We start from the raw sequence: 144,179 nt of genomic DNA, 5'->3' as shown, positions 1-144,179 counted from the left end.
GTCGAGGGACTGAAACAGTACAGGGTGATCCCACAGAGGCAGAACCACAGGAATAAACTCCATGATCTCATCCTCTCACCCTCTGATCACCTGTAGAATCTCCCCTTGGTTTAAATCAATAGGAAACCAGCAGAGTTTAAGGGAGCCTATTGATGTATTTCAACAAAGTCAGCCTACTGGGACAAAGAACAGAATAGGGAATAATGGGGAATGGATTTGAAGGAACAAACAAAAGATATCTAGCAAACTATTTTAACATAAAAATAAAATTTTAACCACCTCGGGTGACATGACAAGAAACAGGAAACCATAAGGATATAGAATAAAAGGTAGACAAAAATAAGCATAGGCTGATTCTTTTAACACTTCTTACCACTTGAAACTTGATAGCCTACTTTTTAAAGCCAAATGTTATGCAGTGTATAAACTAAATTAAAAGACAAAGAGAAGATGAAATTTAAAAAAAAAAACTTGTTGAGCATTGAAAAGAGAATTGATTGCACATATTTCTCCATTTGGAAAAGCAAGTCTTGTTACAGACATACGCATGTATGTCTAAATAAATATTTTGAAATGTTTAATGTATTTTTTTAAAAATCTCAAACTACATTTTATATATGAAAAGGGATGTGATATAGAAGAAAAGATTTCCTGATACTGGGAGAAAGCTTTTTTTAATTAAAAAAAAAAAAAAGAATCCAAGTGTATTAATTAGTATGTTTGGAAATTTTTTTAGGGACTTTCTCATGTGAAGTGCACTTTCCATTCTGTTCCTAATGCATTCTTAAAGTTGAAAGAACTAGTCATGTTATACAAATGGCATCAGTGTTCACCCTCTTTTTTTTTAAAAAAAAATGTTTTGTACCATTTTACTTTAGTTAAATAAATTCTACTGTTATTAATAACACACTCTTAAAAATGCTATTTTATTTTAGGATGTTTTGTGTTTTTGACTTGTTATCATGATTTGAAATGCAGCTGGTTGCCCTTCATAAACAATGTTTAGATAGTAGTACCAATGTTAACATATCTAAGTGAGACCGATAGCCCAGATGCACACACAGGAACGTAAGGATTTATAAAGGCTTTCTTCAAAAAAAAAAAAAAGAATCATAAAGTGGAAAATGGGTTTCCAGATAACTGAGAGTCAATGGGCTTTCTGTTTACTTAATGTAGGCGGGATAGAGAAAAATGAAAGAAAGCCTCTAGAGGCATTGTTGGATTCCATAAAGCCATTGAAACTTGCAGATTTACACAAGGGATTTTTCAGGTTAAGTGTTTGGAAAGTAGATTTCTCAGCATGTTCTGGTATGATAAGGGTTTTAAGGCAGATGGATATAATGTGAATATAATTAAACCCTTTTCAGATAATAGTATAATAATGCTATGTCCTCTAAGGATAGGCAGAACTGCTGCTCTGAGTACATTTCATCCATTTGTACCTACGTGTTCTATTCTATTCCAGGGGTTCATTAGGAATAATTTCCATGCATACAGTTCCCAAGACTTCATTTTATTGTTCTAATGTCACCAGCACCTTAAATAAAGATCCACATTGTTGAATTTAAGAGGACACATAGGCAAAGAAAGGGAAGGAACTGAAGCAAAATAAATGAAAGAGGAGTTCTCAGGCAATATTTTTATATACACATTTTTGTTATAATTTAAAAATTATTTTTAAAGTATTAGTGTCTTTGAAGTCTTATAGGACACTAGAAAAAAACTGGAACTTTAAATATTAATGGAACCAAAAAAGCCAAATTTGCTTTGGTTCAGAATGATTTTTACTGTAGTGGTATTTATTATGTGTATTAATACTCTTCTTGCTTTCTTTTATCTGGCTTGCCATTTTTTTTCTGCCAGAAAAAGAAATTTAGCCAATTTTCTTATCTCTATGTTTCAAATACTCTAAATATTGAATAGTTGTCTTTATTTTCTTTGAAAAAAATTCATAATCTCTATCAAACAAATTTGTGCATATTTTCATCTTCTTTAATTAAAAACATCAACAGAGCAAAAGGTAACATTCTTCAAATTGATTTAAAATTGAAATTTTAAGCAATTTATTCTAATCTGAAATAGAGCTCATATACTGGCTGACAAAACAAAAAAACTTATAATTCTTTCACTGGCTATGATGAGATCAAGAATAAAACAGAGAGAAGTCCCTTCAGGGAAAAAGAAAGATTTTACTACTTACATTATAAAAGTATAAACCATAACTTATATTTGTATATACTTTCTATATGGAGTATGTAAGCCCAGATAAAAATAACAATATTAGTACAGCTGGGAAACTACTATTCACACAATTCATCCATAAATTCCTAACAAACACTTTGCATATAACAAGAGCTCAATATATATTTGATAAATAAATAAATGGAAAGCAAAACAGATAATCTAAATATTTTATAGATAAAAAAGGAACAAAGGAATAAAGAGGAAAAAAAGCCTAATCTAGAAATTATCACTTAAGAAATAAGCAGAAGTACTTATGATTTCATGGATTATATATCAATTGAATTACGAGTCATTGGCTTTTTTTTTTTTTTTTTTTTCATTTTAAGACATGGGATCAAGTAGCCTGTTAGATTTTTGTTGTTGTTGCTTTAATTTATGAAAAGAAAAAGTGCAAACCACTGGATATATATCTGGTATAATAGAAAAATAAACTACCTGAAGGATAAGAAATCTTGGTTCCACCTTATCTCTTGAACCATAAATAAACTACATGTTATAACTGAAACTCACTGTCCTCACTAGAAAATTAAAGATTTGACTATACAATTACTCACATTTCCTTCTAGAGCTAATATGTGATGATTCTCAGTGCAAACAAAAACATATATTTCTCTACAGGCACATAGAGTCTCAGAAAGAGCTATAGAATGCTCATCATTATTTGTAGTGACAGATTTACAGATCCAAAGTGTAATTAAACAGACCTAATCCGCACACTGGAAGAATGAGACCTAAGCATGGTCAGTTCTTGTGGGGCACAGATACATATACAATCTCTTTGAAATCTTTTATTGAAGTCTTCCAGTTCTCTAAGTTAAGGCCATCGAATTATTACATGTAAATAATCAATTTTTATGCAGATCAGCATATAGAATTGGAATAAATAATGATAGGTGCCTACCTCTCTCATCTTCTGAAAGTATTCTTTTGTTTGTTTTATAATAAAAAATACATTTTAGGCCGGGCGCGGTGGCTCATGCCTGTAGGCCCAGCACTTTGGGAGGCCGAGACGGGTGGATCACGAGGTCAGGAGATCGAGACCATGGTGAAATCCCGTCTCTACTAAAAGTGCAGAAAAATTAGCCGGGCGTGGTGGCAGGGGCCTGTGGTCCCAGCTACTCGGGAGGCTGAGGCAGGAGAATGGCGTGAACCTGGGAGGCAGAGCTTGCAGTGAGCCGAGACTGCACCAATGCACTCCAGCCTGGGCAACAGAGTGAGACTCCGTCTCAAAAAAATAAATAAATAAAATACCTTTTAAAATGCTTAAAATATTACAAAATTAGAGGTTCAATAACCAGAAACTTTAAGAAGTGTTTTAAAAACAGAAAACAGTGTGATTACAGTAGCAGAAGATCATCTAAAATACACATTAAAGTAAATTTTTATAAAAAAGCAGGAGTGATTTTGTGAGTGCTTAGTAGTCAAAGACAAAGATACAGAACATTGTTTCAGAAACTAAATTTAGAGCTGTCAGTCTTGGAGGCCTTTTTCCCCTTATTTCTCCCTCTTAAATCCATTTGTGCACAGCACTAGGTGTTGTTTTCAGACTGAGGCTTTCAGTGGAAGATGGGATGGAGGGAAAGGGGGCGGGTCCTTTAGTCCTTGATGGTGGTAACATATGAGGGAATGAACTTCCCCAATGTCTAGAAAACAATGTTGGCAAACTTCTATTAGGTTCACCCTGATCTCCCAAATTATGGGAGAATGCATGGTAAACACAAATATTATTTCAAACATTTGAAGAAAATCAACACAATAAATGAGAGACATAAAAAGACAAGAATCAGAATGTTATGTGTCTGAGGTATCACCTACTATAACACAAAAAAATTTCGAAAAAATTATAATGCCCGTACTAAAGAGATAAAAGAAAATAGTGCATTCATGAAACAAAGAAGAAGAAACAAATGCAAACATAAAAAGTCACAATTGATGTAAATGTTATAGATTTCTGTATTTTAAAATTACTGTTTAATAAATGAAAACAGATTCCAAACATTCCAAAACCCCTGGGATGTAACTAGAGCAGTGTTAAGAGGAATGTTTACAGTGATATGTACCTAAATCAAAAAATTAGAAAGATCTCAATTTATTTTTTTATTTTATTTTTTTAAATTATACTTTAAGTTCTAGGGTACATGTGCACAACTTGCCGGTTTATTACGTATGTATACATGTGCCATGTTAGTGTGCCACACCCATTAACTCATCATTTACATTAGGTCTATCTCCTGACGCTATGCCGCCCCACTCCTCCCACCCCATGACAGGCCCAGGTGTGTGATGTTATCTGACATTATACCTAGAGGAAATAGAAAAACAAGAAAAGACTAACTTCAAAGTTAGCAGAAGAAAATAAATAGCTAAAACTAGGGTGGAACTGAATAAATTGAGACCCCCAAATTCATGAAAAGTATCAATAAACCAAAATCCAGTTATTTGAAAAGATAAACAGGATCGATAGACAACTAGCTAGATTAACAAGAAAAAAAGAGAGAAGATACAAGTAAGCACAATCAGAAACAACAAAGGTGATGTTACAACCAACCCCACAGAAATACAAAAGACCTTCAAAGAGTTTTATGAACACCTCTATGCACACAAACTAAAAAATCAGAGGAAATGGATAAAATCCTGGAAACATACAGCCTCTCAATATTAAATCAGGAAAAAAGTTGAAGCCCTGAATAAACTAATAAATAGTTCTAAAATTGAATCAGTAATTAAAAAATAAAACAAAACAAAAAAACTGCCAACCAAAAAAAGTCCGAAACTAAGTGGATCCACAGGAGAATTCTACCATATATACAAAGAACTGGTACCAATTCCACTGAAACTCTTCTAAAATATTGAGGAGGAGAAATTCCTCTCCAGCTCTTTTTACAAAGCCAGACTCGCCTGGATACTAAAACCTAATAAGGATACAATGAAAAAAGAAAACTACAGGACAACATCCCTGATCAACATAGATACAAAATTCCTCAACAAAATACTAACAAATTGAATTCAACAGCACATCAAAAAGTTAATTCACCATGATCAAGGAGGCTTCGTTCCTACAATGTAAGGTTGGTTCAACATAAGTAAATTAATAAATGTTATTCACCACCTAAACAGAATTAAAAAGTAAAACAATGTGATCATCTCAATAGATGCAGAAAAAGTTTTTAATAAAATCCAATATCCCTTCATGACAAAAACCCTCAACAAACTAAGCATTAAAGTAACACACTTCAAAATAATAAGAGCCATTCATGACAAACCCACAGCCAACATCATACTGAATAGGCAATAGCTGGGAGCATTCCCCTTAAAAGCAGGAACAAGACAAGTATGCCCACTCTCACCACTCCTATTCAACATAGTACTGGTAGTCCTGGCCAGAGAAATCAGGCAAGAGAAAGAAATAAAAACCATCTGAGTAGGAAAAGAAAAAGTCAAATTATCTGTAGATGATATGATACTATATCTAGAAAACCCTAAAGATTCTGCCAAAAGAGTTCTAGAATTTATTAATGACTTTAGTAAAGTTTCAGGGTACAAAATCAATGTACACAAATCAGTAGCATTTCTACACCTCAATAACATTCAATCTTTGAGAGCCAAATAAAAAATGCAATCCCATTTATAATATCCTTAGCCACACACAAATAACTAGGAATACATCCAACCAAGAAAGTGAAGGATCTCTACAAGGAGAACTGTAAATCACTACTGAAGGTAATCAGGTAGCACAAACAAATGGGAGAACATTCCATACTCATCCATCGGAATAATCAGTGTCTTTAAAATGTCTAAACTGCCCAAAGTGTTCTATAGATTTGATGTTATTCTTACTAAACTACCATTATCATTTTTCACACAATTAAAAATAACTATTTTAAAATACATATGGAATCAAAAAAGAGCCTAAACAGCCAAAGCAATTCTAAGCAAAAAATACAAAGCTGAAAGTATCACATTATCTGACTTCAAACTATACTGTAAGGCTACAGGAACCAAAACAGCATGGTACGGGTACAAAAACAGAAACAGACACATAGAGCAATAGAACAGAAAAGAGAACCTGGAAATAAAACTGCACACCTACTGCCATCTGATCTCCAACAAAGAAGACAAAAATAAGCAGTGGGAAAGACTGCCTATTCAATACGTTGTGCTGGGATAACTGGGTCATCATATGCAGAAGAATGAAACTGAACCCCTACTTTTCACCTTATATAAAAATTAACTAAATACAAACTAAAGATTTAAATGTAAGACCTCAAATTATCAGAATCCTAGGAGAAAACCTAGGCAACAGCATTCTGTATGTTGGCCTTGGGAAATAATTTATTACAAAGTCCTCAAAAGCAATTGCAATAAAAACACAAATTGACAAATGGGATCAAATTAACCTGAAGAGCTTCTGTACAGCAAAAGGAAAATCTACAGAGTAAACAGACAATCTACAAAATGGGAGAATACATTTGCAAACTCTGTATCTGACAAAGATCTAATATCCAATATCTGTAAGGAACTTAAACAATTTAACAAGCAAATAAAAAAATAACCCCATTACAAAATAAGCAAAAGACATGAACAGGCACTTCTCAAAAGAAGACATACAAATGGCCACTAAAGATATGAAAAAAGTGCTTAACATCACTTATTTACGGACAAATGTAAACCATGGTGAAATACTATTTCATGGTAGTCAGAATTAAAAAGTCAAAAACCAACAGATGCTGGTGAGGCTACAGAACAAAATGAATCGTTACACTGTTGGTGGGAATGTAAATTAGTTCAGCTGCTGTGGAGAGTGGCTTGGAAGTTTCTCAAATAACTTAAAACAAAACTATCATCTGACCCAACAATCTCATTATTTGGTATATAGCCAGAGGAAAATAAATCATTCTACCAAAAAGACACATTCTCTTTTATGTTCATTGCAGCAATCTTCACAATAGCAAAGACAGGGAATCAAACTCGATGTCACTATCAACATGGATGGGGTAAAGAAAAATATGGTATATATACACTACAGAATACTATTTAGCCATACAAAGAATGAAATCATGTCTTTTGTAGCAACATGGATACAGCTGGAAGTCTTTATCCTAAGTGAATTAATCCAGGAACAGAAAACCAAATACTGCATGTTTTCATTTATAAGTGGTAACTAAGCATTGGCTATACATGAATAAAACATGGGAGCAATAGACACTGTGGACTACTAGAGGGGAGAAAGGGAGGAGGGCAAGGGCTGAAAAGCTACCTATTGGGTTTTATACTCATTAACTTGGTGACTGGAACATCATACCTCAAACCTTAAAGTCACCAAATATACCCACATAACAAACCTGAACATGGACCCCATGAATCTAAGATAAACGTTGAAATTATTTTTAAAAATATATTTCTGTATACTTGTGTTGATAGCTGTACATAAAACAACATGCTAAAACGATGTGCTTAAAATCAAGAGTTAAAATAGTGGGGATGAGGAGTTCTAGCAAAAAGTACATAGGTATAGCAATTTTTATTATCAAATATTAGATATTTTAACCCAAAAGTTATTAATAGGACAAGGTCGGGCATGGTGACTCATGCCTGTAATCTCAGCACTTTGGGAGGCTGAGGCAGGCAGATCATAAGGTAAGGAAGTCGAGACCATCCTGGCTAACATGGTGAAACCCCGTCTCCACTAAAAAAATACAAAAAATTACTTGGGTGTGGTGGTGGGCACCTGTAGTCTCAGCTACTCAAGAGGCTGAGGTGGGAGAATCGCTTGAACCTGGGAGGCGGAGGTTGCAGTAAGCCGAGATTGTGCCACTTCACTCCAGCCTGGGCAACACAGCAATATTCCCTCTCAAAAAAAAAAAAGAAAAAAAAAAGAAAAAGAAAAAAAGTTTTATTTCATTTTAGCAAGGATAAAAGTACACAAACATACCTATCATTCCTAAATCTTTGTGGGTGTGCCATAGGAAATATCAATTATATGCAGAAAAATGCTGATAGAACTTCAAAGAATAATTGGATATTTCATAATCACAAAGAGAGAGCTGAATGCCTTTTCCAATAGAAGTCCAAAATAAAAACAGACAAAATATAAGAGTTAAATGTCATAATTAATACACATGAGTTCTATAGCTAATAGCTAGGAAACAATTTTTTCAAAAACACATGACACCTTTGAAATCTTGTACAGTAACTTTGGGCCAAAAGAAAAATCAATAAATTAGAAAGTAATTTTACAGGCTGCATTCTCCAATGGCAACTTCGTATGTTTAGGAAAATTAACAGGAGCAGAGCCATTGTACTTCTCAATGTTAAAACTTCATGCAAGAAGATAATGCATAATATTTTTAAAATTATGAGGGGAAAAAAACCTTCACACCTCAGTATTTATATTCTTCATTTGAGTGTGAAGGTAAAGTATGTAAAATTTTCAACCATGCAAGATCTCAGGAGAACTTTTACAACAAGTTAGGAAATAATTTTCAGGATTTAGAGCTGACAAAGAGTTCCTAGATGTGACTCTAAAAGCATGACTTCATAGACAGGGAAAACTGATAAACTGGGCTTCTTCAAAATGGAAAACTCTTGCTCTGTGAACGTCCATATGAAAATGAAGAAAAAGCAGATTACAAACTGGAAGAGGTTATTTCCAAGCCATATATCTAACAAAGGACTAGTGTTTAGAAAAGATAAATAATTCTCAAAACTCAACAATAAAAATTCAATCAATTGAATTAAAAAATGAGCAAAAAAACATGAACAGATATATTACTGAAGATGATTTCAGATGGCAAATAGCACATGGAAACATCTTCAACCTCATTAGCCCTCACGGATATGCAAAGAAAGACCATAAGATATTACTACAAACTTATCAGGATGATGAAAATAAAATAATACAGTGACAGTACCAAATACTGGTAAGAATTTGTAGAGAGTAGATTAATCACATATTGCTAGTGATAATGAAAAGAGTTAAAGCCACTCTGAAAAACAGTTTGTTAATTTGTTATTAAACTAAACAGGCAATGACCACATGACCTAGCAATGCAATTTTAGACATCTATCCCCCAAAATAACACCTTTGGGGAAGTTGATAATTACAGAGGTTAGAATAACCGTAGAAAGTACAGGTTTTGGAGGGTTGCACATTGGAGATTTGCTTTAAGTTAAATTTGACAACTCTATTTTATATCCCAGTGAAGACGTTATGTCAGCAGTTGGATAGATAAGCATAGAGTGCAAGGCAGTGATCTAGGCTGGAGCATACATTTGGAAATCTCGGACTTCCAAATTACTTTAAAACTATGATACTCAAAGCTATCATTAAAACACTGACTATAGTTTTAAAGTTTTCCGGGGAATAAGTCATAGGATATTTCAATGTTATGAAGTTGGGGAGATAACACTGAAACAACAAAGTAAATTAAGGCAGAGTGACCAGTAGAAAGGCAGAAAAAACAAAATGTATGTTGTCTTCCATAATTGTGATCATCCTTTATGTTTCTACATAAACTATTCATCATCTAGTGAATGACATAGTAAATTTTGTGTGAAATCAACTTTGTATTTTAAAACAAGTACAACTTGATAATGAAGTATTGCTTTTTTATACATTATTAAATGTTTAGGATTGTTAAATCAATGTTTGTAATACTTGCCTTATATCAAACCAACCTTTGTTTCTAAGTTTTAGTATGCCATTAAAAAAATTCTGTGATTGCTTTCCCAAAATTTGTCAGCCGATGGATAATACTGTTAGCAAACACGTTAAAAAGATAGAATTTAGTTAAAACTGGAGTATAGGTAAGGGACAAAAAATAAACTATGGAAGAGAAAAGTGAACTCAGAAATAGATCCATGTATGTATGACAAGTTGGTGTGTGATAGAAGTATACCATAAACCTATAAATATAAATGAATCACTCAGTCCATAATATGGGGAAAACCAGTTTACTATAAGAAACAAAATAAACCTGACTTCCTACCTTCTCCAAATACAGATGACTAAAAATGCAACCAAGAAAGGCTCTATATGGAATAATTTTTAAAAAGGTATGTAAAAGAGCATTTTTGTGACTTCTTCAAGGAAATGAGGGAATGGTTCTTATATAAACATCTAAATATAGAACATAAAACTTTAAAGTGTAGACTTCAACAAAATTAAACTTGGGATATTTTAGGTTCCAAAGGACACCAACTAAAAACCTAACAAGTGGCAGATTAAAGACACATTCGTAACATATAAGACTTATAAAGAATATTACCTAGGCTACATGAGAAAGTGCTCCTTACCTTCAAATAAAGCGCTGAAAACCCAATTGAAAAGATCATAAAGACTTTAAAAGGTTCTATAAAAGAAATCCACATGGCAAATGAATAAATGAATAGATGTGCATTTAAAACAATAAACTATGTCTTCCATCCATCATAAGGCAAAAGTTTCAAATGTCAGATTAAAAGTCTTAACAAGGATGTGGGAGAATGAGTATTGAGAATTGTCACTGCAGTGTGAACTCTCTTGGCTTTCTGGAGAGAAATTTGATAGTGCATAGTAAAAATAATTATGTGTATATAGTGTGACACAGCAATTCTGCACCTGCAGATGTATCTCCAAGAAGCTTCCACAAGGGGATATGTACAATGCTATTCACCACAATGTGTTCGTGAAAGCACAATACTTGAGGCAGCCGGGTGGTTAATGGGCAAATAAAATGTGGTGGTGGCTTAACCTTGCATACTATGCAGCCATTAGTAGCAGTCAGCTAGGTGTACGTAAAATAACAATGATAGATCTTAAAATACAGTGCTTATAAAGTATAGATATCTTCTGTAATAAAGTATTTTGATAAAGAATCCACATATTAAAGCAACAATAATGATTTTTTTCAGCGACAGTTACAAATTCAAAGATCTACGAAAATACGTTTATTTTGGAGGGGAGAGACTGTAGGTGGAAGCAAAATGGGAGTGATGAAGGGGGATAATGGAAAAACTAATAGTGAAGTCAAATGAAAGAAGAAAGAGACATTAAATGGATCGATGTACAATGGACCAAGAAGCTTGACTAACTCAAATCTTTGAATCTTCTCTCCAAAATGAAGTAATAATAAACCTTAAATAAATGGTATATAATTTTTCACCTCTCGGAATGGCAAAAGTTAAGAGGAGTGGATGGTATGTGGAACTTAAGACAGTGTGAGGAAATTACTGTTGAAACGGGAAAGTTTCCTGTCTTCCTTGCAGGGTGGGTGACGGGGGTGTGGCTCACTTCTTCAGTGCCCTGCTGCTCAGACCTCTAGGGTGAGCATGCAGACAGGCAGGCCGTGGGGCTCCGACCCCAGGGCAGTGTCTAGGTTCGAGTGTTTACAGCTCCTGAAGCCCCAGTGGGCCTGTGTTACAGGGTGCTCCTTTCGTTTAGCCATCTGCAGGTGACTTGTGTTAATCAGCTCAGTTAGACCCTCTGCCTTATTCATAAGGAGACAGGGCTTTCTCTATCCTGGGGTTCTTGCTTTAGTGTACCAGAAAAATCGGATCACACGTGGGCTCGGAGAATGAGTGCAAGGTTTTTTTTTTTTTTTTTTTTAAATTTATTTATTATTATTATACTTTAAGTTGTAGGGTATATGTGCATAACGTGCAGGTTTGTTACATATGTATACTTGTGCCATGTTGCTGTGCTGCACCCATCAACTCGTCATTTACATCAGGTATAACTCCCAGAGCAATCCCTCCCCCCTCCCCCCTCCCCATGATAGGCCCCGGTGTGTGATGTTCCCCTTCCTGAGTTCGAGTGATCTCATTGTTCAGTTCCCACCTATGAGTGAGAACATGCGGTGTTTGGTTTTCTGTTCTTGTGATAGTTTGCTAAGAATGATGGATTCCAGCTGCATCCAAGTCCCTACAAAGGACTCAAACTCATCCTTTTTTATGGCTGCATAGTATTCCATGGTGTATATGTGCCACATTTTCTTAATCCAGTCTGTCACTGATGGACATTTGGGTTGATTCCAAGTCTTTGCTATTGTGAATAGTGCTGCAATAAACATACGTGTGCATGTGTCTTTATAGCAGCATAATTTATAATCCTTTGGGTATATACCCAGTAATGGGATGGCTGGGTCATATGGTACATCTAGTTCTAGATCCTTGAGGAATCGCCATACTGTTTTCCATAATGGTTGAACTAGTTTACAATCCCACCAACAGTGTAAAAGTGTTCCTATTTCTCCACATCCTCTCCAGCACCTGTTGTTTCCTGACTTTTTAATGATTGCCATTCTAACTGGTGTGAGATGGTATCTCATTGTGGTTTTGATTTGCATTTCTCTGATGGCCAGTGATGATGAGCATTTTTTCATGTGTCTGTTGGCTGTATGAATGTCTTCTTTTGAGAAATGTCTGTTCATATCCTTTGCCCACTTTTTGATGGGGTTGTTTGTTTTTTTCTTGTAAATTTGTTTGAGTTCTTTGTAGGTTCTGGATATTAGCCCTTTGTCAGATGAGTAGATTGCAAAAATGTTCTCCCATTCTGTAGGTTGCCTGTTCACTCTGATGGTAGTTTCTTTTGCTGTGCAGAAGGAGTGCAAGGTTTTATTGAGAGGCGGAAGCTCTCGGGAGATGGATGGGGAGCCACAAGGGGGATGGAGTAGGAAGGTGGTTTTCCCCTGGAGTTGGGCTGCTCGATGGTGGGGTTCTCCTCCAGCTGCCCAGGCCAGGTTCCCGTCCGCCCCGTCCGCACGTTGTTCCTCCATAGATGATCCGCTGGTGTCTGCTGGTGTGTTCGTCTGCCAGTGTGCTCTTCTAGACGTCCGGTCACTTGTGTGCTCCTCCTCTGGTGTGTTCCTCTCAATGCCCAGCTGCTTGTGTCTCTCCCCACTAGGGTCTCGGGGTTTTTACAGGCACAGGATCATGGTATGGTGGGCCCGGGTGGTCTTGAAAAATGCAGCATTTGGGCATGTAAACAGAAATGCCTGTCTTCACCTTGGTCCGTGGGCACTTGCCTGGAGGCGGACCCCTAGCCAGGGACCTGCCCTTCTCTACCCAGCAGTTCCCTGACTCCTCCCGTATCACTTTCTTCCAGTGGTGGTTGGAATATATATTAATGCACCTTTTTTTGAAGAGTGAGCTTTCATTGTCTTGAAATATTTCCAACATGTTTAGGTGAATTGTTTTTAACCACAGCAAAAACTGCATAATGAACCATTCAGCTTCTCTGGATACCTATCCATAACACAGGCAATGGACAAGGGTATTTACTGCAGCTTGTTCACAAAGGATAAAATTAGATATAATCATATATTCACTAATCAGTATGTTAAAAATATTGGGGTACATGTACGGTATATAATACTGTGTAGCAATGAAAAGAAGGAAGTTGATCCACAAGTGATGCTATGGATAGATAATTAACATATTGTTAATTACAAAAGAAACCAATCACCCAAATATGCATGACACCAATTATGTTAAAACAAGTAATTTAATACAAAACTCTTTTTATGCATACATATGTAAATGCATAGCAGCAGTATAAATATTCATCAACCTGAAATCAGTAGCTATCTGTAAAAGGTCAAATAAGACTTCATAAATTTCCAGTGTGTCTTATTGCATCTTGCATGCATGTATTTGTGTATATTTGTATGCAACTTTAAAAATAAATATTATCTACCTTCTACAGATAATACCAAATATCATGTCGTAAATCTTGTTCTGCATGTTCCTCTTAAGAGATTCTTCAATTAAATAAGCTTAAAGGTTAATTCAACATAATTCTTTCTCTTAGAAATTTAAAAATACATAACATATTGCAGTCTGAGAAATGCGAAGCAGTCAAACAATATTTCGAGCTTTTATCTAGTCAGTGTTGCCTGAACTAACATTCTTTTCTCCCCTAAGGAACACATAGTGACTTTTTTGTAGACAATAATGTATTGTAAGAAAAACAAAAACAAAAACAAAAACACATGAGTTTGAAAACACTGTGAAAGGAAGAGAAGAAAATAAATGAGGAAAGGCAAAGGAAAAAAGAAAAAAAAGCCTAATTCTTAAAATGTCACTATGATTCAGTATAAAACTTTCATCTGAGCTTCCTGCCCACTGAGAGAAGGAAAACTGTTACATTAAATACTTCTCCTTTTTTGTGAAGGGAGGAAATGAGTTCTAGTTAAATAAAGTTTTCCTTTGCACTAAATTCTGAAAGAAATATCAAATTTGGTGAATTATGTGGATGTCATTGAGTCATATGGTTGAGAATATCATGAACATTGTGATATGTATTCAGATTTCAATGTACCATATATTACAATTTAGCAAAAAATGTTTTATTTATATAAGAATGACTGATGATTTTTTTTAACTTTCAATGATAAAACTATCAGTAAATGAAACCTAAAATACCTAGATAAATAAATAAACATCATGCTTCTTATCTATACACTGTAATACGTAAGCATGATTCAACATCCATTCATTCATTAATCCAAAGGAAACATTTTTCATCAGGCAATTTGTATCAGGTACTGTTTTAAGAAAAGTTAGAGGTTTTAAGAAGACTTTTGATCTGTAAAATTTGAGTTGCTCAGAGTCTACAGACATCTCTCACGGTACGTACTAGGTTGTCAGAAACAAGCCAGAAATATCAGGAGTCCCCAAAGAGACTAAAATAGCCTTAGTCACCCAAAATTAGTAAATTATAAAAGTTTGTATTTTAAAGATGTTATGAAGCACATGGTGTAATAACTTAAAAGATAAAATTATCTTATTTTTGAAGACCAAAAACAGAGGAGAGAAATTATATTTAAGGCTCAAATAATAATTTTTATTGCAAAAAAATTCTTTCTGATATCCTTCCCTTCTAAAATGTAGAATTTGGCAGTCATCTGGCTTATTGATCATAATAATACTTATATGAATGTACATTACTATTACATGTTTTCTATGGACCAGACACTGTATGTGGACGTTCACTTCCCTCTGAGCAAGGTTAATACCTTTTACTTCTACTTTATAGTGAAGGAAAATGATACTCAGAGAGATTAGGCAATGTTACCAAGTCACAGAAACAATAGAAGGGTGTCAAACAGACTCCAGATCTCAGACATTTACTACAACCTTTGCACTGAAGTTGATCTTTCCAAATAATCGTTAAACAATATCACAACAATACCATGACACTATTAATAGAAATAGCATTCGCAAAGTCAATATTGTACAAAGCACTGTCAGCTCATTTCCATTTGTGATCAGTGAGGTAATATGTGATGAGACTGAGTGATGGGGAAAAGATACAGAGGATGTCTTTGCTCTTGAAATCTTGACAATACCCAAATACGGCTTTTGCCCTTTCTGGAGTCTTGTAGCTCAACTGTCTAATGGCTTGGAGGGAATGAAGTCTTGTTCTTGTCCCCTCTACCTGCCTGCTTTATTTTCTCTCATTTGTTCCAGACAGTAAGGTACCTTGTAAGGTCACGGTCAATTTCTGCTCTAATTTTAGATCTTGGAGGTCACAGTATCTCAAATGTGGTATTTACTATTTGTCTGTAACTGTTAATTTTCCCGTAGACTCCTGGGGATTGACTATGTCCTGTCATCTGGCATTGCCCTAGGAAATAATAAACTATGTTTCCGCCTAACCACTACAGCAACAGGAAAATATTTGTTGGCTCCTTCTTTTGAAAGTAACTAAAGAAATGTAAATGAGAATTGAAAACACCACCACCTTAGGCTATAAAAATTGCATAGGTTTATATATACATATATATGTATTTTTGTTTTTTTCTGGTGAACAGTTGTTAACCACAGAAACTAAACCACACAAATGACATATATCTTAAGTGTTTTATTTTCAAATATCCATCTGGTTCAGTTGTTTTACGTAATTATTTTCCCCCTTGTGGCTTTTGCTCTGTAACAATGCATGGATAATTGCATCCATGAAGACTCCTGCAGTGCTATAATAACTATACAAACTAAAATATGGTTTTTCAATGGAATAAAGTAATCCTAAGGATTACATAAGAACTCTATAATCAATATAGTACAATCGTTGAATGAGGTACAGAAGTGAGAAAAAAATTCTTGTTAAAAACGAAACACATGAAAGACCTCTTTGTTCTTCCTATGGTAAACAGACTTTCTACAATTAGATAGAGGTAAAATATTTTACCAGGAATAAGAATATTTCCAAATTCTCTAGGCTATTTTCTGATAACTTGATATTTTATGCACAGAACAATGTTTGGCAAATGGTTGAAAGCCTAATCAATGGTTACATCTAATTGCATTTCTACATAGTAAATATGTAACTTAATGATTAGAAGTAAACAAAGCAAAACATTTACATTATATGTATTATTTATATTTTTCAAATATTTCTTAGTTTTTACACACAAGCACATTCTTTTTTTTTTTTTTTTTTTTTTTTTTTTTTTGAGACGGAGTCTCGCTCTGTCGCCCAGGCTGGAGTGCAGTGGCCGGATCTCAGCTCACTGCAAGCTCCGTCCCCCGGGTTCCCGCCATTCTCCTGCCTCAGCCTCCCGAGTAGCTGGGACTACAGGCGCCGCCACCTCGCCCGGCTAGTTTTTTGTATTTTTTAGTAGAGACGGGGTTTCACCGTGTTCGCCAGGATGGTCTCGATCTTCTGACCTGGTGATCCACCCGTCTCGGCCTCCCAAAGTGCTGGGATTACAGGCTTGAGCCACCGCGCCCGGCCCATTATTATTTTTTAAGAAGTGAAAGTAATTTTAAAAACCAAATGAATAAAATCAAAGTTTGCCCCATTATTTTCTGATTTCTAACTTCTAAAAAGAATTCATTCACTGGCTCCTGACTCCTTTTCTGACTAAATTAGGTCTTTCACACTCTAATCTCATAGATTCTTATCAAATTAATATCAACAAACAACATACTTTCTTATAGCGGATGGTTTATACACCTGCCCCGCTACTATGCAAACCTCATTCACACATGGAGCATGGTGTATTCATGATCATTTTCTTTTCCCTTTGCATGGCACTTTGCATGTAGTAAGTGTTAGAGAAAAACTATCATCAGAATAAAGCACATCATTAGCTTAGTAATGATACAGTGACATTAATAACATTGTGTTAACATTCAAGTCCATATTCCTTAACTTTGAAATAATTTGGATAACTTCATTATGTGAGAAACCAACAGGGGCCAGTCAATTACCTATGATTATATAGTCATGTAACTTGCACATAGAGATTTTCTAGTGTTGTAAGTCAGTTTTTCATGTTGAGACATCAAACTTCAAAGGAATGTTTAGGTTTCTTAAAATGACAGAAGCATTACTAAGCACTCTGTCAAACCTCAATTTTAAATGCCATTTATTTCAGTATTTCTCATAATCAACCTTTCTCAAATCCCAGTCAATGCACATTAAGCATTCTAATAGATTTCTCTGATAAAAATGTATCAGTGATTATGCTCCTCCCTCACTTGTAAGGCACCTTTTAAAGTGTTTTATCTTTTTTAGACCACTAAATGACTACTCATAGTAAGGCCACATTAAATAGTGTGCAATTCAATACAACTACATTTTCCCAACGGGCCAAAAAGGATTTTTCCATTAAAACTTTAAGTTATTGCGTGAGTAATATATTATCGTACATGAAAATAGAATCTCAAGAGAATCTTGGATTACGCAAATTCTCAGTCAACTCAATATAAATGTTGCAAAGAGGTTGTAAGTTAATGTGTGTGGCGACAAATATTGTTTGACCACCACTCATAAGCAGAAACAGGAAAAAGGAAAATGTACTGCATCTTCGTGAAATCTTGCAATTACATTGACCCATGTAACAACACCCTTCCTTTTTCTTTTAGATTCGAAGGATACAAAGTATAAAATGTGAAAATCTAAATTAATGAAGACCTCTTGTATAGATAAAGTACATTTTAATGTAAGCCTAAATTAAAATTAAGTTTGCAAGTCATGAAGTCCTAGAAGTTAACCATATGTCCATGAATGGTACAACTTACTGTAAAGATGTCAATTCTACAAATGTTTAGATATTAATGAAGATCAAACGGTACAAAAAGCTGGCAGGATTTTGGGGGTTTCTTAGTAAATTCAGTTATAATTTAAAGGAAATTATTTACCAATAGTTAAGATTATTTTTTTAAAAACAGAGCAAAGTGAGACTTGCCCCCTTCCCCAATACATTAGTGCATATATTAAGGTATCAATAAATAAAATGATAATATTTGTGTAAAGATAAATAGGCCAATGTAGCAAATTAGTGAGCGAATGGAAGATATATGTACATACATAATCTATGAAGGATTACTATCTGGTATAGAGAATACATTTCTATAAATAAACAAAAAAGTCAATTCATTTATTCAGTGAACAAATGTGGTTTACTTTGGTGCAGAATGTTTGAATGTGCTACAAAAATTAATTCATTTAATCTTCATAACAACACCATGAGGTGCAAAGTATCATTTTGTGTCTTTTTTTTTTTTTTAATCTTATTTTATCTTTTTAGAGACAATGTCTTGCTCTGTCACCCCGGCTGGAGTGAAGTGGCATGACCTTTGCTCACTGCAGCCTCAAGTTACTGAGCTTAAGTGGTCTCTGTCAAATCAAGAACCTGAGACACAGAGAATTAAGCAACTTGTCAAAAGTCCCACTGTTTGGTAAGTGGTGGATTTGAACCCAGACAGTAAGTCTCCTGTATTGATATAATACTCCTCAATAGGATAGGAAAACCAAGAGAAAACTGAGCAAAGGATCTAAAGAATAATTTATAGAATAAGGATAATAACAAAGGGGAGACATACCTATTGCTCTTCCAGTTATCCTGGCAATGAGATAGCTCCACAGAAAGGACTAAGGTCTTCAGTGATAAGGCCTCTGAGTCCCAAGCTCTACAAGTTGCTTAACTTCTGAGGTCCAGATATTTCTCTCATTGGCAGTGCTAACTCTGGCTTTGGAAAGTAAGACCTTCTAATTCTCACTCTGAGGCTTCTGCTTTCATCTGGCAGCTACCAAATGCATAACTTTAAACAAACTAGGCAAACACCACATGTACATGGATCACATTGCATCTGGCAGATATTCCTGACTCAACCAAGGGGACAAAAATGGGACCTGATTGCCATAGACATATTTGTGGGCTATGGAGCTGCTGTGTTCTTTCTGGAGTGGATAATGCGCATATAGCTATTGAAAATATCTTTCAGGCACTGAAATTTCCCAACCTAATAAAATTTATCAGTGGGATTCTGCTTATGCCTGCCACTGCCCTTGGCCTCTCAGCATGGCATTTGGTGGTTTAACTCACTCTCACTCATGGCGAGCAAATACCACTGAGCAATGAGACTACTCTTTCTCAAAGACTATCTGCAATCATTTCTCCTGCAACAATTTAACAGGGTTGTCTGTTTCACCTGTCCTTGGCTATGTGACTCTCAAAAGAAATGAACACTGCCCTACTCTGCAAGGACTTTCTGCTGGGTGAAACTCCTAGGCACCTGGGTGTCAGGCATGGGAAATAAAACAAGACAGTTCATTGGGTAATTCAGGACCCTTGTATTTCTATACCACAAGATAAGGAGTTTTATTTAACACAAATAGAACATAATATACCTACTGTTCTGCATATGTTTCTTTTCACTGAACACAGCTTGGAGATCTTCCATTTTAGTTCATAGAGTTCATAGATTTCCTTGATTTTTTTTTTTTTTTTTTAAGGCTACAGGGTATCACATTTTTACCTGAGGTCTAAGTACGCCAATGTTTCTGTATCTCAAAACTCACTCTTTCCCTCTATTCACACGAATCTTCACCAAGGTGAATAGATGGAGATTTACAATTCATGGAATGAGTACGACTGGATGGATACGATGTAAATGATTTTGGATCCTTTTGCTGCTAGGATAACACCATATCATTTCTTGGGGATTTTATGATTCGATTTCACTGGAAGCGAGGAATATTGCTATGATTATCATACTTTTTCTACAAATTTCTTTTCTATTGCAGTTGTTATTGTTCGTCAGAAGTCATCACTGGAGGCAGAAGCATTTCTGTGGGATTTCTATAGAGTTTATGCCTACAGGAGAATGACAAGAATACTAGTTATTTCCCAAAGCAACAATTTATGTATGAGCACTCCTGACCTTGAGATGCTGGGGAAGGGTGCTCAGAGGGTGCATACATTATCTTTCTTCTCTCTTACTACAGAAATGACCAGCCCAAAAGCTAGCTAAAGCTTTCCGAATTTGTGGCTGACAGTGATGTTTCAAATGTTGCCCACAATCTGCTCAAGATGTGGGAAACCTTATTAGATCCCATTCCCTTCCCTAGACAATTCCTAGTAATTCCTAGACAATTACATCTTGGTAACTGTCACAGCCTCTTTAGTCTGTTTGTGTTGGTCCTTCACATAGATGTTCTCTTCAACCACACAAATTATATCAAAGTTTCCTCATTTCCTTCAGGCTTAAAATGATATGCTTATTATGATATCTTCACTCTTGGGAAAGTCTGCAACTACTTCACATAGCAGTGCTTACTGCAAAAGTCATGATTCCAAGTCTCTCCACATCCTTGAGGTAACCAAATCTTGTCACCATCTTAAACAGCAGAAAATCTTTATGCCCAAGCAGAAGATAATCAGTACTAGCTGGATACATAATGTCACCGCAGAATAAACTGTTAGTACACACTTTTTGTCCCCTAGGACTTCTTTTTCTCTGAAGTAGGCAAACTCTCTCTTGCATCCACTTAGCTATAATACTATTTGCATTCTGGTGGAATTATATGATCCTTCATGATGACCCAAGAATCAGAGGTGAGGGACATTACCAGGATTTTTGCACTATCAGCAGCATTCTTAGGCTAATGCAGGATATGTGGGCCTTGGGCCTTCACCTAATGAAATTAAAAAATAAAATGACACTGAGTCATCCTTCAGTCTGATCCCAGGAGTTTGTGTGTGGGTGGCATGTGTGTGTTCTCAAGTTGGACTTTACACCAAATGGTTTAGATGATCCTAAAAATCCTTCTAATGAGATTTTATTAATTCTATAGTTTCTATACTTACATAATATCTTTTTTTCCCCCATTTTCTTTCTTTGTGAGATGGAGTATCGCTCTGTTGCCCAGGCTGGAGTATAGTGGTGCGATCTTGGCTCACTGCAATCTCTGCCTCCCAGGTTCAAGTGATTCTCCTGCCTCAGCCTCCTGTATAGCTGGGACTACATGTGTGTGCCACCACGTCCAGCTAGTTTTTTGTATTTTACAGGGTTTCACCATATTAGCCAGGGTGGTCTTGATTTCCTGACCTAGTGATCTGCCCACCTTGCCCTCCCAAAGTGCTGGGATTACAGGCTTGAGTCACTGCGCCCGGCCTACCATTTTCAAGAGAAACTAGAAGCTTCACTAAAGGTTCAATTAATTTCTACCTTTAATGGGAAGCCTTATGTTTAATCAGTTCTCCTAGGGACCAGTGTGTAACCAAGAAGATACTGAGCCACTTGCTGAATGAATGGACGGATGATTCAGGCAGTTCTCCATTTGGGTAGCCTATCAATGAACTGGCTTTGTACAAGGGTCTGCAAAGTCTCCAGCTTACACTGGCCCTGGGAACCAAATTCCTTTAGGCAACTCAGGAAAATCTCTGTCTATGCCTCTCATCAGCAAGGTCATACCAAAGAATTGGAAAGTCAAGATCTTTCGATTCCCAGTGTTACACGGTGGATCAGGTGCCCTGTGTCTCCTCCCAATTTTTCAGTGATCCTATAAAGAAGACTATTGGAGTACGGGGAGCATAAACTTGAACGTTTCCACATCAGGCCCAGTTATATTAGGCCAGTGGAATTGTGAGCACTCTAGAAACTGCATATAATCAGCTGCCATTCTTTCTGTAAGTTTTTACAATAAATTTGCTTTGTGCAGGTATTATATGTCTATTATCTCTCCTATGAGCCTTAACTATATAATAAATATAGAGGTGCTCAAGTTTACTAGTAATCACAACAAAAGCAATTGAAACAAAAAAGAAAAAAAAAGGAAAATAGTAAGACATGGCCAGGCTATGACCTGGCCAGACCTGAGGTAGTTCACAGGAAGTGTACATTTTTACTCCTACTCTTGAAATATATTTTGAGTTTTTGTTGGTATATAGCCAACAATACAGATGAAAATGTGAATGAGGATGATTTTCACAAGCATTGTCATGGTGGAAAAAAGTTGACACATAAATTAATGCCTGTCTCTAGGGGAATAGATAAATATTACGTGCTATAATAGTGAATGAATAAAATACATGAATGAAGCATATATGTGAAACATTGGTAAATTTCAAAAACATCAAAAATATGGTTAATGAAAAAAGAAGGAAAAAATCAAGTTTATCAAGCAATGCTGTTTAATTAAATTTAAAGGTACATATTTTAACCAACACTTTACAATAAAGGATGTGTGATTTTTTTCAAATACAAACAATGTACAATTTTATTAATAAGCAGAGAAAAGAAAATTAGAACCACACATGTATAATAACACATGCAACAGAAGAATCAAATAAGAAAAGACATAACACTAATTATTACCAAAGATATGGAACAACCACAGTTCTTGTTAATGATTCCTGGATTGTGAATTAGTATAATGATTTTAAAGAAATGTTTAACAGAACCTAGTAAGTTGAATATATGTATATCCCATGACTTAATAATTCATGGTCTAGGTATACACCCCAAATAAGGACATACATGTGTTCACCAAAAAAACACACGCAAGAATGTCCCTTGCAACTCATCATAAAAGTCCAAACCCAGAAACTACCCAGATGTTCACCAATAGTAGAATGACATGCTAAACATGGTCAGTGCCCTGACCATATACCATGGACCTTTCCATTGTACTGCATATCAGACTAATTTCCAGCTGCTAGCATCTGTATCTCATTGTGTGAGGTCTTTCTCTAGTGGTTGGATTTCACTTTACCACAGGCACAGCAGGCAGTAAGTGTCAGAGAATTAGTGCTCTCTGGGAGCAGACTTGAAACAAAGAGTATTGGCATTGTATGCATGAACACATCAACTTGTTTCTCCTTTGAGTTAACTATGAGGCAGGAGTTCTACATTACCTTCCAGCTAGCCCCTTCGGGATTAAGCTTTAGTTACCTGCAATGACAACTGGCTTGATAATGCCTCTCTTTCTGCTTTACTTCCTCACTTACTAGTCTCCTACTAAGATCCCTGTCCTTATAAATACAATTGTTTCTAAATAAGATACTTTCACAGGAGCAGTAGCAATTGTAGGAGCTGTGGAAGTGATTAGGTGTTTTAAAGTGCCTGTGATGCACTGATGGAAGAAACTAATAGCACCAAATCAGCCGACTATCAACTCAGGGCACAGTGTGAAAGCCAGAAGACCTTGATGGTGGTATGCAAAGGACCTGCCTATCATGCAACCAGAGTAGGCTGTGCTAAAATTGAGGGCCAGGACCAATGTTTGAGAATGCTAGAATCTCAAGGAAGGATGAACTGATCATCTTGGCAAGTCTCCTATGCTAAACTCAGGCCCCTGAGAAAGAGCGTGACACTGAGACCTGGCTGGGGAGCATGTAGTTCAATGTGCTGGAGAACTCAGCATCCCAAAAATATCTCTGACTCTTCTGAGCAGCAAAAATGACCCATTCTTCTTAACTGAAAAGGTTAACAATCTGTTCTTGGCTGTAAATGGTACAGAGACTGCCTCACAAAATGATCTGCTCTCCTCGAAATCTACATCCACCTCTTCTTACTGCTTTTGGGCCAACAAATAGGGTCAGCTGTCAGCATTTGGCCCAAATGGTTGTCCTTAACCCACTGTTGCCACATACTCTGGCTCAAGACATCATTACCTCTCAGCAGGATTATTACGAACACCTCCTAACTGGCTTCTTGTTATCATCCGTCACTTTTTACCATCTTTACTTAACACACACACCAGCCAGAGCTGTCAGCGTAAGACTATTTTCTTCTCAAAATAGTTCAGTGGTGTCTTACCTCAGAAAAACAAACAAACAAACAAACAAACTCAAAATTCTCAAAATCGAGAAAGTGCTCTTCCTTTGATGACCCCATCCCCATACTTCTCTGATTTCAATCTTATTTCTCTTTCCTTCCTCAATCCATTCTATCCACTATGGCTTTCTAGCTATTCTTCAAACAAGGCAAGCATGATCCCACTCTGAGACGTTTATAATAGTGTATCCTTTGCCCAAAGTGCAGTGCTTCAAGATATTCACATTGTTTGCCTCCTTTATCTCTTTCGACTCTTCTTTGAAATATCACCTTCTGGCCGGGTGCGGTGGCTCACGCCTGTAATCCCAACACTTTGGGAGGACTAGGCAGGTGGATCATGAGTTCAGGAGATCGAGACCATCCTGGCTAACACAGTGAAACCCATCTCTACTAAAAATACAAAAAATTAGCCGTGTGTGGTGGTGGGTGCCTGTAGTCCCAGCTACTCGGGAGGCTGAGGCAGGAGAATGGCATAAACCTGGAAGGCAGACCTGGCAGTGAGCCGAGATGGTGCCACTGCATTCCAGCCTGGGCGACAGAGTGAGACTCTGTCTCAAAAAAAAAAAAAAAAAAAAAAAATCACCTTCTTAGTGCATTTATCTCTGACCACCTTATTAAAATTGCAAATTCTCTCTCTCCTCTAGAACACGCTATAAAACTGCCTGCTTTATTTTTCTCCAAAGCCCTTGTCATCTTCTGCTATATAATCTATTTCATATATTTAATTTACCTTATATATTTATTCTGTGTCATATTTTTCTTTCTATAAGAAGGTAAGCTTTACATATGCAGCTATATCTGTTTTACTCCCTTATATATACTTGGCACTTAGAGCAATATCTGAGACACAGTAAGTGCTCAATTTGTAAGTGTTGAGTGAATTAATACACAAAAAATCAAAGAAAGGAGGAAAGAAAGAAAAAAGGGAAACAAATGGCAATAACAATAATTGTAGGACTAGGAGCTATACATTGCTGAAGGGCTACTAGCTGTTCTATAATTAAACACTTTGAATCCTGTAGGTAAATGATTTTATTTCATAATTTCATAGGAAACTAAACCTCTGGAAATTCAGTTATAACTTTAAGATCAAAGAGAAAGAGAATAACAAGATAATTTAAGCCACGCCTGTCTGACTTAAGTCTCAATGGTCTTTCTATATCTCACCATTCCTTTATGAACTAAATTCCAGGGGTAACACATTCTTTTTTAGTCATTTGCTATTTCAATCAAGAGATACATAGGCATATCTATAAACAATAAATGAATCCATTTGATTGTCATAATATATACTGGTTAAGAGCACAGATGCTGGTATTTGATTGCACAGGTACACATTCTGGCTTCAAGAAGTACAGGTTAAATCACATTGGCATTTTTGTCCATCTCTCTATGGCTCAGTTTTCACATCTGTAAAGGGGTAATAATAATATCTCCCTTGTCAGTTTTTTAGAAGAATGAAGTAAATTAGCACAAGTAAATAACACTTACAATATTGATAAGCACAAATACGATGCTCACTTACATGACATAGCATTTTAATGTTTTAAAGTGTTTTCACAATGTTTTCATTAATGGGTAGCAATTCCATGAGTTAGATAAGGTTAATATGTTATTTTTTGATTTGGTAGCTATTTATCGTTGAATTTTGGACATGTCTGGTCTATGTTTTAGGCCTATAAAGGTAAATAAAACAATTCATGTCCTCAAGAACATCCAGACAAGAAAAACATATATAGTGAAACAGATGCTTTGATAAAAGTAGCCTAAAGATATTGAGAAAACTGAAATGCACAGAGGTTAAAAAACCTCTCCAAATTGCCCAGATAATAAGCCTTATCACTCCATGTCCAATGTTCTCACCCAAAACATCAGGAAGAATGATTGATAAATTCATCTTGTGAGGTGGGAGGTATGGAGTCTGAGACTCCCATTTGCTTTGAGGAAAATGTTCAATTTCTCCTTGCATTGCAGTAAAGGACTAATGTCATTCCTTCTTCCTTCACCTAGTCTCCCGAATGATGAGCAAGATCTCATTATTGCTAAATCATAAATAATAATTCTGTTTGAAAAACCAGGGAAGTGTAAGTGGATGATATGGTCATGAATTCTTATCTGATTGGTTCACAGAAGATTATGGTGAAGTCAACATCTTACTAAACCGGGAATTATGAAACCTGAATAAGATCTTGGGCAGATAATTTCACCGCTCTGCCCACGTTAAATGTGAGCAGTTACTAATACTATTGTGATCTCTAGAATGACTGGGATGGGAATCTCATTATGAAAAAGAAAACCAAAATAAGGTACTGCATTATCTTAGGGACTGAGTTCATTTCTATGTTGATTTGTCGCTGTCTTTTCCATCACGTCCAGTTTTGTTTGTTTCTTAGGCTGTGGGCAGTGCCTATTGCACTGCTTTGTGCAGATTACAAATTCAAAAATATTTGTTCAATGAAAGAACTGTCATCCACACACACAAAAACATATTAGTAACTCGGTGTTTAGAAAGACATGTCTATACATCGTTAGCTCTCCCTAATCAGACATAGTCTCATCTTTTAGACTCAATTCAAAACACCTGCAAGTCCTTTAGCATGTTCTATTTCATTGCAAGGCGGCTTTCCCGGCAGAAAGACTGTGTTCTGTCACAGCTGCACCAATGAGTCTCCCTGCCTGAGAAGAGTGACAATAGTGATATTTTTCTGTATGAATGATAGACCTACTGGAGAGTCCGCAAATCAAAATGTCAATTTTCTTTTCTCATTCAGTTTCTTTTGTGTTGTGGGTTTGTATATAATTTCTTCTACAAAAATGCCTTTGGATAGAGAAAAAAAAAATCTTGTTTTTTCAAGTTTAAATATTGAAGCAGATCTGTGACAGATTTTGACACATTTTGGAATGACAGTTATTGCCTATAAAGTGTGGCAACAGCACGCAGAATTCTTTGGAAAGAATGATTTAAAAGTGCCAGTGATAACTAGAAAGAAGGCAGACTAGTAGGAAACTAAAAGTAAAGTGTGCTGCTAATAATTATATGAAACAGAAAAATATGGACTTCCAACTCAAGCAGAAAGGTTTCTGTTCAAAATATTTTTGAAGTATAATATTGTCATTCTTTTATAGTTTTGTCATGGTCTAAAGATTTTATAGTATTTCAAATTTTCATACAACTTTAAAAGAAATGTATTTTATACTCATATGTAATTAGTTGAAAACCAACGTTAAAGATCAGATTCATTCCTCTATTTCTGTTAAAATATTTCCAGTAATTACGTTTTTGAAATAGTTTTTTGTATTGTTTTTGTTTTCATTTGTTTGCTTGTTTTTGATTCAGCTGTTCAAAAAGAGTTTTGAAATAATATGTGGAACTTGAGGTAAAAAGTGTTTTTAAAAATCTCTACTCACAGAAACCTGAGAAAACATATGACAAATAATAAAAGCATGAATAAGAAAGGAAATCAGAACATGAATTAATAGCTATAAATCATAAGAACAAGACAAGTTCCAGTTAAAATAAATGAACTATGCTTAAGGTCAAGGTTACTGGACTCTAGAATATGGTAATACTTTGAGTGGCTTTTAGGGACAATCCAATATCCCCTTCTTTGAAATCTAAAATGGCATAAGAGTTACAATTCCTGGGCTGAGTTCTAACACAGGCCACCTTAGTTGTACACAGATTCTCTTCTGAAATTTTATTCATTATTTCCATACAAAACGTCTGAAATTCCTACAGTGTATGGTGCTATGCTAGCTGCTGCTAGGAGACAAAAAGAGAGAAAGAAAATAGCTGCACCCAATAAGCTTACCAAGTTGTGGCAGAGCTAATATGTGTATCAAATTAATTTTAAATAGGAGAGAAGAAAATACATCATAAGAGATAAAATAGACCTTCCAAGGGTCTAGAATAAAATATATAACAGTCAAGATGGAGGGAATGTAAAAATTCTTAGAGGGGAGGAAATATTTGAACTGGATCTTAAGTAACAGGAGATATTTGGTTATATGGAAGTAAAGAAAATAGTTGCAGAAATGGTATACACAGAAACAAGTATGTAATTTTATAAAAAGAATGTTTTGTAAGTAATTTAACTGGAGAAAAAGAAGATGTCCGGATTGCAAATGTAAATGAGAATGTGATTATGAATGCCAGGAAACCACACCTGATCCTTCCAGAAGTGCTGTGAATAGGTTTTAAAAATGTTCTGTAAAATGTAAAATGTCATACAAATTTATGTTACTGTTATCGGGCCTAAGTCTAAAAAATATGGAAAATGGGGTGGTATTGATAATTTTAATCTACAATTAACAGCTATTAATAAAAATATATTCTATGTGATTAAATAGGAAAAATATCAATATCATAGTGAAAATGAAATATGTGAGCCTGCAGAATCTGAGTCCTGCTTTGATAGTAAGTCCTTGAATTTTTTTTGTTTTTCAGATGGAGTCTTGCTCTGTCACCCAGCCTGGAGTGCAGTGGTGTTATCTCTGCTCACCGCAACCTCCGCCTCCTGGTTTAAAGCAGTTCTCTGCCTCAGCCTCCCGAGTAGCTGGGATTACAGGCAAGTGCCACCACACCCAGCTAATTTTTGTATTTTTAAATGTATCTTTCAATAGGGACAAAATGAATATGAAGAAACTAAATTCTAAAAATTTCAGATTTTTGTTTTTCTGTGAATAAAACAGTAATTATTTTAAAGTGGCTTTTCTGATAAACAGTATTTTTATTTAGTTGCACAGTATGTGAGTAAGCTTTCAATAAGTATTATAAGCAAAAAAGAACTTCATATAATATGCAATCATTTCTCTTTCTTATGTGATGAATGAAGGAAACATTAATAAAACATTACGGGCAATATCTCTCTTTCTATTCTATACTATAGGGAATATCTATCTTTGTATTCTATACTATAGGAGGTATCTGTATGCATTCTATACTGTAGGGAGTGTGTGTATATATTGTGTGTGTGTGTATAGATGGAGAGAGATGGGGTAATGCCTGGTTGGTGGAACAGAGTATATATATATGTGTGATATATGTGTGTATGTGTATGTGTGTGTGTGTATATATATATATATATATATAAAACGGAAAGTGATATACAGAAAATGAACGTGGGATACGAAAACAGCAGGCTTGGTTACAGCATGGCATTTGCCTAATTCGAACATAGATTGAACAGCTGACCACCTGTGATTGGTTGAAGCATAGTTGCTATGATTAGGTAACACTCAGCTAGTTGCTACACAAGCATACTCCTAAGTTAGGTTTTCAACTTATTTCCATGCCAATTTGGGTTATTATTTGTAAGAACTCAAGCATGGGACTATGGAGACTTTCTCAGGTCAAATGTTGTTTGATTTAACAATACAGGCACAACTTGTTTTATTGTGCCTTAGATAGCGTGTTGTTTATAAATGGAAGGTTTGTAGCAATACTGCAAGTAGCAAGTCTATTGGCACCATTTTTCCAACAGCTTGTGCTCACTTTGTGTCTCTGTGTCAGATTTTGGTAATTCTCACAATATTTCAAACTATTAAATTATTGTTCTACCTGTTATGGTGATCTGTGATTATGATCTTTAATATTACTATTGCAATTGCCTGGGGCTCAATGAACCAAGCCCATATAAGAACGCAAACTTAATTGATGAATATTATGTATGTTCTGACTGTTCAACCAACCAGGCATTACCCCATCTCTCTCCGTCTTTTCAGGCCTCCTTTTTCCCTAAGATACAACGATATTACAATTATAACAATTTATAATCCTACAATGGGCTCTCTGTGTTCAAAGTGAAGCAAAGAGTTGCATGTCTCTCACTTAAAATCAAAAGCTAGCAATCATTAAGGTTAATGAAGAAGGCATGCTGAAAGCCAAGACAGTGAGAAAGCCAGGCCTCTTGTGCCAAACTGTTAGCCAAACTGCAAATGCAAAGTAAAAGTTCTTGAAGGAATTAGAAGTGCTACTCCAGTAAATGCACAAATTATAAGAAAGCAAAATAGCCTTACTGCTGATATAGAGAAAGTTTTAGTGGTCTGGATAAAAGATCAAACCAGCCACACATTTTTTTCAGCCAAAGCCTAATTCAGAGCAATGCCTTAACTCTCTGTAATTCTATAAAGGCTGAAAGAGGTGAGGAAGCTGCAGAAAAAAATTCTCAAGACAGTGGAGGCTGGTTCATGAAGTTTAAGAAAATATGCTGTCTCCACAATATAAAAGTGCAAGGAGAAGAAGCTTGTACTAATGTAGAAGTTGCAGTAAGTTATTCAGATTATCTAGCTAAGATTATTGATGAAAATGGCTAAACAATGGATTTTGCAGACAGAACGGTCTTATAGTGGCAGTAGATGCCATGTAGAGCTTCCATAGTTAGAGAAGGGAAGTCAATGCCTGGCTTCAAAGCTTCAAAGGACCAAGTGATCCTCTTATTAGGGGCTAATGCAGCTGCTGTCTTTAAGTTAAAATCAATGCTCATTTACTATTCTGAAAATTCTAGGTTCCTTAAGAATTATATTAATTCTACTCTGCCTGTGTTGTATAAATGGGTCAACAAAGCCCAGAAAACAGTACAGGTCTTTACAACATATTTTTTTTTGAATATTTAAAACCTACTGTTGAGACCTACTGCTCAGAAAAAGAGATTCCTTTCAAAATATTACTGCTCACTGGCAAAATACCTGGTCACCCAAGAGCTCTCTGATGAACGCATACAAGAAGATTAAAGTTTTCATGCCTACTAACACAACATCCATTCTTTAACCCGGAATCATGGAGTAATTTAGATATTTAAGTCTTATTATTTAAGAAATAATATTTTGTAAGGCTAAAGCTATCATAGATAGCTCTTATTCCTCTGATGGATCTAGGCAAAGTAAATTTTAAACCATTGGAAATAATTTATGATTCTAGATGCCATTAAGAACACTCTTAATTTATGTGAGCTGAAAATATCAACATTAACAGGAGTTTACAAGAAGTTTATTTCAGCCCTAATTAATGCCTTTGAGGGGTTCAGACTTCAGTGGCAAAAGTAATGTCAGATGTGGTGAACATAGCAAGAGAACCAGAATCAGAAGTGGATCCTGAAGATGCAACTGAATTGCTATAATCTCATGATCAAACTTGAATGAATGAGGAGTTGCTTCTTATAGATGAGCAAAAAAAAGTGTATTTTTGTTTGTTTGTTTTTGTTTTTTGAGACGGATTAAGTTCCTGGAGAAGAGACCATGAACATTGTTGAAATGATTAAAAAAAAAATGTAGAATATTACTTAAACTTAATGGTAAAATAGTCTCAGGGATTGAGAGGATTGATTTCAATTTTGAAAGAAGTTCTACTGTGGATAAAATGCTACCAAACAGGATCTCACGCTACAGAGAAGCATTTCATGAAAGAAAGAGTCAACCAATGCCACAAGCTTCACTGCTGCATTGTTTTAAGAAACTGCCACCATCACCCCAACCTTCAGCAGCCACCATTCTGATCAGTCAGCAGCCATCAACATTGAGGCAAGACCCTCCATGAGCAAAATGATTATTACTTGCTGAAGCCTCAGATGATTATTAGCATTTTTTACAACAAATTATTTTTTAAATTACAGAATGTACATTGTTTTTAGGCTTTGTATATTTAATAAAATACACTTTGTACACTCAGTAAATTACAGTATTGTAAACATTACTTTTGTGTGCATTGGGAAACCAAAATATTTGTGTGACTTACTTAATCCGTGGTCTGGAACAGAACCTGCAAAATCTCTGAGGTATGCCTACATATAGATATAAATCTCTAAGACCTTAGGTTCACTTTACTGTGAAAAAATATTGTAGGTCATAAAGATTTATAAGTGAATAGACTTTAAGTAGCTAAATTCATGAGTACCAAAGTAATTTTATACAGTTGACCTTTGAACAACACAGGTTTGAACTGTACAATTCATTTATACACCATTATTTTCAAGAAACCTCTCCTGCCTCCCTTTCCACCTACTTCACCACTTCTGCCTCTGCCACCTCTGATATAGCAAAACCAACCCTTCCTTTTTCTGCTCCTCCTCATCCTATGCAATGTGAAGATAACAGATGAGGATAGAGACCTTTGCGATGATCCACTTCGCCTTAATAAATACTAAATATATTTTTTCTTATGATTTTTCTTAATAATATTTTTTCTCTAGCTTACTTTATTGTAAGAATACAATGTGTAATACATATAGCATACAAAAATATGTGAGAATTGACTGTTTATGTTATCAGTGAAGCTTCTTGTCAATAGTAGGCTACTACTAGTTAAGTTTTGGGGGAATCAAACGTTATACATGAATTTTTGACTGTGTGGGGGGTTGTAACCCCTAACCCAAGGGTTGATCAAAGGTCAACTGTGTATTCTATCTTTGAAACACTAAAGGGCAATATGAAATTCTCTGTACAAAAGAAGAAGCTAAAGAGTAGAAAGTCCAAGGATTCTTTTTATTTCGCCAGACATCTGATTAGAAAGAACAAGCAAACCTTATCTTCAGTGCATTAAAGGAAAGGTCATTGAGCAACTTTTCATTTTCCTCTTTGCATTTTCCTGTGGTACAAGTGTCAGTTCCAGGCAAGAGTCTATCACTTGTTCTTTTATTTTATTTTTCTCTTTCAAGATTGTTAGAAATCTAAAAATATCATTTTTTTCACTTGGTTATTTCTCAAAAAAGACATCCTTCTACCCTTTTACTCTTCTACCTTACTTTATATCCTGTGGACATATTTTTGCTATGTGATTTTTTAGTTATAGGTGTTCATTTGGAAAAGGGTTAATATCAATTCTTGACCCTGTGAAATAGGGGTGAGCTAAAAAGCAATGTGCCTTCATACGAGATACAGTAAAGTCAACTGAGGGAAACCAAAGAAATTCAATCGTGGGTACTTGCAAAAATCAGCTTGCAAACAACTCGTCACATTATAAATTATTTACACGTTTCGATTGCACTGTAATTGATTTACATAAAAATGTTATAAGCTGAGCAGAATCTTTGTCAATTCTCAGTACAATTTCAGAAAACATAGATATAACACAGTTTGTACAGCAACATATGGCTTAGAAAAAATGTTTTTAAAATAATACAATTTTTTAAAAAATAAAGAGAAAAAGGTGAAATTATCAGTATATTGGTACCTAGCAATTTCTCATTGTATTTATTAAATATACTATGAAACTGAAAAAGTGAGATGAGAAGTATGAAAGATAAAAATTATTAAGCAGCATTTCTCAAGCACTTCTGAGTTTGAGGTAAAATAATATTGCCAAAAAGGCCCAGACACCAGCCTAGAATTATAATTTAAGCCTATTTTTTTAGTGTACTCTTCTTATTTATTCTTGATGGAACTAAATATTAATTTCTATATTCTCCACTGTTTCCCCAACATATAATTATGCTTCTAAGCTTACCTCTGAAATTAATAACATTTGTAGATATAAAAGCAAATGCAAATATATACCCATTTTTATAACATGGTAAATGAGGCAGAATTATAAAAATGTAAATAATTAGTAACCAGTAGTATTTTGGAAGGATGTTTCAGTAAAAATTATCACAACACTCAATTTTCACTCAAGGGGTTTTTTTTGGTGGGCAATAGACTGAAGAAGGTATCTGGCAGAAGGAAAGGAATATCATTTTAGAATGTATATAAAGATCGTTGCTAATTCCCGGGCATAGTATAAAAATTCGAGTTCCAAGTGACAAAACTAAAAGAAACTGATTTTTAAAACAGTCAAATAAACTAGTGGCAGGCAGTGTAAAATTACATATGGAAGAAGTAGCAACCTCGAATCTATTGTTTTAGCTTGAAAGGGAAAAAAAGAATGGCAGGGGAAAGAAGGTCAGACCCGCACTTGGAGCGCCAACACCAGCCAGCGGGAGAACTGAAGGGCTACGCGCTCCTCCCAGGTCGAGGTAGAAGGGTTAGCTCTTTGTTCATTTGCCGAATACCACTTGTCTGAGTTCAGGCCTCCACCTATTTTGCTGGGAAGGGATGCTGTGGAATGTCAGCTCTCTGCTCTTCTCACTGAAAGCATGGGGCAGTTGGGTTCCCTTGGGGTTTGGCTGTAAGCGGCTGGGTATTTCCGAAATGATTTTCTGTTCGGTTAGGTCACTTCAGGGAACAAACTTAGTTTGAAATTTATTTTCTTGGCTTTGCCTATTGGAGGTTCTGGGTTGGAATCTTCTGCAGTACCGTGTCTGGGATACATGAGGGGCAATAAAGAAACCAAGGGACCCACTGTGTCATTCCTTGAGTACCAAGGTCCCTAGACGGTCTACATTCCCGGCTCCACCTTTCAGAGTCTTTCTGTGCTTGTTTGGTGTGTTATGTCCAGAGAGTTTCGGTTGGAACAGGAATAACCTAGGAGTGATGGGTTTACTCCATTTTGGCGGAAAATGGAAGTACAAATCATTCCTTCTTACGTTCATCGTACTTTAGGTGTTTCCTCTTCTTTTCAAAACTTCCTTTAGAAATGCAGATTTCCAAACTACCGTTTCATTTTCTGTGGAAATGAATTTTGAGTATGTGCCTGAGAATTACAGATATTAGACAAAGCACTATCTATAGTTTAGGACTCTTTTTTTCCCCCCCTCTACAGAGCTATTTTCAAGATTGTACTATAATGATTCAGAGAAAAAGGAATTTGACCAATGTTACATACCTTAATAGAGCCTAGATTTTCTTTTCTTTTTCTTTTTTTGAGAGAGTCTCATGTTGTCGCCCAGGCTGGAGTGCAGTGGTGCCATCTCAGCTCACTGCAACTTTCGCCTCCCGGGTTCAAGCGATTCTTGTGCCTTAGCCTCCCGAGTGCTGGGATTACAGATGCATATTTTTAGTAGAAACTGAGTTTCGCCATATTGTCCAGGCTGGTCTCAAACTCCTGGTCCAGGTGACCCACCCTCCTCTGCCTCCCAAAGTGCTGAGATTACAGACGTGAGCCACCGCGCCCTACCAAGCCCAGAGTTTAAACAACGCTTGTGGCCTGTGAGATTTCAAATCTATTTTTTTGTTTTTATTTTTAAAAATTTCTCCACTTCATTCTCTTTCTTGAAAGGAATTATTGCTTTGCCTTTCATTACTGCTAGGTTAAGAGTTCTTTAGTGAAGGAAGGATCAGTTTCAATCATCTTTTTACGTTTTGTGCTTAACACATACTCAGGATTTAATAGAGTTTGTGTCTTAAATAAGTGCTAATTTGATACCACTTTAAAAAGTTAAAAAAAAAAAAAAAAGAAAGTCAAAGTCTTAAAGAGATCAAAGAGTACTGGAAAGTAATAAAAGAGAAATCATTCTTTGTAAAAGGACTTTTTTTTTTCCATATAAAAAAGAAACAGAACTTAAAGGTTCTTATAAAGAGAATAAAAAAGAGATTTCAAATAAATGTAAAATAAGAGCAACTTAACCTGAGACTCGAACATGAAGGGGATTATTAAATCATCTTCTTTCAGCTTTATCTGCAGGGAGTCATCAGTTAAATATGCCAGATGAAGAGTTTGTGATGGAGAACACTTGCTGGATCAAAACCAAGAATGAAAGGTACACTTATGATTTATGACAGATGTTTATCGTGTGCTTTTCAATTTAAAGGAGGAAAAAAATCCTACACATGTCCAGATTGCCAAAAAGTTTTGTTTTTCACATAAACAAATATATCTAGAGATGAAGCAAGGTTCGACATCAGGAGACTTTTTAAAACACTTTTGTTCAATGAGAGAAAGATAAGGATACTTGAACTTCTTTTAAAAACTGTTTGCAGCTAATCTAGAAACAGTGTGAACATTTTTTTGACCTTTCCCAAAATAGCAGATGGAACAAAATACTAAAACATTCTTCAAACACCATTTTACCTAAAGATTATTTCATGAAAGAGATGGGAGAAAAATGATGATAAACATTAACTCTGAAAAAAAATGAATATTTGATATCTGCAGAGAGCAATTTTCCTTTAGAAAATTTAGGGATGAGCAGTAGGGAGAGAATATTACATACATGAGATAGCTGCAGAAGCTGATAGTGTTTTTTGATCTTCAGAATATATAATTTAGTGAAAATAAAGTTTCCCTAAAATTATTTTCATAAATTTTACATATATTTATGAAGTAAATATTTCCATATTTATTTTTATGTGTCTGTAGTGTATATAATCTATTTATTACAAATGTGTGTATTTGTATAGGGTAAGCATCTTTACTTTTATCTTATAAGCAGGGATCCTGGCTAGACAAAATATGGTATCTACTTAGGCTGACTGATATGGAAATTGGTAACACCCCTTTTTACAACTAATTAACTGAAACCTTTGATTTAGGTGGAGTCTGAAACAGTCAGGAGGAGGAGGAATTTATTCATCGATACAACAATGGCTCTTATAAGATACAATAATGGCTCTTAAAGACGAGAGCTGCAAATCAGACTGAGTATACATAGTTTGAAAGTCAGAATGGAATTAGGTTTTACCTATACCATGGTAGATACTTGAATCCAATAAAACTCAGCTCTTTGAGCTGCGAGTATGTGCATCAATTAACATAAGTTCTGCACATGTAACCCAGAACTTAAAGTGTAATAAATAAAAGGTACATTTGACTCTGTTTACTTCATTTTTACTGTAATTTATTTTCTACATTTTCTTCCATCCGTATAATGGTGGAGGAGGCTGAAAACTGCATTCAGAGTGTATGTTCACAGCATATTAATTTATTCATTTTGCCCGAACAAAGAGAACCCTAGTTATTGTACATCTGAAACTATCATTGTTTTTTAAAAAATTGTTAGGTACTAAATCATGGAAATTGTTAGAGCTGGAAGTGAATATAGAAACATTATTTGATTTTATTTGATATTTTTCAAATTTAACTTCTATTAAACAAATGAGCTACCTAATCAAGGTTTTCTGCCAGTGTAGTTGTATTTATGATTATTCTCAATGTTGTGATAACAATAGTTAAATATTCTGCTAAATTTTATGTACATAAAATAGTATTTTCGAAATTAGAAAAAGTATAATTAGAAAAATTTTTTCATTTTTAAAATTAAAATATATCTTGCTAGAAGGGTTATACAGGCACATTAGATTAACATTAATTTCTTTTTTTGGAAGTATAGTATAAATAAAATATATTTTAAAACCGAAATACTTATCAGATTTTGGAAATCTTTTGAATTTAAATTTCCACTAGTCATTTAGAGTAAAAGTTTCCGTGTCCTTGAAAAAGGTATCTATTTAATCTGCGGAGACTGAAACATTGCAAAGCTGTACTCCTTTTTAAACGTAGGTGTGCCTATGACAGCTTGCAGTGAAGGAAGCTATACCTATAGCAGATAATTCTATTAGGCAAAATGTTTTGGTAAACGCTGTGATTTGATGAAAGTTTCTTATGAAACTGATAAAGGATAACCAACAAAATAATTTTCATTCAAATTGTGTGCAAATGAACCATATTTAAATGAATAATTCATGCTTTCTAATTAATCATGCTCAAAAAGTCTATTCAGTACATACTGGTATTCTTTCAACATGCATGCTTATTAATGAAATGCAAGAGAGCAAATAAATAAAAATATTGTTGTATTGATGGTATGGAAATCTGTTGAATTAAAGAAAATCTAAAAAAGAGCAACTGTAATCTATTATTTCCGTGCTGCTCAGATCCATGCCAGGGATTTGTATGGTTAATGATCAGTCGATATTTTAAGTTTATATTTAAACCTAAACTGAGAGGTTTTTCTTTTTCTTTTTTTTTTTTTTTTAAGTTCCAGTACAATTAGAACTTTAGGCTAGCATGAAATTTGCCATTACATTACATGACAAAAGGATCTCGTTTCCTAAAAGTCTTGTACTCTAACATGAACATAGCATGTTCTGGGAGCAGAGTCAAATTTGAGGGATTTGGCATTAATATCTGAAGGTTACCCATTGTATACTTTAGGCATTTCAGTCATTCTCCTGAAGTGATGGCTTACAATTGTTCACCTTAAAGAAATGACACATAAATGTTTTACACTTAACACTGTCTATATAGGAGTTGTATTTCAATTGATTGGGTGAACTAAAATAAATTTGAGAAGAATGTTGAAAAGTGAAGAGTTGTTCTATCTCTAAAGTTCTTTCAAGCACTAAAATTCCAGAGTTCCGTGGTAATCCACCTAGGGAACAGAATCCAGGTTTCTGACATTTTAGCTGTACTTGTCATTATTCATGTCCTGTCAAAAATCTTAAAGCTCAGATAATCTGATAAATAACAGTGTTGGCAGAAATACAGTGTATTTTTTTACTCCTTTATTCACTGAGACCATTCTAGAATACACAATTGTTTGGCAATGCAAGTGACAAAAACCAGATATGGTGAGCGATCTATTGGTATGGATTAATTTTATCTAGGTTTCCTCCCTAAACTTGGCAGCTACTTTTGACATGTCTTAAGTTACTCCATCAAGAATAAAGAATAATTTGTGGCGCATTCAACCACTAAATTTTAATTGACTGTACATAACATTGGTTCTCATGTCTTTGTGGAATAAACCATGACATACAGATAGAAACGTCTGTGGTGGTGTTTTGGCTTATTTCACACAGGCAGTCCAAAAGAATTGTTTATCTGTTTCAAATTAGAAATTAGATAACCGATTTTAATCTTTTTAATAATATAGAGATTTAGTATTTTCAAAGATAAATAAATGAACAAGGAATTGAGTTTGATCCAACACAATGAGTTAAGCTAATAATAGAATTAAGCAAACCAATAATATATAGCTAGACAGTAATAAAGGGGGAGTGGTTTAGTGGCTGTAGGAGCTCATGAGAAAGTTACCCTCCAAAAACTGAAAAAAATGAGGAAACAAGAAGAGAAAAAATATAGCAACCACCAACAAAATTAACTGGTTCTTTTTTTTTTTTTTTTTGTATAAAAATGAGGGCTTAGTAATATGTGTGACTCAGGGGGAGATCAGTCTTGGTGGCATGTGACAATTTGACCAAATCAGACCTAGTAGGGAATTCTTGATCATCTCCAAATACGAGGGCATATAGAAAATATGCACTCCAAGATCTCATAGGTCCACTTAGAAAGGAGAATAAAACCCAACCTAAAGCTGTCTAAGATTTCACAATATCTATAATTTAGGCACCATTTTGGCATATGTTATATGTATATATAGTAATTTCTTTCTTACATTAAACCTACATTAAACCTATCAAGGTAATTTTGTGGTATGTCTGCTATATTTGAGAAATTCTATGGAATGCTTGAAAAATATGCATTCCCCAATGATACTTCATGTGGCTGAATGAAAATTTGCATAAGTAGGTATGCCACAAACACGACTTTGAGATTCAGAGGCTGATTGGGAGAAAAACAGCCATTCACTGTCTTATAGTTTAATGTCATAAGTCTTGAAAATTAAGGTCTTAATTTAGCCAACTTTTCAGCACTAGTTTCCACACCAAACATCTGCAAAACTAGTCTTGTAACCACTAAATTTTATGTGTATATATACTAAATTTATGTAAACACATCTATGTGTATAGAGACAATTTTTTTTCTCAGAATTTTGTTGTATTCCATGTCTCTGGAGGTTAGGACAAGTGTTTTTAAATGTCATTAATACAAATTTACCATATCCTAAAGATCAGACCCTAACCAGACCAAAAATCAGGTTAGTTCTCTATACCATCACTGCCAGGGAAGCTTGGAACAAGTCTGTCTTTGTTTTCAAGTGCATTCTATATTCACAGTAAGGTTTTCTCCAAAGGTTAACAAACCTGGGAGTGAACTCAGGCAAGCTCTGGTTGAACTAATTCTGAGTATTCAGCAATTTCTTCACAATAACAAGTTGGAACACGGAAAGGTAAGTTATGTGGTTACCTCCGTTAAAATTCCAGTTACTGATTGATTTCAAACCTGGAGACTTCAGTGGAAGATTTGCTCTATGTGTTTGGACAAATCTTCTCTAGGAAAGATATAATTTAAATCAAATCATTGCACATCATGATTGAAACCACTAGTCAGGAAGACTTGTAATCAATGCTATGTGAACAAAATGAATATGTGTAGCTTGATACAATTTCAATGTATTTTTCTCATAGTTCAGATGTAGATATTTTACATTAGAAGCTACAGACTTTGTAAAGCAGTGATTGTATTGTTTTGTGTTACATCTGTCATTACATTAGAAAATCATTTGGCAGGTTTAGACATGCTCACAATAAATGCAATCATCTCTTACTGCTCATGTCGTACCAACATAGTCACTTGCTTAATGATTACATTTTTACTTTTTATTTCCTCTAATAGATTCTAAGTAACAGAGGACAGTATGTCTTTGAATTATTCTTATTTTTATAAAGGTATTATATAAGAAACATTGGTTATTGAGACAAAATCTTTCTTATTTTCTTTGTATTACCAGGTATATAACTTGGTAGACAAAAATTGAAACAATTTTCACATCAGTGAATTTCAGATTTTTATTTTTTATTTTTCAATGAATGTCTGTTTCTCTCTACAACCATATATCTGAGAGCACAGAATTTAGCATCTTTGCTCAGTGTGTGTCTCCAGTGCCTACCACAGTGCTTAGCACATAGTAGCTGTTAGCTAAATATTTAATGAGTAAATTGAATGAATATATCCCCATATTTCCTTTATTCATAACTCTGTCAATAAAGAAATGTTATTAAGATGTCTCAATGTAGTTATAGAGCAGATTTGAGCATTTGATGGTTCTAGAATTGGTTAACATATATGCTAAGTTGTTATTAAAAAGAAGTCTGAAAATGGTGACTTAGTAAGATAAAGGTTTATTTGTTTTTCATGCAAATGTTCTGGGATGACAGGGTTTGCTATTCTTTCAATGTCATTCAGAGACTTAATCTTATGATAGCTGCAATTGATAAACTTTAAAAAGATCAAACATTAGACATTTAATCAATTGTTTCTTTAAATATATTTACCAGTGAATAAATTCTATACAGTATTGGCCTCTCAAAATTTTTATTTAACTTTTATTTCAAACTTTTAAAAAAGTGTTAAAAGCAACATCATTTAAATAAAAAAGCTTTAGCATAGGTTAGTCTTCAAAAATAGATGAACTATAAATAGTATACTTAATCTGTATATACACACATACATATAACTTGGTCTACAAAAAAATTTTTGAACAGTATGTTGACAGTGACCACCTCTGGGAATTGAATTTATTTAAGACTGTTATTTGAACATTATAGATTTCTGTAATGTATGAATTTTAAGAACTTTGGGTATGACTTTGAAAATCTGAAAAAATATATTTAAAGAAGATAAAATTTTGAAGCAATAGTCTTATTATGATAATGCATATTTTAAACATTTGTGGCAGAGCAAAGGAATTATGCCAAAAAACAAAAATCTCCAAAGGTTTTGCCTTTAAAAATCTACCTTCAAAAAGAAAATTTAAAAATTATGAAAATAGTAATGATTACTTTTCTGAAAATCAGGGTGTTATTAAAATTTTCAAAGATAGTAAAGTGAAATATGTTGTTAACTCTAAGTTTTTAAATCTCAAAGAATAGTGACCATAAATATGGAACCTGTTTTGAAACTACTATGAAAATAATGAAACATTAAATGAAACTATAGCCAAAAATGTGTCAATTTTTACAAACTTGACACAAAAAATGATCCCCAATTCAATCTGAAAAGAATTGTTCAAAGTTCAATTTCATCTATAAGAGAATCAGTATAATCAGTCTTGACTCTTTGTTTATTCAACATGGCCTTTACAATAATGTTCCATGAAATTCCAAATTAATGCATACTTATTTGACCCAACTAATCATTGCAGGAAGTACAAAAGATTGCTTTTCCTAAAGTTTCTCAGAAAATGTTCAAGTAAATATCATATATGGGAGAGGGAAGAAAGGAGTCTGGAAATAAATATATTGAACAAAAATTACTAATGATATTAACTGAACTTTAAGAATTCAATTGTATTAGAAAAGTATTTTCTACTTCAGTTGAAAAACACAATATGTTTTACTCATTTTGATTTAATCAATAAATATTTGCACTTTAGTTGAAGATTTACATTTTATATTTCAAATTTTACCTAATGACTTAAATCTTACTTTCAGGATTTCGTCTAGGTGAGATATATGACTTAGTATGCAAAAAGTTTTTGAGAAATTGCTGTAATGACAATAAAAATGTATATGCTCACTTCTGAATAATATAGCAAAGATTCTGTTATTATCTCATTTACAAAACATAAAACTAAATTCCTTCACAATGTTTCTTTTAATCCTCATGAACATATGAGAAAAATATCACCATTTTACAGATGAAGAAACCATTTCAAAGTCCTGTTGCTGGAATATAGTTGCAATTTGAACCTAAGCAGCAATCTGACTTGACAGTCTAATCACTAAACTACCACATTATAAAGCTGGTATATATCTGAGTTATTTGTAATATGCTAGCACCCTTTCTTCTTGGTCCCCCAAAATTTCAGTAATGATATGTCTGTAATATGGTTATTTGCCTAGTATAGATCCCAGAGTCTTCCATTATCACCTTCCTAATCATATCTACCTCTTTCCCCACTAAATGATTCAATCTCCTGAAACTTGTAATAATCATTTCTTCTGTTTCTTTTCAGTTTAATGGTCTAACTATGCATCCCTTTACTCTAACACGTTTCATCATTTATTTTTTTTGAGTCACTATGACCCCCCATTTATCCTTTTCTCTTCCTATTTTTATTTTATTTTGTCAGCTTTCTTTTTAGAATTGTGCAGGTTTCTTACGAAGGTATATTGTGTGATGCTGAGGTTTGGAGTATGAATGAATCCATCATCCAGGTAGTGAGCACAGTATCCAATAGGTAGTTTTTCAGCCCTTGCCCCACTCCCTCTCTCTTCTCTCTAGTAGTCTCCAGTTTCTATTGTTCCCATCTTTATGTCCACGTGTACTCAATGTTTAGCTCCCACTTGTAAGTAAATACATGTATGTTTTTCTTTCAGGTCTTCTCTTAATTCACTTTGGATAATGGCCTCCAACAGCATTCACTTTGCTGCAAAGGACATGATTTCATTCTTTATATTGCTGCCTAGTATCCCGTGGTGTATATGTACTAAATTTTCTTTATCCAGTCCACCATTGATGGGCACCTTGGTTGATTGCATGTCTTTGCTATTGTGAATAGTGCTGTGATTAACACATGGGTGCAAGTGCCCTTTTAGAAAGATTTATTTTCCTTTGGGTATATACCCAGAAATGGGATTCCTGGGTCAAATGGTAGTTCAGCTCTTATTCTTTGAGGAATCTCCAAGTTGCCCTCCTCAGTGGCTGGACTAACTTACATTCCCACCAACAGTGTGTAAGTGTCCTCTTTTCCTTACAATTACAGTCATATGTTGCTAAATGACAGTGATGTGTTCTGAAAAATGTGTTGTTAGGTGATTTCATCATTGTGTGGAGCATCATAAAGTTTACTTACACAAAACTAGATGGAATATCCTACTACACACCTAAGTATATAGTAGAGCCTTTTGCTCTTAGACTACAAACCTGTGCGGCATATCATTGCACTGAATATCGTAGGCAAAAATATCATTGTTTTATACATGTTTATTTTGCATTTAAACATGTCTCAACACAGAAAAAGTACAGTAAAACCACAACATTATAATCTTATGAGACCGCAGCTGTACATGCTACACATGACTGGAATATCATTCTTTGACGCATAATTTGTTGAAGAACACAGGCTATTTGACTTGCAGAGTTTTCCAAGTTTGGATTTTTATGGGTTCATATTTTTATTTCCTCTATATTTCCTGCAAATGGGAAGACTGGTCCAGATTTAAAGTCACTTGGATCTGAACATTTTATTTAGATGAAATAGATAATATTTAGATACAGTAGATAATGTTGATAATGTGCTCGTTCATCAGGAGCTATGTAATATCTGGTTGTCTCATTTGTTGTAATGTTAGTATCTATTCTTGTTTAATACCTAGATTTATACATTTAGCGTGAGTTCAAATATTGTGATATTTTAACTTTATCATTTCTTTTTAAATTATTAGATGGGATAATTTTAAAAAGAGATTTTATTTTCTTTCTGATATTTGATTACCCAGTGGTACAGTACATCTAATTAAGACAATATAAATGTTTTCCCTCACTTATGAGTTATCAAGAACAAATAATAAACTTGTTCACCTTAAAAGTGAATAGTCAGAGTGAAGAGGCCAAGATGGCTGATTAGCAGCAGCTGTGGGCGTGGCTGCCACGCAGAGGAATGAAAACAGCGAGAGAATTCTGCACCTTCAACTGAGGTATCCAGGTTCTCGAAGCGGGACTGACTAGGTGGATGGCTCGGCCCACGGAGAATGAGGAAAAGCAGAGTAGGGCAACAGCCTACCAGGAGCGGCAAGGAGCCAGGGGAGCCCCCAACCCCAGTCAAGGGGGGCAGTGAGTGAGTGTGAGACCCCGCCCAGGAAACCACGCTTTTATCACGGATCTTTGCAATCCACTGAGACTATGCCACCAAGGCCTTCAAAGCACAGAGCTCTGCAGTCTGGGCAGAGTGACAGCTTGCTCAGGCATGCAGGGAGACCGAGGAGTTTTGTACACTCTGGCCCTGGGAATTCCAGTAAGGTGGGAGAGCCGTCCATGCCTCCCCTGGGAAGGAAGCTGTACCCAGGGAGCCAAGCAGCATTGTTCTGTGGGCCCCATTCACACAGCACCTCACAAGCTAAGACGCACTGGATTGGAATACCAGCCTGCCAGATCATAGCCAGTCTGCTTCTTTAAGTGGGACCCCAGTACATCCCTCCTCACTGGATAGGGCCTCCGTGTGGGAATGTCAGCAACTCCAGCCAGGGTTTTATGGACAGACCTCTGATCTTTCCCTGGGATGGAGTCCCCCAGGGGCGGGGCAGCTGCCATCTATGTGGTTCAACTGACTTAGCCTTTCCAGCCTGCTGGCTCTGGAGAATCCAGGTGATATGGACAAAGTGGGTTACTCCCAACACAGCACACCTGCTCTGCCAAGGGGCTGCTAGAGTGTCTCTTTAAGTAGGTCCCTGATGCCATTCCTCCTGACTGGGTGAGACCTCAAAACAGGGGTCTCCACACACCTCCTATAGGAGCATTTGGGCCAGTATCAGGTTGGTTCCCCCTGGGAGGGAGATCCCAGAGGAAGGAGCAGCCTTCCCTGGTGATACTTCCAGATGCAGGAGGGACTGAGACAACAAGGGTCTGAAGTGGATCCCCAGCAAACCACAGCAGCCCTACAAAGAGTGGCCTGACTGTTAAAACAAACAGACAGAAAGCAACAACAACAACATCAACAAAAAAAGACCCCACAAAAACCCCATTCAAAGTTCAGCAACCTCAAAGATTGAAGGCTCACAAAGATGAGAAACAAAACAATGGGAAAATGCTGAAAACTCAAAAAACCAGGTCCCACTTCTCCTCCAAATCACTGTAACACCTCTCTGGCAAGGGCACAGGACTGGACTGAGACTGAGATTGCTGAATTGACAGAAGTAAACTTCAGAAGGTGGGTGTATTAATCTCTTCTCATGCTACTGATAAAGACATACCCAAGACTGGGTAATTTATAAAGGAAAGAGGTTTAACGGACTTATGGTTCAGCAAGGCTGAGGAGGCCTCACCTTCATGATAGAAGGCAAAGGAGAAGGAAAGGCATGTCTTACATGGTAGCATGCAAGAGGGCATGTGCAGAGGAACTCCCCTTTATAAAACCATCAGATCTCATGAGACTTACTCATTAGCACAAGAAAAGCATGGGAAAAATCCACGCCAATGATTCAATTACCTCCCCCTGGGTCCCTCCCACGACATGTGATGATTATTACAATTCAAGGTGAGATTTGGGCAAACCACATTAATGGGTAATAACAAACTTTGCTGAGCCAAAGGAGAATGTTCTAATAAAATGCAAAGAATCTAAGAATCATGATAAAGTAATACAGGAGTTGATAACCAGAATAGCCAGCTATTCTGTTCTTCTTAGAGAAGAACATAACTGACCTGATGCAGCTGAAAAACACAACATGAGCACTTCACAATGTGAACACAAGCATCAATAGCCGAATACACTAAATGGAGGAATGGATGTCAGAGCTTGGAGACTATCTTGCTGACATAGGACAGGCAGGCAAGTTAGAGAAAAAAGAATGAAAAGGAACAAAGAAAGCCTCCAGGAATTTTGGAATTATGTAAAAGGACCGACCTTGCAAATGACATGGGTAACTGAAACAAAAGGGGAAAATGAAACTGCGTTGGAAAATATACTTAAGGATATCATCCAGGAGAAACTTCTCCAACTAGCAAGACAGGCCAATATTCAAATTCATGAATAGAGAGAACCTCAGTAAGATACTCCACGAGGAGATCCACCGCAAGAAATATAATCATCAGATTCTCCAAGGTCAAAATGAAAGAAAAAATGTTAAGTGCAGTCAGAAAGGCCAGGTCACCTACAAAGAGAAATCCATCAGACTAACAGTAGACCTCTCAGTGGAAACTCTATGAGCAAGAAGAGATTGAGGGCCAATAGTCAACATTCTTAAAGAAAATAATTTCGAGCTCAGAATTTCATATTTGTCCAAACTAAGCTTTGTAAGTGAAGGAGAAATAAGATCCTTTTCTGTCAAGCAAATGCCAAGTGAATTTGTCATCACTAGGCCTTTCTTGCAAGAGCTCCTGAAGGAAGCATTAAATATGGAAAGGAAAAACTGTAACAAAAACACCCTGAAGTACACAGACCAGTGACACAATGAAGCAACCACATAAACAGTCTGCAAAATAACCAGCTAGCATCATGATGGCAGGATGAAATTCACATGTAACAATATTAGCCTTAAATGTAAGTGGGCTAAATTATCTAAGGAAAAGACGTAGAATGGGAAGCTGGATAAAGAGTCAAGACTCATTGGTGTGCTGTCTTTAAGAGACCCATCTCATGTGCAAAGATATACATAGGCTAAAAATAAAGGGATGGAGGAAAATTTACCAAGCAAATGGAAACAACAACAAAAAAATGGAATCATAATCTTACTTTCTGACAAAGCAGACTTTAACCCAACAAAAATCAAAAAAGGCAAAGAAGGGCATTACAAAATGGTAAAGAGTTCAACTTCAATTTGACAAGAGCTAAATATTGTAAATATATATGCACCCAATACAGGAGCACCCAGATTCACAAAGCAAGTTCTTAGAGACCTACAAAGAGACTTAGACTCCCACACAATAATCGTGGAGACTTTAGCACCCCACTGAGAATGTCAGACAGATTATTGAGACAGAAAATTAACAAAAATATTCAGGACCTGAACTCAGCTATGGGTCAAGTGGATCTGATTGATACCTACAGACCTCTTCACTCCAAAGCACAGAATATACATTCTTCTCATCACCACATAACATTTACTCTAAAATTGATCTCATAATTGGAAGCAAAACACTCCTCAGCAAATGCAAAAGAACTGAAATAATAGCAAGCAGTTTCTCAAACCACTATGCAATCAAATTTGAACTCAAGATTAAGAAACCCATGAAAAACCACACAACTACATGAAAATCTAACAACCAGTTCCTGAATGACTCCTGGGTAAATAATGAAATTAAGGCAGAACTCAAGAAGTTTGAAACTAACGAGAACAAAGAGACAATGTACCAGAATCACTAGGATGCAGCTGAAACAGAGGGAAGTTTACAGCATGAAATGCCTATATCAAAAAGCTAGAAATATCTCAAATCAGTTACCTAATATTACAACTAAAAGAACTAGAGAATTAACAGCAAGCAAACCCCTAAGCTAGCAGAAGACAAGAAATAAGCAAGATCAGAACAGAACTGAAGGAGATAGAGACACAAAATACCATTAAAAAATCAATGAATCCAGGAGCTGATTATTTTTTAAATTAATAAAATAGACTGCTAGCTATACTAATAAAGAAAAAAGAGAGAATAATCAAATAGACACAATCAGAAATGTTAAGGGGGATATCACTACTGACCACTGCTTCCAGCTTGTTCCCATTCAATATGATATTGGCTGTGGGTTTGTCATATAGGGCTTTTATTATTTTGAGGTATGTTCCTTTGGTACCTAGTTTATTGAGAGTTTTTAATATGAAAGGATGTTGAATTTTATTGCAGGCTTTTTCAGCACCTATTGAGATAACCATGTCATTTGTCTTTGGTTCTCTTTCTGTGATGAATTGCATTTATTTATTTGATTTGCTGGTATTTTATTGAAGATTTTTGCATTGATGCTCCCATTCTGTGGAATGCTGTTGATATCCATTATGTGGACAGAAATACAAGCAACAATCAGATAATACTATAAACACTTCTATGCACATAAACTAGAAAATCTAGAAGAAGTAGATAAATTCCTGTATATATACACATTCTCAGTTCTGAACTGAAAAGAAATTGAATCCTTGAATAGATCAATAACGAGTTCTGAAATGGAGGCAGTAATAAATAGCCTACCAACCAAAAAAAGCCCAGAACAAGATGGATTCATAGCTAATTATACCAGAGGTACAAAGAAGAGCTGGTACTATTTCTACTGAAACTATTCCAAAAAATTGAAGAGAAGTGACTCCTCCCTAACTCATTCTATGAGACAAGTATCATCCTGATATCAAAACCTGGCAGATACATAACAAAAAAAGAAACTTCAGGCCAATATTCCTGAGGAACACTGATGCAAAAATCCTCAATAAAATACTGGCAAACCAAATCCAGCAGCACAGTAAAAATCTTATCCACCATGATCAAGTTGGATTCATCCTGGGATGCAAGGGTGGTTCAACATATACAAATCAGTAAATGCAATTCATCACAAAAACAGAACCAGAGACAAAATCTACATGGTTATCACAATAGATGCAGAAAAAAGCCTTCAATAAAATTCAACATCCCTTCATTTAAAAAACTCTCAATAAACTCAAGGAACATACCTCAAAATAATAAGAACCATATATGACAAACCTACAACCAATATCATACTGAATGGGCAAAAGCTGGAAGCATTCCCTTTGATAAGTGGTAAAAGACAAGGATGCCCCCTCTCGCCAGTCCTATTCAGCATAGTATTGGAAGTTCTGGCCAGGGCAAACAGGCAAGAGAAAGAAATAAACCGTATTCAAATAGGAAGAGAGGAAGTCAAATTATCTTTGCAACTGACATGATCTTAACCTGATAAGCAACTTCAGCAAAGTCTCAGATTACAAAATCAATGTGCAAAAAGTGCTAGTATTCTTAAACACTAGCCACAGGCAAGCAGAGAGACAAATCATGAATGAAGTCCCATTCACAACAGCTACAAAGAGAATAAAATACCTAGGAATATGGCTAACAAGGGAAGTGAAGGACTTCTTCAAGGAGAGCTACAAACCACTGCTCAAGGAAATCAGAGAGGACACAAACAAATGGAAAAACATTCCATGCTCATGGATAGAATCAATATCATGAAAATAATCATACTGCTCAAAGTAATTTATAGATTCAATGTTATTCCCATTAAACTAACATTGTCATTCTTCACATAATTAGAAAAAATATTTAAAAATTCATATGGAACCAAAAAAGAGCCCAGATAGCCAAGGCAATCCTAAGCAAAAAGAACAAAACTGGAGGCATCACGCTACCCAACTTCAAACTGTACTCCAAGCCTACAGTAACCAAAACAGAATGCTACTGATACAGAAACAGACACATAGACCAATAGAACAGAATAAAGACCTCAGAAATAAGCCTGCACACCTAAAACCATCTGATCTTCAACAAACCTGACAAAAACAAGCAATAGGGAAATGATTCCCTATTTAATAAATGGTAATTGGAGAACTGGCTAGCCATATGCGGAAAATTGAAACTAGACCCCTTACAGCTTATACAAAAAATAACTCAAGATGGATTAAACATTTAAATGCAAAACCAAAAACTGTAAAAACCCTAGAAAACAATCTAGGCAGTGGCATTGATGTTATAGGCATGGGCAAAGACTTCATACTGAAAACACCAAAAGCAATTGCAATAAAAGCAAAATTTGACAAATAGGATCTAATTAAACTAAAGAGCTTCTGCACAGCAAAAGAAACTATCATCAGAGTGACCAGATAACCTACAGATGGGAAAAATTTTTGTGACCTACCCATCGGACAAAGGTCTAATATCCAGAGTCTACAAGGAACTTAAATTTGCACGCACACACACACGCACGCACACACACTCACAAGCACAATCCGATTAAAAAGTGGGCAAAGGACATGTCCGAACACTTCTCAAAAGAAGACATTCATGTGGCCAACAAACATGAAAAAAAGCTCAACAACACTAATCATTAGCGAAATAAAAAATCAAAGCCACAATGAGATACCATCCGATGGTAATCAGAATGGCAATTATTGAAAAGTCAAGAAGCAACAGATGCTAGCTAGGCTGTGGAGAAAAAGTAACACTTTTACGCTGCTGGTGAAAGTGTAAATTAGTTCAATCATTGTGGAAGACAGTATGGTAATTCCTTAAAGATCTAGAGGCAGAAACATGAATACCATGCAACCTAGCAATTCCATTACTGGGTATATACCCGAAGCCATATAATTTATTCCATTATAAAGATACATACGTGCATGTTCATTGCAGCACTATTCACAATAGCAAAGACATGGAATTAACTCAAATGCCCATCAATGATAGACTAATGAAGAAAATGTGGTACATACACATCACAGAATACTATGCAGTCATAAAAAGGAATGAGATCATGTCCTTTGCAGGTACATGAATGGACCTGAAAGTTCCTATCCTTAGAAAACTAATGCAGGAACACAAAACCAAACACTGCATGATCTTACTTAAAAGTGGGAGCCGAATGATGAGAACACACGGACACATGGGGAGGAACAACATACACTGGGGCCTCTCCGGTCGGGGGTGGCAGGAGAGTGTCAAGAATAATAGCTAATGGATGCTGGGCTTGATACCCATGTGATGTGTTGATCTGTGCAGCAAACCACCATGACACACATTTACCTATGTACCAAACCTCCACATCCTGCACATGTACCCCAGAATTTAATATAGAAGTTGGGTTAAAAAAGTGAATAGTTAGGCTTCTATTTTTCTACAGTATCATGATGAAGTTATGTAAACAAGGTTTTGATCTGTTCTGTATTTATATCTTTCTGGAGTGCTTTTATTTTCTGTAGGTTTGTTATTTTATATTATTTATTCTCTTTTTCGTCATTATACTTTTTATGGAGTTTGGGCCTTAGCCCTTTTCGATTGCTCATTGTTATATGAAATCAGTCTTTTCTGGATCTTTAAAAGAAGGCTAGCTCAGGGTAGGTTTTCTAATGTCATAGAACTTTATCTTCTGTGTGTGGTTTTTTTTTTTTTTTGTAGTTTTAAAGACTATAATTATTTATTTCTGAAATTCCCTAGCTCTGCTCCATCCCCTCAGTATCCTCTCAAAATCATCTGTCCTTTTCCTCTATATTCAATATCCTACTTATTTTAACTTTTATTCCCATTAATTTCTCTTCTATGTGGAGCTATGTCATGGAAGGAAATTCTTGCTAGTCTGTTTCAAAAGCTCATAGGTAATAGATCTAACCAGAACCCATGAACGCACCTGCTGGTGAATTGGTCAAAACTACTTTCATTTTAAAACTATCACTCTAAAATACACCCATGAGACTTTCTTGTTGGTCTTTGATACTCATATCAATCATTATTCCTTTGGTGATATGTATTATATTCATATACATAGTTGATTTATCTTTTGCATTAATTTTTAAGATATATGGTTTATTTCTTTTTCTCTGTATAAATAATCTTTTTCAAGGGTCTTAATTACTTTCCTCACAATGTATTATAAATATCAGCAAATCTTCTTTATTTTATATCTACATCTTAAAAAAAAAATCTCTGATTTCTTATTCCTTCACGGTTAATGTAACCTTCAAGAAGAAATTCCAAGTACATTCTGAGAAGCTGTTTGAACAGTCTTTATCATTTTAACACCCTAACTTTCAAAAGTGAACCTGAATAAATATTTGCTGAATAAATATCTGAAATGAACTTGCATCTACGTATTTATATCATACTAACAATTCACTTTAGTAAACTCCATCAATTGAAGATGACATTCTTCAAGTTGTAGAACGAATGACACAAACATATAACATTCAGTTTAAAATGGAATATTTCATAAAATATAATTATAAGAGTAATAAATTAACTCACTTTCTCTACAGTATATTCATAATGCACAAAGTAATAAGTCTCACAATTCATACTTTTAACATTGACAACTCTTGTCTGCTAAGATTCAATTATAGGTGGTCTGCTTTCACATAGAATCACATAGAATATAGAAAAAAAGAAAAAAAGACATTGCTACCACTCTAACAATACAAAATGAGGAAACTACAAAATCATAATTTTTTTTACAATAAACCCATCTGAAACAGGTTGCAAAGTAAACAAGTAGATTGAAATCTAAGGAAAGATAAATCTCTCCAAGAAGACATGAGAAATAAGCACTGACTTACCTTCGGTAAAGTTTAAAAGGAAGAGAACTTGGGTGCCACATACAAATTTAAGAAAAATACCGGTAAAATTTTTAGTGATGTGTTCAAGGATAAGTAGAAATGATTATGCTAGAGTATAGAAACTGAGAAAATTAAACACAGAAAGTTTTAAGTAACTCTTAAAAGTAATTGGGTGTCCAAAGGAAAAAATGGTAGCAATATGGGTTTATAGAATATGTAAAAGGAAAATGCATAAAAATAATATCACAAAAAAGAGAAAATAATTGTATATACACTTTAGAGTCAGAAAATAACTTACTTCCTTCATCCTATCCTGTCAATGATCTTTTTCTTTACTGACCAATGTAAGTTTTCAAGGAAGCTGTAATTCCTTAGCCTGGCATAGTGTAGGCTTGAGTATAGGAAGATATTTTTGCAATGCGTGGACTCTAGTTAAGACTTATCCACCTCTTCTTATCTTATTCTTTAATAAGTAACCAGAGGAAAATACTGTTGCTGCTTCATAGTGACACTTTTCAGGCCGTTCATCAAAGATTTGTTAGCTAGTGCTTCTAAAATTTTTCATTGATTGCATTTACATGAGTCATACTTTTCAATTATACAAGTTCATTAGCATTACATGACATTAGTATACTACGTTTGTTGTGACAGTCATATTAAAGTCCAATTATCACTAGTTATCATCACGGCAGTTTACTCATTCTCTAGATTTTCTAGCCTATTTCCATTGATATTAAAAGGCATTTCTCCAGGTTAAACTAGTATTTTTTATAACATGTCTTTTTACTCTACTTACTCATACATGTGATCTGGGCCAGAATAGCTTTGTTCCTCTTCTCCCTTAATAGAAAGTTCTCACTGAATTTCATATTCTAGCTTCAAACTTACCTCTTTATTCTGAGTTCTTAGTAAATTTTTTATTTTTGGCTCTGAAAACATTTATCTGTAAATATTTTAAGGTGGTTGGTTGTTGCTGCTGGGTGTTACCTCTTTGGATTGATTGTAAATATCCTGATGGATATTTACTGTGGAATGGGTTTTCCAGCTTTTTTACTTTTTCTGAAGTGTTTAGCATTTAACACACAATTGGTGTTCAATGAATCTTAACAGAGTCACTGATAAATTGATGTAAGCTTTCAGTCTTTAAGAAATCCGTGACTATATTTTAGAAAACATTTCTGTGGAACATCTATTCATCCATCATGCTTATTTTCCTCTTGGTATTGCAAACTGTAAATGTTTTTCTACCATTAGCATAAATACCTGCACAGGATCCTTCATGTGTTTCCTTTGCTACAGCTTTTTCCCATAACTGTCATTATGCTTACATGGTGCATTTTAATGCATAATGGAAAACCTGCGTGCATTGTGCACAGTGGCATAATAAGGGTGATAAGTTATGTTTCATGTAATGTCAGTTCCTATTCCTGAATTTACTCTGCTCTCAGCAGATGTGTTTCAAATTAACAGAGCATTAGTCCCTAATCAAGGAAGTATTTAGAAATATATTTTTAATTAAAATGAACCATTGGGAGGAATAAATAGTATTAGAATTTTTGTGTTAATTTGACATAATACATTACCCATATATCTCTGTGCATTAGTAAAGATTAGACTATTGGAATTTCTGTAAACTCAATATAAAAATTAAGGCAAATGGAAGAAGCAGATTTAATAGAACATTAGATATAAAAGCTTAAAATCACAGAAGTTATGATGGAAATCAAATCACAACACATACATTTGTAAAGAACTAAAGCAATTATATACTCAAGTCATCCTCTTCCTTATAAGCAGTGAACACTACAGGAGAGATGCATCTCCTGTTTTTAATTACAGAGAATGTGTGGTCACCCTTTGTTGTCTTCTTCGCTGTTAAGAAATGTTTCACATTTCAGCTACAGAGAAGAATAAAGCCAGTCTCCCTGTGGGTGTGTTAAAATACATTAATCCCACTTATGGAGCTACAAAAAATGCATTTTGCATCTTAGGTCTGCACTGTAAATGCCCAAGTTCTAACACCAAAGATTCTATAGTTTACTTTTATACATTAGCAAAAGTGTTGATAATATGAAAAACAAGCAAAACAAGATTCAGATCTGCCAGATCCCACCTGTGAAGAGACACAATCTTGCAGAATACGTGAATAGTAGAAATGTTATACGTTTTCAGTCATTGGAGCCTGAGGTCCTTTCATCTTATTAAAATTATAGCAAGAAAATATTGTTCAATATGAAAATATTATTGGGATCAAGCTTATTCTTTTGATGTGATCTTATCAAGAAACAAATCTATATAATATTTGTAACCCACATACTGTAGGGCATGGGTGATAACTTTCTTAGTAACTCTTTCAGGACATACGTAAGGTTACTTAGGGCATGACATAGTACTCAACAATTGAAAATGAACTTGTAAAAAGAAAGAGATTCCTTCCTCCAAAGTATAAACTTACACAGCATCCCATAGAGAGTCTTTGAATCAGATTCAGAACCAAAATGCAAAAAGGTGTGAAGATCTATTGTGCCAGAGAAATTACAGACTCATATGCTCTTCTTATAGTTACAAAGAATCAAAACTAGGACTAACAGGCAAAGGACAGGAACTATCAATAACAAGTTCTGAAGTCCCTGAAGCAAAAACAGGACATCGCTGGAAAAACAGTCAGAAGAGGATACAAATAAACTTGTTTAATGGCTGTGTGAGGAGGATGCAAAGATGATTGACAATATCTCTTATATATCATCTATAATTAATTGTATACAAAAAAAATATGCTATTTGCAATTCTCATTACAGAATTTGAGTTCTGGTAGGATTTACAAAGTTTTTATTGTGTTTATAAATAATTGAAATCCTAGCTACATTGTTGTATGCAAATATCTGGATGAGGTAGATATCGCAGTAAAATTTTTGGTTATGTGAGAATAAAGCTAGAAGAGCAGGACCTCGTTCCTAATTTGATTTAAAGACACATTTAATTTTCTGTCTGGTGTGATGGTTTTCCCCAAATGACCTCAATTAAGATGGTGGCTCACATTTAGAGAAGCTGAATAAACTTTTAGCAATGTCAATTGTTAGTTTTGGGTGCTTAACCAATTTTCTCTCTCCAAGCTTCACACGGCTCAGCCAGAAAATGTGAACAATAGTTACTCAACAAAAATTTTGTGAAGACTAACAAATTTTGTGAAGACTAACAAAATTTTAAAATTTTGTGAACATTTCTATATCTAGATCAATGCCTAGCACATATTAGCCACTCAAATAGTTGTATGAACCATTGTACATAATAGACTTGACACCGTTCCTAATGTTATTGTTCACAACTTTATAGTACGCTTTGTAATGTATATATAGAGATTTTTTTAAATAACTGAATGATCACTTTTCAGCCTCATATGAAAGCATGATCAATAGAAACAACTCTCTTAGCACTAGCCTGTAAAGCCATTGTGGTTTTATTACGAGGAGCAGATGCCTCAGGATCTCTATGCTCAGAAGTTACTATATTAATTTAGAAAGATGAAACAAATTATTCTGTACCACTGGATGCTTAAACAGGCAGTTATATGTGTGAATGCTTCCATTTACCAAATTTGGAGAAACAGCTGTTATTTATATGGAACTTGGAGTTTATTATGTATGTGACTCAAGTTCACCCTTAAAAACTAGAATGCAATCTTGTGATTTAGGATTTGCCTCTGCCTTCCTCTGAAAGTAAAAGCCCCCAGTCAGTACTGGTGAATTATTCCTAAAAAATCTGAAGGCCCAAAGCAGCAAGATAAACATACAAAAAGTGATATTTGCAAACCATCTCAAAATGACAAATAATTTGATATAGTATATAAACTTATCTTGAAAGTAGCCATTTCTCTGCTTTATTTGTACCCAAATTTACCACTGGATACTGGCAGAAAGCAAAACTGTGTTATACACTCCCCATCCCTTACCAAAGACTTCTGACATTAAGCTCTTGCTGAAATATGATTTGGGGTCACTTTACTGCTATAGATTAGAAGAATTAAGAGTGTTTTCATTGCCAGTAGCTTTTTTTACACAAGTAAAAAAAGGTAAAATAATCACGCAGATCATATGTCAATATGCCTTCCATATGTTGTATATACACAGTATAAATGCATGTAGAATATATATGTAGACTACTTAGAAATACACATACACAGTCTTATTTCAGTACCTTTCAGGTATAATAGGTGGCAGGCAGATTGAAAGCATTTTATTTATGGTGGGACATTGAGAAATGTTGAGCATCAATAAAATGGAAATCAAATTGCTATTAGAGTCAAATATTTAAGTATGAGCCTAACCATTGCAAGGAAATTAGAGGAAAAAATTTGAGAATTAAAAATATATTTTATTAACCAACTTTGAGTCCTCTACTTAATGGCAATATACCACAAATTCTACTAAAATAAATGCAGTAAGAAAAATGCTTCAAAACGTGTATGCATGGGAACTGGGTTCAATGTTGGGAACAAGTGCAAGTGATGACTTGATTCGGTTAAGGTGGCTATCAGTTTAGTTTCCTATCAAACCTGCAACAAGCTGTGCAGAGGGCAAACACAAGGTTAAGAACACAGTGAGCAGGATCACTCGTGCCTCCTTTGTTCATCCTGGGATGCACCAATAATTCCAGAGATTCAGCAGCATGCTTGTTGCAAGAAATCCATTAGGACTAAGGAACCCCAAACCAAAAGTTCAGCTCACTACAACAAAAGGAAATTCTTGCTGTTGCAAAGCTACACACAGCCACATGACATTTCTCATGTCAAACCTTGTCCCACTGCAGATTTCAGTGTAGGTGGCCTGGCAATAGCTTTTCACGAGGTAGGAGCAAGCATATGGTGTTTGGTATTTTCATAGATTACTCTCTCCTACAATTCCCTCCTCTACTTTGGAGAAATTGAATATTGTATGGTATGTTTTTAAATGATTTTTTACGTTAATATAAAATGTATGTTAATCACTATTAAGATAAGCTGCTACTGGAATATTCTCAACAAGATACCACTGACAGTAAAACAAATTCCAAAATATGTTCCTTAGGAGAATAGTCTCTCAAAATAATTACAGTGGTAGACATAAGAAAATGCAAAATATATGCTGCTAAAAGTCTCAGTTATGAAACTTAATCAAGGTTTCTCACTTCAGAAGATGTAAAAAGTTGAAAAGAATATTGCATCTATCATTACAACAACAGAGAGCTGAGGATACAGGACAGCCAAATAACCAGAAACCAATGAAACTACAGGCTTCCTCCAAGGAGAAAAGGTGCATGCATTTGCTTACCTGGAGCAGATTTTGCCAAACATCACACAAGCTGGGGGGAAAAAAGGCTAAAATTTTAACAAATTGTAAAAGCTTGATTGTGGGCTGGCATGAGAAGATAGGAGTTATACACAATCTATACAATCATTCAAATGATTTTCTCCATGGACATCACCAGGTCCTCATAAGAAACGTTTGGGCAAAACAAGAGTCCTGAGAAAACTTCCCTCATGGTATAGAAATATACCTCATGGGGACAGAAATAGTAGCTTTTGCCTGAAAGGCTCAAAGCCCTCCATGAATCCATTTTCCCTATCTTTCCTAAGGAACTTTAACATATTGGAGGAATGGCAGCAAACACTGTTATCACTGTGGCATTGCTATAAGCCCATTTGTAGCCAAGGAAAGAGAACAGAAAAAAAAAATTCTGTCTCAGGAGATGGGGAAGGTGGGGAGAGGTACAAATACATCCTTAGCCAAAACAATTAAAGCTCAAGAGAAGAAGTCATGAGAACTCTTTACTCCTGAAACCCAAACACAATGCCTGCTTAAGACCAAGGCCAAGAAAAATCAGAAGAGAATATCCACTGCCTATAAACCATCATTAGGCCAATAAGCACAAAAAGGTAAGTAACACTGTCTTCAAAGAAAGGGATGAGAGAGAGGAGGCACAGTGCAAAGTAATCCCAGCATTTGGGAGGCTAAGGCAAGAGAATCTCTTGGGCCCAGGAGTTTGAAACCAGCCTGGGCAACATGGCAAGACCCTGTTTCTACAAAAAAAATACAAAATTTAGCTTGGCATCGTGGCACGTGACTGTAGTCCCAGCTGCTTGGGAGGCTGAAGTGGGAGTATAGCATGAATCTGGGAGGTTGAGACCACAGTAAACCATCATTGCACCATTGCACTTCATTCTCGGTGACAGAGCAAGACTCTGTCTCAAAAAACCCATTCAAAAAACTAGAGAAATTTGAAATCTACATTGCAACAAGGAAAATGTAATAGTAACGCAACCCAAACACAGTTCTATACCTGACAATGTTAACACAAACTGCACAATAAAGGCCTAGCAGAAGAATATTCATGTCCACTTCCAGGCATAAAGTTCTTCATTTCAGTGCTTACTGTCCTACACAACAACATGGATGAATCTCAAGTGCTTTGTACTAAAAGAAGGTGAGATACCGTATGATTACATATACATGATGTTCTGGAAAATGTAAGACAACAGGGAAAGAAAACAGACCAATGATGGCAAGGGTCTGGAGATGGGAGAGAGATTAACTACAAAGGGACATGGATTAATCTTATTCTACATGTTGATTGTATTGTTGGCTTTACAACAGCATACATTCGTCAGAGTGTACAGAACTATACACCAAAAAGGGTGAATTTTAGTTTGAAAGTTGTACTCTGAGAAAACGAAAATAAATTAATTATAAAATACATCATAGACTTAAGAGATTTTTAAAAACAGAAATATTACAGTAAATGTATATGGCATTTTTAGATAGCTCTTAATTTCTAAATGTCAACATGTGGGGTACACATAGAAGCGAGGATATAATGAGACTATTTTCCTTTTGAAGAAACAAAAGCACATAAACATATAAAGACCCTGACTGTCCTAAATAAAGAAAAACTAGATTTTTTAAAATGTGTGTAATACATCTTAAAGGAATACTATTTTGTGGAATGTACTTTGAGATAATAGGACTTTACAAGGTCTAGACTTTGAAGAATCCATTACTATGTATGTATTGACTAAGAAGCATTTGTCAAGTAAGTTATTTTAGAGAAGTACAAAATTGTTACTGAAGAAAACAATATATCTCTTCATCCCCCAAAGGATAGTTGAGTTGAAATAAGTGGCAGTAGAAAGTTATTCTCTCAGTGTTAATGCTACCATAACTGTGTAAAATTAGCCCCCTAAAACTTGGAGCCACGTCTTTGGAAGCTGTACTAATGAAAGACCCAATTGGAAGTCACTGCATGATCAGTGCCAGGAAGGGCTAGCTATGTAAGTTTGGTAATACAAAGAAAAATAAAACTGTGAGAAACCTTTTCCAAAAAACAGGGAAATAAAATTGTCATTAAAAGTACTAAAGAGGCCGGGCGCGGTGGCTCAAGCCTGTAATCCCAGCACTTTGGGAGGCCGAGACGGGCGGATCACGAGGTCAGGAGATCGAGACCATCCTGGCTAACACGGTGAAACCCCGTCTCTACTAAAAATACAAAAAACTAGCCGGGTGAGGTGGCGGCGCCTGTAGTCCCAGCTACTCGGGAGGCTGAGGCAGGAGAATGGCGTAAACCCGGGAGGCGGAGCTTGCAGTGAGCTGAGATCCGGCCACTGCACTCCAGCCTGGGCGACAAAGCGAGACTCCGTCTCAAAAAAAAAAAAAAAAAAAAGTACTAAAGACAGAGGGTTCTGGGAAGATGGTAGAGTAGAAAACCCCAAGAATCTGTCTCTCCACCCAGACAACGATTGCACTGGTGGAATATGTCTGGCGTCAATATATTGGAATTCCAGAATTTGTTGAAGGCTTGAAAATTCTAGAAGGCTTGTGGATAATTTAAGCTTTAAACACAGTAGCAGCCACTCATTTCTCAGCCCCAGACTCGTGGCAGGCAACTGTGTATGTCTTCCTGGAGCAACCTGCACTCACTCAACACGCAGAGCCAAGGTGGTCAAAACAGGACCCTGTCTTCAAATATCAGAAATCTGTGCACTGATTGTTGATTGCTACTTCTGATCACAGAGATGCAGGCAAAGAGGTAGGCAGCCATTATGCTGCACCTCCTCTCAGAGGCACATATATATATAAACCCTCACATATGTGGTCAAATTATTTTTGACAAGGATGCCAATACCATTCAATAGGGAAGGGTCAGTCTTTTAAATATACGGTGCTGGGAAAATTTCAAAGAATGAAATTGGATTATATGCAAGTAACGACATTGGACTCTTACCTAACACATATACGAAAATTAACTCAAAGTGGATCAAAGACCTAAATGTACTACCTAAAATTATAAAACTCTTAGAAGAAAACATAGGGAAAATGCTTCGTGACACTGGATTTGGCAGTGCATTCTTGGGTGTAACAAAAAAGACATGAGCAACAGATGAAAAAATAGACAAATTAGACTTCATAAAAAAGTAAACAATAAGTGCATCAGAGGACTATCAACAGTGTAAAAGGCAACCCAGAGAATGGAAGAAAATACTTATGAATTATGTATTTGATAAGGGATTAGCATCTAGATACATAAAGAACTTCTAAAACTCAACCACCACCACTACAACAACAAAAAAAATTGGATGAATAACTTGAAAAAAATGGGCAAATAACTGGGATAGACATTTCTCCAAAGAAGATATCAAATAACCAATAAGCACATGAAAAAATGCTCAACATCACTAGTCATTTGAAAATGCAAATTAAAACTACAGTGAGAGACCATCCCATGCTCATTAGAACAGCTATAGTTAAACAACAACAACAGAAGAAAATAAAAAGTGTTGTCAAGATTAGGAGAGAGGAGCAGGTGGAGCAAGATGGCAGAAAGGAAAGCTCCACCAATTATCTCCCCCTCACCCTGAAAGGACACCAAGTCAGCAACTGTCTACACAAAAAAACACTGTCATAAAAAACAAAATTCAAGTGAACACTCATAGCACTTTGTTTATCTTCATACTGCTGAAAGAGGTTCTGAAGAGATAGAAAAAACAGTCCTGAATCACCACCACCACCACTCCCCAGCAGCCTTTGGCAGTGGTGATGTGGTGTGGAGACCATCTCTGGGTGCTTGAGGGAGGGAGAACACTGCAATTGTGAGGCATTAAACTCAGAGCTGTCTTGTTAAAGCACAAGGAAAACTGGCCGAAACTCAGCAGATGTTTGCCCACTGAAGGAGCATTTAAACCAGCCCTAGCCAGAGGGAAATCACCGATCCCAGGGGTCCAAACCTGAGTACCCACAAACCTCGACATAGAGGGCTACAGCACTCTGTGTCTCCAGGTAAACTTGAAAGGCAGTCTAGAACATAAGGACTGCAAACTGCCAACTGTTAGTGAGTCTTAGTGCTGAACTAGGCCTAGAGACACTGGACTGAGGGTGCAGTCAACATACTGAAACACCAGCTTGGGCAGCCAAGGGAGTGCTGGCATCACTCCTCCCTTAATCCCTGGCTATTCAGCTGTTGACTTCAAAAGAGACTCCAAAGAGACTCCTTCCTTCTGCTTGAAAAGAGGAGTGGGAAGAGTGGGGAGGACTTTGTCTTGCCTCTAGGATTCCAGCTCAGTCACAGTAGGATAGGACACTGGTCAGAGCTGTGAGGCCCCTGTTCCAGGCCCTAGCTCCCAGATTACATTTCTAGACACTCCGTGGGCCAGAGTGGAACCCACTGTCTTGAAGGAAGGATCCAGTTCTGGCAGAATTCATCAACTTAACTGAAGAGCCCTTTTGCACTGAATAACCAGCAGTGATACCCATGTACCACATCGAGGGCCTTGGGTGAGTCTCTGGGACTTGCTAGCTTCAGGTGAAACTCAGTACATTACCAACTGTGGTGGCTATGGGGCAAAACTCCTGCTGCTTGAGAAAAGTGGAGGGAAAAGTAAAGGGGAATTCGTCTTGGACCTTAGGTGCCAGCACAGTCACCAGGGACTAAAGCAACAAGTGGGCATTTAGGGAGCATCCCAAGCCCAGGAACTCTGTGGTTCCTGCAGACTCATAGAAGTCTGCAAGACCTTTATTGTTTTGGACAAGATCCAGTAAAAGTCTCTGGAGACAAGGCAGAGATTCTTTTTCTCTTCCTTTACTTTCTGCCAAACATATAGAGTCTCTCACTCTCTCTGTTCTGAGCCACCTGGCATGTCGGGACCTGCCCTGGGCCAGAGGGGAGTCCACTGCCTTAAAGATTGTGTCCCAGGCCCGGCAGCATTCATGACAAACTGACTTAAGAGACCATGAGCCTTAAGGGAACATCAGCAGTAGTCTGGCAGTACTCCTGGGGGCTTGGAGTCGCTGTTGGTACAGGGGAGGCTCCTCTGCTTTTGGAAAGGGGAGGGAAGAGTGGGAAGGACTACATCTTGTGGTTTGAGTGCCAGCTCAGCTGCAGTACAATAGAACACCAGGTAGACTTCTAAAGTTTGTGACTCTAGTACCTGACTCCCAGAAGGCACTTCTTGACCCATTTGGAGCCTGAAAGACCTCGCTTCACTGAAGGGAAGGATACAGGCCTGGCTTGTTTTGTAAACTACTGATTGTGGAGCCCTAGGACCTTGAGAGAACAGGGAGTGGCTATGGCAAGCCTTGGGCGAGATCTAGAACTGTGCAAGCCTCATATCTGACCCAGTGTAGTCATAGTGGTGTTGGCCACAGGGGTGCTTGTGTCACTACAGATTTAGGTGGCTCAGAACAGAGAGAGTGAGAAACTCTATATGCTTGGCTGAAAGTAAGGGAAGAGAACAAGAATTCGTGCCTCATCTCCAGAGAAGTCTACTGGATCTTGTCCAAAACAATAAAGGTAGTAACCTCCATGAGTCTGGAAGAACCACAGAGTTCCTGGGCTTGGGATGCTCCCTAAAGCAGGTAAAGCTTAGATTGCGATGCCTAAGTCTTTTCAAATATCTGACAAGCCTTCCCAAGAATGATGTCTACAAATAAGCCCAGACAGTGAATACTCCAATAAATATATAACTCCTCGATGCCTAGACGCTAAGGACATTTACTAGCATCAACATTATCCAGGAAAACACGGCCTCACCAAATGAACTAAATAAGGCCCCAGGGACCAATTACGGAGAAACAGAGGTATGTGACCTTTCAGACACAAAATTCAAAACAGCTATGTTGAAGAAACTCAAAGAAATTCGAGATAACACAGAGAAGGAATTCACAATTCTATCAGATAAATTTAACAAAGAGATTAAAATAATTTAAAATAATCAGGCAGAAATTCTGGGCTGCAAAATGCAATTGGCATACTGAAAAATCCATCAGAGTTCTTCGAGAGCAGAATTGATCAAGCAGAAGAAAGAATTAGTGAGTTTGAAGACAGACTATTTGAAAAGACACAATCAGAGGAGACATAAAAACAACAATAACAATGAAACATGATTATGGGATCTAGAAAATACCCTCAAAAGGGCAAATCTAAGAATCGTTGGCCTTAAAGAAGACATAGAGAAAAAGATAAGGGTAAAAACTTTATTCAAAGGGATATTAACAGAGAACTTCCGAAATCTAGGGAAACATGTTAATATCCAAGTACAAGAAGGTTATAGAACACCAAGTAGATTTAACCCAAATAAGACTACTTCAAGACATTTAATAATCAAATTACCAAAGGTCAAGTATGAGGAAGAAAAAGCAGCAAGAGAAAATAAAGAAATAACATAAAATGGAGCTCCAATATATCCGGCAGCAGACTTTTCAGTGGGAAACTTAAAACCCCGAGAGAGAGTGGCATGGCATATTTGAAGTGCTGAAGGAAAAAAAAATGTTTATCCTAGATTAGCATATTTGGTAAAAACATCCTTCAACCATGAAGGAGGAATAAAGACTTTGCCAAACAGAAGCTGAGGGATTTCATCAATACCAGAGCTGTACTACAAGAAATGTTAAAGGGAGTATTTCAATCAGAGAGAAAAGGATATTAATGAGCAATAAATAATCACCTGAAAGTACAAAGTTCACTGGTAATAGTAAGCACACAGAAAAACACAGAATATTACAACACTGCGGCAGTGGTTTGTAAACTACTTTTATCTTAAGTAGAAGGAATAAACAATGAACCAATCAAAAATAATAACTAGAATTACTTTTCAAGTTATGTCAGTACAATAAAATACAAAGAGAGTAAACACTCCAATCAAAAGACATAGAATGACTGAAAGGATAAAAATAAAACTGAACCTAATAATCTGTTGCCTGCAAGAAACACACTTCACCTATAAAGACACACATAGACTAACAATAAATGAATAGTAAAAGACATTTCATGCCAATGAAAACCATAAAAGAGCAGAAGCTGCCATACTTATATCAGACAAAATAGATTTCAAGACAAAAATTATAAGAAGAGATAAAGAAGGTCACTAACAAGAGGATATAATGATTGTAAATACATATGTACCTAACACTGGAGCACCCTGATATACAAAGGAAATATGATAAGAGCTAAAGAGAGAGATAAGCCCCAATATAATCATAGCTGGAGACTTCAACATCATACTTTCAGCATTGGACGCATCTTCCAGATAGAAAATCAACAAAGAAACAGTGGACTTGGTATGCTCTATATACTAAATTACCCCAATAAATATTTAGAAAACATTTTATCCAATAGCTGCAGAATATACATTATTTTTCTCAGCACATGAATCATTCTCAAAGATAGACCATATATTAGGTCATAAAACAAATCTTAAATTATTCAAAAAATTGAAATAATACAAAGCATCTTCTCTGACCACAATGGAATAAAACTAGAAATTAATAACAACAAAAACTTTGGAAACTATACAAATATAGAGAAATTAAACAATGTGCTCCTGAATGACTAGTGAGTCAATGAAAAAATTAAGAAGAAAATTGAAAAATGTATTGAAGCAAATTGTAATGGGAACACAACGTACCCATACCTATGGAATATAGCAAAAGCAGTACTGAGAGGGAAGTTTATAGCAATAAGTGCCTACACAAAAAAAGAGAAAAAAAAACTTCAAATGGACAATCTAATGATGCATTATAAAGAACTAGAAAAACAAGAGCAACCAAAAAATTTGTAGAAGAAAAAATAATAAAGATAAGAGCAAAAATAAATGAAATTGAAATGAAACAACAATACAAATGATCAATGAAACACAAGTTGGTTTTTAAAAAGTTAAACAAAATTGATAAACTTTTAGCCAGACTAAGAGAAAAATAGGTGATCCAAATAAATAAAATGAGAAGTGAAAAAGGAAACATTACAACTGATTCTGTAGAAATTCAAAGGGTTATTATTGGCTACTGTGAGCAATTATATGCTAATAAATTGGAAAATCTAGAAGAAATTGACAAATTCTAAGATATATACAACCTACCAGGATTGAAACATGAAGAAATCCAAAATCTGAACAGACCAATAACAAGTAACAAGATTGAAACCATGATTTAAAAAAAAAAAAAAAAAAAAAAAAAAAAAATCTCCCAGTTAAGAAAAGCCTGTGACCTGATGGCTTCATGGCTGAATCCTACCAAACATTTAAAGAAGAACGAATACAAACCCTATTAAAACTATTCCAAACATTAGAGGAGGAGGAAATACTTCCAAACTCAACCTATGAGTCCAGTATTACTGGTATTACCATGATACAAAGCCAAACCAAACACATCAAAAAAAGAAAACTATAAGCTTATATCTCTGATGAATATTGATGCAGAAATCATTAGCAAAATACTAGCAAACCAAATTCAACAACACATGAGAAAGAGCATTTATCATGACCAAGTGGGATTTATCCCTGGGATGCAAGGATGGTTCATCATATGCAAACCTATCAGTGTGAGACATTATATCAACAGAATGAAGCATAAAAAACATATGATCATTTTAGTTGATGCTGACAAAGCGTTTGGTAAAATACAACATCCCTTCATGATAAAAACCCAAAACTAGGTATAGAAGGAACATACCTCAAAATAATAAAAACCATATATGACAGAGACTCACAACTAGTATCATAATGTATGGGGGAAAGCTTAAGATCTTTTCTTTAAGATCTGGAACACACCAAGGATGTCCACTGTCACCACTGATATTCAACATAACACCAGCAGTCCAAGCTAGAGCAATCAGACTAGAGAAATAATAAATAAAGGGCATCCAAATTGGAAACGGAGGAAGTCAAACTATTCTTTTTATGTGCTATAATCTTATATTCGGAAAAACCTAAAGACTCCACAAGAAAACTAATAGAACTGATAAACAATTTCAGTAAAGTGTCAGGATACCAAATCAACATACAAAAAGCAGTAGCATTTCTATATGTCATAAACGAACAATGTGAAAAAGAAATTTAAAAATTCCATTTACAATGACCACACATAAAATAAAATACCTAGGAATTAACCAAAGTGAAAGATGTCTATAATAAAACTATAAAACACTGATGAAAGAAATTGAAAAGGACACCAAAAAATGGAAAACTATTCCATATTTGTGGGTTGTAAGAATCAATACAGTTAAAGTGTTCATGCTATCCAAATCAATCTACAGATTGAATGCAATCCCTATTGAAATATCAATGACATTCTTTACAGAAATAGAAAAAAAATCCTAAAATTTATGTGGAACCAGGGAAGACCCAGAGTAGTCAAAACTATCCTAAACAAAATGAATGAAACTGAAGAAATCACATTATCTGTCTTCAAATTATACTACAGAGCTTTAATAACTAATGCAGCTTGGTACCAGCATAAGAACAGACCCATAGACCAGTGGAACAGAATAGAGAACCCAGAACCAAGTCTAAACACCTACAATTTACTCACTTTCAACAAAGATGCCAATAACATACACTGGGGAAAAGACAGTCTCTTCAATAAACAGTATTGGAAAAACTGGATATCCATATGCAGAAGAATGAAGCTGGACCCCATCTCTTACCATATACAAAAATCAAAATAACATGGAATAAAGACTCAAATCTATGACCTCAAACATAAACTACTAAGCAGAGATTGAAAACATTGGAGAAACTCTCCAGGACATTTGTCAGGGCAAAGATTTTTTTATTGGTACCCCACAAGCACAGGCAACCAAAAAAAAGAAAGAAAGAAAGAAAAAGAAAAAAATGGACAAATGAGATCACATCAAGTTAAAAAGTTTCTGCACAGCATGGGATACCATCAGCAAAATGAAGAGATAACCCATAGAGTGGGAGAAAATATTTGCAAAATATCCACCTGAGAAGGGATTAATAACCAGAATATATAAGGAGCTCAAACAACTCAATAGGAAAAAATCTAATAATCTGATCAAAAGATGGGCAAAAGATGTGAATAGACAGTTCTCAAAAGAAGACATACAAATAGTAAACAGGCATATGAAAAGGTGCTCAACATCATTGATTATCAGAGAAATGCAGGTCAAACCTACAATGAGATGTAATCTCACTCCAGTTAAAATGGCTGTTTTTCAAAAGACAGGCAATAACAAATGCTGGTGAGGATGTGGAGAAAAGGAAACCCTCGTACACTGTTGGTAGAAATGTAAATTGGTAAAATCACTATGCAGAAGTTTGAAGATTTTTTAAAAACCTAAAAATTGAGCTACTATATGATCCAGCAGTTGCACTGCTGGGCATATACCCCTGAAAAAGGAATTCAATATATTAAAGAGATATCTGTACTCCTGTGTTTTTTGCAGCACTGTTTACAATAGGCAAGGTTTGGAGGCAACCTAAGTGTCCATCAACAGATGAATGGATAAAGTAAAACACGGTATACGCAAACAATGAAGTACTATTCAGCCATAAAAAGAATGAGATCCAGTCATTTGCAATAACATGGAGGGAACTGGAGATTATTAAGTAAAATAAGCCATGCACAGAAAGAGAAACATCGCATGTTCTCATTTACTTGTGGGATCTAAAGTCAAAACAATTGAACTCATGGACACAGAGGGTAGAAGGATGGTTACCGGGCTGGGTAGTAGGGGGCTGAGGGGAAGTGGGGAAGGTTAATGTGTTAAAAAAAAAATAGAAAGAATGAATAAGACCTACTATTTGATAGCACAGTAAGGAGACTATGGTCCATAATAAGTTAATTGTATGTTTTAAAACAACATAAAGAGTGTAATTGTGTTGTTTGTAACTCAGGATAAATGCTTGAGGGATGGATATTCCATTCTCCATGATGTGCCTATTTTACATTGGATGCCTGTATCAAAACATGTCTTGTATTCTATAAATATGTATACCTACTATGTGCCCTACTATATACCTACTATGTGAAAAGGATAAAAATAAAAAGAATTAGGGGAAATTGGAACCATTCTGTACTATTGGTGGGAATGTAAAATGATACAGCCACTGTGTAAAACAGTTCATCAGAACAGTATGGCAGTTCATCAAAAAATTAAAAATAGAATTTTCATATGATCCAGCATTTCCACTTTCTATTTCTACTATTCTCTTTAGATATATACTCAATAGAATAGAAACCAAAGCCTGGAAGAGGTATTTGTACATCCATGTTCATAGCAGCATGTATTCACAAAACTAAAATGTAGAAACAAACCAAGTTTCCATTCATGGATTAACAGACAAGCAAAATGTGGTATACACATACAATGAAATATTCAACTTTAAAAAGGAAGGAAATTCTAATATATGCTGCAACATGGATGAAACTTGAGGAAATTATGCTTAAATGAAATAAGGCAGTAACAAAAAGATGTATACTGTATAATTCCATTTATATGAGGTACTTAGAACAATCAAAATCATGGAGACAGAAAAAACAGTGGTTGCAGCATCTGGCGGGAGGGGGAAATAGAGAGTAATTGTTTAATGGGTATGGAGCTTCAGTTTGAGAAGATGAAAAGATGGATGATGGTCATGATTGCACAACATCAGACAGGTATTTAATACCACTGAACCAAACACTCAAGAATCATCAAAGTGGTAAATTTTATATGTATTTTGCAGCATTAAAAAAAAAAGAAAAAAAAGACTAAAATATATTTTTTTTCTTTGTTTCAGTCTCTCTCTAGATCTGTCATGGTATTTTTTTTTTTTCTTGCAATTTAATGCCTGCATCCTCTACCCCAGTGACACTCATCTGGTGAGTGCAAATGTTTGTAGTTGTCCTAGGGCTCTGTCTCCTGAACTCAGTGTTCTGAAGCAGGGGAATTAGGGGAGAGAATTCGTTCCTCTTTCTCGTGGCCTGCCACCCAAATCCACAGAGGTTGAGCAATCTCTTGCCTAGGTACTTGGTTAGGGTACAGATGAGAGGCAGCAGCCTAGAGAGCCATGGTACTGTCAGCCGAGCATGGGGATGGTCACCTCCATTCCCCGCTCTGAGACTGTAGGGAGAGAGAGAGGGGATACCTGTCCCCAACTTTGGCTGTAGTTTCTCTCATTGTTAAATATCCAGATTTCCTTGCTACACTCAAGTGGATTCTGGTTTACTTATGCTTTCCTGAGGCCCAAAAATCTATGTAAATGATTTTCATGTGCAGTCACATTTGAGAGTGAGATATTACACTTGTGAATTTGAGGACTAGAGGCTACTACAAAGGCAAATTTTGAATACGTGTGAGTTCTCATGTGATATTAAATTGGCATCATAGATGAGAGTTTTTTTCTGAGTGAGAACAGATTTTAGCTTAGATCAGTCTTTTAGAAAATGTAAAATTCTTCACGCTTTACTCCTTAGAAGAGACTGAAAATTGGAAGAAGGGGGCAAGAGATCAATTTAGGATTTGGCATCAGAGGAGTTCCTCAGAAATGAAGTCACATAAAGACTCCTTAGAAGCAAAGTCATCTTATAACAAGAGAGAAATATTAGCAAACATTTGCTCCACAACACAGAAGAAAATGGATCTGTTTACGTAAACTGTTTAAAAATAAATTTATATATTATTATATCTGTACAAAGCTGGATTATTTTTAACGCTAGCAAAGGAGAAAAACGTTAAATTTTTTACACAATTTTCTAATTGTCTCAGCATCATTATCTATAATTTCTTAAGTTGTTCAATAATTTAAAAAAGAAAATGTATGCAAAATATTTCAATGTTTTTAACAAAGAGAACAATTTTTTTAAGTTCTTAAGCTTATTTGAAGATAATTGTAATTGTGATCACCTCCTAAAATAGCACCAAGGAACCTGTAAACATAGAGGAGTTATACATATATATATAAATATATGTTAGATATGTTAGATAGATAAGTTTTTTATATATGTGTATATATATATGCAATCTCTACTCCAGTTCTTTTCCACAGCTCTCAAGGTCATCTGTAACAATAACAAAACATCTAAATAAAGGGCATCTAAAACAAGTAATATGATCCTGTTACTACCTTACTAGATTTTAGTGGTTGTCTAATGTCTTCAACAAAAAATGTCAATTTCTTAGCATGACATAGGGACTTTAAAATTTGGGTGCTTCATTTTTTTCTATCTCTTCTGCCATCCAGTCTTTATAGTTTCTAAATATCCAGGTTTTCTGGTTTTCAGAACTGCTTGCTTTCATGTAAGCTGGCTTCTGCCTTCACCTAAATAAATGCTTCTCTGTTCTTTGAGGCTATGTTTAAATATTGCATCTTTTTGTCTGTTTTAGATTTCACGAGATCTTCCTTCAACACACACACACACACACACACACACACAGAAAATGGGAGAGGGAAAAAGAGACAATCATAGCTGCAAGGTAAAAAGAAGCTAGAACAAGTGCCTGGAATATACCTTACAATCTTGGTTTTGCAACTATTTCATCTGTGACTACTAAAATGTTGCTTTATCCTCTGCCTTGGTTATTTAACTGATTAAGTAAGAAAGATGGACCAGATGATTTTAAAATTCCATTATATTTCTTACGGTCATCTCCTTCTATGGACTTAAGAGTGAGGAGGGAAATAAATGAAAGTGAAGACAACATGGAATAAAATAGCAGAACACAGTCTCAGACCTTTGCCTCTCTTAAGAGTCCAGAGATAGAGGAGAGATAATGTAAATGTATGTGCACAAGTAGAGGATATGTTGAAAAATGGAAAATTATTGCACAGGAATAAACCTTACTTCTCTCATTAAAAAAATGTTAATGCTTTAAAAAAAGAGAGCAAGAAATGGCAGCACATAATGAACAATCTTGAGAGTGAAAGGTAGTGGGAATAAAAAAATTGGACATGATTTGAACAGTTACAATTTATTTGTTTATTAAATATTTACTGAGCCTCTACCAAGTAGGGTTTTGTATCTTAGGAACAGGGACTAAAATAGTGAAGAAATATAAACAAGACAACCTTGAATTTTGCCCTTATAAAGTATCATTAAGATTGTCAAGATGTACTGTTGGTTTTACAGCATGAATTTCTGGAAGGCCCCAATTGGTTTAAAGTATAATTTGTTTCAACAAAGCTCAGCAGCTGGCTACTGGAGAGAAAGAGGCTGTTGGTGCCTCTTAAGGGTTTGGTGAGGAGACAGATCAGAGATGAGGAATCTTAGGGTGGTTGTGAATTTTATTTAAAATATGGTTCTAGTTAGTTGGGAAGACAAATGAAGGATGAATATTAGAATTCAGAGACCAGGTCAAGATGAGGATGAGAAGTGAATATTCTCTAATTATGATATTCAGTTACAAATGACTCAAATTTATGATTTTAAGCAAGCTAGCCATAACAGAAACACATAATGCACAAGGCAAGATGCCAACATTCAGAAAGCAATGATATTACAACTAAATGAAAATTATTAAATCCAGTTGTACACTTGATTACCCTTGAGTGGCTTCAATTGATTTGGGTAAGACTCACATACGAGGAAATGTGAGATTTTTTATCCTGCATTTTTGGCTCAGTTCATAGTCCTCACACAAACACGACAATGCAAGTCTGAGGAATTAGACAGCTTTGCATGAGATACTTTTTGAGTTGTTGTGGTTTGCTGAGAAAAAACGAAACAAAATAATTTGGGAATATAATAGAAATGGGGTAACTTAAAGAATATTGTAGATGAAGATGCATCTTCACACATTTAATCTCTTGAATATCGGTTGTTAAGTAATTTGATCTTTTACATGATTTTAAGAAAGATCTAGTGTAGCAGAATCCCAAGGATTTATCATTACATTTAAAATACATGAGTGGACAACTGTATATGAATTCATTATTGGATTTTATCCTGAGAGATAGATACCGTCATGTCACCTAAGACAATGATTCACTAAAAAAAAAGGAAAGAAAAAGAAAGGATAAAACACTTGATTAGATTTTGCTAAAGGAAATTATTTTAGTGAAACATGATTAAATATAACACAAAAAATCATACAGGCCATGCGCGGTGGCTCACGCCTGTAATCCCAGCACTTTGGGAGGCCGAGGCGGGGGGATCACAAGGTCAGGAGATCGAGACCACGGTGAAACCCCGTCTCTACTAAAAATACAAAAAAAATAGCCTAAAAATACAAAAAATTAGCCGGGCGTGGTGGCGGCGCCTGTGGTCCCAGCTACTCGGGAGGCTGAGGCAGGAGAATGGCGGGAACCCGGGAGGCGGAGCTTGCAGTGAGCCGAGATGGCGCCACTCACTCCAGCCTAGGGGACAGAGAGAGACTCCGTCTCAAAAAAAACAAAAAAACAAAACAAAAAAAACCAAAACATACAAATCCTATATTCTTTGCACTTCTTTAAATATCATCACTATATATTTCATCAATACTATATATTTGTTATTCTATAAATTCCTACTAAATGTAATTACCATATTTCTCATTTTCTTAAAACTGTTACTTGAGATCAAGTTGAAACATCAACCTGCTTGGTTAAAACTAGGCCAAGTGTTATTGTCAACAGAAAATAATTTGATGATTTCTCCTGAAATAATGACAAGCTTTCATGTATGCAGGGCAGCACTGTAGGTAGGCTATCCCATATGTGTATTCAACTAAATGGGAAAATAGAGACAATATCTAATTAGTCATGACAAGAGTGACGGATACACATGGCTTGGGATCCATGTCTGTGTTTCAAACAGTGGCTTTACCAGTGACTTGAATTGGGGACACAGACTCTTCAAATGGCAGTAAATCCTGTTGGAACACAAGTTGGGCTACTGAAAATTATGAAATTATTTTGGGTTGCATGCAATAAAATTTCTTGAAGATATTCTTCTAGCAAATTCATTTTTTATTCTTAAATCTATTAAAGGTAAAACTAAAATATAAAGGGAAATCTGTACCTGTTTTTACATACATTTTTTATTGATTAATACCTCTTTGTAGTTCAGTTGTTAAACATTTACACCGATGGTCTGATATTTAAGGAACTTTCATATACCTGAATGTGTTTTTTGTCACAGCCTGGAGATGACAAAGCATTGCTGTTATGCAGCTGCAGATTAATTCTTGGATGGATTTTTCTGCTTCACTACCTCTTTTGTAGGTGCCAAAAATAAGTGCTGATTGTGCCAAGTTGTGTCTTTATCACCTGTCAAAGATCTTGGTGCCCTGTCATATGGCATCTAAGGTAAGTATGCATTTACTCTTGCTTCTGCCTTTCTTGTTGCGCTGTATTCAGAAAGCTTTCCTTTCTTTCATTAGCCTTTGTCGTCTGTTGTATGAAATAAACCTGAAGTCTTCACATGGTGATATTTTCATTTTTTCTCATTTGCCTTTCACATGTGGTGACATTTTAAGACCACCTAAAATTTTGAGACTAAAAAATTAAGTCTACCTTATTTTCACGGCCACTTAGCCATCTTTTGCTTTCAAGTTCATCAAACCATAACTAAAGGAATAAATAGAGAAGAGAGAAAGCAAATTCTGGAAGAGCTCCGGAGAGTTTTCCGCCCAAATCTCTAAGAGACAATGCTGATCACTGCTGTGAATCACATTCTAGAGTATCCTGACTCAATGCAACTGGTAAATATTAAGTATATGCTTTTGTAGATTAAATCTTAGTTTCCGTTCCAACACTACTTAATCATTTGGATTGGCTTGTTTGGTAAAATAACTAAATAAATAAAACACAACTCTATATGCAAAGATAAACCCCTCAGGATCAGTTGTGGTTTTCTTTTTTAGGGACAGATTTGAAGATATTTTCTTTGCATTTATATTTGCAAATGGCATGAAAATATAGATACATTTTATAGTAAAATTTTAGAGAAATACATCAGCCTTTTGCAATTATTTTCTGTATCCACAGCACTAAAATATATGCTGTATGACACCTATGGCTTTCCAATATTCTGGAGTTTAAATACAAGAATTCTGAAGAATAAAAATCATGATTTTTGCAGTAAAGCTAAGTCATTTCGATTATACAATCTAAACAGGGATAAAAATAAATAGTATACTTACTGAGGTTTCTTCTACTTTTTCAGATCATTAACTTTTAATTATCCAAAATGTTCAGTCACTATAAAGGAATTAAAATATATTTTATGTCTGAGTAATCGGTAATATAAATGTACTGCATTAAAATTCAGTACATGAGATTAAATACATTCATTTTTCTCCATTAGGTCAGATTTCATTTTTCCTATTATTCATAAGGAAATAAAATATTGACATATTATTTTTGCTTCTATTTGTAAACATTTTAATTCGATATACTTTTTATGAAGAATAGATTTAAAATATTACAATCTAGTCTTCAGATTTCAAATATTACAATCTAGTCTTCATAAAAAAGTTTTTTGCAAAACTCATCTGTCACTGAGAAGGTAATTATGTATTAGGAGTGAAAAAGTAGAACTGATGCCAATGCTTACCTGATTTTGATGAATACACTTTGAAGGTTTGCTCTCCTTACTCTACGAAACACTGACAAAAATGGAAGACTTGCATAATGCCCTGTAGAGAAGACTGCCAGAGAATGTGCCCGGCCAAGAGATTTCACTTGGCATGTGCCAGTGACTGGGATATACACCCAGTGCTTTTGCTACATATATTGAAATTAGGATAATGAACTATGAACTACAGAAAGTACAGGCATATACTGATTTTAAAAAATCTATTCATAAATGTAGATGTATGCATGTATGCACATATCTGTGTATTTTGCAATTTTGTTGTATAAATATTGTATTTTTGTATATTTAGTAATAATCACAATTATTTTTTCTAATTGAGTCCCTTTCATCGTTTTGTGGTATGAAATGCAAACGAGAGAAGTGAGAAACAAATCCAAATCTGGATTCTGCTCTCTGGGAGATGTTTTCCAAAGGCTGGCTCCACTTATTGGGTGGTTCTTTTTATTCATCTCTGTCACCTTTGGTAACTGTAGATCTTTCTCCTTATTACCTTTGGGGGCAAAGGTTGTTTTTAAAGGGTTTGGACACTAAAATATTTTTTAGTCCAGGTTGTGGTTTCTTTGGAAATAAAACTTCCTCAAAACTTAGAAGACTTTTATTTCCTGCCTGCCAGTTTTATGTGTCAGTAACCACATCCAAAGTTTTCTAGACAAAATCCTTTTTTTTCTTTCTTTTTTTTTGGGGGGGGGACAGAGTCTTACTCTGTTGCCCAGGCTGAAGTGCAGTGGTGCGATCTCAGCTCACTACAACCTCCGCCACCTCCTGGACTGAAATGATTCTCCTGCCTCAGCCTCCCGAGTAGTAGAGACATAGTTTCACTATATTTGCCAGGCTGATTTCAAATTCCTGACTTGAAGTGATCTGCCGCCTAGGCCTCCCAAAGTGCTGGGATTACAGGTGTAAGCCACCAGGCCCAGCCTAGACATAATTCTTAAACATTCTTTCTTTCGTTCTCATCTTTCATTTCCTTCTCTCTTTTTCTTTCCTCCTTTCTCGCTTCCTTCATTTCTCCCCTTTTAATGGCAGACAATTTAAAGCTATTAGAAAATGTCTTCTTGATTGGGAAGGTCAAACCTGATAATCCGATCTTTGCTGTAAGACTCAGTACTTGGATCAGTTGGCAAATCTTACTGAGCCTTTGGCACTAAGGAAATGTTTTTCAGTTTTATCTACAGCTTGACCTCCAACCATCATCTTTTCCAAACTATAAACTCTTGACCTAACCATAAAAACCAGTAATAATTATCTGAGCTTGTCTTTCTCTTGTAATGCTTTGCTAGATGCAGCCAATAGTAACCAATATACATTCTGATTCTTTCCAGTCACTTCCTCTAAAATCACAGGTCCTTACTTGTCACATGATCTCACTTCTAATGTATCTCAGGCATCCATTTAAGTATTTTTCATGGTGGAGCAGGGGGCTCCAGTCATAAGGCCTACTATAGCTATGTCCTCACCACCATCTGACAACCAATAAATCAATGCTACACATTTAGGTATTCTCATACCAATTTGTGTTTTATGATAGTTAATGCTAGTTGGTAAAATGTCAGTTCCTATATTTCAGTGAATCAACGAAATGGAAGTTAATAGTCACGCATAGAGGGTTTGGTTGGTGGCAGCAAGGGGGCTAAGGGTTTTGTTTCTCATAGCTGTTTTGCTCAGGCTCCTCCCATCCCTCAGAGACTCCGTCTTTTACTCGATTCTGTGCATCTGGCTGACAGATGGGGAACTAAGTCAAGATAATACATGGGAAATTTTTATGGCCTAGGAGTGGGAATTACAAACATTTTTAAACTTTTGCCTGTTTCTGTTGGCTAAAATGCAGGCATATGGCTCTACCTCACTACCAGGAGCTTCCTATGTTTGGGGAAAAAGGAATGGATTGCAGGTACAGTTGGTAAGTCTGTCTCTTTCTTTCTCTCCTTCTCTCTCTCTCTCTGTCTCTGTCTCTGTCTGAGACAAGGTCTCCCTCTGACATCCCAGCTGGAGTACAGTGGCACAATGGTAGCTCACTGCAGCTTTGAACTTCCAGGCTCAAACAATACTCCTGCTTCAGCCCCCAGAGTAGCTGGGACCTCAGGTGCATTCTGCCATGCTTGGTTTATTTTTAAATGTTTTTGTAGAGATGGAGCCTTGCTTTCTTGCCCAGGTTGATCTCGAACTCCTGGCTTCATGCCTTCCTTCTGCCTCTACTTCCAAACTGCTGGAATTATAGGCGTGAGCCACTGCACCCTGCCTAAACTTTCTCTTAATTAGAACTCAGATTATTTGAATATTTCTCTCTTACAAGTCATAGATTTGTGATAAGTTGCTTTTCTTAAAAAGGCAAAGTGTTCCCTTGTCTATACTTTCAATGTTCTATCGTGACAATTTCTTAATCACATAAAACAGATATTGACAAAGTATGCCTCATGGGTTGGCTGGTTATCTTTATAAATAAAGTTTTATTGGAACACAGCATTTCTCATTTGTTTACACATTGTCTGTGGCTTCTATCACCCTACAAAGGCAGTGCTGATTAGTTCCAATAGAAACCTTACTTTTAAAAAAGCTTGTTGACTCCTGACTTATCAAATCTAAAATTAGCTTCGCATACATTTGCTTAAAACAGTGAAAGAAAAAAATGCTATTTTTTCCATACATGATCTTCTTATCGATCTCAAGCCAACCTCAATAATATTTTCTTTAAAGAAGTGAATGATTATTTGCCTTCTTTTTAACTCAACAGCATCATTTTCAATACCTGAGTATTGGAGAATTAAATGCTTCATGTAGGAAATAACATTTAATTAGAAAATCAATGTGATTTTTTCAAACTCCCAGACATGAAATTCCTTTCTATACCTTTTTCCACTTGATCAAGATGCAGTAAAACAGAGGAATAGTTTCAAAATATACATTGCCATATCTCCAAAGAGAAGTGATGCTGCATATTTGGACAATGATATATCTGGAATGTATATCATGGAATAGCCAGTGAATCAAGGGGTTGTATTATAGGAAGATTTAATAATGCCAAGTTGACATTGATTTTTCCTCAATCTCGGTATTATGATGTGTACATAGTATCCTCAATTTATAATCCTGAAAACTGACAGATCAATGTCACCACACAGGTAAGCTGTTATGTGAGAGCTGGGACCAAGACATCTGACATCATATCCATTAACAGTTTTCACTAGCTGCAGCTCTTTTCAGATTATCTAGCCCAAGGGTTTTTAGTTATTTTCCCAAATAGCCTCAACACTTCATGTTGTTGTTTTGCCCTTTGAGAAAATGAAAACTGCCTTAGCATTGAACTAAGTGTTTTCTATGGCGTATCTAATTTACTCCTCAACAATGTTTAACTTGTTCATTAGTATCATCATTATGCTGGTGAAAAAAGAACTCAAAGCAGCTAAGTAACTTGCCTAAACTTACACAGAAAATACAAGTTCTTAGATTTGTTATTTTGATGAGCTATAGTTTTGGTTTTTTGCGTTAATAAGTATTTTGCAGGAAACAAAGGAAGTGTGATGTATTAGATAGGTAGAGAGGAAGGAGACCCAGTAAATAGAGTGATTAGAGAAGCCTCTCTGAAAAGGTGATAGTGATGCTGGCACCAAAATGAATCAATCACGAGAAACTCTTTTTCTTTCACAATAGAAGTAATAGCAAGTGTAATGGTCTTAAAAAGAGGAATAAATGGTGTTTTAAATTTTATTTAGCAATATTCTAGTCATGATTCTTCTGTTAAACACATCTATTAAGTGCTTCATTTCATGTATTTTCTTTTGTGGTTCAAAATTACTAAACTACTCCCTTCTTAGATGTTAAATCACTGGTAAAATTTCTCAGCATTTCCTCTGTCTTTGTCATGCTTTCGAACATCTTAAAGTTATAGTAAAGTTTCTTTCTGATAACTTCAAAATCTTAATGACTAGTGGTTTCATTCTATTGTCTATTTTTCTCTCTAGGCTTTTGACCATCTGTTCCTATATCTTGTCATGCCTGGTGATTTTTAATTGAGTGGTAATCATGGTATGTAAAAAATCATAGCGACTGAATTTCATTACCTTGGTTCAGAGAAAACTTAGTATTCATTTGTTAGGCATGTGGCATATGGATAGATCACCTTGATTCAATTTTAAGACAGATTTTTTCTAAGCTAGTTTCAGGTTTTGGCAGGGACAGCCTACTTCTACTTGGTTTTTACAGATCTACAGGATAGATTTCCAGTGATCTCACCTAAAAGGCTAGTATTTTTCAGGTCTCTTCTTCCAAGTTGGACAGAAGGGTCCATTTCTTGTTACCCTAACACTATAAAATTGTTAAGAGCTCTGTTTAGTTCTTTAGCCTTCATCAACCCTTTTTTTCCTCCTAATTTCTTGTATTTAGTCCTTCATGCAAAGATTAGGAATCAGCAAAGAATTGAGGGGAAAGGCACAACAAATGTTTCTTCATTTTCCTGGGATTCCCTTTACTCCTAAATCAGCTGCTCAATTTCCTGTCGCCATATGTAACCCCGAACTTCTATATTTTTTCTTTGCAATTCTAATGAATCCCTCCAAATATCTATGATGCTGCTTTCTGTTCACTCTCCCTGTCCTGCCCTAGGAATTTGCAAATGTGCAAAGTTGGAAAAAAAAACAAAAAAACAAAAAAAAAAAACAGTGGAAAATGTAAGGTTTTCTTTAATGCATTTTTCTTCTCAAGATCTTCACTTCTCACATCCTGGCTTCTTTGTCTGCTCCAACATTCCCCCAAACTGCTGTTTCCTTGTTTGCTTTAATATTAACCAGCTTTACCAGTTTTTTGGCAGAAGTCTCTCTAACACAAGTTTATCATAGATGGAGGCGGAAGACAGGAAGGTGACTCTGGGTTTGAATTCCCTGTCTAGACTAATAAATATGTTTTCATAGGCATTTAAAAAATCTCTCCCTATAGGTTTTCTTGGCTATGACTGAAGATGACGAAGATAGTTTAAGAGATTATGATTATACACATTTATATACGCACATACACAGACACACACACAGACACAGAATCATGTACCACATAATGACATTTTAGTCAAGGACAGGCCACTTAGTGATGGCAGTCCCATAAAATTATAATGGAGCTGAAAAATTCCTATCAATTAGTGATGCTGTAGTCATCATAATGTAAATACAGTGCATTGCCTTGCCTATGTTTAAATATGTTTAGACAAATACTTAAAATAGTTTTATAATTGGCTACAGTATTTAGTAAAGTAACATACCATACAGGTTTGTAGCCTAGAAGCAATATTTAGATAGATAAATACTTACAATTGTTTTATAATTGCCTATAGTATTTAGTAATGTAACATGCTGTACAGGTTTGCAGTCTAGGAACTATAGGCTATATAGGCAGGTGGATCACCTGATGTCAGGAGTTCGAGACCAGCCTGACCACCGCAGTGAAACCCCAACTCTACAAAAACACAAAATTAGCTGGGCGTGGTGGCACATGCCTGTAATCCCAGTCACTTGGGAGTCTGAGGTAGGAGAATCCCTTGAACCCAGGAGGAGGAGGTTGCAGTGAGCTGAGATAGTGCCATTCCACTCCAGCCTGGGCAAAAAGAGCAAAACTCCATCTCAAATACACACACATACACACACACACCCAAAAAAGAACAACAACAACAACAACAACAAAAACAAAAAACAATATAGCCTAGGTATATAGTAGGCTATATTATCTACGTTAGTGTAACTACACTCTATAATGTTCTCATAATGATAAAATCACCTAATGATGCATTTCTCAGAACATACTCTGTGTGTGTGTGTGTGTGTGTGTGTGTGTGTGTATCCCCTAGCAGCACGCCTAGCATATAATAATCAAGTAGGAAATATTGGTTCTTCTGCCTTTTCTTGTTTTATTCAAAGGTCATATTTTTAACTGTTCATTGATCCATATTGATCAGATCAGTGAAATTTCCATTATATATGTAATAAGGTTTGGATGATAATAGAGAAGAAATAAATATGCAGAAAGTATAGCATGCTTGAATATAGTGCAAGAAATGCATTTTATCACGTATCAGCTCCCTTTCTAAATATTAAATTTTTCATAAATTTTTATTATGATGTGCTTAATATAATTTAACATTTAACAAAGCCAAATAAGTAAATTAGAGAATACATAGTAAAATGACCTATTTTACTTTAGTAAGATATTCAACACCTGGGAAAGAGAAATAATATGCACTGATTGCATGTGGATGTGCTCAAGTCTATATAAAATGGATGAAGTGATGTAAGCTAGATTTTGTGAAAATAGAAATATATTTTAAATCCATTTGTAGTGTTCCTTGCCAAGTATTAAAAAATATTGTAAATGCTTTTGTCATTCACATCAATATGAAGATATTTTTACACTCATTTCTTTAATGAATTCATCATTTTATTTACCATCCTATAAATCCTTTGCAAAGGTAGACATCTATCGTAATTGATACTCCTCTCTTTGTTTACCATTTTTCATTGCGAGTTTCCTTAATTAGTGCTGTGGATTCATTTTCATGGTGGGTGATTACTTATCACTCCACTTTTCCAGGGCTAGCAGGCCAGCAGATCAATGAGAAACTCATTGCCTTGAAAGAGATTAGGTAATAGATTTGTCAGAACCATTTGCTCCAGTCAAGAAATGTGTAAAATAAATAGATTGTTCTCAGAATTCCATTCAAAACTGGAACAATTTAATGATGATATTATTTATTTTCTTTGAAGAGAATGTGAACTAAATATAAATCCAGAAAATAACTTAAAAAGAAATTCAGGGAGTCATAAGCCACAGAGAAATGAAGCAGCTCAGAGAGAGGTCAAAAGTTCATTTTTCCCAATAGACAATAGGTATTAAGTAAAGTGATCATTGGGATTGATCAAATCAGACCAATCACCCTAGATGAGTTTCTCTTATGTCTCCACCCAACCTGGGGTTATTAGCATTGCTGAGAGTTCAGTTAGTTTAATCCAGGAGAAGGAGGCGGTCTGTTATACACACAAGAAGAGCAAATAAGCTCAATAGCAACAGTTTTGACAATTTTGTATTTCTTGAACCAATAAAATTCTAAAGCATTTTTGAGACCAGCACATTTTTCTTTGCCAAAGTAGGAAAATCATTTTTTTAAGAAAAGAAAAAAAGAACCACCAAAATAGTTATAATCATAATTTATGTCAGAAAAATAAGACTTTTTTTGAAATAAAAGAATGAAAAGTATAACTTAAAAGCATTACTTTAAGAAAAATAATAAAAGTGTTGAGAATTCTGCATATGCATGCATACACACACACACACACACAAACACACACATAGAGGTACATTATTTTCACTTAGTGCACCACTGAAACAAGAGCAGAGAATTGCCTTCATTTGAACATTAACTTAACTGTTAGAGAACCTTCCTTGTATGCTCCTCATAGTGCACGTGGTGCTCTCTTTTTATTATTTCATTTAACATTTTTTATCAACCATAAAAGTTTTTTATGTAATATCTTCCAGTTTCTTTACTGAACTCCTTCAAGTTATCACTCTAGTATAACAGTGTATTTTTTTTATTGTTTTGAGATTGAGTATTAATATGTAGCATTTTTTAAATTTGGAAGGTAGTCATGTGTTTGAGAATGGAGAGAAGATGATAAAGTAAGACCTCCTTTCATCTCTTAAGCCTATAAGGTTGTTTTCCAATCCATGGATGATCTGAATAGGCAGTTGGCCCTTTAACCAGTTTCTATGGTTGTATAATACAAGAAGTGCTAATTCAATGCTTACACAAAAAGTTGCTGTGTTTTAGACATGTATTTTGTATTCCAGGAAATTATTCAGCAGAATAACACCCAAATGAAAACATTTATTAGATAAAGCACTGAATTCTAAACCTGCTACAATCTGACAGTCACATAGCATCTATAAAGTGAGGATATGAATTTTTGTTGTTGGAGTATTTGGTGTGTTAAAATATTTGAATTAATGACCAACACTTTTGAATTGAGCCAACAAATATATTAAAAAATGCTCAGCATCACTAATGATCAGGGAAATGCAAATCAAAACTACAATTGTAATACCACCTTATTCCCACAGGAATGACCATAATCAAAAAATCAAAAAATAATAGATGTTGGTGTGTATGTGATGTAAAGGGAACCCTTCTACACTGCTGGTAGAAATGTAAACTAGTATAACACAGTGGAAAACAGTGCAAAAATGTCTTAAAGAACTAAAAGTAGAACTACAATTTGATCCAGCAATCTCCCTACTGGGTGTCTACCCAGAGGAAAAGAAGTCATTATACAAAAAGATGCTTATACACGTATTTTTATAGCAGCATAACTCGGAATTGCAAAATGTGGAACCAGCCCAAATGCCCATCAATCAACTAACGGATAAAGGAACTGTGAGATATATATATATATATATATATATACACACACACACACACGTGTGTGTGTGTGTGTATCTCACAGTTACATATATCATATATTTTGCATATATAATATATATGATGTAATATACTACTCAGCCATAAAGAGGAATGAATTAATGGCATTTGCAGCAATGCCAAATAAACGGGATTGGAGATTATTATTCTAAGTGAAGTAACTCGGAAATGGAAAACCAAACATCATATGTTCTCATTCATAACTGGAAGCTAAGCTATGAGGATGCAAAGGCATAAGAATGTTATAATGGTCTTTGAGGATTCAGGGGGAAAGGGTAGCAAAGGGGTGAGGGATGAAGAACTAAAAATTGGGTTCAGGGTATACTGCTCAGATGATGTGTGCACCGAAATCTCACAAATCATAAGTAAAGAAGTTACTCATGTAACCAAATACCACCTGTTCCCCAAAAACCTATGTGAATTAAAAAAATAACAACAACAACAAATTGATACTTTTATGTAAAATTCCGGATTCCAAATTTGTTTGCAAAATCCAAAGCGTTGGGCCACACTGGACCTCCAATACCCCATGGCAACAACTGGAGTAGTGGCAGCAGCTGACCCTGTGGTCAAAGCTTCAGTCTCTAGTCTCACAGCCCCCAGCAGCCTGATGGTTCCTTTCCACAGGCTTCATCCCTGAGCACCAGGGATTTGCCTGAGTGGGAAGGCATCCCGCTGTGTACATTTCCTGGGCCTGGTCTTGGCAGTATCTAGAGTTATGGCAAGTGAGTCCACTCCAGCAAGTAAGGTTTTCTTCTTTATGTTTCTGCTTCCCACTGAATCCCTATCACTCAGGATAGCTTGACTCAGAGCATGTAGTCAATATATGTGTCGTGAATGAGTAAATGGGGCAGGTAAGAGTGTGGGGCCTGGAAGCAAGATGAAATAGCTTCTCCCTCTCTTGTTCTGGAGCTCTCTGTTCTCAGTCCTTGCAGTTATGGTCCCTGTAGTCAGATTTTGCTCTCTTAGGCCTATCTCTCTTGCCCTCATCCCCATAAATGGACTCTAAGGAGTTCAAGAATCCTTCACTCTGGGCTAGGGAGGAAACCTGGGACAGGGCCAACATAGAGTTTGAGGCCTGCTAGTCCTGTCCTGTGGCCCTGTTTACCCCTCGTAGGCAGGACCCTGATCATTCCTGGAGCTGCAATCTACTGACAACAGGGAAATACCTACTTGTGCCAAATGGCTGAGCAAACTCAAGGCGATGGCAGGGAGCAGGTGGGAAGTGCCCAGTGGCAAGGGCTGAATGGGTGGTCAGCAAAGATGGGTGTTCCTTGGCCTCGGAGCTCCCTAGACAATTTGCTTAACCTCTCTGTGCCTCTGTTAATTCATCAATAAAATAGGAATAGGCTTAGTGAACTGATACATATCAAACAATGAACACGATTCTTGGCATACAGTAAATGTCCCACTGATGCTGGTAAATACTACAAGGGCTAAAGAAGATCAAAGCTGCCTGACACTGTGCACAGACTCCAAGGCCGACAGCGTCCCTATCCCCCTAGTTTATGAGGAGGTAGGCCTAGCCCTTCAGCCCCATGGCACCCTGAAGAAAAGGTCTTGTGGCTCTAGAGTTTGTTGACTCAGTAGGGAAAGGTGTGACAAGAGAACAGGTGTGGGCAGGAAACAGTCAGAGAGGAACCCCATCAGGATATCTGAAGCAGAAAGGACAGAGTTGGGACATGTGTCTCCTTCTGCCCAGGAGCAGGGCAGAATCTGCATAGAATATTAACAAAAACTGATTAAAAAACATTTTTAAAATTGTGACAATAAAGCTACATTTTCTGACATAGATAAGATCATGTCTGAAACCCAAAACAACCATATAAGTAAACACTTGGACTAAAGACAAAATGGTAGAGAAATATAGAGAGAAAGTATTTTCAAATATTCCAACTTGATTTTAAGAAGAATTTAAAAAAACTTATTCTAAAATTTATGTATAAGAACAAAGAGTCATAAGTAGCTTCATCGATTTCCAAAAATAAAAATTAAAAAGCCAAAATACTTGCTGGGCACGGTGGCTCACACCTGTAATTCCAGCACTTTGGGAGGCCAAGGCAGGCGGATCACAAGGTCAGGAGACGGAGACCATCCTGGCCAATATGGAGAAACCCCGCCTCTACTAAAATATAAAAAATTAGGTGGGCATGGTGGTACGTGCCTGTAGTCCCAGTTACTTGGGAGGCTGAGAAAGGGATATCGCTTGAACCTGGGAGGTGGAGGTTGCAGTGAGCTGAGATTGCACCACTGCACTCCAGCCTGGTGACAGAGCAAGACTCTGTTTAAAAAAAAAAAAAAAAAGCCAAAGAGTTATTATACATCTTATCAGATATTTATAAAACACACTATATGCATCATTTTAAAACAATGCAATACTGTTCTAGTGATAGATAAATGTACACATGAAGCAAAGTGAAGAGTTCAGAATTCGAGTGCTGTGTAAGTAGGAACACAGGGTGCAATTGCCTCTCATTTGGGAATAGATGTAGTGTTTTGCATGTGGCGTGGGGCAATACTAATACAGTGATTGGAACAAAAGAGAGCTAATTTCTTAAATAAAACAAGGTGATCTATGATGGATTAAGTAAAAATAAAGCTATCACTTTTTAAGAAGGGCATAGAGAATAATATTTGGGTGCATTTGTGTTAGAGAAACGTTTCTGTAACAATATCCAAGAACACAAACCATATTTAAAAACCACTGGATTTTGTGGCATCAAAAATAGTTCATTTTTGAATCACCAAATATCAACCTTTCATAAATATCACTGTAAAATACTTTTGTATGAATTGAGCACACTAGGTATTAATATCTATCATACTAAAAGAATTTGTAACATAGACGATGACAGAATTCAAAAACAGGAAACACATTAGAAAAATTGTTAAAGGTTTGACTAAGTAACATACAGAAGAAAAACTCTAAATGGATAATAGATATTTGGAGAAATTCTCATAAGTAAGGAAAACAATGCAATTGAGACAACAATGAGTGTGTGCTTTAAGTTCAAATTAGCAAAACTCTTATTGTTGGTGAAAATGTAGCAAAAAGTACTTGATTTTGATACCATTTAAATTAGAATGATCATTCTGGAGAAACCTGTAATCCTTGATGAGTTTAAAATTCATATAGACCAAACTTTGAAAATTCTACTCTTCATAAATTGTCATGGAGTACATAAAATAAGCTTTTTAAGGACATTTTTTGCAGTGTTGATTGTGGCATCAGGGATCTGAAGACAACTTAGGTAGCCATCACTGAAAATATGAATATGTAAACTGTAGTGGATCCATACCGTGGTATATATTATGGCAGTGTACATACAGCAACAGGGACACTCTTTATCTTCAAGGCCAATAGATGTGGTTAAGAGAATATAGTCTATAGCACAATAACATTTATTTAAATTTACAAATTTCTAACAGTGTTGTGTATTTTACAGACATACGTATAGATCATTGTGTTTCTTGTTTACTTTCAGATCCATTCTCCAGTCTTCACCTTTAGCCTGCATTTCTATGCTTCTCTTGCTAGCTAGTTTCTGATTAGGTGTGACTGATGAAAGATCTGGTTAGAGGTGGTGAGAAAGACAAAAGAATCAAAGTATTATGTCTCTCCTCTCCTCCCTTTACCTCTTCTCCCTCCCCTCCCCCACTACTTTCTCTTTCCCTCCACCTTCCTCCTCTTTCTCTCTTCTCCTCTCCTCTCCTCTCTTCTTTTTGTGGATTTTTTTTTTTTTAACAGTTGCCACATATTCTCCATTGTTTCAGGTTTTTACCAGACATGTGCTATTTCTGGGACTCTAACTCTTACAGAGCAGTTCCTGACATGGTTCTAGAACCTGCAAGGTTTCCCTGATGTTTGGTGAATATCACTCTTCTCCGGTGTCCTTCCGGCCCATTAGGTTTTTGTGATCTCTTGCTGTGTTCTTTCCTTGTTTCCTTCTGCTAATCTCTGGTTAGCTTCACCATCTTGTTTGTCTTCTTCACTTTTTTTTTTTAACTACTGGTTTAACAAACTGTATGTTTAATTTCTTACTTGAAATACTAGAGCTGTTTCTCTCTTGTGATTGGAATCTAACTGATATAGTGTCAGATATTGGCAGCATCCCAGGCAATAGACACTAAAATGGGATACTGAGATTGGGAAGCTGATCTGCTTAACCTTTAATACAGTGATAACTTCTTTGCAGATGGAAACTGAAATCATGGTAATCTGTGACAAGCAGAAGCATTATGAGCATAGGTGCTTGAGGTGAAACACTGGTGGAAAGCAAGTGTTTGGAAGGTTAAGTAATGGCTGCACATATTCATCACGGTAACTGTGAAGCCTACGCATATTCGTCATGGTAACTGTGATGCCTACAACAGACTGTAGCTGTTTCTGATTGTGATCAATGTTTATGAAAAAAAGGAGAAGTGTGGGGCTATGTTATCTTGCCTGCTCTCTGTCATAATACAGCATTCGGTGACTTTAATTATCAGCACATTCCATGGAATGTCACACAGGTCATTTATATTGATAATATACAGTTTGTTCCTGAGGAGCATCAACGAGCAAGCTCCCCAGGTGTCTTAAGAAGACACATAGCATCAGAGGTAAAGAGAAAAACACCACGAACTTCTAGCTCCCTGCCACTTAAAGTAACGTGTCTGAACGTCTAGGAAGCTGGGACATGTTGAGATACACTCTCCAGAATGATACATCACTTTCAATTTTGGAGGTAAAATATGACATACTTGGTGTGCTGATCCAAGGAATTTACTGAATAAGTGAAGTCTTCCTGCTGTTCCCTAACTCTGCTTGCTTTGGCATCTGTTGTTTGTTGGGTTTATCATTGATAAAGTAATTTCATTATATAAAATTTCCTCTGCTTGAAACACTAGAGGGACTTCTATTTTCTTGAATAGCCACTGATATCTATATAATACATATGCAAAGACATACTCCGTACAAATTATAGTGAGTTGTTTCATAGAGATAAAGACTACAGAGAGTATTAAGGTAGAAGAGGCAGCTATAAAACAATATAAAAATGGAACCTGGGGTTCACTATAATTGAAAGAATGGAATTAACTCTAATCATATTAAACAGAAAACAAATATACATGAAACTACGATTATGTGACCTATTAAAGTTAAAAATGTGTTCTTAGTGGCTAAATTAGGACTGAAATCCTCATCTCTTGACTTGAAAGCTGTTTTAATGATGCTTGCTCCCATTTCATACTTGTTTTCATGTTTTAATTCTTATTCTGCTATTGTTGAGCGCTTCTTTCAAAGGAAAAAAATAGAATATATTAAAATGCATACTGGAAAGCAAAGAATCTTGAGGGTGGAAGTTGTACACTTAAAGGAGGATAGTTATTATAAGAATTTCCATTAAAAACAAAGTGCTAGATTTTTCACCCAAAGCTCTGTGGTTCACTTTTCTGTCTTTGGGAATTTCACAAACAACTTATGAAGTTCTAGCCAAACCTTTGAGGTTTGTCTTTCCATAAGTGTATGGAACAAGCCAAGAGCTGTAAGTGTAGCCAAATGAAACAATGAAAACCACAAGACCTGCTGGCCTTGCTCCTCTTTCCTTTACTTGATTTTGAGTCCCTGGAGAAGAAACCACCTGAGTTTCATTTGTACATGGTTAGAGCTCTTGAGAACTAAGCCTCCTAGCTAATGGTTCTTGCTCAACTTGAAATAAAGGCATACCAGGATTGAATACTAAGGAAGTGGAAACATTTTGGTTCCTATTATTCCTGTTGTTCTATTTATTTATTGTCAAACAGGCCTCTGCAGACATGCACAGAGCCACAGCGAGCTTCTGTTTCCAGGAATTCTGGAGGGCACAGTGATACACACCTCTTAAGAAATGTAATATGCTGGGCCCCACTAACCAGAATAATAGACTGTATACTGCTTGAAAACAGAGTTAATGTATTTTATATTTCCTTTTTTATTCCCTGCTAAACCTCTAGTATATTATTCAGTAAAAGTTTATTTTTAACTCTCTGGCTCAATTTACCACCCTAGTCAGGGCTGTGTCATACACAATATTTGTCTTTCTTGTCTTTAGCATTCTAATATTTTAGTGCCCTTCTCCAGTCCCAACTCTGATTACACTGCAGTGCAAATTCAATTTAACTAAGACTTATTAAGCAATGTAATCTCTGGAGCCTGATTGCTGGAGTTACTTAACCTTTTGGCGCCTCAGTTTCATTATCTCCTTTATTCTTCATAGGATTGTTGTAAGGTTAAATGAGTGTATGCATATGAAATGCTTACAACAGTGCCTGGCACACCACAAGTGCTCAATAAATATTTGCGGCTAGTAGCAGTGGTAGGGCCCAGTATTAGGTACTGGAATATGAAGAAAATGGGAAGCTTTGAGTAGCCTTAAAAAACATGATAAACACTTTTAATTGACAACACTTGGTAATAGATCTGCCTTTCTCTTCAGGGTCATTTATGTTTGACATGAAAACTAAAATAAATAAGCTCTAAGGCTGACATTTCTTGCATTCAGTAGAAGAGAATTCTTGGAGAGCTGGACACATTTATTCACTAACCTATGCAATTATTCATTGACTTATTCAGTAATTATGAAGTTACCTACTGTTTCTGTGCATGCTGGGTAGGGTAATTCTAGATGCTGTAACAGACAAATTTCTAAATGTTAGTGCTCTTACAAAATACGACTTTAATGCTGGCTCCTGCAACACCCCAATGTGGATGCTCCTGGTTGGAACACAGCTTTCCTCTGCATGGTGGTTCAGGGACCCAGGATCCTCCCATCTTGTGGATGCGTCATCACCCAGGGCCTCAAAGTATTATGCTTCCTACCACAAGTTGGAACAGAAGAGGATAGACAAGGTAAGGTTGCTTATTAATTGCTTTGTTCTGGTGGAAGTAACAAATTCTACTTTTTCATTACACGACCCCATTCAGATGCAAGGGAACAGGGAAAATATAGATACTGCTTGGGTAGCTGCTTATAAAAACCAAATCTATCCTATAGAAGAGGGGGAACAAATTCTTTTTTGTCTCACTCTGTCGCCACCCAGGCTGGAGTGCCGTACCATGATCTCAAGTCAACACAACTTCCAGTTCTTGTGTTCGAGCGATTCTCCTACCTCAGCTTCCTGAGTAGCTGTGACTACAGGCATGTGCCACCCCACCCGGCTAATTTTTGTGTTTTTAGTAGAGTTGGAGTTTCACCATGTTGACCAGGCTAGTCTTGAACTCCTGACCTCAGGTGATCCACCCACACTGGCCTCCCAAAGTGCTGGGATTACAGGTATGAGCCACCATGCCCGGCTTGAGGGGGAACAAATTCTGCTATGTGATTACTCATCTCTTCTTTGCTGGGATACAGAGATAAATATAAGACCTGCACTCATTTATCATTGGAAGAGCAGGGCCACAAGCTGGAAACCCAGAGATGGGATTCCCTATTATGCCTGGAAGGTCAAGCAATGCTTTAGGGAGAATGTAGAGACCACAGCCACCTCCTGAATTAGTACAGATCAACAATACAACAGAAAAGATGCCATGTTTTTAAAAAGGACTATGGTTTGCAGGGGTACTGAGGCAAAGTAACTCCAGAAGGCTGGAGCATATGTGTAGAGAACTGGTTGGGAGAGGAACAATATATTCAGTTGAACAATATTTTATAGGGGACACAAATTAATTTCTAGAAAAATTACCCTGAAGACAGGGTGTAAGCCATTTGAAGATATTAAAGACTCTGAAGCCAGTTAATAAATAAAAAAATTTAAATAGAAGGACATGGGCATGGTAAATTCTGCAGTAATTATAGGAGTTTGATAGTTTGCCTCTTATATGATTGCTTGTTCTTTCTACATGTGATTTCTGTCCTATTTTGAATATTTTACAATGCAAAGAATAAAACGAAAGTCAAAAGTTTTATATATTTCTTAGAAAACTCTAAATTACTTTTTAGCCCTTTATAATTTATATTGCAAAGCAATAAATGAGAGTCAAAACGTACATACAGGGTACTGTACTCTGCATGTTGAAATAAGGATTCACCATGCTGAAGACTCAAAGTTGCGAATTTAAATACACACACCCACAGACATACACACACAGACATATACACACTATGCATGTGCTTTATTGCATGGGGAACAAAATCAATTAGGAATTGAGCATAAAGAAAAGGAATATTTAGTCCTATTTATCTTTCTTCTGACCACTTACTTCCCTTACATATCCCATAGTTAATGTCCTAGTCATTGTAAATCCACTAAGAGATTTAGTTTACATGAGTAACCATCATCTACTCAAAATTTTTCTGGGAATTTGGCTGCCAATTGGGTTCATCAAATATTTGAGGGTTATTTTCAAAGACTCTAGGCTGTCTAGTGCCAAACTAACTTTGGCCCAGCAACTTACCCTTCATTTTTAAGTAGCTTCTTGCTAAAGAAAATTGAATCTGCATGTTTCTAATCCATTGAAAGTTAGATCATCAAAATATAGTTTTTAAAAAGCCATCCAAAATCACTGTGAGAGAGTTTCTTCATTCTTCCTTCCATTAAATGAGGATGTCTCAAGTGTTAAACTTCAAGTTTGTTGCAAAGCTAGAAACTCTTAGAAACTGATTTTAAAAGTTGGCAGTCTCTATTCTCTTATCCCTAAGGCATATAGTAGGTGCTTTGAAAGTTTGCTTTTAAACATGTTTTCAGAACATTCTTGGAGCTTGATCTTGTAGGACTGAGTTCCTTCCTTTCCACCAAGCCACAATTCTTCCTCCATTGGGAGTCCCTCTTGAATTCAAAGGAAGCTGCACAGGTGGAATGTCATGATGGCTTCATGAGAAAAAGTTTGGGACAGTTATTTCCAATTTTCTATCCAATATAATCTTCGGTTCTTCTTCAGGCAAGACTGTGTTCAAAATTACTTCCTGCCACAGGAATTCAAAATTTCATCATAATTTTTCTTGTGTATTGTTTGCTATCATAATCAATCCCACACCAAGATGACCCTTTCTGAGTGTTTTGTATATTTTTATTATAGAAACACAGAGAAATTAATGATGCTTGTTCAATTATCTTGTAAACCTTACATTCATCATAACTATGTTATTTTATTTGAGATTATATGATTTCTTAACTTACAAGTATTCAGAATTAAAAAGGAAATATTTTATTTATTTATTTATTTACTTATTTATTTATTTTTTAGAGACAGCATCTTGCTCCGTCACCCATGCAAGGCTAAAGTGCTGTGGCACCCTCATAGTTTACTGCAGCCTCAAACTCCTGGCCTCAAGCAATTTTCCAAACTTAGCCTCCCGGGTAGCTAGGATTACCAGCATGTGCCACCATGCCTGGTTTGAGAAGATTAATTATTTTATCAACATCATATAAAAATTGCATTATTGCCTATTTCCAACTCCATTTATTCACTAAAAATTTGTGCCTTTAATGTTCGGAAATAATTTTAAGTTCTATGGTAAATACTAAGATGAGTATGACAAAAATCATTAATTTACCATGCTAAACATGTCACCATCCAAGTATATTGTGTCTTTGTAGATTTCATATCATTAATGCATATTCAAAGAAATTCCATAAGTTTTTCACAGGATAATTACTGACACTGTGTTTTTAGATTATTTAAAAGAGTCTGTGACTCACAAAAAGTTGGTATATCTTAATGGAACATTTAGACTAAAGTGATTGGTCAGATGATATTATCATTGATCATGCTACCATATCTTCATCTAGTTCCTTACCCACTCCGTTACTCTGATCTTCATCTCTCCTTTTCAACTGCAGCTCTTTCATTCCCCCACGGCCAATGGGTCCATTGCTCCTCCTCTGTCAGCCTTTATTTTTATGAACACGTTTATGTTGTGGCATTTTCACTCATCTTATACCAAATACTAAAGACTGTTCTCAGTTTTCTTTCTACTAAAACTTTGATCAAAACTCATCCCTGTTGATTCCACAACCATAGTAAGATACTGTCTTTCTTTCTGTAATAACACTTCATTCTGGTTGTCCCTCTATATCTCTATGTATCATTTCTCACCTTCTTACATTAGTTTTCCTCCTACACCTGAGTTTCATTATTTAAATCCTTTATGACAATCTAATCCAGCAGGTACCATTTCTAGAAATGATTAATCTGAGTGGGCATTCCAAGACAGCCAAATAGGAACAGCTCCAGTCTGCAACTCTCAGTGTGATTGATGCAGAAGATGCGTGATTTCTGCATTTCCAGGTGAGGTACCTGGTTCATCTCATTGGTTGGACAGTGGGTGCAGCGCATGGAGGGTGAGCTGAAGCAGGGTGGGGCATCGCCTCACCTGGGAAGCACAAGGGGTTAGAGGATTTCCCTTTCTTAGCCAAGGGGAAGCCGTGAGAGACTACCTGGAAAAACGGGACACTCCCACACAAATACTGTGCTTTTCCCAAGGTCTTAGCAACTGGTAGACAAGGTGATTCTCTCCTGTGCCTGGCTCTGTGGCTCCCATGCCCATGGAGCCTCGCTCACTGCTAGCGCAGCAGTCTGAGATCAATCTGCAAGATGGCAGTCCAGCTGTGGGAGGGGCGTCTGCCATTGCTGAGGCATGAGTAGGTAAACAAAGCCTCCTGGAAGCTCGAACTGGGTGAAGCCCACTGCAACTCAACAAGGCCTACTGCCTCTAGACTCCATCTCTGTGGACAGGGCATACCTGAAAAAAACGCAGCAGACAACTTCTGCAGACTTAAACGTCCCTGTCTGACAGCCCTGAAGAGTGCAGTGGTTCTGCCAACATGGCGTTTGAGCTCTGAGAACGGACAGACTGCCTCCTCAAGTGGGTCCCTGACACCCATGTAGCCTAACTGGGAGACATCTCCCAGTAGGGGTAGACAGACACCTCATATAGGCAACTGCCCCTCTGGGACAAAGTTTCAGAGGGAGGATCGGTCAGTAATATTTGCAGTTCTGCAATATTTGCTGTTCTGCAGCCTCCACTGGTGATACACAGGCAAAAAGGGTCTGGAGTGGACCTCCAGCAAACTCCAACAGACCTGCAGCTGAGGGACTTAACTGTTGGAAGGAAAACTAACAAACAGAAAGGAATAGCATCAACATCAACAAAAAGACATCCACACCAAAACCCCATCTGTAGGTCACCAACATCAAAGACCAAAGGTAGATAAAACCACAAAGATGGGGAAAAACCAGAGCAGAAAAGCTGAAAATTCTAAAAATCAGAGCACTTCTTATCCTCCAAAGGATTGTAGCTCCTCGCCAGCAATGGAATAAATCTGGATGGAGAATGACTTTGATGAGTTGACAGAAGTAGGCTTCAGAATGTTGGTAATAACAAACTTCTCTGAGCTAAAGGAGGATGTTTGAACCCATCTCAAGGAAGCTAAAAACGTTGAAAACAGATTAGACAAATGGCGAACTAGAATAAACAGTGTAGAGAAGATTTTGAATGACCTGATGGAGCTGAAAACCACAGCACGAGAACTTTGTGGTGCATGAACAAGCTTCAATAGCCCATTCGATCAAGTGGAAGAAAGGGTATTAGTGATTGAATATCAAATTAATCAAATAAAGTGAGAAGACAAGGTTAGAGAAAAAAGAGTAAAAAAAATGAACAAGGCCTACAAGAAATATGGTACTATGTGAAAAGACCAAAGCTACATTTGAGTGGTGTACATGAAAGTGATGGGATGGAACCAACTTAGCAAACACTCTTTAGGATATTATCCAGGAGAACTTCCCCAACCTAGCAAGGCAGGCCAACATTCAAATTCAGGAAATACAGAGAACACCACAAAGATACTCCTCAAGAAGAGCAACCCCAAGACATATAATTGTCAGATTCGCCACGGTTGAAATGAAGGAAAATGTGTTAAGGGCAGCCAGAGAGAAAAGTCGAGTTACCCACAAATGGAAGCCCATCAGACTAACAGCTGATGTCTCAGCAAAAACCCCACAAGCCAGAAGACAGTGGGGTCTAATAGTCAACATTCTTAAAGAAAAGAATTTTCAACCTAGAATTTCATATCCAGCCAGACTAAGCTTTGTAAGTGAAGGAGAAATAAACTCCTTTACCAACAAGCAAATACTGAGAGATTTTGATACCACCAGACCTAGCTTACAAGAGCTCCTGAAGGAAGCACTGAACATGGAAAGAAACAACCAGTACAAGTTACTGCAAAAACATGCCAAATTGAAAAGATCATTGATGCTATAAAGAAATTGCATCAATTAATGGGCAAAACAACCAGTGAACATCATAATAACAGGATCAAATTCACACAAAACAATATTAACCTTAAATGTAAATGGGCTAAATGCTCCAATTAAAAGACACAGACTGGCAAATTGGATAAATAGTCAAGAACCATCAGTGTGCTGTATTCAGGAGACCCATCTCACGTGCAAAGATGCACATAGGCTCAAAATAAAGGGATGGAGGACGATCTACCAAGCAAATGGAAAGGAAAAAAGCAGGGGTTGCAATCCTAGTCTCTGATAAAATAGATTTTAAATAAACAAAGATCAAAAGAGACAAAGGCGGCCATTACATAATGGCAAAGGGATCCATTCACAAGAAGAGGTAACTATCCTAAATATATAGGTACCCAATACAGGAGCACCCAGATTCATAAAGCAAGTCCTTAGAGACCTACAAAGAGACTTAGACTCCCACACAATAATAATGGGAGACTTTAACACCCCAAAGTCAATATTAGACAGATCAATGAGACAGAAAATTAACAAGGATATTCAGGATCTGAACTCAGCTCTGCAACAAGCAGACCTAATAGATATCTACAGAACTCTCCACCCCAAATCAACAGAATATACATACTTCTCAGCACCTCATTGCTCTTATTCTAAAATTGACCACATAATTGGAAGTAAAGCACTCCTTGGCAAATGTAAAAGAACAGAAATCACAGCAAACTGTCTCTCAGACAGCAGTGCATTCAAATTATTACTCAAGATTAAGAAACTCACTCAAAACTGCACAACTACATGAAAACTGAACAACTTGCTTCTGAATGACTACTGGGTAAACAAGGAAATGAAAGCAGAAATAAAGTTATTCTTTGAAACCGATGAGAACAGAGACACAACATACCAGAATCTCTGGGACACATTTAAAGCAGTGTGTACAGGGAAATTTAAAGCACTAAATGTCCACAAGAGAAAGCAGGAAATATCTAAAATCAACACCCTAACATCAGAGTTGAAAGAACTAGAGAAGCAATAGCAAACAAATTCAAAAGTTAGCAGAAGGCAAGAAATAACTAAGATCAGAGCACAACTGAAAGAGAGAGAAACATAAAAAACCCTTCAAAAAATCAATAAATCCAGGAGCTGGTTTTTGGAAAAGATCAACACAATTGATAGGCCACTAGCAAGACTAATAAAGAAGAAAAGGGAGAAGAATCAAATAGATGCAATAAAAAATTATAAAGAGAACATCACCACTGTTCCCACAGAAATACAAACTACCATCAGAGAATACTAGAAACACCTCTATGCAAATAAACTAGAAAATCTAGAGGAAATGGTTAAATCTCTGGACACATATACCCTCCCAAGACTAAACCAGGAAGAAGTTGAATATCTGAGTACACCAATAACAGGCTCTGAAATTGAGGCAATAATTAATAGCCTACCAACCAAAAACAAAAAAGTCCAGGACCAGACAGATTCACAGCTGAATTCTACCAGAGGTACAAAGAGGAGCTGGTACCACTCCTTCTGAAACTCTTCCAGTCAATAGAAAAAGAGGGAATCCTCCCTAACTTATTTTATGAGGCCAGCATCATCCTGATACCAAAGCCTGGCAGAGACACAACAACAACAAAAAAAGAGAATTTTAAACCAAGATCCCTGATGAACATCGATGTGAAAATTGTAAATAAAATACTGGCAAACCGAATCCAGCAGCACATCAAAAAGCTTATCCACCACGATCAAGTCGGCTTCGTCCCTGCGACACAAGGCTGGTTCAACATATGCAAATCAATAAACATAATCCATCACATAAACAGAACCAATGACAAAAACCACATGATTATCTCAATAGATGCAGAAAAAACCTTTGACAAAAACAGCCCTTTGTGCTCAAAACACTCAATAAACTAGGTATTGATGGAACGTATCTCAAAATAATAAGAGTTATTTATGACAAACCCACAATCAAAATCACATTGAATGGGCAAAACCTGGAAGCATTCCCTTTGAAAACTAGCACAAGACAGGGATGCCCTCTCTTACCACTCTTATTCAACATAGTGTTGGAAGTTCTGGCTAGGGCAATCAGGCAAGAGAAAGAAATAAAGGGAATTCAATTAGGAAAAGAAGAAGTCAAATTGTCCCTGTTTGCAATGACATGATTGTATATTTAGAAAATCCCGTTGTCTCAGCCCAAAATCTCCTTAAGCTGATAAGCAACTCCAGCAAAGTCTCAGGACAAAAAAAAAAAAAAAAAAAAAAAAAACAATGTGCAAAAATCACAAACATTACTATACACCATTAACAGCCAAGCAGAAAGACAAATTATGAATGAACTCCCATTCACAATTCTTACAAAGAAAATAAAATACTATGGCTGGGTGCAGTGGCTCAAGCCTGTAATCCCAGCACTTTGGGAGGCCGAGACAGGCGGATCACGAGGTCAGGAGATCGAGACTATCCTGGCTAACATAGTGAAACCCCGTCTCTACTAAAAAATACAAAAAACTAGCCAGGTGAGGTGGCGGGCGCCTGTAGTCCCAGCTACTCGGGAGGCTGAGGCAGGACAATGGCGTAAACCCGGGAGGTGGAGCTTGCAGTGAGCTGAGATTCGGCCACTGCACTCCAGCGCGGGCGACAGAGTGAGACTCCATCTCAAAAAAAAAAAAAAAGAAAAAGAAAAGAAAATACTTAACAGTGTAACTTACAAGGGATGTGAAGGACTTCTTCAAGGAGAACTCCAAACCACTGCTCAATGAAATAAAAGAGGACACAAACAAATGGAAGAATATCTCTTGTTCATGAATAGGAATAATCAATATTGTAAAAATGCCCATACTGCTTAAGGTAATTTATAGATTCAGTGCCATCCCTGTCAAGCTACCAGTGATTTTCTTTACAGAATTGGAAAAAATTACTTTAAACTTCATATGGAACCAGAAAAGAGCCCACATTGCCAAGACAATCCTAAGCCAAAAGAACAAAGCTGGAGGTATCATGCTACTTGACTTCAAACTATACTACAAGGCTACAGTAACCAAAACAGCATAGTACTGGTACCAAAAGAGAGATATATACCAATGGAACAGAACAGAGGCCTCAGAAATAACACCACACATCTACAACCATGTGATCTTTGACAAACCTGACAGAAACAAGAAATGGGGAAATGATTCCCTATTTAATAAACGGTACTGGGAAAACTGGCTAGCCATATGTAGAAAGCTGAAACTGGATCCCTTCCTTACACCTTACACAAAAATTAATTCAAGATGGATTAGAGACTTAAATGTTAGACCTGAAACCATAAAAACCCTAGAAGAAAACCTAGGCCATACCATTCAGGACATAGGCATGGGCAAGGACTTCATGACTAAAATACCAAAAGCAACGGCAACAAAAGCCAAAATTGACAAATGGGATCTAATTAAACTAAAGAGTTTATGCACAGCAAAAGAAACTACCATCAGAGTGAACAGGCAACCTACAGAAAGAGAGAAAATTTTTGCAATCTACTCATCTAACCAAGGGCTAATATCCAGAATCTACACAGAACGTAAACAAATTTATAAGAAAAAAACAAGCAACCCCATCAAAAAGTGGGCAAAGTATAGAACAGAGACGTCTAGAAAGAAGATATCTATTCAGCCAAGAGACGTATGAAAAAATGCTTATCATCACTGGTCATCAGAGAAATGCAAATCAAAACCACAATGAGATGCCATCTCACACCAATTAGAATGGCAATCATTAAAAAGTCAGGAAACAACAGATGCTGAAGAGGATGTGGAGAAATAGGAACAGTTTTACACTGTTGGTGGGACTGTAAACTAGTTTAACCATTGCGGAAGACAGTGTGGCAATTCCTCAAGGATCTTGAACTAGAATTACCATTTGAGTCAGCAATCCCGTTACTGGGGATATACCCAAAGATTACACTACTATAAAGACACACGCACACCTACGTTTATTGTGGCACTATTCACAATATCAAAGACTTGGAACCAACCCAAATGTCCATCAATGATAGACTGGATTAAGAAAATGTGGCACTTATACCCCATGGAATACTATACAGTCATAAAAAAGGATGAGTTCATGTACTTTGCAGGGACATGAATGAAGCTGGAAACCATCATTCTGAGTAAAGAATCACAAGGACAGAAAACCAAACACCTCATGTTCTCACTCATAGGTGGGAATTGAACAATGAGAACACTTGGACACAGGGCGGGGAACATCACACACCAGGGCCTGACGGGAGTAGGAGGCTGGGGGAGGGATAGCATTAGGAGAAATACCTAATGTAGATGACGGGCTGATGGGTGCAGCAAACCACCATGGCACATGTATACCTATGTAACAAACCTGCACACTGTGCACATGTACCCTAGAACTTAAAGTATAATAATAAAAAAAGAAATGTTGAATCTGAAGGTGTTTCATGATTACACAAATAATCAATAGTAGAGATAGAATTTTGACCCAAATCTATCTATCTCCAAAACCGCTGGGTTTTTTAAATGCATACTTTGACTTCCTGGGCCATAAAAAGGGTGGTGGCAGTTTTTGTCTGTCTTTTCCTGCTGTATGCATCTGCTAGCTTTCCTTTTTTCTTTAGGGCTGCTTCGACCCGTGAGGAATCTGAATTCCGCTCATTCAATTTCTTTTTATCCTCCTATATTCCTGGTTTGTGGTAGCACATAGTCTTTGAAGCTCACCAATTTCTTTTTTCTTGTGCTTTGAGGACTTTACTGTAAATCACTATAAGAAAGCATATGGCACAACCATGTGATTATTACAAAGGTTGAAAAGTCTTATCATGTTACTGAAAAAGCAAGCTAACCTACTTGCATATAAACTAGTGTTCATATTTTAATGTCAAGACATGGTAACCCATATGTGATTTTATACAAACTAGCAAATTAAATATGTTTAATAACTAATTGCATATCTCTTATATTTATTTCCACAAAGCTTTATAACCAAATGCCCCACCAATAGAAGTTATCAAGTTTTAGACGTTTATAATTAGTGAGAGGAAAGTCAAGTATAATTAATCTTTGCAAACTCTCTCAGTTCCCCTCTCTGCCTTAGCTCTATCACTTAGGAAATCATTGAGATTTAGGTGTGATTGTACCTAATACATTCCCATACGTGTCTAACACCTCCTCGTAGCAGCCCCAGACTTCCTTATGCACAATCATTTTGGAAAGTGTAGATTTATTCCCTTATGAGCATGTTTTAAAAGGTGAAAACTGAAGTGTAAATGGCATTCATCTCACCAAATCAGTTGGAATGGAGCTGCTGTTAAGGTGATTTCAAAGGAAAAAAAAGAAGAATAGAATGCATCTCTCGGTAACAAATTCTTTGAATACAAAATATCTGAGTACTAATCTCAGATGCAGACTTGGTTCACACAGTTTCATTTGCAGCTTTAATTTAGAGAGTAGTGGTTTTGATGTGAGTTAAGGACAGAGCTTGAAAATCTGAATAAACAATAAAATAGGTCACTACAACTGTACATAGTATATTCCTGCTAACAATGCGTTTTGGGAAAAGAGGTAAATGAGACTTCGCTCAGGTGACAAATCTACTCAGTTCTCTCATACATGTGAGCACAATCTGAGACTAGCTGTGAGGGCAATTCCATTTTCAAATAATTTATTCATTAAATAATCTCTTCCACATCTATTAAAACCCAATAAGCATAAGAAAATGAAAAAAGAAAAACACTGCTATTAGACACTACAATCAATCTCATTGATTTAAAAAGTAAATTGCATCACCACCTCCTTTCTCCTTTGCTAGATTTTGAGTCCGTTACATGAAAGGCCTGAGATTTAAGAATCTTTGTTTCTCTGGTGCTTCTCATAGTAATGGCATACAATAGATATACAATAAATGTCCATTGTAATAAAAAACAGTTCAGAGATATTACAGAATCACCAAGTTGGGTAAAAAGTTGGAGCAGCTTGATAGTCCGCTTTCACATGATTTGAAATGGAAATTAATTGTTCTCTTGTTTGTTAGATAAGTGTTTTTTTTTTTTTTTATGGCTAAGCGTGGGGTTAATTTTGACAGGTAAGTTTCATAGTTTGGATACACATTAAACATTTGGTTTTAATTGAGGGCTTTTTTTCCCCCTTCAGGCCACCCAAAAGCTTCTTTGTAAGAATATGTTTATGTCTGTATGCTTTTTGCCCTTTTGCCATTTGCTGATCCAGTATTTAATTTCTTTCATTTATGGCCTAAAGTATAATATTCTGCCTACTGAAAGAGCATTCACGAAGTATGAAAAAAGTATATATTTCAGTTTTCCATTAGGAAATCCAAAACCTCCATATTCCATTTGGATGCTGCATTTCACTATTTTGTCCCAATTCACTAGTTACAGATGTTTCTTAAAAAGTGCTAGAAGGCATAAGACCAAAATCTAACAGAAATATGGAAATTAACTCAGTAGGTATCCCAAATTCCATTTTCCTTTACCTTCATGTTAAACTTACATGGAACTAAAATAACTAGCAAATGTATTCAATTTAGTTTTATTTAATGCATGAAAAATAATTGTTTCATTGCCGATTTTTAAGAAAAAGAGTGACAGAGACAGACACACACACACACACACACACACACACACACACACAGTGGGAGAGAGAGAATAATTTCTTAAACATTTCTTTTCTAAACCTAGAAAGCAGAAAAAGCTCTAAATCCTGACATTTCACTTATTTCTGTCTTCATTATTAGGACAGCAGCTGTCAGCTCTAAATAACATGTGCTCGAAGAATCTCAGAGCCAGATCATAAATGTCACTCTTTTAAAGTAAAATAATAAATTCATAGCGAAGAGATTAATAAATTGTGAAAGTAATTCACCCGAAGAGATAGTCTGTAACTTAGTTGTAAAGCAAGACGTTTGTGATTTAATTAATTTTAATTTATTTTAAAAATGTGGTCTCTCAGGGGCATGGCATTTTTTTATGCGATCTGGGGAGAATAAATAAAGCAAAACAATATATCAGTATGTTTATAGAATGATTGAAATAGTATCAAGACAATATTTGAGAGGCATCAGCACTTGAGTCATTAGAAAGTTGTGCTCTGTAGAAAGCAAAGATAATTTTCCAGGCTCTACCACAGCCTGAATGATATATCCCTCAAGACCACACAAATCCCTTTGCCTGCATTGCGTGGTCAGCATATATTTTTATAGTAGAATAAGATGCCACAGTTTGCAAATATAATTACTCCAGGCACTAAAGAAGTATGTTGGAAAATTGCATTCTATGTAAAAAAAAAAAAAGGTATTCCATTTCATAAACTAAAATTTCTTAAAACAAATAACAAGTATTCATTGAACTAAGCACAGAAAAATAAGTAAGAACACATTCTCTATATAGAAGAAATTTACAATATGAAAGGATGAAAAGAAGGCACAAAGCTGCATGATGCTTGTTGCTGTCCTTCCTGATAGTTTAAAGGCAGATAAGAGAGAGCATTGCTTCTGCCTGGTTTTGCTCACTGCAGTCTTTCTGCATGAGTTGACATTTCAACTTCAACGGGTAGTTTGCTTTTCATGAGTTTAGTTAGCCCAAATTGGTTCCGTTAAATTTCATAAGAAGCAGATCACTGAATTAATTGTTTTTCCTTCTTTATTTCCTTCTTTAATAACATTACACAATGGAAATGATTAATTAAGCAAGAATGTATAAAGAACTTTGGATGAGGCCCAAAAATTGTAACCTAAATTAAGTCAGGTGTCTTTAAACTACATCACATGCTACCTCAGTACTTTACTGCAGTCAAGAAAATAAACACACTTGCATGTCAGTGCACACACACATACATACGTACAAATTCAATTTGGAAACACTGAAAAGTGATGTAGATTTCTTTATTCTATGATATAGAAGTTTTATTTGAGGGATGAGAAATAAATATAATGGATACATTATAAATATTTTTAAAACTCCCCTCTAAATTTTCTCTCTACTCTTAGTGTTTCCCAGCTACCACATCTTGTCTTTTATCCTTATATCTTTAACATTTATCTTGTCATTGTATTACACAATTCCTATTTGTAATCCTGCAATAAGTCTAAAGTCACAATTTAAAAATTAATCAAGGAATGACAATTTCTTTTTGAATGTGTCTCCAGAATCCGTGTGTCTGAAACTTAATGCCCAGAGTTGGAAGGTGGGCCTAATGGGAGGTATTTAGGTCACGTGATGCATAAATTTCAGTGTAGTTTAATAATTGTAACCTAAACTAAATCCTACCTCAGTACTTTATTAATAGTACTAATAACTAATTAGTGCTATTAGATTAACGTCATTATAAGCAGGGTTCCCGGGCATGGGTTCACTCTAGTGTGCCTTTTTGCCCTCTGCCTTCCATCATGTGAGGACACAGCAAGAAGCCCTCACTGGATGTTGACACTTTCATCTGGCACTTATCCTCCATAACTGTGAGAAATCAATTTCTGTTCATTATAAATTACTTTGTAGGAGATATTATTCTATAGCACACAAATGGACTAGGAGAACAATATTAAAACCTTGTCCTTCATTAAAACTTGGACTTTATCAGTTGAGCCTAGCCTAATGTGGAGAGACTTGACTCCTATCTATAATTCTCAATGACAATGAAAAACAGACTAGTTTTTCTTTTTATAAATGTCATCGGGTAATAGTAATAGCTTTATTAGTGAAATACTCATTATATATAAGGAGCTGCAGGTAAAATATTTCCAATTCTCACAACAATGCTGGAATAGATTTTTCTTATTTTAACAGATGTGGAAACACCAAGAACTTAGACAAGAACTTAAACCAAGCTTCTGTGATTCTAGCATCATCACTTTTCCACTATGATGGTTTTACACAAAGCAGTAACAGCAGTATGTTTTGAATATGTGAGCACAGGTACTTGAAAATATATTGGCCAAGAACGACGTCAACAAAAATATTCTTGAGGTCCAAAGATATTTGACCTCATATTCCCTTCCCCTAACCACCCAAAAATAGGTATGTGCATCTATATGCCAAAAATAATTAATTCAGGAATATTTCCCAGTTGCTGAATGCTGTAGTCTCCAAGACAGTACCCATTGCTTTAACCTTGAAAACCTGTGGTTGTGAAGAAGGAGTAATCTTTCCTAAAGTGACCTTTTAGGGGAAAATGGGTTTGAACATTTGATTTCTAAAAATGTTACTCCGTGAATGATCTACCACAGATATTCAAAGCATACACCTGTAGGAATGAGTCTGTCAGCAGCTAGAAATAGGGCAAGTGCTGGTGCATAGGATATTTGAAACATACTAGAATGACTAATGGTAAGTTTTTAAAAAAATGCCTGAAGTACAGAAACATGAAATGTTAACATCAGGACCCTTGCATGATTACAACATTTTTATGCTGATATATTTACCCTCTTGAGGCTCTTCAGATGTGCAGGATGCAGAAATAAATTATAGGTTGACACAGACATTGATTACATATATATGGAGAGAGAGTGGAGGGGGGAGAGAGAGAGAGAGAGAAAGTTGTTTCTATTCTATCTGCCAAACTTTTAGAAGAGCCTACGAGAAACATATATGTTTAAGACATTTTTGGCAATCATTAAGGCCAGTATCAGGAACCTACAAGCTAAGGAATAGGACAAATAATATAGGTAATAGAACTGATCCAAGATTTCATAATAATACCTGTGAGAATAATTCAAATAAATGTCTGAATAGCCTGATGTCGATGTTTACATTAAGGAAAAGAATCACCTGCAACAATTAAGAAGAATATTATTTGCTAATGGGCCATTGCCAATTGGAAGCTAATAATATAAGAATACTAGATAGAAAATTTAAAAAATAAGTTATAAGCTCTTAATGCTAACCAGCAAAATACAAAATAACTTTTCTTTACTTCATAAATGTGTTATACTGTAGAGAGAATTTACAGTTTTAAAAAGAATGATTGATGTGTGGAATTTGAAAAAGTTCACATAATTTAGTAATATAACCTTCTTTTCTGTTATGATTTGAAGCATTTGCAGCTATAATGGCCTTTGAGTCTCTGGGATAAAGGCCTTAGCCAAAGCCAGGAGTTGCCTATAAAGTTCCTTTTGACAGAAACTGGGATGGAATCCAGGCTCATTTCAGCAATATTTGTGGAGAGGAGGATTGAACTCAATATATTTGACCCAAAAGTGCATTTTTGGGGCTTGCACCATATTTATTAAAGCCTTGTGGCAGAACGAGAAGTTATTAAATGGGTGAGAGCTGGCTTATAAAGACACAGCTCTAAGCAGTCGTAGTTCAATTCGACATATTTCTACTGATCACCTACCTGGAGCCATATCCTAGGCTAGGAACTCATGATTACAAAACAGAGGCACAGATTCAGGCAACTCACAATCTAAAAGAGAAAGAAGGCACATATAAATAACTATAAAACATGGCATAGTATAATACATGATTGCAAAAGAGATACCCAGTGCAACAAAGAGTCGTAGATATTGATAAGATCAGTACTGCATTAATGAGGGAAGTGAAATTTGCATTAAGTGCTGCTAAAATGGCTCATGATCAATGTGTGTTGCAGGGAGAAGAAGGACAGGACTCCAGCTAAGAAATTAGTAGACACAAAATACATTGGAGGAACTGAAGTTAGCATTCCAAGAAGCAAAATTTTGGCTATTCTAACATACGTATATGTTTAGAAGAAAATACCAGAGTAAATTATTTGACACAAATTTAAAAATGATACAAACTATTTGAAATCAATATGGTCATGTCATCTTTATTCATTTGTAATTAGAAATGTAAGTTGTCTATATGAGAAGGAAGATCAGAGATTTGAAAATCAAATACAGAAGACTTGAAATCACTGCTTCACTACGTATAAGTCATGTGACCCTGTGTATTAGTTTCCTACTGCTGTGGTAACAACTTGCCTCAATCAGCGACCTAAAACAACGCAAATTGATTATCTGACAGTTCCAGAGGTCTGAAGTCCAAAGTAGATTTATTAGGGCTGTATTTCATCTGGAGGTTGTAGGGGAGAATCTATTTCTTTGCCATTTCCAGCTTTTGGAGGCCATCTACATTCTTTAGCTCATAGCCTGTTCCTCTCTCTTCAAAGCCAGCAGTACAATATCTTCAAATCCTCCACCTCTCTGACTTCTTCTGTCGTCACAACTTCTCTGATACGAGCCCTTTGGACTCCATCTTACGAAGAACCATGTGATAATATTGGGTCTTTGTAAGACCCAATATTGAACTCTCAGGGTTGCCCTGATAATCCAGCTTTATCTTCCTATGGCAAAATTTTTAACCATATCTAAAAAGTCACTTTTGCCATGTATTTTAACATATTTGCATTTTCTGGGGATTGGGATGTGGAAGTATTTGAAGGACCATTATTCAACATACCATACCCTGGAAATATTATCTATTTCCCAAAGCTTAACTTTTTTCTCATTTTAAAAGTAATTATAGTAATAGTTGTGGAGTGGGGGGAGGGGGAGGTATAGCATTAGGAGATATACCTAATGTAAATGACGAGTCAATGGGTGCAGCAAACCAACATGGCACATGTATACATATGTAACAACCCTGCACATGTACCCTAGAACTTGAAGTATAATTTAAAAAATAGGGCTATCTCACATGGTTGTTCTGAGGTTCACATTAGCAAAAGAATATAAAACACATAGCATAGTGCTCAATAAAAATTGTAATTCCCATTGTCATTGCTTTTAATGGAGTTGTCATTTTGAGAGCTCTCAACAACAGGTTGAATTTTACCCACTTATTTTGGCAACTGATATGGTTTGGCTATATCCCCAAATCTCATCTTGAATTGTAATTCCACAATTCCCATGTGTCATGGGAGGAACCTGGTGGGAGGTGATTCAATTATGGGGGCAGGTCTTTTTTTCCTGAGCTGTTCTTGTGATAGTGAATGAGTCTCATGTGATCTGATGGCTTTAAAAATGGGAGTTTTTTCTGCACAAGCTCTCTCTTTGCCTACTGTCATCTGTGTAATATGTGACTTGCTCCTCCTTGCCTTTGCCATGATTGTGAAGCCCCCCAGCCATGTGGAACTGTAAATCCATTAAATCTCTTTTTCTTCCCAGTCTCAGGTATGTCTTTATCAACAGAATGGAAACAGACTAAGATAGCAATGTAGAGCTGACCATTTGAAGAGCACAAACTTGATATGTCACTGTTAAGTGTCATGAAGTTTCCTATAGATAGATGGGAGACAGGGGGATCCCAAAGAAGTGGAAAGCATAGTGTAAATATCCAGGAGGAATATGGGATAAATAAAAAATATTTGCAATGAATGTGGTATGTTTGGAATGAATATTCTTAAGATTTTTATGGGACCTGAACATTAATAAGAAAATACTATTTCAATAGAAAAATGAGCAAGAACACAATAAATTTTTTTTGATGTGGATTAATCTCAAATATATTATACTACATGAAAGAAATCACACTCAAATGGTTATATTCTGTGTGACTCCACTTATATGACATCTGGAACAGGTAAAATTACTAGAAGAGGGAACGGATCAGTGGTTGCCAGGGGCTAATGGGGGGAAGGCAATTTGCTACAAAAGAGCATTTTTTCAGGGAAAAGATGAAATGTTCTACATCTTTTTTTTGGTGTTACTTTTATTTTAAGTTCAGAGATTTATTATGGAGGTAACAAATGAGGGTGTGTTGTACAGATTATTTTGCCACCCAGGTATTAAGCCTAGTACTCATAAGTTGTGTTTCCTGATCCTCTGCATTGTCCCCACCTTCACCCTCCAGTAGGCCACAGGGTCTGCCATTCCCCTCTCTGTATCTATGTATTCTCATCATTTAGCTTCCACTTATGAATGAGCACATACAGTATTTGATTTTCTGTTTCTGTGTGAGTTTGCTAAGGAAAATGGCATACAGCTCCATCCACGTTTCTGCCACGGACATGATCCTGTTCTTCTTTATGATTGCATAGTATTCCATGGTGTACATTGACCACATTTCTTTATCCATTTACCTTGATGGGCATTTAGGTTTATTCCTTGTCTTTGCTTTTGTAAACAGTGCTACAATGAATATATGCATGCACCTGTCTTTATGGTAGAATAATTTGTATTCCTTTGAGTATATATCCAGTGATGGGATGGCTGGGTTGAATGGTAGATCTGTCTTTAGGTCTTTGAAGAATCACCACACTGCCTTCCACAATGACTGAACTTATTTACACTCCCACCAACAGTGTATAGGTATTCCTTTGTCTTTGCAACCTAACGAGCACCTGTTATTTATTTATTTGTATTAAATCATAGCCATTCTGAGTGATGTGAGATGGCATCTCATTGTGGTTTTGGTTTGCATTTTTCTAATGACAGTGACGTTGAGATTTTTTTTTTTTCATATTCTCTTTGATCACATGCGTGTCTTTAGGAAACTGTCCTTTGGATACTTTTCCAAACCATGAATAATTATTCAGCCATAAACAGGAATGAAATAATGGCATTTGCAGCAACCTGAATGGAGTTGGAGACCATTATTGTAAGTGAAGTTACTCAGGAATGGAAAACAAAATATCATATGTTCTCACTTATAAGTGGGAGCTAAGCTATGAGGATGCAAAGGCATAAGAATGATGATAATGGACTTCAGGAACTCAGGGTGAAAGGTGGGAGGGGAGTGAGGGATAGAAGACAACACATTGGGTACAGTGTACACTGCTCTGGTGATGAGTGCACCAAAATCTCAGAAATCACCACTAAAGACCATTTCCATGCAACCAAACACCACCTATTTCTCCAAAACTATTGAATTTTTTTAATGTATCCCTTTCAAAAGAAAAGGACAGAATCCTGTTACTGAGTATATACTCAAAGGAATGCAAATTGGTCTAGCATAAAGACACATACACACATATATTCACTGCAGCACTATTAACAATAGCATAGACATGGAATCAACCTAAAGGCCTGTCAATGGTAGACTGGATAAAGAAAATATGGTACGTATTCACCATGGAATACTATACAACCATAATAAGGAATGAGATCATGTTATTTGCACGAACATGTTTGGTTCTGGAGACCAGCATCCTTAGCAAACTAACACACGAACAGACAACCAAATACTATGTCTTCTCACTTGTATCTCACTTATATGTGGAAGTTAAATGATGAGAATACATGAACACATAGAGGGAAACAACAGATACTAGAGCCTACTAGAGGGCAAGGGTGGGAAGAGGGAGAAGATCAGGAGAAATAATGGATACTAGGCTTAATACCTGTGTGACAAAATAATCTGTGCAACAAACCCCCATGACTCGAGTTTACCTATGTAACAAACCTCCACATATACTCCTGAACTTAAAATAAAAGTTTACAAAAAGTGTCTGTTCATGTCCTTTGCCCACTTTATGATGGGATGTAAGGAGCTTTTGGGCCAACGCTATGAGGTTTTCTACGTATAGTATTATGTCATTTGCAAACAGAGATAGTTTGACTTCCTCTCTTCCTATTTGGATGAACTTTACTTCTTTTTCTTGCCTGATTGGTTTTACCAGGACTTCTAATACTATGCTTAATAAGAGTGGTGACAGAGTGCATCCTTATCTTGTACTGGTTTTCAAGGGGGCATGCTTCCAGCTTTTGCTCATACATAATGTTGGCTGTGGATTCGTCATATATGGCTCTTATCATTTTAAGGTATCTTCCTTCAACATCTAGTTTATTGAAAGTTTTTAACATGAAGCGGTGTTGAATTTTGTCAAAAGCCTTTTCTGCATCTATTGAGATAATCATGTCAATTTTTTTCTCGCCATTTCTGTTTATGTGATAAGTCACATTTATTGATTTGTGTATGTTGAACAAACCTTGCATTCCAGAGATGAAGCCCACTTGATTGTGGTGGATGAGCTTTTTGTTGTGCTGCTGGATTCACATTATCCAGTATTTTGTTGAGGATTTTTGCATCGACGCTCATGAAGGATATTGGCCTGAAGTTTTCTTGTTTTGTTTAATCTCTCTCAGGTTTTAGTATCAGGATGATGCTGGCCTCATAGAATGAGTTATGGAGAAGTCCTTCTTCCTAAATTTTTTGGAATAGCTTAAGTAGGAATGCTACAGCTCTTCTTTGTACATCTGGTAGAATTCAGCTGTGTATCCATTTGGGGCAGGGATTTTTTTGGTTAAGAGGTTGTTTATTACTGTTTCAATTTTTGAGCTCTTTATTGGTTTGTTCAGGGATTCAATTTCTTCCTGGCTCAGTCTTCGGAGGGTGTATGTGTCTAGGAATTTCTCGATTTCTTCTAGATTTTCAAGTTTATGTGTATAGAAGTGTTCACAATATTCTCTGACATTTATTTTTACTTCTGGAGAGTCAGTGGTAACATCCCATTTGTCATTTCTAATTGTATTTATTTGGATCTTCTCCCTTTTCCTATTAGTTCCTGTTCCTACTATTCCTAGATAGTAGTCTATATGTTTTATTAATTTTTTTTTCAAAATAGCCAACACCTGGATTCACTGATCTTTTGAATGTTTTTTTTTATTATTTTATTTTAATATCTCAATCTCTTTCAGTTCAGCTCTGATTTTGGTTATTTCTTGTCCTCTTCTGGATTTGGGGTTGGTTTTCTCTTAGTTCTCTAGTTCTTTTAGTTATTTAGTTAGCTATTATTTAGTTATTTAGTTCTCTAGTTCTTTTAGACAGGTTGTAAAACTGAGATCTTTCTAACTTTTTCATGTGGGCATTTGGTTTTATAAATTTCCCTTTTACACTACCTTAGCTGTGGTCCCAGAAATTCTGGTATGTTGTATCTTTGTTCTCAATAGTTTCAAAGAACTTGGTTTCTGCCTTAAATTAATTAAGAACTTGGTTTCTGCCTTAAGTTAATTATTTTCCCAGAAGCCATTCAGGAGCAGGTTATTCAATTTCCATGTAATTGTATGATTTTGAGCTAATTTCTTACTGTTGATTTCTAAGTTGATTGGGCTCCAAGAGAGTATCACCAAACAAAACAAATGTTCAAAATATTTTCACAATTAATAGTTTTATTGTTCTTATTGTTTTTGATCGACGTAAAAATGGTGAATAAAGTAAAAATGTCTTTATTCCAGTATCTTTAACCGCAAGTCCATTGGCTTGGAAGAATGCTGATATCTCTGCCAATTGGAATACTTCTCATCTCACTGACAGTACTTTCCAGCTACTGCCCTAGTTCCTTTTTTTCACTTCCAGATTACTCCAAGAAGTCTTCAATATTTTTAGTTCATCTTCATTGAACTTATCTTTTGAAACAAAATATTTACCCTAAAATCAATGTTAAATATCTGAAGTGTTATACTGTTGCAAAATGTAAAAATGCAAACATGATCTATGCTGTACTGTATTGTCTAGTTATTATCTATATCTCTAGTTATATTTCATACTACCTTTTCTTTTGTGTTAAATGTCAAAGTAGATATCCTTCTTTCACACTTTTAAATTCCTTTATACTTCTGGGACTTTGCACATCCAATTTCCTCTGTGTGAAATGCTTTTGCTCTCCTTGCTTCTGTATATTAAATACTAGCAAATTGACACTTGCTCCTTGAGACTTTTTTCTGATATATGATCTCTTAAAACTACATGTGTCTTTTTAATAACACTATCATAATTCCAATATTAAAATATTTGTACATGTTTGATTAAATTCTAACTCTCTTACCAGACCAAAAACCGTATCTCTTTAGAGATTTCCTTATTGTATTCCTGCAAACTCGTATGGTTATTGGTTCACAGTGGGCAGTCAAGAAATATGTATTGAAAGAAAGAATGAATCTTTTTTTAAAAGCAGTATTTTGAAGAGTATTACATTTATGTGGTAAAGAGACTGTTCAGTGGATCACAGACGTTACTCTTCTATATTATAAAACTGCATTTTTTTCAACCAGATACTATTGAAAAATTAACACAAAGATCATTACTATTATATTGTATTATATTACTATTGGTAATAATTCTGAGTAGATTTTCTTAGTAATTGCTCTAATTTGAATCTATATATTTTTATGCACTTGTCCCTTCAAAATATTATAAATCTAAAGTACTAAAAGAGGAACTGCTTAAGTATGAAGCCTAATGGGCAGTATCAGTTCTCTTTAGTTTAGCCTGACCTGATACACCACAAAAAGACAGTGAAAGGCCTTTCGCGGTGGCTCACACCTGTAATCCCAGCACTTTGAGAGGCAGAGGCGGGCAGATCACGAGGTCAGAAGATCGAGACCATCCTGGCTAACACAGTGAATCTCCGTCTCTGCTAAAACAAAAATACAAAAAATCAGCCGGGCATAGTGGCAGGCGCCTGTAGTCCCAGCCACTTGGTAGGCTGAGGTAGGAGAATGGCATGAACCCAGGAGGCAGAGCTTACAGTGAGCCGAGATTGCCCCACTGCACTTCAGCCTGGGCGACAGAGCAAGACTCTATCTCAAAAAAAAAAAAAAAAAAAAAAAAAAATTATTACATCATAATTTTAGCTGTTCATTGTTCTTGGAATAACCTGGAAGTGAAAAAGAAAGGAACTAGGGCAATAGCTGGAAAGTACTGTCAGTGTGATGAGAAGTATTTCAATTGGCAGAGATATCAGCATTCTTCCAAGCCAATGGACTTGTGGTTAAAGATACTGGAATAAAGACATTTTTATTCACCATTTTACATCGATCAAAAACAATAAGAACAATAAAACATAAAATAACTATAAATAGAGAATACTTTTGTCTTTAATGAAAAAAATACAGCAGAGTGATGTTTTGATATTCATTAATGTGTTTTTTATTATTGGAATTCTATTTACTCCCATCCTGTCTTTCTGTATCAGGCAACAGTTATGTAGTCCAGGAATATTGACCCAAGCAGCAAAGTTTGGAACCAAGAACAAACAAGAAAACATTTCAAGTTCTTGATTTCAAGCTCGAAAATAGTCTTCTGAAACTCATAGCATAGACAATCATTTGAAAGCATTTGATTTCCCAAAGTTGATTTTTTTTTTTGAGTTACAAAATTTTTGAATTAGGCAGGCTAGAACATCTGTAGATGAAATATAGATTTGAGAATAATGAATACTGAGATAGGCACAAGTTTTCCCACCATGAACTAGATAAAGATCCTATTAGCAGAAAAAAAGAGGCTTAATGATGTGGACTCAGGGCAGAAATTAGTTCCAGGGAGAAAACATGAAGAAGGAAGTCCCCAGATACCTTGGGTAAATTTGAGAAGAGGTACTGCTTTAACGAAGCAGTTTCCTCAGAAAGATGATGGAATATTGATGGCTTCAGGTTCTCAGCTGTTCACCTACACCAAAGGAGGCTGGTAGTAGGATAAATCACACATACAGGAGCTTCTGGTGGCATACAGGAGAGGATTCCCACCAAGAGTCACATCACCAGCGTATTATGAGAAAGCAGCCATATTTTCTCTTGCCCTGAGAAAGGCAAAGAAAGTTGAAGAGAAACTGCCAGAGATCATGAAAGTGAAAACTGTTCCAAAATTGGCTTGGTATTCAGGATCCAGAAAATTTCCATATGGTGCCATGACGAGGGCTGACAATGAGACATTTCAGATGACACATTCAGTGCACTGATGGGATTGCTCACCTCAACAGACACCAGAGTGAACAGATACTCAATCATGTGGTTTTGTCTTTCCCAGAATCGGGAAGATACATAAGCCGGAGGAATTTAAACGTCACTCTAGGGAGAAGAAGATGATTAGTGAAAAATGTTGGGTGAAACTCGAAATGATGAATACACTTGAAAGTAACTAGATTAATTTTAAGGCCGAATTTGGACATGAAATATAAGTAGTTATAGAAAAATAAAGCTATCTTTATGGTACATCTGAATTTTGTTGTAAAAGTTGTGCTCACTCGTAAGAAATCAGCCACAATCCAAAATTATAAACCACAAAGTGTATCTTTTTATTCAAAACAGTAGCGAACGTTGACAGTTGATTCATAGTTGCTCAGACATTGAATAGAAAAAAATAAATAAAATAATGCAGAGTGCTAGTCAGATGAGATAAGGGCAAAGACTTCTTGCTAAACTGTAAGCTAAAAGTGAAGCCAGGGATGGACATGGGGAAAACCAGATTATACCACTGAAAAGCAAAAGAGGTAGAGCTGAAAGCTAAGCCTCATTAAAATGCCATTGTTAATGATTTACAAACTAGCACTCTAGCTAAGAAAGACTTCTAAAGGTAACAAGCTGTAAAGAATAATGAATAAGGACACAATAATGATGAGATAGAAATTTGACCTGCATTATATATTTTGAAAATTAAATTAAGATGTGCCATGTGGGCTGGGCAAAGTAGCTCACTCCTATAATCCCAACACTTTGGGAGGCCAAGGCGGGCAGATCACTTGAGGTTTGGAGTTTGAAACCAGCCTGGCCAACATGGTGAAAACCCATCTCTACTAAAAAATACAAAAATTAGCTAGTGTGGTGGCAGGCTCATGTAATCCCAGCTTCTTGGGAGGCTGAGGCAGGAGAATCGCTTGAACCCGGGAGGCAGAGGTTGCAGTGAGTCAAGATTATGCCACTGCACTCCAGCCTGGGCAATAAGAGTGAGACTCTGTATTAAAAAATAAATTAATTAAATTAAATGAAAAAAAAGATGTGTAATGTGATAGACAAAATAACATACTTAATGAAAGTTTCTAAGAAATAAACTCATAATAAAACCAGTGTATATCCAACTAATCACCCTACCTCTTCCACCTGATATTACCCTTCTAGGTTACAGCAATATTTATCCAATAAACTACTCCTTTAAAAATGAAACATCAATATAGAAACCCACCTAAAGATTAGTCATAGACATGATACTTTTGCCCACCCATTCAGCGCATTCTCATGTTCCTCAAAAAAGGGCCTGTGGGCTTGAGTAATGACTGCCACTTAGCCTCCAAATTTATCTGGAGTTACATGTAACCCATTAAACGAAGCACCACTTAGAATAGTGAAGAAGGAAACAATCTGTTCTATGTTCTCCAAGGTAAATTTTGAATATTAAACTGGTTTAATTTAAGGAAAAGATAAATTATATAAGTTATTGGGTTGCCCTTTACATATTATTTGTTAAAAAGCTTATTTCTAAAATTGTGACCTACCTAATCTACCTCCTAATAAATTCTTTATATATTTTAGTCTTGTTTGGGAGTATACCTTATGCTCCCATATTTAATTATTAATTTTATTGAATCCTATATTTAAGCCATTTTTACATTCATATTTCCTTGCTAAAAACTTGTCATTTATTCTAATGATGTAGGAGAGTCAAATAACTTAAAAATTTTGTTTGCACATTGAAAGATTTATAGAAAACTCAAAGTAATATCATTAATACCAATAACACCGTTGGTAGGATCATCTTTGTCCTATTTGTTTTGTTATTTTTCAGTAGTTTATAAGAAGCATATATTTGTTCATAATGAGGAAAAATTATTTTAAATTCTTTCAGTGAAGAGATTTTATTTGAATTTTTATTTACAAAAAATCATCCCCTACATCTCAGGATCTTTAAAAGTTTACTTTTCACTCACACAATATGTCCAAAATGCAGTGGTAGACATTGTTCGTTGAAGTTACTCATGAGCCAAGGGTAATGGATACTTGATTAGAATGCTCCCTCTATCACTGCAGTAAGGAAAGGGAGACAGGGCAAAACATGCACTGGCTTGTAAAGTTTCTGCCTCGAATTTGCACATATCTTCTCCTCATACCGCATTAACCAAAGCAAGTCAGATGACATGGCCTAATCTCAGCAGGGACAGGGAAAGTACTCCTACCATGTCCTGGAAGGAAATGAGCCTTAAAATATTCCAAAAGTACAAATGATGACCCCCACTGGTAATGATTCCTAGAACAGTGATAAAAGGTTAGGAAGAACCATTGCACATAGAAAAATATTATATATATATACATACACACACACACACACACACACACATATATGTATAATTTCAAATTACTCCCTCTATGTAATATAAATTACATAGGTGGGGTAGGAAGGCTGAATGAAACCTTTCAGTATTTGTCCCCTCAGAGGAACTCGAAATTGAACAACTACCCACGTAAGAAAGCACCTTCATAAGAACCAAAAATCAGATGAAGGATTACAGTGCTTAGTTTAACATTATATCAAGGAAAGAGACACGGAAGAGGGTAAGAAAGCCAGTCTTGCATTGCCTACAACACTCCTCCTTTATCCCCTAGAAGCCCTGCTTGCCTGCTTTGGAAAGAGAAATTGTGGACTTGTGGGAGGGAGAGCCAAACGATTTGTGGTACTTTGTGTTGGAACTTAGTGTCGTTGTGTTACAGCAGAACACAACACAGGCCAGAATTTGGCCAGAGAATTAGACCAGCTCAAGCCAGAGGGGATTCCTTCATGAGTTCTGACTAGCTTATCACCGTGAAGCAAAGTGTCCTGGGGTCCTGAATAAATATGGGAGACAGTCTAGGGCACAAGGATGGATATTTCTGGGCAAGTCCTGGTGCTGTGCTGGACTTGGAAACAGTGGACCTGAGGTCCATGTGACCTAGTTAGATACCAGCTAGGGCAGCCAAGAAAGTGCTTGGGTCACCCCTCTCCCAATTCCAGGTAGCACAGCTTGCAGCTCCGGTTGAAAGGAGAGGGAAGACAGAAGAAGACATTTTCTTGCAACTTGGATACTAGCTTAGCCACAGTAAAATAAAGCACCAAGCAGAGTCCTGAAGCCCCGAATTCCAGGCCATAGCTCCTGGATGGCAGTTCTAGACTCACTCTAGGTTAGAAGGGAACCTGCTCTCCTGAAGGGAAAAACTCAGCCCTGGCAGGATTCATCACCTAATGACAAGAGAGTCCTTGGGCCTTGAACAAATATCAGTGATAGACAGGCAATAGTTGTCATACGCCTTAGGTAAGACCCAGTACTATGTTAGCATCAGGTGTGAACCAGTGCAGCTGTGGTGGTCATGAGAGTGCTTGAATCACACCTCCCTAACTTCAGGCAGCCCAGCACAAAGAGAGACTGTTTGCTTGGGAGAAAGTAAGAGAAAACAAAAAGAGATCCTGTGTGGTAATCCAGGGAATCCTCCTGGACCTTACCAAAGACTACCAAAGCAGTACCTCTAAAAGTGTGCAAGAGTAACAACGTTACTGGGTTTGGGGTACCCACTAATGCAGATAAGGATGCAGTGAACAAAGACTTATATTACAACACTTGGCTTTTGTTGCTGTTGCTTTTGATGTTTTAGACATGAAACCCTTGTGCCTGCCTATGTCCTAAATGCTACTGCCAAGGTTTTCTTCTAGGGATTTTATGGTTTTAGGTCTAAAATTTAAGTCTTTAATCCATCTTGAATTAATTTTTGTGTAAGGTGTAAGGAAGGGATCCAGTTTCAGCTTTCTACATATGGCTAGCCAGTTTTCCCAGCACGATTTATTAAATAGGGAATCCTTTCCCCATTTCTTGTTTTTGTCAGATTTGTCAAAAATCAGATGGTTGTAGATATGTGGTATTATTTCTGAGGGCTCTGTTCTGTTCCGTTGGTCTGTATCTCTGTTTTGCTACCAATATCATGCTGTTTTGGTTACTGTAGCCTTGTAGTATAGTTTGAAGTCAGGTAGCATGATACCTCCAGCTTTGTTCTTTTGGCTTCGGATTGTCTTGGCAATGTGGGCTCTTCGCTGGTTCCATGTGAACTTTAAAGTAGTTTTTTCCAATTCTGTAAAGAAGGTCATTGGTAGCTTGATGAGGATGGCCTTGAATCTATAAATTACCTTGGTCAGGATGGCCATTTTCACAATATTGATTCTTCCTATGCATGAGCATGGAATGTTCTTCCATTTGTTTGTGTCCTCTTTTATTTTGTTGAGCAGTGGTTTGTAGTTCTACTTGAAGAGGTCTTTCACATCCCTTGTAAGTTGGATTCCTAGGTATTTTGAAGCAATTGTGAATGGGAATTCACTCATGATTTGACTCTCTGTTTGTCTGCTACTGGTGTATAAGAATGCGTGTGATTTTTGCACAATTATTTTGTATCCTGAGACTTTGCTGAAGTTGCTTATCATCTTAAGGAGATTTTGGGCTGAGACGATGGGGTTTTCTACATATATAATCACGTCATCTGCAAACAGGGACAATTTGACTTCCTCTTTTCCTAATCAAATACTCTTTATTTCTTTCTCCTACCTGATTGTCCTGGCCAGAACTTACAACACTATGTTGAATAGGAGTGGTGAGAGAAGGCATCCCTGTCTTGTGCCAGTTTTCAAAGGGAATGCTTGCAGTTTTTGTCCATTCAGTATGATATTGGCTGTGGGTTTTCATAAACAGGTCTTATTATTTTGAGATATGTTCCATCAATACCTAATTTATTAAGAGTTTTTAGCATGAGGGGCTGTTGAATTTTGTCAAAGGCCTTTTCTGCATCTATTGAGATAATCATGTGATTTTTGTCTTTGGTTCTGTTTATATGCTGGATTAGGTTTATTGATTTGCATATGTTGAACCAGCCTTGCATCCCAGGGATGAAGCCCACTTGATCATGTTGGACAAGCTTTTTGATGTGCTGCTGGATTTGGTTTGCCAGTATTTTATTGAGGATTTTTGAATCGATGTTCGTCAGAGATGTTGATCTAAAATTCTCTTTTTTTTGTTGCGTCTCTGCCAGGCTTTGGTATCAGAATGATGCTGGCCTCACAAAATGAGTTAGGGAGGATTCCCTCTTTTTCTGTTGATTGGAATAGTTTCAGATGGAATGGTACCAGCTCCTCTTTGTACCTCTGGTGGAATTCGGCTGCAAATCTGTCTGGTCTTGCACTTTTTTTGGTTGGTAGGCTCTTAATTATTACCTCAATTTCAGAGGCTGTCTATACAGGGATTCAACTTCTTCCTGGGTTAGTCTTGGGAAGGTATATGTGTCCTGGAGTTTATCCATTTCTTCTAGATTTTCTAGTTCATTTGGGTAGAGGTGTTTATAGTATTATCTGATGGTAGTTTGTATCTCCGTGGGATTGGTGGTGATATCCCCTTATCATTTTTTATTGTGTCTATTTGATGCTTCTCTCTTTTCTTCTTTATTAGTCTTGCTAGTGGTCTATCAATTTTGTTGATCTTTTCAAAAAACCAGCTCCTGGATTCATTGATTTTTTGAAAAGGTTGTTATGTCTCTATCTCCTTCAGTTTTGCTCTGATCTTAGTTATTTCTTGCCTTCTGTTAGCTTTTGAATGTGTTTGCTCTTGCTTCTCTAGTTCTTTTAATTGTGATGTTAGGGTGTTGATTTAGATCTTTCCTGCTTTCTCTTGTGGGCATTTAGTGCTATAAATTTCCCTCTACACACTGCTTTAAATGTGTCCCGGAGATTCTGGTATGCTGTGCCTTTGTTCTCATTGGTTTCAAAGAACATCTTTATTTCTGCCTTCATTTCCTTATGTACCCAGTAGTTATTCAGGAGCAGGTTGTTCAGTTTCCATGTAGTTGAATGGTTTTGAGTGAATTTCTTAATCCTGAATTCTAGTTTGATTGCACTGTGGTCTGAGAGACAGTTTGTTATAATTTCTGTTCTTTTTCTTTTGCTGAGGATTTCTTTACTTCCAATTATGTGGTCAATTTTGGAATAAGTGTGATATGGTGGTGAGAAGAATGTACATTCTGTTGATTTGGGGTGGAGAGTTCTGTAGATGTCTTTTAGGTCCACTTGATGCAGAGCTGAGTTCAATTCCTGGATATCCTTGTTGACTTTCTGTCTCATGGATGTGTCTAATGCTGACAGTGGGGTGTTAAAGACTCCCATTATTATTGTGTGGGAGTCTAATTCTCTTTGTAGGTCTCTAAGGACTTGCTTTATGAATCTGGCTACTCCTGTATTGGGTGCATACATATTTAGGATAGTTAGCTCTTCTTGTTGAATTGATCCCTTTACCATTATGTAATGGCCTTCTTTGTCTCTTTTGATTTTTGTTGGTTTAAAGTCTGTTTTATCAGAGACTAGGATTGCAACTCCTGCTCTTTTTGTTTTCCATTTGCTTGGTAGATCTTCCTCCATTCCTTTACTTTCAGCCTGTGTGTCTCTGTACATGAGATGGGTCTCCTGAATACAGCATACTGATGGGTCTTGACTCTTTATCCAATTTGCCAGTTTGTGTCTTTTAATTGGAGCATTTATCCTATTTACATCTAAGGTTAATATTGTTATGTGTGAATTTGATCCTGTCATTATGATGTTAGCTGGTTATTTTGCTAGTTAGTTGATGCAGTTTCTTCCTAGCATCAATGGTCTTTACAATTTGGCATGTTTTTGCTGTGGCTGGTACTGCCAAACCTCAATTCTTTACTGCTGTGCACCCAGAGGCTCAACACCATGAGGAAGCTGCCAAGACCTGGGGCTTGTACCTTCTGAAGCAATGGCCTGATTTGTATGTTGGCCACTTTTAGCCATAGCTGGGATGCAGGGCACCAAGTCTCAAGACTGCACAAAGCAGCAAGGCCCTGGGCCTGGCCCATGTAACTATTTTTTTCCTCCTAGGTCTCCGGACCTGTGATGGGAGCAGCTTCCATGAAGAATTCTGACATGTCCTGGAGACGTTTTCCTCATTGCTGTGGGAATTAACATGCAGCTCCTCATTACTTATGCAAATTTATGTATAATTCCTCCCCAGAAATTTTTTTTTCTGTTGCATTGTCAGGCTGTATATTTTCCAAACTTTTATGCTCTGCTTCCCTTTTAAAAGTAAGTTCAAATTTCATACCATCTTTCTCAAGTTCAACAATCCTCAGATCTCTAGGGCAAGGGCAAAATGTTGTCAATCCCTTTGCTAAAGCATAGCAAGGTGACCTTTCCTCCAATTCCCAAGAAGTTCTTCATCTCCATCTGACACCACCTCAGCCTGGACACCATTGTTCATATCATTATCAACATTTTCATCATAACCATTCGAGTCTCTAGAACACTTCAAATTTTCTCACATCTTCCTGTCTTCTTCAGAGAACTCTAAACTATTCTGACCTCTGTTCATTACCCATATCCAAAATTGTTTGCACAAATTCTATGTCTTTATAACAGTACCCCACTACCTTGGTACCAATTAACTATATTAGTTTGTTTTCACACTGCTACGAAGAACTGCCCTAGATTGCATAATTTATTAAAAAAAAAAAAGAGGTTTAATTGACACAGTTCTGCTTGGCTGGGGAGTTCTCAGGAAACTTACAATCATGTCAGAAGTGGAAGAGGCACATCTCTCTCACATGGTGGCAGGTGAGAGAGGGTGAGTGTGTGAAGGAGGAACTGTCAGACATTTGTAACACCATCAGTTCTCATGACAGCTCACTCACTGTCATGAGAACAGCATGGGGGACACTGCCTCCATGATCCAGTCTCCTCCCACCAGGTCTCTCCCTGACCATGTGGAATTATGGGGATTACAGTTCAAAGGAGATTTGGATGGAGACACAAAGCCTAACCATATCATTCAATATCTACAAGTGAATAGAATACTTAGTAATAACCTTAGCCAAGGAAGTGAAAGACCTCTATAATGAAAAGTATAAAATAGTGATGCAAGAAATTGAATGGGACAAAAAATGAAATATATTCCATGTTGATAGAATATATTCCATGCTCAGAGATTGTAAGAATAGATATTGTTAAAATGTCTATATTACCCAAAGCAATCTACAGATTCAATGCAATCCCTGTCAAAATACCAATGACATTATTCACAGAAAGAGAACATATAATTCTAAAATTTATATGAAACCACAAGAGACCCAAAATGGCCAAACCATCCTTAGCAAAATGGACAAAACTGGAGGAATCACATTACCTAACTTTAAGTAACACTACAAAGCTATAGTGACCAAAACATCATGGTGCTGGCATACAGACGAATGGAACACATTGGGCATCCAGAAACGAATCCAAATTTGTACAGTGAACCCATTTTTGAAAAGGTGCATAGTAAATACAATTGTGGAAAGGAAAGTCTCTTCAATAAATGGTGTTGGAAAAACTAGATATCAGTGTGCAACATGAATGAAACAAGCCCCTTATCTCTCGCCATATACAAAAATTAAATCAAAATGTGAATTAAAGACTTGAATCTGAGACCTCAAACTATGAAACTACTACAAGAAAACATTGGAGAAACTCCCCCAGGACGTTGGTCTTGGCAAAGACTGCTTGAGAAAACCTCAAAACTATAGGTAAGCAAAGCAAAATGGATAAATGGGATCACATTAAGTTAAAAAGTTTCTGCACATAAAAGAGTATTATTAACAAAGTGAGGAGACAACCCACACAAAAGCAGAAAATATTTGTAAATTATCCACCTGACAAGGGATTAATAACCAGAATAAATAATAAATAAATAAGGAGCTCAAACAACTCAATAAAGAAAAAATCTAATAATCTGATTTGTAAATGAGTGAAAGATCTAAATAGATTTTACTCAAAAGAAAACATATGAATGACAAAAAAGTATATAAATAGGTGCTTAACATCATTGATCATCAGAGAAATGAAAATCAAAACTACAATATGATGTTATCTCATCCCAGTTAAAATAGCTTTTATCCAAAAGACAGGCAATAATTAATGCTGGCAAAAAGTGCAGAAAGAGAAACCCATGTACACTGTTGGTGGACATGTAAATTACACATATATACACACAATTCTTAACGAGCCATGTGAAGCTTTAACTACTCTGGTTGTAATCAAGCATTTGCCTAAGCTGGTCCCTTCATTTGCTGACATGAGTGCCAGTCATATAAGCAAGTTATATCATTGTTCTTCTTAAACCTCTTTGTTCTAGAAGTAATTGAGAGAAGTATGCAAAAAATTTTCACTGTAATTGTAGATTTTTTTCTAGTTTTAGTTCCACAATTTTTCTTCACATATTTTGAGATTATGCTAATAGTTGTATACGCTTTTTTCTTCTTAGCAAGCTGGAAATTTTACTATGATATTCTGGGGTGTTGCTTTATTTTGTTTATCCTGCTGGGTGTTTGATAGACTTCTTAAGTCTGTGACTTAATTTCTTTCATTAATTTGGAAACTACATAACCACTCAATTTCTTCAAAAATGTCTATATTTCTTTCTCTTTTTCTTTGGAATTCCCATTTTATATTGACCTTTTTACTCTATTTTCTGTCTCTTATTATCTTTTAAAATTTTCCCTGTAATTTCTGTTTGTTTCATTCTGGTCATTTTCTTCACAGGTGTATTTTAGTTATTATTAATTGTTTCCTCAGCTTTGCTAAATCTAATGTAAAGTCCATCTATTAGATTTTCTGTGCTATTTATTATATTTCATGGTTCTATGTTTTCTATTTGTTTCATTTTTTATAATTTAAAAATTTTAGCTTAAATTACCAGTTTCATTCATCTTCTTGAAAATGTCAGGACTAGCTAAAGATTGTGTCTGATAACTCCATTTTCTGAATTCCATTTGCATTTGGTATTTTTTGTGGTCATTTTTGAATGAAGAAATAATGAGATCCAAAATAAAAATAAATAATCGAAGAGACTTGAAGTTCTAAAAAATGCCTTGAAGCTGAGAAACATTCCTAGAAGGAGCGTTCCTCTTTAATTTACTTTAATAATATAGTCTTTTGCACCCTCATCCCCAAATAAGAATGTTTATAGTTCTCTTTTTTTTGAACTCTGAATTAACCAAGCTCTCAAACGCTTTTTCTGGAGTTGAAAGACATTTTAGTGGGAAATTTAGCCCTAAATTCTAGGTTCACATCACTGATTTTTCGTGTTCACTTAAAGCTTATTTCTGTTATTTCTCCCTGCCTTTTATTTCTCTAATACCTTCAAGCACATTTTTTAAAGTGACAAGTTTAAACTCCTTAATAAGAAAAGAAACAATCCGATTAAAGAATGGACAAAAGGCCTGAATAGACAACTAACCAAAGAAGATATGCATATGACAAATAGGCATATGAAAATATGTTAAATGCCTTATTTCATTAGGGAATGGCAAATTAAAACAACAAGGTACCACTACATTTCTATTAGAATGGCAAAAATTCCAAACACTGACAATACCAAATGCTGGCCAGATTGTGGAGCAACAGGAACTCCCATTTATTGCTGGGGAGAATACAAAATAGTAGAGCCACTTAGGAAGACAGTTTGGCAGTTTCTTACAAAAGTAAACATAGTCTTACACATGATCCAGCAATTGCAATTATGCTCCTTTGTATTTACTCCCCAAATGTGAAAACTTATGTCCACACAAGAACTTACACGCAAATGTTACAGAAGCTTTGTTCATAAAAGCTAAAACCTGGAAGCAATTAACACATCCTTCAGTAAGTAAATGGATAAATAAACTGTGGTACGTCCAGACAATGGAATATTATTCAGTTCCAAAAACAGAAAGAAAAGCTGTCAAGCCATGAAGAGACGTGGACAATCTTAAATGCATACATGTATATTACTGAGAGAAGCCAATCTGAAAAGACTATATACTGTACGATTTCGACCATATAACATTCTGGAAAAGGCAAAATTATGAAAACAGTAAAAAGATCAGTGGTTCCCAGGGTTTGAAGGGAGGGAAAGAGGAATTAATAAATAGGACATAGAGGATTTTTAGGGCAGTGGAACTATTTTGTATGATACTACAATGGTGGATACATATCATTAAATACCTGTCCAAACCCACAGAATGTACAACACCAGAAATTAACCCCAGTGTAAACTGTGGACTTTGGGTGATGATGATGTATCAATGTAGGTTTACGGTATGCAACAAATGTACTGCTGTGGCATGGGAGATTAGTTCTGAGGAGGTTGTGCATGCATAGGGACACAGGTAAATGGAATCTGTACTTTCTGCTCAGTTTTACTGTGAAGCAAAAACTGCTGTAAAAATGAATTTTATCAATTTAATAAAAAGTCTTGTCCCCTTTGCATACCCTTTTTTTAAATTGTCAAGTCTTCTGTCTGTCTTCAGCAAAGTGGTTGTTTCTAATTATCTGGTCTGTCACCACAGGAAGCAGTAGAACTAAGCCCGTTAGTTGAATTTTCAAGAAACACACACAAATATCAGATATCTGTTAGACTGCAAGATCTTTATAAGGTAGCACCTCTATTCATTTATATTATAAATATTGTTCCATAGAAATGAATCAATAAGCATTTAAGTTTGAACATTACCTGTTCTCTGAATTTCAAGTAATTTTAGTAAGGAACTTGAATTTTTTTCTAGATCCTTTTGCATAACTGGTTTTTAATCTTTCAACTGGTGACCATATGTGATGATTTGCATATCTTTTGCTGCCTCCTATACCCTCTAGATTTTCCCTGCAATTGTGTCATCTATTTCTTATCAAACTGATCTTAGATTTAATGTTTTTTCTTCTAATTACTCCTACCCTTATTCTGCTTATCCACTGAATAGCCTACACTTAGACTTGTCTTCTCTCTACTTAATACTCATTTTTAAAACCTGATAACTATGCTAAGATGTATTTAAGGTAAGGGTAAGAGACAACTGTTTTCTTCTATACTAGTTTTTTTAAAATTTGAAATTCTAATGTAATTTGATTAGGGAAATTAGGAAAGTATCTAAAGAATATTAGCTATTATTTGTGAATTTGGGGGTTTTTCTCTGTTTGCTTAAACATCTGAAGAGAATTTTAGACCAATATCCCTGATGAACACCGATGCAAAATTAATGTGCAAAAATCTAATATGCTTTCTTAAGGTAATTTTTATTTTCAATGTGCAAGGCATGTCTGAGAGTCTGTGAATTTGGGACAGGTTATAACTTGAAGTCACAGGCATCATAGTATGATTTAATATTTCAGAAATAAGTATTTGTTATTACTGTTGTTTTTAACTAACAACTCTAGTGAAACTTGTTAATAAGAAAGTTAATTGTTTTATTGGTTATATCCCTAGGGTCTGTGGTTGTTTTCATATTTTTGAGTATGGCAGTTTTAAAAAACAAGAGTAAGAAAACATTGCAAAGATATAGGTCTCAGTTCCTTATATATTTTGAATATTAATCTCTTTTAGATATATGGTTTGGAAATGTTTTATCCCACTCTGTAGATTGCCTTTTCATTCTGTTGACTGTTTTCTTTGCTGTTTAGAGCTTTTTAGTTTGATGTAGTCCTACTTGTCTAATTTTGATTTTGTTGCTTGTGCCTTTGTTTTCATATCCAAGAAATCTTTGCCAAAATTAATGTCAATAATAGTTTCCCTTAAGTTTTATTTCTAGGAGTTTTAGCTCTAGTTTTAGGTCTTAGGTTTAGGTCTTTAATCCATTTTGAATTTATTTTTGTGTACACTGTAAGAATGAGGTCTAATTTCATTCTTTTGTACTTTGATATCCAGTTTCTCCAACACTATTCATTGAAGAGACTGTCTGTTCCACATCGTGTCTCTGCCTAACACTTGTTGGGAACCTTGGGTACCTTGACTACCTTGTTACAGATCGGTTGATCATATATGCACGGATTTATTTCTGAGCTCTCTATTGGAAGCTCTCACAACTCAATAGCAACAACAAAATAAACAAATAACTGATTAAAAGTGGTGAAAAGACCTTGTATTAGTCTGTTCTCACGCTGCTAAGAAAGACATATTTGAGATTGATTAATTTATAAAGAAAAAGGGGTTTAATGGACTCATAGTACCACATGGCTGGGGAGACCTCACAATTATGGCAGAAGGTGAAGGAGGAGCAAAGGAATGTCATGGAGGCAGGCAAGAGAGTATGTGCAGGAGAACAGCCCTTTATAAAACCATCAAAGTTCGTGAGACGTATTCACTGTCATATCGAGAACAGCGTGAGAAAAAACCTGCCCTCATGATTCAATTACCTCCCACTAGGTGCCTCCCAAGACATGTGGGGATTATGGGAGCTACAATTCAAGATGAGATTTGGGTGGGGACAGAGCAAAACCATATCAGACATGAATAGACATTTCTTCTGAGAAAACATACCTGTGGCAAACAGGTACATGAAAAGATGGTTAACATCACTAATTATCAGGTAATAGAAATTAAAACCATAATAAAATATCACTTCATACCAGTTAGTATGTCTATTATCCAAAAATTAAAAGATGAGTCATGGTAAGAATGTGGAGAAATCAGAACCTGTCTATCCTGTTGAAAAGTATATTAATCAGGGTTCTCTAGAGGGACAGAACTAATAGGATAAATGTATATATAAAGGGGAGTTTATTGAGGAGTATTGACTCACATGACCACAAGGTGAAGTCCCACAGTAGGCCATCTGCAAGCTGAGAAGCAAGGAAGCCAGTTCGAGTCCCAAAACCTCAAAAGAAGGGAAGTTGACAGTGCAGCCTTCAGTCTTTGGTCTAAGGTCCAGGAATCCCAAAGCTGAAAAACTTATACCCCTTATATTATACCCCTAAAACGTTTAAGAGAGCAGATTTCATATTAAATATTCTACACACACACACACACATGCACACAAACACAACAAAAACAGAAAGATACAATACTTTGGGAGGCAGTAGATAGATTTGTTATCTGGGATGTCCTGATGGTTTCATGGGTGTATGCATATGTCCAAACTCATTAAACTGTGTTTGTTAAATTTGTGTTGTTTTCAATATATAGATTGCATATCAATAAAACGTTTTAAAAAATGTAGGTATTACTGAAAAACTGGCATTCAATTTGTATTGAATGCCATGTTAACTTTACTTATTATATGATGGGAACATGAAACATCAACTGGAGAAGGGAAAGGAATTGACAAATATATTTTATCATGACAGGAAAAATCCTTCATAGATTTAGGAAGGACCTATGAAGTTTTAGGAGATAAAATTAATTCTCATTTTTGAATCAATAGCTATCACATGGTAGTTTACTTGTAGGATAATCTTTTAAAACTTTTAAAACTTCTTTTTACCTAAAACTTTTTAAATCCAATTATTTTGCAGGAATGTTTTAGAAATACTTCAGCATTAAACATGATTATAATAATCAAAGTCATCAGCAGACGTCTGTTATTGCATTATGTGCAAGACACTTGACGGAATGCAGAGAAACGTATTTTTAAATGTTCTTCTAAAATAATTAGTTTAACTTACATAACATTTTGCCTTTCATTGACTCAAAATGAAATAAGTAAATAGAAATATACATAATGGGATGATTTAAAACTCTTGGAATACATTCAACAATTATCTCTGAGAGGTAAGTAAATATGATCTATTTTCCAAATTAGCTCAAGGAAGATTAAAATTAGCAATGAAGATATTGCAGCATATTTAGGTCTAAATTAATTGCTCAGTGCTTTTTATGAAAAGGAAAAATACAGATTCAAATTGTGTATTTACTTAAGAACCATTTGCTTACCCAATTGCAGGTAACTTCCTGCTAAGTACACCTAAATGGGCAGGTACTGTGTATATAACCCTGAACGTAGGAAAAAGTCATTAGAAACGACTTCACAGGTATATTAAGAAATAATATACTTATGAACTTTGGCCTTTTTCCTTTACTCTCAGATGAATATTCTAAAGCTAGAGTAATAAAATATTATCAAGTTTACCTGAGAGAAGCAAATGATACACATTTCTTTCCTAAAACTTTGAAAGCAATAATATAACTATGGAGCACTCTAAAATTCAGCTATTGATATGAATGAACAACTAGTATTTCTCTGATAGAATAGATCAACAGGGTGGGAAACCAAATCAAGGATAGCTAAATTGAACAGAATTAACTTCCACAAATTTGTCCCGGAACTGCTGCTTTTGGAAAATTGTTTTATATACCTGGGGAGGAAACCCTACAGACCAACCTAGTTATTTCATTTAAATAAAATAAAAAAGCATGTATTGTTCTTCCTGTATAAGGAAGGTAAATGATCTTCCTTTTAAGCAACACTTACCTATCATTTCCCTTAATTGGAGATGTCTTTGTAATTGTTTTGCCTCAGAACACCCATTTTTGTAGTTATGCATATACTGTACATGTGTGATTGGTTAATTGGTTTTAAGACATTGTAACCTCTCTTTTTTGATTTTTAAATTATATTACTTTTTATTTTTAATTTTTGTGGGTACATAGGAGGTGTTTATATTTATGACTTACATGAGATAATTTGATATAAGCATACAATGCCTAATATCACATCAGGGTAAATAGGAAAACCACCACCTCAAACATTTCTCTTTTGTGTTTAAATCAATCCAATTATATTCTTTTAGTTATATTAAAATGTAAAATTAAATTATTTCTGACTATAGTCAGCCTGTTGTGCTAGCAAATACTCAGTCTTATATATTCTCTTTACCTATTTTCTTGTGCCCATTAACCATCCCCTGTGTCCCTCTGCTCCTCCCCGTCATTACCCTTCCCAGCCTGTTGTAAGCATCTTTCTACTTTCTCCCTCCATGAGTTCAATTGTTTTAGTTTCTAGCTCCCACAGACCACTAAGAACATTCAGTGTTTGTCTGACTGTGTGCCTGGTTTATTTTATTTAATACTATAACCACCAGTTTCATCTATGCTGTTGCAAATGTGAGGATCTCATTCCTTCTCATGGCTGAAGAGTTTTCCATTGTGTATATGTACCACATTTACTTTATTCATTCATCTGTGTTATTTTGTTGTTGTTGTTTCTTTTTTCTTTTTTTTTTTTTTAATCAGGGTCTTTCTCTGTTACCCAGGCTGGAGTGCAGTGGTCCGATCATGGCTCACTGCAGACCCAATCTCCTGGGCTCAAGCAATCTGTTCACTTCGGCCTCCCAAAGTGCAGGGATTACAGGCATGAGTCACTGTGCCTAGCCATCCATTTGTCTGTTGATGGACACTTAAGTTGGTTCCAAATCTTAGATATTTTGAATAGCACTGTAATAAATATGAGAGTGCAGATATGTCTTTGATAGACTAATTTCCTTACTTTTGCATGAATAGCTCGGAGGGGGATTGCTGGGTCATATGGTTTTTAGTTATAGTTATAGCTCTGTTTTTAGTTTTATGAGGAACCTCCAAACTGTTCTCCATAGTGGTTGTATCAATTTACATTCTCACCAACAGTTTATGAAGATTCTCTTTTATCCACATCCTATCCAGCATTTGCTATTTTCTGCCTTTTAGATAAAAGCCATTTTAACTGGGGTGAGATGATATCTTATTGTAATTTTGATTTGCATTTCTCTGATGATCAGTGATGTTGAGCACCTTATCATATACCTGTTTGCAATTTGTATGTCTTTTTTTGAGAAATGTCTATTCAGAACTTTCACCCATTTTAAAATGAGATTATTAGATATTTTTCCTATTGAACTGTTTGAGCTCCTTACATATCTTGGTTATTAATCCCCTGTCAGGTGTGTAGTTTGCAAATATTTTCTCCCATTTTATGGGTTGACTCTTTGCTTTGTTTATTGTATTCTTTGATGTTTAGAAGCATTTTAACTTGATGTGAATCCATCTGTGCATTTTTGCTTTGGTTGCCTGTGCTTGGAGGGTATTGCCTAAGACGTCTTTGCTTACTTCAATGTTCTGGCATGGTTCTTCAATGTTTTATTTTAGTAGTTTCATAGTTTAAGGTCTTTAAGACTTTAACCTATTTTTATTTTATTTTTTTTATATGGTGAGAGATAAGGGTCTAGTTTTGTTCCTCATGTGGATATCCAGTTTTCCCAACACCATTTATTGAAGAGACTGTCTTTTACTCAATGTTTTTTCTTGGAACATTTGCTGAAAATGAGTTCACTGTAGATGTTTAGATTTATTCAGGTTTCTCTATTCTGTTCCAGTGGTCTATGTGTCTGTTTTTATGCCAGTACCATGCCATTTTGGTTACTATAGCTCTGTAGTATAATTTGAAATCAATTAATATGATTTCTCCAGTTTCATTATTTTACTTAGGAAAGATTTGACTATTATGGGCATTTTGTAATTCCAAACAAATTTTATATATATTTTTTCTATTTCTGTGAAGAATGTCAATGGTGCATTGATGAGGATTGCATTACATCTCTAAATTGCTTTGAGTGGTATGACATTTAAACAATATTGATTCTTCAAATTTATGGAATATATTTCCATTTTTTTGGTGTCCTCTTCAATTTCTTTCATCAGTGTTTTATAATTTTCATTGCAGAGATCTTTCACTTCAGTTAATTTATAAGTACTTTATTTGTAGCTATTGTAAATTGGGTTACATTGTTGATATCTGTTTCAAATTGTTTGCTGTTTGCATACACAAATTCTATTTTTGATATGTTGATTTTGCATTCTTCAAATTTACTGAATTTATTATATTTAATAGTTTTTTTTTTTGGTGAAGCCTTTAGGTTTTTCCAAATATAAGATCATATTATTTACAAAGATAATTTTACTTCTTCCTTTCCAACTTGGATGCCCCATTTCACTTTCTCTTGTATGATTGCTGTAGCCAGGACTTGCAACACTACGTTGAGTAGCAGCAATGAAAGTGGGCATTTTTGTCATGTTTCCAGATCCTAGAGGAAAGGATTTTGATTTTCCCCATTCAGTACAACACTAGCTATGGGTGTATAATATATGGCTTTTATTGTGATTGAAGTTTGTTCTTTCCATACCTAGTTTTTTTTCAGGGCTCTTATCATGAAGGCATGTTGAATTTTATCATATAATTTTTCATCCTCAATTGAAATGATTATTGTTTTTTGTCTTTCATTCTGTTGATATGATATATCACACTGATTGATTTGCATGTGTTGAGCCATCCTTGTATCCCTGAGATAAATGCCACTTGTTCATGATGATGGATCTTTTTAATGTGTCGTTGAATGAGAATTTCTAGTATAGTTGGGATTTTTGCATTAACTTTCATTAGAGATATGGCCTATAGTTTACTTTCTATGATGTGATAATTTACTTTTTTTTGTCTGATTTTGGTATCAAGATAATACTAGCCATATAAAATGAGTTTGGAAGTACTTCCTACTCCTCTATTTTTTTAAATAGTTTGAGTAGGATTGGTATTAGTTTTTCTTTAAATGTTTGGTAGAATTCAGCAGTGAAACCATCAGGTTCCAGGCTTTTCTGTGCTGGGAGAATTTTCATTACAGTTTCTATCTCATTACTTGTTATTGATCTGTTCAGGTTTTGAATTTTTCATGGTACAATATTGAGAGGTGGTGTGTATCTAGGAATTTGTCTATTTCTTCTAGATTTTCCAATTTATTGACATAATTGCTCATAGTAGTCATTAATAATCCTTTTGGATTTTGGTGGTATCAGTTGTAATGTCTCCTCTTCATCTTTGATTGTATTTATTTGGGTCTTTCTCTTTTTCTTAGTTTGTCCATTTTGTTTAACTTTTCAAAAAACCAACTTTTGTTTTATTAATCTTTTGTATTTTTTTATTTTAATTTCATTTATTTCTGCTCCTATCTTTATTATTTCTTTTATGCTACTAATTTTGGGCATGTTTACTCTTGTTTTTCTAGTCCATTACAATGTATCATTAAGTTGTTTATTTGAAGTGTTTTCTTCCTGATATAGACACTTATAGTTTTAAATGTCCCTCTTCTTATTTAAAGAGGGACCTTAAATCCCATAGGTTTTCTTATATTTCATTCTCATTTTAATTTGATTGAAGATAATATTTAGTGTCCTTATTAATTTCCTCAACGACTCAGTGGTCATTCAGGAGAATATTGTTTAATTTCCAAGTATTCATATAGTTTCCAAAATTTATCTTCTTATTGTTTTCTAGTTTTATTTCATTGAGTCAGAGATGTTCATATTATTTCAATTTTTTGAATAATTTAAGATTTGTTTTGTGACCTAATATACAGTGTTTCCTTGAGAATAATTAATGTACTGAGGGGAAAATGTGTATTCTGCAGTCATCGAATGAAATAAATGTTTTATAAATACTTATTAGGGACATTTGGTATATAGTGCATGTGAAGTCCAATGTTGATTTGTCAAACTTCTGTTTGCAAGATCTGCCTGATGCTGAAAGCAGCGTGTTGAAGTCTCCAGCTATTATTATATCAGGACTTATCTCCTTTATTTTCAGTCTGTGTGTGTCTGTGTAGGTGAAGTTTGTGTCTTGTAGGCAACAGATTATTAGGTCTTTTTTTTTATTCTTTTAATCACTCTATGTATTTTGGTTGGAGTGTTTTGTCCATTACAGTCAATATTATTATTGATAAGTAAGGACTTACACCCGCCATTTTGTTATTTGTTTTCTGGTTGTTTGTGGTCTTCTCTTCCGATTTTATTTTCTTTTTGTTTTCCTTTTAGTGAAAGTAATTTTCTCTGGTGATGTGATTTAATAATTTGCTTCTTATTTTTTGTGTATGCATTGTATATCTTTTGATTTGCATTTACCATAAGGCATGCAAATAATATCTTACAACCCATTATTTTAAGCTGATAACAGTTTAATACATTTTAATAAACAAATGTTTGGAAAAACTAGTAAAACCTCTATACCTTAACTTCCTTTTTCTCTTTTTAACTTTTTGTTGTTTATACCTTTTGTACTATCTATGTCTTGAAAAATTGTAGCTGTTATTTTTGATTGGTTCATCATTTAGACTTTCTAATTAAGAAAGAGTAGTTTACACACCACAGTTACAGTATTATAGTATTCTACAGTTTTCTGTGTATTTGCTATTACCAATGAGTCTTGTATCTTCAAATGATTTTTTATTGTATATTAATTTTTTTTTCTGATTGAACTACTCCCTTCAGTATTTCTTGTAGGACAGGACTAGGGTTAATACAATTTCTATGCTTTTGTTTATTTGGGAAAATCTGTTTCCTGTTCATATTGGAAGAATATATTCACTAGACATACTATTCTGTGGTAAAAGTTTTTCCTTCAGCACTTTAAATTTGTCATGTCACTCTCTCCTGGCCTGTAAAGTTTCCACTGAAACGTTTGATGCCAGATGTATTAGAGATTCATACTACATTATTTGTTTCATCTCTCTTGGTGCTCTTCAGGTCCTTTCTTTAGCCTTGACCTTTAAGAGTTTGATTATCAAGTGCCTTGAACTAGGCTTCTCTGGGTAAAAGTTGTTTGCTGTTCATATTAGTCTGTTATCACACTGCTATAAAGTTATAGCCTGAAATTGCTTAATTTATAAAGGAAAGAGTTTTAATTGATTCACAGTTCCACATGGCTGGGAAGACCTCAAGAAACTTACAATCATGGCAGAAATTGAAGAAGAAACAAAGCAGCAGGAGAGAGTACATGCAGGAGAAACTGTCACTTTTAAACTATCAGATCTTGTGAGAACTTACTTGCTTTCATAAGAAGAGGATGAGAGAAACCTCCCACATGATCCAGCCACATCCCACCAGGTCCTCCCTGACTCATGGGATTTACAATTTGAGAAGAGATTTGGGTGGGGACACAGAGCCAAACCATATTATTCCACCCCCGGCCCCTCCCAAATCTCATTTCTTTTTTACATATCAAAACAAATCATGACTTCCAACAGTCCCCCAAGGTCTTAACGCATTCCAGCATTTACTTAAAAGTTCAAGTCCAAAGTATCATCCGAGACAAGGCAAGTCCCTTCCACCTATGAGCCTGTAAAATCAAAAACAACTCAGTTGTTTCTAAGATACAATGGGGTACAGGCATTGGGTAAATATTTTCATTTCAAATGGGAGAAATTGGCCAAAGCAAATTTCATGCAAGTATGAAATGCAGTAGGGCACTCATTAAATCTTAAGACTGCAAAATAATCTCATTTGACTCCATGTCTTACATTCAGGGCACACTAATGCAAGGGATAGGCTCCCAGGCCTTGGGCGGCTCCACTCCTGTGGCTCTGCAGAGTACAGCCCTAACTGCTGTTTTAGCGAACTGGTGTTCAGTGCCTGCAGCTTTTCCAGGTGCACAGGGCAAGCTGTCAGTGAACCTATCATTCTGGGGTCTGGGGGATGGTGGCCCTTTTCTTATAGCTCCACTAGGCAGTGCCCCAGTGGAGACTCTGTGTGCTCATCTCACCCCCACATTTCCTCTCTGCATTGCCCTAGTAGGGACTCTCCACTATGGCTCCACCCCTGTAGCAGACTTATTTCTGGACATCCAGCAATTCCATACATCCTCTGAAATCTAGACAAAGGTTCCCAAACTCAACTCTTGTCTTCTGAATACCTGCAGGCCCTTCACCATGTTTAAGCCACCAAGTCTTGGAGCTTGCACCCTCTGAAGCAACAGTCCAAGCAGCAACTTGGTCCCCTTTAACAACAGTTAAAGCTGGAGCACCTGGGATACAAGACCAAAGTTCCAAATTTGCAGAGCAGCGGAGCCCTAGCGAGGCCCATGAAATAATTTTTCCCTCTAGGCCTCCACGCCTGTGATGGGAGGAGTTTCCTTGAAAATCTCTAAAATGCCCAGAGATATTTTTCCCATTGTCTTGGGGATTAATATTTGGCTCCTCATTACTTATGCAAATCACTGCAGCCAACTTGAATTTCTCCTTAGAAAATGGGTTTTTCTCTTCTACCACGTGGTCAGCCTGCAAATTTTCCAGACTTTTATGCTGTGCTTCCCCCTTAAACATAAATTCTAATTTCAAGCCATCTCTTTGTGAATGCATGTAACTATACACTTTCAGGAAAAGCAAGGTCACCTCTTTCCTGAATGCTTTCTGATTAGAAATGTCTTCTGCCAGATACCCTAAATAATTTCTCTCAAGTTCCAACTTCTACAGATCTCCATGGCAGGGGCAAATTGCTGCTAGTCTCTTTGCTAAAACATAGCAAGATTGACCTCTGATCCAGTTTCCAATAAATTCCTCATCTCCATCTGAGACCACCTCAGCCTGGATTTCATTGTCCATATCACTATCAGTATTTTGTTCAAAATCATTCAACAAGTCTCTGGAAAGTTTCAAACATTCCCACATCTTCCTGTCTTTTTTGAGCCCTCTAAACTGTTCCAACCTCTGCCCATTACACAGTTCCAATGTCGCTTCCACATTTTCAGGTAATCTTTATAGCCGTACCCAACTCCTGGCACCAATTCTCTTTATTAGTCCATTTTCATACTGCTATAAAGGTATAACCTGAGACTGAGTAATTTATAAAGGAAAGAGGTTCAATTGACTCACAGTTCTGCATGGCTGAGAAGGCTTCACAAAACTTATAATTATGGCAGAAGGTGAAGGAAAAGCAAGTACCTTCTTCACAAGGTGGCAGGAGAGAGAGAGTGTGTGTAGGAGAAACTGCCACTTTTAAACCATCAGATCTCACAAGAACTCCCTCACTATCACAAGAACAGCATGGGGGAAACTGCAACCATGATTTAGCCATCTTCAAACAAGTCCCTCCCTGGATGGGTGGGGATTACAATTTGAGATGAGATTTGGGTGGGGCCACAGAGCCAAACCATATCAGTGTTCTATAACCTTCTTGAACTAAGATATTGATTTATTTCTTTTGGGTTGGGATGTTCTCTGATCGCACGCCTTTGAATTATTTCTTCCTCTACCTCTTCTTTAAGGCCAGAAACTCTTAAAGTTGCCCTTTCAGACTATTTTCTACATTCTGTATGTGTGCTTCTTCTTCTTCTTTTTTTTAATCTTTTATCTTTTGTCTCCTTTGACTGTGTATTTTCAAATAGTCTGTCTTCTAGTTCACTAATTCTTTCTTCTTCTCACTAATCTATTCTGCTACTCAAAGACTCTGATGCGGTTTTCCATGTGCCAGTTGCATTTTTCAGCTCCAGAATTTCTGCTTGAATCTCTTAAGTTATTTTAATTCCTTTGTTATATTTATCTGATACAGTTTTGGATTCCTTCTCTGTATTTTTCTTGAATTTCTTTGAGTTTCCTCAACATAGCTATTTTAAATTATCTGATGGAAAGGTCACATACCTTTGTTTCTCCACGATGGCCCCTTTGTCCCTAATTTCATTCATGTGGCAAGGTCATGTTTTCTGGATGATCTTGATATTTTGGATGTTTGTTTCTGGGCATTGATGAGTTGTGTATTTATTGCACTCTTCAAAGTCTGGGCTTACTTGCACCTGTCCTTTTTGAGAAGACTTTTCAGATCTTCAAAAGAACTTGGGCGTTGTGATCTAAACTTTTTCTGCATTAGATGGCACCCCAAGGCCAGTAACACTGTGATTCATGCAGACTACAAGTACTGTCTTGATGGTCTTAAATAAGATCTGAGAGAATTCTCTAGATTACCAGAAAGAGACTCTCGTTTTCTTTCCTTATTTTCTTCCAGAGCCTCTCTGCTTGTTCTGAGCCATCTGGAGCTGGAGTGACACAAGACCCCAGAGGCCACCTGCACTAAGACTGCACTGGGTCAGATCTGAAGCTAGCACAGCACTGAGTCTCACCCAAGATATGCTGTAATCACTCTCTGGCTAATGTTTATGTTTGATCAAAGCCTTGTGGCTCTACAACCAGCAGGTGTCAAAGCCATCTAGGCCTCTATCTTTCCCTTCAGGATGGTGAATTCCACCAGGTGCAAGTGGGTCCAGAGTTGCTGTTCAGAAGCCAGGGGCTAGAGTCAAACACCTTAGACATCTAGCTGGTGCTCTATTGTACTTCAGCTGAGCTGGCTCTCAAACCATGAGATGCAGTGCTTCCCACTCCTCCTTTCCCTTTCCTATGGCAGAAGGCCTCACTCCATGGCCACTGGCATCTCAGGCCCATCACTGAGGTAGTACTGCCACATTACTGCTTATGTTGCCTTAATGCTCAAGCACTTTTCAATCAGCTTGTGGTGAATGCTTCAAGGCCTAGCACTCACCCTTCAGGGCAGTGGGCTTCTCTCTGACCAAGGGAAGGTCCAGAAATGCCATCCAAGAGCCAAGGCCTGTAGTCGGGTACCCCAAGAGCCTGTGTTCTACCGCATTGTGGCCAAACTGGTATCTAAGGTGCAAGACAAACTTCTCTTTACTTTTCCCTTTTGTTTTCTCAATCAGAGGGAGCCTTTCCCCATAGCCACTGTCCTGGTAATGTGTCAAGTCCCACTTGAGGCCAGCAAGTCTCAGAATCTCACCCATGGCATACAACATACTACCTGGTTATCCAGGGCACAAGGGCTCTTCAGTTAGCAGATGATGAATCATTCCAGGCCTCTGTTCTTCCCTTTAAGGCAACAATTTCTTTCTGGTTCAAGGTGTGTCTAGAAATATCATCTGGAAGCTAGGGAATGGAATGGGTCCTCACGACTCTGACTGGTATCCTATCCTGTTGTGACTGAGCTGGTATCCAAAGATAGAAGACAAAGTCCTCCTTATGCTTCCCTCTACTCTTTTCAAGTAGAAGGAAAGAGGTTATTTTTGGAGCCACAAGTTGTGCAGCCTGGGGTTGGGGGAGGTATGGTTCCAGCATTCTTCTACCCACAATGCCTGGAGTCTCAGTAGGTTGTATGCCCTCCAAGTACCCTGACTCTGAGCCCAGTTCAGCCTTAGGACTTACCTAAGAGTTGCAGCTCTTGTGACCTAGACTGTCTATGAAGTTTAAGGCCCTAGAGCACTTTAGCTCATGGTGGTAATGCTTGCGGGAACTCAAGTTTCAACTGCTAGGGTGGGAGACTGCTTTCTAGCTAGGTCTGCTTTAAATCTTTCCTCTATAGGCAGGTTTCAGTTGAGTTTGTTCCAGTTTTGCTTTCTGCTATTACAGGAAGGCACTGAGTTCAACACAATGCCTCATGAGTTCAGTGTTCTCCCTCTCCTGAGTTCAGATTCTCTCTGCACCCTGCTGCCACTGCCGGGGAATGAGGGATGAGTTGTGTCAGAAGCTCGACACTGTTTTCCCTAACTCTTCAGTGCTTCTTTGAGTAATATATAGTTAAAACCAGGTACTGCGAGTGCTCACTTGATTTTTAGTTCTTGTGAACTAAAAATCGTATGAGTCTTTTGCTTTTTCGGGGGTAGATACTTGTTAAACTGATGTCCTTGCCTATGGGATGATTGGTGGAGCCTTCTATTCTGGCATCTTGCTCAGCCTCCTCTTTGTACATGTGATTAAGTAACTGATAAATACTCTTTCTAACACTGAGCTTGATTAAGGAAAGAACCATGTTTAACTGATAGGACATTTTCTCAAATGTTCAAATGAGCTTTTAAAAAATAAAACACATTCATCTCTTGTTATAATCTGTGTAAACAGTCATTAGTTTTACAGGACAGTGGTGAAATAAAGCAGAGACAGAGGGAGAAAGACAGTTGTATACATCAGATTATTAAAAATCAACAAAAATGATTTTCCTTTTAGAAATATGCTAATTAGTAGTCTTTCATTTGTAATATAGATTTGTTTGCTTCTGGAAGGAGGACACTATAAAAGGCAAACCTCATGAATATCACAATAAACAGAAGGTCTGGAAAGTGAAGATTGGCCAACTGAGAATGTTAATAATGCAGCGATGTGCTCAGAAATGGAAATTGGCATAAGTCTGGGCAGATATAAATACTATTTCTAAAAGTGGCACAACTATAATAAAATCAAATGAAGGGGTTTATTACTCTTAAAAATGGGAAGAGAGTCTGCCTCCTCTTTTGTTATTTCTCCTATATTTGATTATCCATTTGGAAGTGGGTGAGTAGAGCTGATATAGTAAGGGCAGGAGTATGGACGTTATATTTGAAGTAGAAAGAAATTTTCTGAGTAGAAATTTACACAACATTTTCATGAGACCATTATCAATTGGATACAAAATAAAAATATATCAGGCATAGTAGTAAGAAGTAATATTTTATTTTGGCCTGTGCTTCATCACACAAGAGAAAAGTGATTGAAGAAAAACCTTACATGTCATCATATATTCCAAAATGAAAACAAAAAAGTGAATCTTGTGTTTCTTGTTTCTTCTTTTATGAATTAAATAATAAGATACATAGCAATATGGGCCACTGTTTGTAATAACGTTATACTCAATGTGAACTAAAAGTACAGAAATGAGTATTATAAATGTATATATTCATATACATTGTGTCTATGTATCTATATGTCATTTATCTGAATATTTGACCATACTTCTTACAGTCAATCAGTTCAATTATTTTGCCTTTATTTAAATAAAATTAGTGCATTACCTAATTATGACAAGAAGGTATTTTAAATTGAGATATAATTCATGTATTTTAAACATTCAGTTCAATAAATTTAAATAAATGTATAGTTCCACATAACACTATCCCAGTCAAGCTATATAAAATTTTATTAGTCTGAAAATTTCTCTACTTCCCTTCTTCAGTAAGTTCCCCACCCTAATCTTACATGTGACTGTTCATTTTCATTATTATAAATTTATTTGACAGTTTTAAAACTTTCTATTAAGAATACAGTATTTATAATTTTGTATCTGTTTTCTATTGTTCAGCACAATATTTTGAGATTTATTTGTGATATTGTATGAGCAGGAAGTTGTTCCATTTTATTGCTGAGTATCACTGAGTATTATATGAACTTATTATTGGAAAGAATTTGAACAATATTTTCTTACAGAGTATTTTTTCCTAATTGAGCTTAACAGAAAATGAGGAGACCTGAGTTTTAGTCTCTATTTTATCATTCATCAGAATTTGAGTGTGTCTCTTCATCAAGCTAGAATTTCATCTTCATCTTTCTAATTAAAGAGTGGTTTTACATAATCATGGAACCTATTTCAACTCAAATATTCTAGGTCTAGTTTATGGTTATCTCTTAGTTAAATATTTATTTCATTAAGAACTATCTCTAGATTACTAGCAAATTCATTCATCTTATGTCAATGAGGGGCATCTTCAACTCAGTTCTCAATTTCTAAGACAACAAAATTGTGCTTTTTTGTCTTCCTTAGGTTAGCTTTTCTTTTCTTTTTCAATTTTTATTTAAAGTTCAGGAGTACATGTACAGGTTTACAATATAGGTAAACTCATGTCATGGTGAGTTTGTTGTACAGATTATTTTGTCATCCAGGTATTATGCCTAGTACCCATTAGATATTTGTCCTGATCTTTGCACTCCTCCCACGCTCACTGTCCAGGAGGCCCTGCTGTCTGTTGTTCCCTTCTTTGTGTCCATGTAGTCTCATTATTTAGTTGCCACTTGTAAGTGACAACATGTGGTATTTGATTTTCTACTGCTGAATTAGTTTGCTGAGGATAATGGTTTCCAGCTCCATCCATGTCCCTGCAAAGGACATGATGTCATGACCTTTTATGGCTGCATAGTATTCCATGGTATATGTTTTCTTTATCCAGTTTATCACCGATGGGCATTCCATGTCTTTGCTTTTGTGAATAGTGCTGCAATGAACATATGAGTGCATGGGTCTTTATGGTAGAATGATTTACATTTCTTTGGGTATATACTCAGTAGTGAGATTGCTGGGTTGAATGGTAGTTCTGTTTTTAGGCATTTGAAGAATCACCACACCGTTTTCCACAATGGTTGAACGAATCTATACATTCCCCAACAGTGTATAAGTGTTCCTTTTTCTCCACAACCTAACCAGTATCTGTTATTTTTTGACTTTTTAGTAATAGCTTTTACCCTATGAACTATTTATAGAGTTTTAAACAGAGATAAAAATTGATCAAATATTTTGAGTTAGAAGAAAGTTTTGGACTGAATGTGCACGTTAGAAATCTTTGGTTGACATATGAGGAAGGAAGCTTTGTATGTTGATGAATTGCCTGAGCAGAGTGTTAGAAATCAGAAGTGGTATCAATTCTGACTTCAGAATCTCTCAAAATAACCATTTCCACATGTAAATGTATTATAGAGATTTATAGATATATCTCAGTACCTCCTCTTAAATATTAACACCCTGTTACTGAATTATCATAATCGGGCTAGTGGGGATTACTTCCTAGGTTTTATTTGAAAAAAAGAAAAGCTCTATTTCTGTTGAGGTTGAATGAAGGTAGGATGATAAAAATCTGGAACTATGTCCCAGGTTACATTACCTGGAAAACAGACTTTGAGCAGAAATTTGTGTTTAGAAAGTTTACTGGGAAGTACTCAAAATCTTCAATTAAAAGGGGGAAAAAGAATGAGAATCAGGCAGAGGGAGGGTTGGGTTCAGATAAGTCACAAAGCCCTCAGTGGATCCTCCGGAGCTCTGGAACTTGATGGCGCCACAGAAATCACCCTTGGAAGGGTAGGGAGGCAGGGATTTTCTTGGATACTGTTTGCCCCCAAGGAAAGAATTTGTCCTTCGGAAGGTGGATCTTCTCAGGTGGGCACAACTCCTAGAAAGAGACACAGCTGGCCGGGCGCGGTGGCTCAAGCCTGTAATCCCAGCACTTTGGGAGGCCGAGACGGGCGGATCACGAGGTCAGGAGATCGAGACCATCCTGGCTAACACGGTGAAACCCTGTCTCTACTAAAAAAAATACAAAAAACTAGCCGGGCGAGGTGGCGGCGCCTGTAGTCCCAGCTACTCGGGAGCCTGAGGCAGGAGAATGGCGTGAACCCGGGAGGCGGAGCTTGCAGTGAGCTGAGATCCGGCCACTCACTCCAGCCTGGGGGACAGAGCAAGACTCCGTCTCAAAAAAAAAAAAAAAAAAAAGAAAGAAAGAGACACAGCTACCAAGATCAAGAGGAAAAATAATATTTCAAGCCTAAAAGGAGAATCTAATGCAACAGATTATGAAGCTTGTCGAGCTAAATATCACAGAAAAATATACATCAGAGAGATTAAAAAGTGAGTGCTAGACATGGTTTTGGGGGCTCTGAATCCTGCTATTTCTGAGTTATTACCTCTTGAGTTTTTCATATTATAAGTTA

The 144,179-nt window shown here is 36.0% G+C and overlaps 1 long non-coding RNA gene across 1 annotated transcript; it reads right to left on the bottom strand.

The window, feature by feature from the left end:
* Window positions 1–35,012: 35,012 nt before the first annotated feature.
* LOC135969546 (uncharacterized) lies at window positions 35,013–106,826 on the bottom strand. Its single transcript, XR_010584809.1, has 3 exons — window positions 106,756–106,826; window positions 75,277–75,334; window positions 35,013–35,139 (listed from the first exon to the last, which is right to left on the bottom strand). It is a non-coding gene; the product is annotated as an uncharacterized lncRNA (long non-coding RNA).
* Window positions 106,827–144,179: the final 37,353 nt, after the last annotated feature.

The sequence above is a fragment of the Macaca fascicularis genome, chromosome 2 (genome assembly GCF_037993035.2).
Source record: "Macaca fascicularis isolate 582-1 chromosome 2, T2T-MFA8v1.1".
Lineage (NCBI taxonomy): Eukaryota > Metazoa > Chordata > Mammalia > Primates > Cercopithecidae > Macaca > Macaca fascicularis.
This window is presented reverse-complemented; position numbering and strand designations above follow the sequence as displayed.